Here is a 139,702-nt window from a genome sequence, read left to right on the forward strand (position 1 = left end):
TTTTTTGCCCTGGCTCTTCGGCTGTGGGAGCAGAGGCCAACCGTTCGTGCTCTACTCCCTGGCATGCTGGGCAGCCGAGCACGGGTGCCAAAGAGGTTCCATTGTAATGGACTTTGAGTTGGGAAATGGAGGAGCGACAGCAATGTGGATGGCACCGTTGCAAAGCTGACTTTCTGCAGAAGAGGCACAGCTCAAGTTTTTTGCCCTGGCTCTTCGGGTGTGGGAGCAGAGGCCAACCGTTCGTGCTCTACTCCCTGGGATGCTGGGCAGCCGAGCACGGGTGAAAAAACAAGAGGTTCCATTAGTAATGGACTTTGAGTTGGGAAATGGAGGAGCGACAGCAATGTGGACGGCACCGTTGCAAAGCTGACTTTCTGCAGAAGAGGCACAGGTCAAGTTTTTTGCCCTGGCTCTTTGGCTGTGGGAGCAGAGGCCAACCGTTCATGCTCTACTCCCTGGGATGCTGGGCAGCTGAGCACGGGTGCCAAAGAGGTTCCATTGTAATGGACTTTGAGTTGGGAAATGGAGAAGCGACAGCAATGTGGACGGCACCGTTGCAAAGCTGACTTTCTGCAGAAGAGGCACAGCTCACGTTTTTTGCCCTGGCTCTTAGGCTGTGGGAGCAGAGGCCAACCGTTCGTGCTCTACTCCCTGGGATGCTGGGCAGCCGAGCACGGGTGCCAAAGAGGTTCCATTGTAATGGACTTTGAGTTGGGAAATGGAGGAGCGACAGCAATGTGGATGGCACCGTTGCAAAGCTGACTTTCTGCAGAAGAGGCACAGCACACGTTTTTTGCCCTGGCTCTTCGGCTGTGTCAGCAGTGGTCAACCGCTCGTGCTCTATTCCTTGGGATTCTGGGCAGCCAAGCACGGGTGCCAAAGTGGTTCCATTGTAATGGACTTTGAGTTGGGAAATGGAGGAGCGACAGCAATGCGGATGGCACCGTTGCAAAGCTGACTTTCTGCAGAAGAGGCACATCTCACGTTTTTTGCACTGGCTCTTCGGCTGTGGGAGCAGAGGCCAACCGTTCGTGCTCTACTCCCTGGGATGCTGGGCAGCCGAGCACAGGTGCCAAAGAGTTTCCATTGTAATGGACGTTGAGTTGGGAAATGGAGGAGCGACAGCAATGTGGATGGCACCGTTGCAAAGCTGACTTTCTGCAGAAGAGGCACAGGTCAAGTTTTTTGCCCTGGCTCTTTGGCTGTGGGAGCAGAGGCCAACCGTTCGTGCTCTACTCCCTGGGATGCTTGGCAGCCGAGCACGGGTGCCAAAGAGGTTCCATTGTAATGGACTTTGAGTTGGGAAATGGAGAAGCGACAGCAATGTGGACGGCACCGTTGCAAAGCTGACGTTCTGCAGAAGAGGCACAGCTCACGTTTTTTGCCCTGGCTCTTCGGCTGTGGGAGCAGAGGCCAACCGTTCGTGCTCTACTCCCTTGGATGCTGGGCAGCCGAGCACGGGTGCCAAAGAGGTTCCATTGTAATGGACTTTGAGTTGGGAAATGGAGGAGCGACAGCAATGTGGAGGGCACCGTTGCAAAGCTGACTTTCTGCAGAAGAGGCACAGGTCCAGTTTTTTGCACTGGCTCTTCGGCTGTGGGAGCAGAGGCCAGCCATTCGTGCTCTACTCCCTGGGATGCTGGGCAGCAGAGCCCGGGTGAAAAAAAAAGAGGTTCCATTGTAATGGACTTTGAGTTGGGAAATGGAGGAGCGACTGCAATGCGGATGGCACCGTTGCAAAGCTGACTTTCTGCAGAAGAGGCACAGCTCACGTTTTTTGCCCTGGCTCTTCGGCTGTGGGAGCAGAGGCCAACCATTCGTGCTCTACACCCTGGGATGATGGGCAGCCGAGCACGGGTGCCAAAGAGGTTCCATTGTAATGGACTTTGAGTTGGGAAATGGAGGAGCGACAGCAATGCGGATGGCACCGTTGCAAAGCTGACTTTCTGCAGAAGAGGCAGAGCTCAAGTTTTTGCCCTGGCTCTTCGGCTGTGGGAGCAGAGGCCAACCGTTCGTGCTCTACTCCCTGGGATGCTGGGCAGCCGAGCACGGGTGAAAAAAAAAAAGGTTCCATTAGTAATGGACTTTCAGTAGGGAAATGGAGGAGCGACAGCAATGTGGATGGCACCGTTGCAAAGCTGACGTTCTGCAGAAGAGGCACAGCTCACGTTTTTTACCCTGGCTCTTCGGCTGTGGGAGCAGAGGCCAACCGTTCGTGCTCTACTCCCTGGCATGCTGGGCAGCCGTGCCCGGATGCCAAAGAGGTTCCATTGTAATGGACTTTGAGTTGGGAAATGGAGGAGCGACAGCAATGCGCATGGCACCGTTGCAAAGCTGACTTTCTGCAGAAGAGGCACAGCTCAAGTTTTTTGCCCTGGCTCTTCGGCTGTGGGAGCAGAGGCCAAACGTTCGTGCTCTAAACCCTGGAATGCTGGACAGCCGAGCTCGGGTGCCAAAGAGGTTCCATTGTAATGGACTTTGAGTTGGGAAATGGAGGAGCGAAAGCAATGCGGATGGCACCGTTGCAAAGCTGGCTTTCTGCAGAAGAGGCACAGCTCACGTTTTTTACCCTGGCTCTTCGGCTGTGGGAGCAGAGGCTAGCCGTTCGTGCTCTACTCCCTGGGATGCTGGGCAGCCGAGCAGGGGTGCCAAAGAGGTTCCATTGTAATGGACTTTGAGTTGGGAAATGGAGGAGCGACAGCAATGTGGATGGCACCGTTGCAAAGCTGACTTTCTGCAGAAGAGGCACAGGTCAAGTTTTTTGCCCTGGCTCTTTGGCTGTGGGAGCAGAGGCCAACCGTTCGTGCTCTACTCCCTGGGATGCTTGACAGCCGAGCACGGGTGCCAAAGAGGTTCCATTGTAATGGACTTTGAGTTGGGAAATGGAGAAGCGACAGCAATGCGGATGGCACCGTTGCAAAGCTGACTTTCTGCAGAAGAGGCACATCTCACGTTTTTTGCCCTGGCTCTTCGGCTGTGGGAGCAGAGGCCAACCGTTCGTGCTCTTCTGCCTGGGATGCTGGGCAGCCGAGCACGGGTGCCAAAGAGGTTCCATTGTAATGGACTTTGAGTTGGGAAATGGAGGAGCGACAGCAATGCGGATGGCACCGTTGCAAAGCTGACTTTCTGCAGAAGAGGCACAGCACACGTTTTTTGCCCTGGCTCTTCGGCTGTGGGAGCAGAGGCCAACCGTTCGTGCTCTACTCCCTGGGATGCTGGGCAGCCGAGCACGGGTGAAAAAAAAAGAGGTTCCATTGTAATGGACTTTGAGTTGGGAAATGGAGGAGCGACAGCACTGTGGATGGCACCGTTGCAAAGCTGACTTTCTGCAGAAGAGGCACAGCTCACGTTTTTTGCCCTGGCTCTTCGGCTGTGGGAGCAGAGGCCAACTGTTCGTACTCTACTCCTTGGGATGGTGGGTAGCCGAGCACGGGTGAAAAAGAAAGAGGTTCCATTGTAATGGACTTTGAGTTGGGAAATGGAGGAGCGACAGCAATGTGGATGGCATCGTTGCAAAGCTGACGTTCTGCAGAAGAGGCAGAGCTCAAGTTTTTTGCCCTGGCTCTTTGGCTGTGTCAGCAGAGGACAACCGTTTGTGCTCTACTCCCTGGGATGCTGGGCAGCCTAGCACGGGTGAAAAAAAAAGAGGTTCCATTGTAATGGACTTTGAGTTGGGAAATGGAGGAGCGACAGCAATGCGGATGGCACCGTTGCAAAGCTGACTTTCTGGAGAAGAGGCACAGCTCAAGTTTTTTGCCCTGGCTCTTCGGCTGTGGGAGCAGAGGCCAACCGTTCGTGCTCTACTCCCTGGGATGCTGGGCAGCCGAGCATGGATGAAAAAAATAGAGGTTCCATTGTAATGGACTTTGAGTTGGGAAATGGAGGAGCGACAGCAATGCGGATGGCACTGTTGCAAAGCTGACTTTCTGCAAAAGAGGCACAGCTCACGTTTTTTGCCCTGGCTCTTCGGCTGTGGGAGCAGAGGCCAACCATTCTTGCTGTAGTCCCTGGAATGCTGGACAGCCGAGCACGGGTGCCAAAGAGGTTCCATTGTAATGGACTTTGAGTTGGGAAATGGAGGAGCGAAAGCAATGCGGATGGCACCGTTGCAAAGCTGGCTTTCTGCAGAAGAGGCACAGCTCACGTTTTTTACCCTGGCTCTTCGGCTGTGGGAGCAGAGGCTAGCCGTTCGTGCTCTACTCCCTGGGATGCTGGGCAGCCGAGCACGGGTGCCAAAGAGGTTCCATTGTAATGGACTTTGAGTTGGGAAATGGAGGAGCGACAGCAATGCAGATGGCACCGTTGCAAAGCTGACTTTCTGCAGAAGAGGCACAGCACACGTTTTTTGCCCTGGCTCTTCGGCTGTGTCAGCAGTGGTCAACCGCTCGTGCTCTATTCCTTGGGATTCTGGGCAGCCAAGAACGGGTGCCAAAGTGGTTCCATTATAATGGACTTTGAGTTGGGAAATGGAGGAGCGACAGCAATGCTGAAGGCACCGTTGCAAAGCTGACTTTCTGCAGAAGAGGCACAGTTCAAGTTTTTTGCACTGGCTCTTCGGCTGTGGGAGCAGAGGCCAACCGTTCGTGCTCTACTCCCTGGGATGCTGGGCAGCCGAGCAAAAGTGCCAAAGAGTTTCCATTGTAATGGACTTTGAGTTGGGAAATCGAGGAGCGACAGCACTGTGGATGGCACCGTTGCAAAGCTGACTTTCTGCAGAAGAGGCACAGGTCAAGTTTTTTGCCCTGGCTCTTTGGCTGTGGGAGCAGAGGCCAACCGTTCGTGCTCTACTCCCTGGGATGCTTGACAGCCGAGCACGGGTGCCAAAGAGGTTCCATTGTAATGGACTTTGAGTTGGGAAATGGAGAAGCGACAGCAATGTGGACGGCACCGTTGCAAAGCTGACGTTCTGCAGAAGAGGCACAGCTCACGTTTTTTGCCCTGGCTCTTCGGGTGTGGGAGCAGAGGCCAACCGTTCGTGCTCTACTCCCTGGCATGCTGGGCAGCCGAGCACGGGTGCCAAAGAGGTGCCATTGTAATGGACTTTGAGTTGGGAAATGGAGGAGCGACAGCAATGCGGATGGCACCGTTGCCAAGCTGACTTTCTGCAGAAGAGGCACAGCTCACGTTTTTTGCCCTGGCTCTTCGGCTGTGGGAGCAGAGGCCAACCGTTCGTGCTCTACTCCCTGGGATGCTGGGCAGCTGAGCACGGGAGCCAAAGTTGTTCCATTGTAATGGACTTTGAGTTGGGAAAAGGAGGAGCGACAGCAATGCGGATGGCACCGTTGCCAAGCTGACTTTCTGTAGAAGAGGCACAGCTCAAGTTTTTTGCCCTGGCTTTTCAGCTGTGGGAGCAGAGGGCAACCGTTCGTGCTCTACTCCCTGGGATGCTGGGCAGCCGAGCACGGGTGAAAAAAAAAAGAGGTTCCATTGTAATGGACTTTGAGTTGGGAAATGGAGGAGCTACAGCAATGTGGACGGCACCGTTGCAAAGCTGACTTTCTGCAGAAGAGGCACAGCTCATGTTTTTTGCCCTGGCTCTTCGGCTGTGGGAGCAGAGGCCAACCGTTCGTGCTCTACTCCCTGGCATGCTGGGCAGCCGAGCACGGGTGCCAAAGAGGTTCCATTGTAATGGACTTTGAGTTGGGAAATGGAGGAGCGACAGCACTGTGGATGGCACCGTTGCAAAGCTGACTTTCTGCAGAAGAGGCAGAGCTCAAGTTTTTTGCCCTGGCTCTTCGGCTGTGGGAGCATAGGCCAACCGTTCGTACTCTACTACTTGGGTGGCTGGGCAGCCGAGCACGGGTGAAAAAAAAGAGGTTCCACTGTAATGGACTTTGAGTAGGGAAATGGAGGAGCGACAGCAATGCGGATGGCACCGTTGCAAAGGTGACTTTCTGCAGAAGAGGCACATCTCACGTTTTTTGCCCTGGCTCTTCGGCTGTGGGAGCAGAGGCCAACCGTTCGTGCTCTACTCCCTGGGATGCTGGGCAGCCGAGCACGGGTGCCAAAGATGTTCCATTGTAATGGACTTTGAGTTGGGAAATGGAGGAGCGACAGCAATGCGGATGGCACCGTTGCAAAGCTGACTTTCTGCAGAAGAGGCACAGCTCAAGTTTTTTGCCCTGGCTCTTCGGCTGTGGCAGCAGAGGCCAACCGTTCGTGCTCTACTCCCTGGGATGCTGGGCAGCCGAGCACGGGTGAAAAAAAAAGAGGTTCCATTGTAATGGACTTTGAGTTGGGAAATGGAGGAGCGACAGCACTGTGGATGGCACCGTTGCAAAGCTGACTTTCTGCAGAAGAGGCACAGCTCAAGTTTTTTGCCCTGGCTCTTCGGCTGTGGGAGCAGAGGCCAACCGTTCGTACTCTACTCCTTGGGATGGTGGGTAGCCGAGCACGGGTGAAAAAGAAAGAGGTTCCATTGTAATGGTCTTTGAGTTGGGAAATGGAGGAGCGACAGCAATGTGGACGGCATCGTTGCAAAGCTGACGTTCTGCAGAAGAGGCAGAGCTCAAGTTTTTTGCCCTGGCTCTTTGGCTGTGGGAGCAGAGGCCAACCGTTTGTGCTCTACTCCCTGGGATGCTGGGCAGCCTAGCACGGGTGAAAAAAAAAGAGGTTCCATTGTAATGGACTTTGAGTTGGGAAATGGAGGAGCGACAGCAATGCGGATGGCACCGTTGCAAAGCTGACTTTCTGGAGAAGAGGCACAGCTCAAGTTTTTTGCCCTGGCTCTTCGGCTGTGGGAGCAGAGGCCAACCGTTCGTGCTCTACTCCCTGGGATGCTGGGCAGCCGAGCATGGATGAAAAAAAAAGAGGTTTCATTGTAATGGACTTTGAGTTGGGAAATGGAGGAGTGACAGCAATGCGGATGGCACCATTGCAAAGCTGACTTTCTGCAGAAGAGGCACAGCTCACGTTTTTTGCCCTGGCTCTTCGGCTGTGGGAGCAGAGGCTAACCGTTCGTGCTCTACTCCCTGGGAGGCTGGGCAGCCGAGCACGGGTGCCAAAGAGGTTCCATTGTAATGGACTTTGAGTTGGGAAATGGAGGAGCGACAGCAATGCAGATGGCACCGTTGCAAAGCTGACTTTCTGCAGAAGAGGCACAGCTCACGTTTTTTGCCCTGGCTCTTCGGCTGTGTCAGCAGTGGTCAACCGCTCGTGCTCTATTCCTTGGGATTCTGGGCAGCCAAGAACGGGTGCCAAAGTGGTTCCATTATAATGGACTTTGAGTTGGGAAATGGAGGAGCGACAGCAATGCGGATGGCACCGTTGCAAAGCTGACTTTCTGCAGAAGAGGCACATCTCACGTTTTTTGCACTGGCTCTTCGGCTGTGGGAGCAGAGGCCAACCGTTCGTGCTCTACTCCCTGGGATGCTGGGCAGCCGAGCAAAAGTGCCAAAGAGTTTCCATTGTAATGGACTTTGAGTTGGGAAATCGAGGAGCGACAGCACTGTGGATGGCACCGTTGCAAAGCTGACTTTCTGCAGAAGAGACACAGCTCACGTTTTTTGCCCTGGCTCTTCGGCTGTGGGAGCAGAGGCTAACCGTTCGTGCTCTACTCCCTGGGAGGCTGGGCAGCCGAGCACGGGTGCCAAAGAGGTTCCATTGTAATGGACTTTGAGTTGGGAAATGGAGGAGTGACAGCAATGCGGATGGCACCATTGCAAAGCTGACTTTCTGCAGAAGAGGCACAGCTCACGTTTTTTGCCCTGGCTCTTCGGCTGTGGGAGCAGAGGCTAACCGTTCGTGCTCTACTCCCTGGGAGGCTGGGCAGCCGAGCAAAAGTGCCAAAGAGGTTCCATTGTAATGGACTTTGAGTTGGGAAATGGAGGAGCGACAGCACTGTGGATGGCACCGTTGCAAAGCTGACTTTCTGCAGAAGAGGCAGAGCTCAAGTTTTTTGCCCTGGCTCTTCGGCTGTGGGTGCAGAGGCCAACCGTTCGTGCTCTACTCCCTGGGATGCTGGGCAGCCGAGCACGGGTGAAAAAAAAAGAGGTTTCATTGTAATGGACTTTGAGTTGGGAAATGGAGGAGTGACAGCAATGCGGATGGCACCATTGCAAAGCTGACTTTCTGCAGAAGAGGCACAGCTCACGTTTTTTGCACTGGCTCTTCGGCTGTGGGAGCAGAGGCCAACCGTTCGTGCTCTACTCCCTGGGATGCTGGGCAGCCGAGCAAAAGTGCCAAAGAGTTTCCATTGTAATGGACTTTGAGTTGGGAAATCGAGGAGCGACAGCACTGTGGATGGCACCGTTGCAAAGCTGACTTTCTGCAGAAGAGACACAGCTCACGTTTTTTGCCCTGGCTCTTCGGCTGTGGGAGCAGAGGCTAACCGTTCGTGCTCTACTCCCTGGGAGGCTGGGCAGCCGAGCACGGGTGCCAAAGAGGTTCCATTGTAATGGACTTTGAGTTGGGAAATGGAGGAGTGACAGCAATGCGGATGGCACCATTGCAAAGCTGACTTTCTGCAGAAGAGGCACAGCTCACGTTTTTTGCCCTGGCTCTTCGGCTGTGGGAGCAGAGGCTAACCGTTCGTGCTCTACCCCCTGGGAGGCTGGGCAGCCGAGCAAAAGTGCCAAAGAGGTTCCATTGTAATGGACTTTGAGTTGGGAAATGGAGGAGCGACAGCACTGTGGATGGCACCGTTGCAAAGCTGACTTTCTGCAGAAGAGGCAGAGCTCAAGTTTTTTGCCCTGGCTCTTCGGCTGTGGGAGCAGAGGCCAACCGTTCGTGCTCTACTCCCTGGGATGCTGGGCAGCCGAGCACGGGTGAAAAAAAAAGAGGTTCCATTGTAATGGACTTTGAGTTGGGTAATCGAGGAGCGATAGCAATGTGGATGGCATCGTTGCAAAGCTGACGTTCTGCAGAAGAGGCACAGCTCACGTTTTTTGCCCTGGCTCTTCGGCTGTGGGAGCAGAGGCCAACCGTTCGTGCTCTACTCCCTGGCATGCTGGGCAGCCGAGCACGGGTGCCAAAGAGGTTCCATTGTAATGGACTTTGAGTTGGGAAATGGAGGAGCGACAGCAATGTGGATGGCACCGTTGCAAAGCTGACTTTCTGAAGAAGAGGCACAGCTCAAGTTTTTTGCCCTGGCTCTTCGGGTGTGGGAGCAGAGGCCAACCGTTCGTGCTCTACTCCCTGGGATGCTGGGCAGCCGAGCACGGGTGAAAAAACAAGAGGTTCCATTAGTAATGGACTTTGAGTTGGGAAATGGAGGAGCGACAGCAATGTGGACGGCACCGTTGCAAAGCTGACTTTCTGCAGAAGAGGCACAGGTCAAGTTTTTTGCCCTGGCTCTTTGGCTGTGGGAGCAGAGGCCAACTGTTCATGCTCTACTCCCTGGGATGCTGGGCAGCTGAGCACGGGTGCCAAAGAGGTTCCATTGTAATGGACTTTGAGTTGGGAAATGGAGAAGCGACAGCAATGTGGACGGCACCGTTGCAAAGCTGACTTTCTGCAGAAGAGGCACAGCTCACGTTTTTTGCCCTGGCTCTTCAGCTGTGGGAGCAGAGGCCAACCGTTCGTGCTCTACTCCCTGGGTTGCTGGGCAGCCGAGCACAGGAGCCAAAGAGGTGCCATTGTAATGGACTTTGAGTTGGGAAATGGAGGAGCGACAGCAATGCGGATGGCACTGTTGCAAAGCTGACTTTCTGCAGAAGAGGCACAGCTCACGTTTTTTGCCCTGGCTCTTCGGCTGTGGGAGCAGAGGCCAACCGTTCGTGCTCTACTCCCTGGGATGCTGGGCAGCCGAGCACGGGTGCCAAAGAGGTTCCATTGTAATGGACTTTGAGTTGGGAAATGGAGGAGCGACAGCAATGTGGATGGCACCGTTGCAAAGCTGACTTTCTGCAGAAGAGGCACAGCTCAAGTTTTCTGCCCTGGCTCTTCGGCTGTGGGAGCAGAGGCCAACCGTTCGTGCTCTACTCCCTGGGATGATGGGCAGCCGAGCACGGGTGCCAAAGAGGTTCCATTGTAATGGACTTTGAGTTGGGAAATGGAGGAGCGACAGCAATGCGGATGGCACCGTTGCCAAGCTGACATTTTGCAGAAGAGGCACAGCTCAAGTTTTTTGCCCTGGCTCTTCGGCTGTGGGAGCAGAGGCTAACCGTTCGTGCTCTACTCCCTGGGATGCTGGGCAGCCGAGCACGGGTGAAAAAAAAAGAGGTTCCATTGTAATGGACTTTGAGTTGGGAAATGGAGGAGCGACAGCAATGTGGATGGCACCGTTGCAAAGCAGACGTTCTGCAGAAGAGGCAGAGCTCAAGTTTTTTGCCCTGGCTCTTCGGCTGTGTCAGCAGTGGTCAACCGTTCGTGCTCTATTCCTTGAGATGCTGGGAAGCCAAGCATGGGTGCCAAAGTGGTTCCATTGTAATGGACTTTGAGTTGGGAAATGGAGGAGTGACAGCAATGCGGATGGCACCGTTGCAAAGCTGACTTTCTGCAGAAGAAGCACAGCTCAAGTTTTTTGCCCTGGCTCTTCGGCTGTGGGAGCAGAGGCCAACCGTTCGTGCTGTACTCCCTGGGATGCTGGGCAGCCGAGCCCTTGTGCCAAAGATGTTCCATTGTAATGGACTTTGAGTTGGGAAATGGAGGAGCGACAGCAATGCGGATGGCACCGTTGCAAAGCTGACTTTCTGCAGAAGAGGCACAGCTCAAGTTTTTTGCCCTGGCTCTTCGGCTGTGGGAGCAGAGGCCAACCGTTCGTGCTCTACTCCCTGGGATGCTGGGCAGCCGAACACGGGTGCCAAAGAGGTTCCATTGTAATGGACTTTGAGTTGGGAAATGGAGGAGCGACAGCAATGCGGATGGCACCGTTGCAAAGCTGACATTCTGCAGAAGAGGCACAGCTCAAGTTTTTTGCCCTGGCTCTTCGGCTGTGGGAGCAGAGGCCAACCGTTGGTGCTCTACTCCCTGGGATGCTGGGCAGCCGAGCACGGGTGAAAAAAAAAGAGGTTCCATTAGTAATGGACTTTGAGTTGGGAAATGGAGGAGCGACAGCAATGTGCATGGCACCGTTGCAAAGCTGACATTCTGCAGAAGAGGCACAGCTCACGTTTTTTGCCCTGGCTCTTCGTCTGTGGGAGCAGAGGCCAACCGTTCGTGCTCTACTCCCTGGGATGCTGGGCAGCCGTGCCCGGATGCCAAAGAGGTTCCATTGTAATGGACTTTGAGTTGGGAAATGGAGGAGCGACAGCAATGCGGATGGCACCGTTGCAAAGCTGACTTTCTGCAGAAGAGGCACATCTCACGTTTTTTGCCCTGGCTCTTCGGCTGTGGGAGCAGAGGCCAACCGTTCGTGCTCTACTCCCTGGGATGCTGGGCAGCCGAGCACGGGTGCCAAAGAGGTTCCATTGTAATGGACTTTGAGTTGGGAAATGGAGGAGCGACAGCAATGTGGATGGCACCGTTGCAAAGCTGACTTTCTGCAGAAGAGGCACAGCTCAAGTTTTTTGCCCTGGCTCTTCGGCTGTGGGAGCAGAGGCCAACCGTTCATGCTCTACTCCCTGGGATGCTGGGCAGCCGAGCACGGGTGCCAAAGAGGTTCCATTGTAATGGACTTTGAGTTGGGAATTGGAGAAGCGACAGCAATGTGGACGGCACCGTTGCAAAGCTGACTTTCTGCAGAAGAGGCACAGCTCAAGTTTTTTGCCCTGGCTCTTCGGCTGTGGGAGCAGAGGCCAACCGTTCATGCTCTACTCCCTGGGATGCTGGGCAGCCGAGCACGGGTGCCAAAGAGGTTCCATTGTAATGGACTTTGAGTTGGGAAATGGAGGAGCGACAGCAATGTGGATGGCACCGTTGCAAAGTGAACTTTCTGCAGGAGAGGCACAGCTCAAGTTTTTTGCCCTGGCTCTTCGGCTGTGGGAGCAGAGGCCAACCGTTCGTGCTCTACTCCTTGGGAGACTGGGCAGCCGAGCACGGGTGAAAAAAAAGAGGTTCCATTGTAATGGACTTTGATTTGGGAAATGGAGGAGCGACAGCACTGTGGAAGGCACCGTTGCAAAGCTGACTTTCTGCAGAAGAGGCACAGCTCAAGTTTTTTGCCCTGGCTCTTCGGCTGTGGGAGCAGAGGCCAACCGTTCGTGCTCTACTCCCTGGGATGCTGGGCAGCCGAGCACGGGTGAAAAAAAAAGAGGTTCCATTGTAATGGACTTTGAGTTGGGTAATCGAGGAGCGACAGCAATGTGGAAGGCATCGTTGCAAAGCTGACGTTCTGCAGAAGAGGCACAGCTCACGTTTTTTGCCCTGGCTCTTCGGCTGTGTCAGCAGTGGTCAACCGTTCGTGCTCTATTCCTTGAGATGCTGGGCAGCCAAGCACGGGTGACAAAGTGGTTCCATTGTAATGGACTTTGAGTTGGGAAATGGAGGAGCGACAGCAAAGCGGATGGCACCGTTGCCAAGCTGACTTTCTGCAGAAGAGGCACAGCTCAAGTTTTTTGCCCTGGCTCTTTGGCTGTGGCAGCAGAGGCCAACCGTTCGTGCTCTACTCCTTGGGAGGCTGGGCAGCCGAGCACGGGTGAAAAAAAAGAGGTTCCATTGTAATGGACTTTGAGTTGGGAAATGGAGGAGCGACAGCACTGTGGAAGGCACCGTTGCAAAGCTGACTTTCTGCAGAAGAGGCACAGGTCAAGTTTTTTGCCCTGGCTCTTCGGCTGTGGGAGCAGAGGCCAACCGTTCGTGCTCTACTCCCTGGGATGCTGGGCAGCCGAGCACGGGTGAAAAAAAAAGAGGTTCCATTAGTAATGGACTTTGAGTTGGGAAATGGAGGAGCGACAGCAATGTGCATGGCACCGTTGCAAAGCTGACATTCTGCAGAAGAGGCACACCTCACGTTTTTTGCCCTGGCTCTTCGTCTGTGGGAGCAGAGGCCAACCGTTCGTGCTCTACTCCCTGGGATGCTGGGCAGCCGTGCCCGGATGCCAAAGAGGTTCCATTGTAATGGACTTTGAGTTGGGAAATGGAGGAGCGACAGCAATGCGGATGGCACCGTTGCAAAGCTGACTTTCTGCAGAAGAGGCACATCTCACGTTTTTTGCCCTGGCTCTTCGGCTGTGGGAGCAGAGGCCAACCGTTCGTGCTCTACTCCCTGGGATGCTGGGCAGCCGAGCACGGGTGCCAAAGAGGTTCCATTGTAATGGACTTTGAGTTGGGAAATGGAGGAGCGACAGCAATGTGGATGGCACCGTTGCAAAGCTGACTTTCTGCAGAAGAGGCACAGCTCAAGTTTTTTGCCCTGGCTCTTCGGCTGTGGGAGCAGAGGCCAACCGTTCGTGCTCTACTCCCTGGGATGCTGGGCAGCCGAGCACGGGTGCCAAAGAGGTTCCATTGTAATGGACTTTGAGTTGGGAATTGGAGAAGCGACAGCAATGTGGACGGCACCGTTGCAAAGCTGACGTTCTGCAGAAGAGGCACAGCTCACGTTTTTTGCCCTGGCTCTTAGGCTGTGGGAGCAGAGGCCAACCGTTCGTGCTCTACTCCCTGGGTTGCTGGGCAGCCGAGCACGGGTGCCAAAGAAGTGCCATTGTAATGGACTTTGAGTTGGGAAAAGGAGGAGCGACAGCAATGCGGATGGCACCGTTGCAAAGCTGACTTTCTGCAGAAGAGGCACAGCTCAAGTTTTTTGCCCTGGCTCTTCGGCTGTGGGAGCAGAGGCCAACCGTTCGTGCTCTACTCCCTGGGATGCTGAGCAGCCGAGCACGGGTGAAAAAAAAAGAGGTTCCATTGTAATGGACTTTTTGTTGGGAAATGGAGGAGCGACAGCAATGTGGACGGCACCGTTGCAAAGCTGACGTTCTGCAGAAGAGGCAAAGCTCACGTTTTTGGCCCTGGCTCTTCGGCTGTGGGAGCAGAGGCCAACCGTTCGTGCTCTACTCCCTGGGATGCTGGGCAGCTGAGCACGGGTGCCAAAGAGGTTCCATTGTAATGGACTTTGAGTTGGGAAATGGAGGAGCGACAGCAATGTGGATGGCACCGTTGCAAAGTGAACTTTCTGCAGGAGAGGCACAGCTCAAGTTTTTTGCCCTGGCTCTTCGGCTGTGGGAGCAGAGGCCAACCGTTCGTGCTCTACTCCTTGGGAGACTGGGCAGCCGAGCACGGGTGAAAAAAAAGAGGTTCCATTGTAATGGACTTTGATTTGGGAAATGGAGGAGCGACAGCACTGTGGAAGGCACCGTTGCAAAGCTGACTTTCTGCAGAAGAGGCACAGCTCAAGTTTTTTGCCCTGGCTCTTCGGCTCTGGGAGCAGAGGCCAACCGTTCGTGCTCTACTCCCTGGGATGCTGGGCAGCCGAGCACGGGTGAAAAAAAAAGAGGTTCCATTGTAATGGACTTTGAGTTGGGTAATCGAGGAGCGACAGCAATGTGGAAGGCATCGTTGCAAAGCTGACGTTCTGCAGAAGAGGCACAGCTCACGTTTTTTGCCCTGGCACTTCGGCTGTGGGAGCAGAGGCCAACCGTTTGTGTTCTACTCCCTGGGATTGTGGGCAGCCGAGCACGGGTGAAAAAAAAAGAGGTTCCATTGTAATGGACTTTGAGTTGGGAAATGGAGGAGCGACAGCAATGTGGATGGCACCGTTGCAAAGCTGACGTTCTGCAGAAGAGGCACAGCTCAAGTTTTTTGCCCTGGCTCTTCGGCTGTGTCAGCAGTGGTCAACCGTTCGTGCTCTATTCCTTGAGATGCTGGGCAGCCAAGCACGGGTGACAAAGTGGTTCCATTGTAATGGACTTTTTGTTGGGAAATGGAGGAGCGACAGCAAAGCGGATGGCACCGTTGCCAAGCTGACTTTCTGCAGAAGAGGCACAGCTCAAGTTTTTTGCCCTGGCTCTTTGGCTGTGGCAGCAGAGGCCAACCGTTCGTGCTCTACTCCTTGGGAGGCTGGGCAGCCGAGCACGGGTGAAAAAAAAGAGGTTCCATTGTAATGGACTTTGAGTTGGGAAATGGAGGAGCGACAGCACTGTGGAAGGCACCGTTGCAAAGCTGACTTTCTGCAGAAGAGGCACAGGTCAAGTTTTTTGCCCTGGCTCTTCGGCTGTGGGAGCAGAGGCCAACCGTTCGTGCTCTACTCCCTGGGATGCTGGGCAGCCGAGCACGGGTGAAAAAAAAAGAGGTTCCATTAGTAATGGACTTTGAGTTGGGAAATGGAGGAGCGACAGCAATGTGGATGGCACCGTTGCAAAGCTGACATTCTGCAGAAGAGGCACAGCTCACGTTTTTTGCCCTGGCTCTTCGGCTGTGGGAGCAGAGGCCAACCGTTCGTGCTCTACTCCCTGGGATGCTGGGCAGCCGTGCCCGGGTGCCAAAGAGGTTCCATTGTAATGGACTTTGAGTTGGGAAATGGAGGAGCGACAGCAATGCGGATGGCACCGTTGCAAAGCTGACTTTCTGCAGAAGAGGCACATCTCACGTTTTTTGCCCTGGCTCTTCGGCTGTGGGAGCAGAGGCCAACCGTTCGTGCTCTACTCCCTGGGATGCTGGGCAGCCGAGCACGGGTGCCAAAGAGGTTCCATTGTAATGGACTTTGAGTTGGGAAATGGAGAAGCGACAGCAATGCAGATGGCACCGTTGCAAAGCTGACTTTCTGCAGAAGAGGCACAGCTCAAGTTTTTTGCCCTGGCTCTTCGGCTATGGGAGCAGAGGCCAACCGTTCGTGCTCTACTCCCTGGGATGCTGGGCAGCCGAGCACGGGTGAAAAAAAAAGAGGTTCCATTGTAATGGACTTTGAGTTGGGAAATGGAGGAGCGACAGCAATGTGGATGGCACCGTTGCAAAGCTGACTTTCTGCAGAAGAGGCACAGCTCACGTTTTTTGCCCTGGCTCTTCGGCTGTGGGAGCAGGAGCCATCCGTTCGTGCTCTACTCCCTGGGATGCTGTGCAGCCGAGCACGGGTGCCAAAGAGGTTCCATTGTAATGGACTTTGAGTTGGGAAATGGAGGAGCGACAGCAATGCGGATGGCACCGTTGCAAAGCTGACTTTCTGCAGAAGAGGCACAGCTCAAGTTTTTTGCCCTGGCTCTTCGGCTGTGGGAGCAGAGGCCAACTGTTTGTGCTCTACTCCCTGGGATGCTGGGCAGCCGAGCACGGGTGCCAAAGACGTTCCATTGTAATGGACATTGTTTTGGCAAGTCGAGGAGCGACAGCAATGCGGATGGCACCGTTGCAAAGCTGACTTTCTGCAGAAGAGGCACAGCTCAAGTTTTTTGCCCTGGCTCTTCGGCTGTGGGAGCAGAGGCCAACCCTTTGTGCTCTACTCCATGGGATGCTGGGCAGCCGAGCACGGGTGCCAAAGATGTTCCATTGTAATGGACTTTGAGTTGGGAAATCTTGGTGCGACAGCAAACCGGATGGCACCGTTGCAAAGCTGACTTTCTGCAGAAGAGGCAGAGCTCAAGTTTTTTGCCCTGGCTCTTCGGCTGTGGGAGCAGAGGCCAACCGTTCATGCTCTACTCCCTGGGATGCTGGGCAGCCGAGCACGGGTGAAAAAATAAGAGGTTCCATTGTAATGGACTTTGAGTTGGGAAATGGAGGAGCGACAGCAATGCGGATGGCACCGTTGCAAAGCTGACGTTCTGCAGAAGAGGCACAGCTCAAGTTTTTTGCCCTGGCTCTTCGGCTGTGGGAGCAGAGGCCAACCGTTCGTGCTCTACTCCCTGGGATGCTGGGCAGCCGAGCACGGGTGAAAAAAATAGAGGTTCCATTGTAATGGACTTTGAGTTGGGAAATGGAGGAGCGACAGCAATGCGGATGGCACTGTTGCAAAGCTGATTTTCTGCAGAAGAGGCACAGCTGAAGTTTTTTGCCCTGGCTCTTCGGCTGTGGGAGCAGAGGCCAACCGTTCATGCTCTACTCCCTGGAATGCTGGGCAGCCGAGCACAGGTGCCAAAGAGGTTCCATTGTAATGGACTTTGAGTTGGGAAATGGAGAAGCGACAGCAATGCGGATGGCACCGTTGCAAAGCTGACTTTCTGCAGAAGAGGCAGAGCTCAAGTTTTTTGCCCTGGCTCTTCGGCTATGGGAGCAGAGGCCAACCGTTCGTGCTCTACTCCCTGGGATGCTGGGCAGCCGAGCACGGGTGAAAAAAAAAGAGGTTCCATTGTAATGGACTTTGAGTTGGGAAATGGAGGAGCGACAGCAATGTGGATGGCACCGTTGCAAAGCTGACTTTCTGCAGAAGAGGCACAGCTCACGTTTTATGCCCTGGCTCTTCGGCTGTGGGAGCAGGAGCCATCCGTTCGTGCTCTACTCCCTGGGATGCTGGGCAGCCGAGCACGGGTGCCAAAGTGGTTCCATTGTAATGGACTTTGAGTTGGGAAATGGAGGAGCGACAGCAATGCGGATGGCACCGTTGCAAAGCTGACTTTCTGCAGAAGAGGCACAGCTCAAGTTTTTTGCCCTGGCTCTTCGGCTGTGGGAGCAGAGGCCAACCGTTCTTGCTCTAGTCCCTGGGATGCTGGGCAGCCGAGCACGGGTGCCAAAGTGGTTCCATTTTAATGGACTTTGAGTTGGGAAATCGAGGAGCGACAGCAATGCAGATGGCACCGTTGCAAAGCTGACTTTCTGCAGAAGAGGCACAGCTCAAGTTTTTTGCCCTGGCTCTTCGGCTGTGGGAGCAGAGGCCAACCGTTCGTGCTCTACTCCCTGGGATGCTGGGCAGCCGAGCACGGGTGCCAAAGAGGTTCCATTGTAATGGACTTTGAGTTGGGAAATGGAGGAGCGACAGCAATGCGGATGGCACCGTTGCAAAGCTGACTTTCTGCAGAAGAGGCACAGCTCAAGTTTTTTGCCCTGGCTCTTCGGCTGTGGGAGCAGAGGCCAACCGTTCGTGCTCTACTCCCTGGGATGCTGGGCAGCCGAGCACGGGTGCCAAAGTGGTTCCATTGTAATGGACTTTGAGTTGGGAAATGGAGGAGCGACAGCAATGCGGATGCACCGTTGCAAAGCTGACTTTCTGCAGAAGAGGCACAGCTCAAGTTTTTTGCCCTGGCTCTTCGGCTGTGGGAGCAGAGGCCAACCGTTCGTGCTCTACACCCTGGGATGCTGGGCAGCCGAGCACGGGTGCCAAAGAAGTTCCATTGTAATGGACTTTGAGTTGGGAAATGGAGCAGACACAGCAGTGCCGATGGCACCGTTGCCAAGCTGACTTTCTGCAGAAGAGGCACAGCTCAAGTTTTTTGCCCTGGCTCTTCGACTGTGGGAGCAGAGGCCAAGCATTCGTGCTTTACTCCCTGGGATGCTGGGCAGCCGAGCACGGGTGCCAAAGAGGTTCCATTGTAATGGACTTTGAGTTGGGAAATGGAGGAGCGACAGCAATGCGGATGGCACCGTTGCAAAGCTGACTTTCTGCAGAAGAGGCACAGCTCAAGTTTTTTGCCCTGGCTCTTCGGCTGTGGGAGCAGAGGCCAACCGTTCGTGCTCTACTCCCTGGGATGCTGGGCAGCCGAGCACGGGTGCCAAAGAGGTTCCATTGTAATGGACTTTGAGTTGGGAAATGGAGGAGCGACAGCAATGCGGATGGCACAGTGCCAAGCTGACTTTCTGCAGAAGAGGCACAGCTCAAGTTTTTTGCCCTGGCTCTTCGGCTGTGGGAGCAGAGGCCAACCGTTCGTGCTCTACTCCCTGGGATGCTGGGCAGCCGAGCACGGGTGCCAAAGTGGTTCCATTGTAATGGACTTTGAGTTGGGAAACCGAGGAGCGACAGTAATGCGGATGGCACCGTTTCAAAGCTGACTTTCTGCAGAAGAGGCACAGCTCAAGTTTTTTCCCTGGCTCTTCGGCTGTGGGAGCAGAGGCCAACCGTTCGTGCTGTACTCCCTGGGATGCTGGGCAGCCGAGCACGGGTGCCAAAGAGGTTCCATTGTAATGGGCTTTGAGTTGGGAAATGGAGGAGCAACAGCAATGCGGATGGCACCGTTGCAAAGCTGACTTTCTGCAGAAGAGGCACAGCTCAAGTTTTTTGCCCTGGCTCTTCGGCTGTGGGAGCAGAGGCCAACCGTTCGTGCTCTACTCCCTGGGATGCTGGGCAGCAGAGCACGGGTGCCAAAGAGGTTCCATTGTAATGGACTTTGAGTTGGGAAATGGAGGAGCGACAGCAATGCGGATGGCACAGTGCCAAGCTGACTTTCTGCAGAAGAGGCAGAGCTCAAGCTTTTTGCCCTGGCTCTTCGGCTGTGGGAGCAGAGGCCAACCGTTCGTGCTCTACTCCCTGGGATGCTGGGCAGCCGAGCACGGGTGCCAAAGAGGTTCCATTGTAATGGACTTTGAGTTGGGAAATGGAGGAGCGACAGCAATGCGGATGGCACCGTTGCAAAGCTGACTTTCTGCAGAAGAGGCACAGCTCAAGTTTTTTGCCCTGGCTTTTCGGCTGTGGGAGCAGAGGCCAACCGTTCGTGCTCTACTCCCTGGGATGCTGGGCAGCCGAGCACGGCTGAAAAAAAAAGAGGTTCCATTGTAATGGACTTTGAGTTGGGTAATCGAGGAGCGACAGCAATGTGGAAGGCATCGTTGCAAAGCTGACGTTCTGCAGAAGAGGCACAGCTCACGTTTTTTGCCCTGGCTCTTCGGCTGTGGGAGCAGAGGCCAACCGTTTGTGCTCTACTCCCTGGGATGCTGGGCAGCCGAGCACGGGTGAAAAAAAAAGAGGTTCCATTGTAATGGACTTTGAGTTGGGAAATGGAGGAGCGACAGCAATGTGGATGGCACCGTTGCAAAGCTGACGTTCTGCAGAAGAGGCACAGCTCAAGTTTTTTGCCCTGGCTCTTCGGCTGTGTCAGCAGTGGTCAACCGTTCGTGCTCTATTCCTTGAGATGCTGGGCAGCCAAGCACGGGTGCCAAAGTGGTTCCATTGTAATGGACTTTGAGTTGGGAAACGGAGGAGTGACAGCAATGCGGATGGCATCGTTGCAAAGCTGACTTTCTGCAGAAGAAGCACAGCTCAAGTTTTTTGCCCTGGCTCTTCGGCTGTGGGAGCAGAGGGCAACCATTCTTGCTGTACTCCCTGGAATGCTGGACAGCCGAGCACGGGTGCCAAAGAGGTTCCATTGTAATGGACTTTGAGTTGGGAAATGGAGGAGTGACAGCAATGCGGATGGCACCGTTGCAAAGCTGACTTTCTGCAGAAGAGGCACAGCTCACGTTTTTTGCCCTGGCTCTTCGGCTGTGGGAGCAGAGGCTAACCATTCGTGCTCTACTCCCTGGGGTGCTGGGCAGCCGAGCACGGGAGCCAAAGAGGTTCCAATGTAATGGACTTTGAGTTGGGAAACGGAGGAGCGACAGCAATGCAGATGGCACCGTTGCCAAGCTGACTTTCTGCAGAAGAGGCACAGCTCAAGTTTTTTGCCCTGGCTCTTTGGCTGTGGGAGCAGAGGCCAACCGTTCGTGCTCTACTCCCTGGCATGCTGGGCAGCCGAGCACGGGTGCCAAATAGGTTCCATTGTAATGGACTTTTTGTTGGGAAATGGAGGAGCGACAGCAATGTGGATGGCACCGTTGCCAAGCTGACTTTCTGCAGAAGAGGCACAGCTCAAGTTTTTTGCCCTGGCTCTTCGGCTGTGGGAGCAGAGGCCAACCGTTCGTGCTCTACTCCTTGGGAGGCTGGGCAGCCGAGCACGGGTGAAAAAAAAGAGGTTCCATTGTAATGGACTTTGAGTTGGGAAATGGAGGAGCGACAGCACTGTGGAAGGCACCGTTGCAAAGCTGACTTTCTGCAGAAGAGGCAGAGCTCAAGTTTTTTGCCCTGGCTCTTCGGCTGTGGGAGCAGAGGCCAACCGTTCGTGCTCTACTCCCTGGGATGCTGGGCAGCCGAGCACGGGTGAAAAAAAAAGAGGTTCCATTGTAATGGACTTTGAGTTGGGAAATCGAGGAGCGACAGCAATGTGGATGGCATCGTTGCAAAGCTGACTTTCTGCAGAAGAGGCACAGCTCACGTTTTTTGCCCTGGCACTTCGGCTGTGGGAGCAGAGGCCAACCGTTTGTGCTCTACTCCCTGGGATGATGGGCAGCCGAGCACGGGTGAAAAAAAAAGAGGTTCCTTTGTAATGGACTTTGAGCTGGGAAATGGAGGAGCGACAGCAATGTGGATGGCACCGTTGCAAAGCTGACGTTCTGCAGAAGAGGCACAGCTCAAGTTTTTTGCCCTGGCTCTTCGGCTGTGTCAGCAGTGGTCAACCGTTCGTGCTCTATTCCTTGAGATGCTGGGCAGCCGAGCACGGGTGCCAAAGAGGTTCCATTGTAATGGACTTTGAGTTGGGAAATGGAGGAGCGACAGCAATGTGGATGGCACCGTTGCAAAGCTGACTTTCTGCAGAAGAGGCACAGCTCAAGTTTTTTGCCCTGGCTCTTTGGCTGTGGGAGCAGAGGCCAACCGTTCATGCTCTACTCCCTGGGATGCTGGGCAGCCGAGCACGGGTGCCAAAGAGGTTCCATTGTAATGGACTTTGAGTTGGGAAATGGAGAAGCGACAGCAATGTGGACGGCACCGTTGCAAAGCTGACATTCTGCAGAAGAGGCACATCTCACGTTTTTTGCCCTGGCTCTTAGGCTGTGGGAGCAGAGGCCAACCGTTCGTGCTCTACTCCCTGGGTTGCTGGGCAGCCGAGCACGGGTGCCAAAGAAGTGCCATTGTAATGGACTTTGAGTTGGGAAATGGAGGAGCGACAGCACTGTGGATGGCACCGTTGCAAAGCTGACTTTCTGCAGAAGAGGCACAGCTCAAGTTTTTTGCCCTGGCTCTTCGGCTGTGGGAGCAGAGGCCAACCGTTTGTGCTGTACTCCCTGGGATGATGGGCAGCCGAGCACGGGTGAAAAAGAAAGAGGTTCCATTGTAATGGACTTTGAGTTGGGAAATGGAGGAGCGACAGCAATGTGGATGGCATCGTTGCAAACCTGACGTTCTGCAGAAGAGGCACAGCTCAAGTTTTTTGCCCTGGCTCTTCGGCTGTGGGAGCAGAGGCCAACCGTTTGTGCTCTACTCCCTGGGATGATGGGCAGCCGAGCACGGGTGAAAAAAAAAGAGGTTCCATTGTAATGGACTTTGAGTTGGGAAATGGAGGAGCGACAGCAATGTGGATGGCACCGTTGCAAAGTGAACTTTCTGCAGGAGAGGCACAGATCAAGTTTTTTGCCCTGGCTCTTCGGCTGTGTCAGCAGTGGTCAACCGTTCGTGCTCTATTCCTTGGGATTCTGGGCAGCCAAGCACGGGAGCCAAAGTGGTTCCATTGTAATGGACTTTGAGTTGGGAAATGGAGGAGCGACAGCAATGCGGATGGCACCGTTGCAAAGCTGACGTTCTGCAGAAGAGGCACAGCTCAAGTTTTTTACCCTGGCTCTTCGGCTGTGGGAGCAGAGGCCAACCGTTCGTGTTCTACTCCCTGGGATGCTGGGCAGCCGAGCACGGGTGAAAAAAAAAGAGGTTCCATTGTAATGGACTTTGAGTTGGGAAATGGAGGAGCGACAGCACTGTGGATGGCACCGTTGCAAAGCTGACTTTCTGCAGAAGAGGCACAGCTCAAGTTTTTTGCCCTGGCCCTTCGGCTGTGGGAGCAGAGGCCAACCGTTCGTACTCTACTCCTTGGGAGGCTGGGCAGCCGAGCACGGGTGAAAAAAAAGAGGTTCCATTGTAATGGACTTTGAGTTGGGAAATGGAGGAGCGACAGCACTGTGGATGGCACCGTTGCAAAGCTGACTTTCTGCAGAAGAGGCACAGCTCAAGTTTTTTGCCCTGGCTCTTCGGCTGTGGGAGCAGAGGCCAACCGTTTGTGCTGTAGTCCCTGGGATGATGGGCAGCCGAGCACGGGTGAAAAAGAAAGACGTTCCATTGTAATGGACTTTGAGTTGGGAAATGGAGGAGCGACAGCACTGTGGATGGCATCGTTGCAAACCTGACGTTCTGCAGAAGAGGCAGACCTCAAGTTTTTTGCCCTGGCTCTTCGGCTGTGGGAGCAGAGGCCAACCGTTTGTGCTCTACTCCCTGGGATGCTGGGCAGCCGAGCACGGGTGAAAAAAAAAGAGGTTCCATTGTAATGGATTTTGAGTTGGGAAATGGAGGAGCGACAGCAATGCGGATGGCACCGTTGCAAAGCTGACTTTCTGCAGAAGAGGCACAGGTCAAGTTTTTTGGCCTGGCTCTTCGGCTGTGGGAGCAGAGGCCAACCGTTCGTGCTCTACTCCCTGGGATGCTGGGCAGCCGAGCACGGGTTCCAAAGAGGTTCCATTGTAATGGACTTTGAGTTGGGAAATGGAGAAGCGACAGCAATGTGGACGGCACCGTTGCAAAGTTGACTTTCTGCAGAAGAGGCACAGCTCACGTTTTTTGCCCTGGCTCTTCGGCTGTGGGAGCAGAGACCAGGCATTCTTGCTCTACTCCCTGGGATGCTGGGCAGCCGAGCACGGGTGCCAAAGAGGTTCCATTGTAATGGACTTTGAGTTGGAAAATGGAGGAGTGACAGCAATGCGGATGGCACCGTTGCCAAGCTGACTTTCTGCAGAAGAGGCACAGCTCAAGTTTTTTGCCCTGGCTCTTCGGCTGTGGGAGCAGAGGCCAACCGTTTGTGCTGTACTCCCTGGGATGATGGGCAGCCGAGCACGGGTGAAAAAAAAAGAGGTTCCATTGTAATGGACTTTGAGTTGGGAAATGGAGGAGCGACAGCAATGTGGATGGTATCGTTGCAAACCTGACGTTCTGCAGAAGAGGCAGACCTCAAGTTTTTTGCCCTGGCTCTTCGGCTGTGGGAGCAGAGGCCAACCGTTTGTGCTCTACTCCCTGGGATGATGGGCAGCCGAGCACGGGTTAAAAAAGAACGACGTTCCATTGTAATGGACTTTGAGTTGGGAAATGGAGGAGCGACAGCACTGTGGATGGCATCGTTGCAAACCTGACGTTCTACAGAAGAGGCAGACCTCAAGTTTTTTGCCCTGGCTCTTCGGCTGTGGGAGCAGAGGCCAACCGTTTGTGCTCTACTCCCTGGGATGCTGGGCAGCCGAGCACGGGTGAAAAAAAAAGAGGTTCCATTGTAATGGATTTTGAGTTGGGAAATGGAGGAGCGACAGCAATGCGGATGGCACCGTTGCAAAGCTGACTTTCTGCAGAAGAGGCACAGCTCAAGTTTTTTGCCCTGGCTCTTCGGCTGTGGGAGCAGAGGCCAACCGTTCGTGCTCTACTCCCTGGGATGCTGGGCAGCCGAGCACGGGTTCCAAAGAGGTTCCATTGTAATGGACTTTGAGTTGGGAAATGGAGAAGCGACAGCAATGTGGACGGTACCGTTGCAAAGCTGACTTTCTGCAGAAGAGGCACAGCTCACGTTTTTTGCCCTGGCTCTTCGGCTGTGGGAGCAGAGACCAGGCATTCGTGCTCTACTCCCTGGGTTGCTGGGCAGCCGAGCACGGGTGCCAAAGAGGTTCCATTGTAATGGACTTTTTGTTGGGAAAAGGAGGAGCGACAGCAAGGCGGATGGCACCGTTGCCAAGTTGACTTTCTGCAGAAGAGGCACAGCTCAAGTTTTTTGCCCTGGCTCTTCTGCTGTGGGAGCAGAGGCTAACCGTTTGTGCTGTACTCCCTGGGATGATGGGCAGCCGAGCACGGGTGAAAAAGAAAGAGGTTCCATTGTAATGGACTTTGAGTTGGGAAATGGAGGAGCGACAGCAATGTGGATGGCACCGTTGCAAAGCTGACTTTCTGCAGAAGAGACACAGCTCAAGTTTTTTGCCCTGGCTCTTTGGCTGTGGGAGCAGAGGCCAACCGTTCATGCTCTACTCCCTGGGATGCTGGGCAGCCGAGCACGGGTGCCAAAGAGGTTCCATTGTAATGGACTTTGAGTTGGGAAAAGGAGGAGCGACAGCAATGCGGATGGCACCGTTGCCAAGCTGACTTTCTGCAGAAGAGGCACAGCTCAAGTTTTTTGCCCTGGCTCTTCGGCTGTGGGAGCAGAGACCAACCGTTCGTGCTCTACTCCCTGGGATGCTGGGCAGCCGAGTACGGGTGAAAAAAAAAGAGGTTCCATTGTAATGGACTTTTTGTTGGGAAATGGAAGAGCGACAGCAATGTGGACGGCACCGTTGCAAAGCTGACGTTCTGCAGAAGAGGCAAAGCTCACGTTTTTTGCCCTGGCTCTTCGGCTGTGGGAGCAGAGGCCAACCGTTCGTGCTCTACTCCCTGGGATGATGGGCAGCCGAGCACGGGTGCCAAAGAGGTTCCATTGTAATGGACTTTGAGTTGGAAAATGGAGGAGCGACAGCAAACCGGATGGCACAGGTTGCAAAGCTGACTTTCTGCAGAAGAGGCAGAGCTCAAGTTTTTTGCCCTGGCTCTTCGGCTGTGGGAGCAGAGGCCAACCGTTCGTGCTCTACTCCCTGGGATGCTGGGCAGCCAAGCACGCGTGCCAAAGAGGTTCCATTGTAATGGACTTTGAGTTGGGAAATGGAGGAGCGACAGCAATGCGGATGGCACCGTTGCAAAGCCGACTTTCTGCAAAAGAGGCACAGCTCACGTTTTTTGCCCTGGCTCTTCGGCTGTGGGAGCAGAGGCAAACCGTTCGTGCTCTACTCCCTGGAATGCTGGGCAGCCGAGCACGGGTGAAAAAAAAAGGGGTTCCATTGTAATGGACTTTGAGTTGGGAAATGGAGGAGCGACAGCAATGCGGATGGCACCGTTGCAAAGCTGACTTTCTGCAGAAGAGGCACAGCTCACGTTTTTTGCCCTGGCTCTTCGGCTGTGTCAACAGAGGCCAACCGTTCGTTCTCTACTCCCTGGGACTCTCGGAAGCCGAGCAAGGGTGAAAAAAATAGAGGTTCCATTGTAATGGACTTTGAGTTGGGAAATGGAGGAGCGACAGCAATGTGGATGGCATCGTTGCAAAGCTGACGTTCTGCAGAAGAGGCACAGCTCAAGTTTTTTGCCCTGGCTCTTCGGCTGTGGGAGCAGAGGGCAACTGTTTGTGCTCTACTCCCTGGGATGATGGGCAGCCGATCACGGGTGAAAAAAAAAGAGGTTCCATTGTAATGGACTTTGAGTTGGGAAATGGAGGAGCGACAGCAATGCGGATGGCACCGTTGCAAAGCTGACTTTCTGCAGAAGAGGCACAGCTCACGTTTTTGCCCTGGCTCTTCGGCTGTGGGAGCAGAGGCCAACCGTTCGTGCTCTACTCCCTGGGATGCTGGGCAGCTGAGCACGGGTGCCAAAGAGTTTCCATTGTAATGGACTTTGAGTTGGGAAATGGAGGAGCGACAGCAATGCGGATGGCACCGTTGCCAAGCTGACTTTCTGCAGAAGAGGCACAGCTCAAGTTTTTTGCCCTGGCTCTTCGGCTCTGGGAGCAGAGGCCAACCGTTCGTGCTCTACTCCCTGGGATGCTGGGCAGCCGAGCACGGGTGAAAAAAAAAGAGGTTCCATTGTAATGGACTTTTTGTTGGGAAATGGAAGAGCGACAGCAATGTGGACGGCACCGTTGCCAAGCTGACTTTCTGCAGAAGAGGCACAGCTCAAGTTTTTTGCCCTGGCTCTTCGGCTGTGGGAGCAGAGGCCAACCGTTCGTGCTGTACTCCCTGGGATGCTGGGCAGCCGAGCCCTTGTTCCAAAGAGGTTCCATTGTAATGGACTTTGAGTTGGGAAATGGAGGAGCGACAGGATTGCGGATGGCACCGTTGCAAAGCTGACTTTCTGCAAAAGAGGCACAGCTCACGTTTTTTGCCCTGGCTCCTCGGCTGTGGGAGCAGAGGCCAACCATTCGTGCTCTAATCCCTGGAATGCTGGACAGCCGAGCACGGGTGCCAAAGAGGTTCCATTGTAATGGACTTTGAGTTGGGAAATGGAGGAGCGACAGCACTGTGGATGGCACCGTTGCAAAGCTGACTTTCTGCAGAAGAGGCACAGCTCACGTTTTTTGCCCTGGCTCTTCGGCTGTGTCAGCAGAGGCCAACCGTTCGTGCTCTACTCCCTGGAATTCTCGGAAGCCGAGCTCGGGTGAAAAAAATAGAGGTTCCATTGTAATGGACTTTGAGTTGGGAAATGGAGGAGCGACAGCAAACCGGATGGCATCGTTGCAAAGCTGACGTTCTGCAGAAGAGGCACAGCTCACGTTTTTTGCCCTGGCTCTTCGGCTGTGGGAGCAGAGGGCAACCGTTTGTGCTCTACTCCCTGGGATGATGGGCAGCCGATCACGGGTGAAAAAAAAAGAGGTTCCATTGTAATGGACTTTGAGTTGGGAAATGTATGAGCGACAGCAATGCGGATGGCACCGTTGCAAAGCTGACTTTCTGCAGAAGAGGCACAGCTCACGTTTTTGCCCTGGCTCTTCGGCTGTGGGAGCAGAGGCCAACCGTTCGTGCTCTACTACCTGGGATGCTGGGCAGCTGAGCACGGGTGCCAAAGAGTTTCCATTGTAATGGACTTTGAGTTGGGAAATGGAGGAGCGACAGCAATGCGGATGGCACTGTTGCAAAGTGGACTTTCTGCAGAAGAGGCACAGCTCAAGTTTATTGCCCTGGCTCTTCGGCTGTGGGAGCAGAGGGCAACCGTTCGTGCTCTACTCCCTGGGATGCTGGGCAGCCGAGCACGGGTTAAAAAAAAAGAGGTTCCATTGTAATGGACTTTGAGTAGGGAAATGGAGGAGCGACAGCAAACCGGATGGCACCGTTGCAAAGCTGACGTTCTGCAGAAGAGGCACAGCTCAAGTTTTTTGCCCTGGCTCTTCGGCTGTGGGATCAGAGGCCAACCGTTCGTGCTCTACTCCCTGGGATGCTGGGCAGCCGAGCACGGGTGCCAAAGAGGTTCCATTGTAATGGACTTTGAGTTGGGAAATGGAGGAGCGACAGCAATGCGGATGGCACCGTTGCAAAGCTGACTTTCTGCAGAAGAGGCACAGCTCAAGTTTTTTGCCCTGGCTCTTCGGCTGTGTCAGCAGTGGTCAACAGTTCGTGCTCTATTCCTTGGGATGCTGGTCAGCCAAGCACGCGTGCCAAAGAGGTTCCATTGTAATGGACTTTGAGTTGGGAAATGGAGGAGCGACAGCAATGCGGATGGCACCGTTGCAAAGCTGACTTTCTGCAGAAGAGGCACAGCTCACGTTTTTTGCCCTGGCTCTTCGACTGTGGGAGTAGAGGCCAACCGTTCGTGCTCTACTCCCTGGGATGCTGGGCAGCCGAGCACGGGTGCCAAAGAGGTTCCATTGTAATGGACTTTGAGTTGGGAAATGGAGGAGCGACAGCAATGCAGATGGCACCGTTGCAAAGCTGACTTTCTGCAGAAGAGGCACAGCTCAAGTTTTTTGCCCTGGCTCTTCGGCTGTGGGAGCAGAGGCCAACCGTTCGTGCTCTACTCCCTGGGATGCTTGGAAGCCGAGCACGGGTGAAAAAATAAGAGGTTCCATTGTAATGGACTTTGAGCTGGGAAATGGAGGAGCGACAGCAATGCGGATGGCACCGTTGCAAAGCTGACGTTCTGCAGAAGAGGCACAGCTCAAGTTTTTTGCCCTGGCTCTTCGGCTGTGGGAGCAGAGGCCAACCGTTCGTGCTCTACTCCCTGGGATGCTGGGCAGCCGAGCACGGGTGCCAAAGAGGTTCCATTGTAATGGACTTTGAGTTGGGAAATGGAGGAGCGACAGCAATGCGGATGGCACTGTTGCAAAGCTGACTTTCTGCAGAAGAGGCACAGCTCACGTTTTTTGCCCTGGCTCTTCGGCTGTGGGAGCAGAGGCCAACCGTTCGTGCTCTACTCCCTGGGATGCTGGGCAGCCGAGCACAGGTGCCAAAGAGGTTCCATTGTAATGGACTTTGAGTTGGGAAATGGAGAAGCGACAGCAATGCGGATGGCACCGTTGCAAAGCTGACTTTCTGCAGAAGAGGCACAGCTCAAGTTTTTTGCCCTGGCTCTTCGGCTGTGGCAGCAGAGGCCAACCGTTCGTGCTCTACTCCCTGGGATTCTGGGCAGCCGAGCACGGGTGAAAAAAAAAGAGGTTCCATTGTAATGGACTTTTTGTTGGGAAATGGATGAGCGATAGCAATGTGGACGGCACCGTTGCAAAGCTGACGTTCTGCAGAAGAGGCAAAGCTCACGTTTTTTGCCCTGGCTCTTCGGCTGTGGGAGCAGAGGGCAACCGTTCGTGCTCTACTCCCTGGCATGCTGGGCAGCCGACCACGGGTGCCAAAGAGGTTCCATTGTAATGGACTTTGAGTTGGGAAATGGAGGAGCGACAGCAATGCGGATGGCACCGTTGCAAAGCTGACTTTCTGCAGAAGAGGCACAGCTCAAGTTTTTTGCCCTGGCTCTTCGGCTGTGGGAGCAGAGGCCAACCGTTCGTGCTCTACTCCCTGGGATGCTGGGCAGCTGAGCACGGGTGCCAAAGAGGTTCCATTGTAATGGACTTTGAGTTGGGAAATGGAGGAGCGACAGCAAACCGGATGGCACCGTTGCAAAGTGAACTTTCTGCAGGAGAGGCACAGCTCAAGTTTTTTGCCCTGGCTCTTCGGCTGTGTCAGCAGTGGTCAACCGTTCGTGCTCTCTTCCTTGGGATTCTGGGCAGCCAAGCACGGGTGCCAAAGTTGTTCCATTGTAATGGACTTTGAGTTGGGAAAAGGAGGAGCGACAGCAATGCGGATGGCACCGTTGCAAAGCTGACTTTCTGCAGAAGAGGCACAGCTCAAGTTTTTTGCCCTGGCTCTTCGGCTCTGGGAGCAGAGGCCAACCGTTCGTGCTCTACTCCCTGGGATGCTGGGCAGCCGAGCACGGGTGCCAAAGAGGTTCCATTGTAATGGACTTTGAGTTGGGAAATGGAGGAGCGACAGCAATGTGGATGGCATCGTTGCAAAGCTGACGTTCTGCAGAAGAGGCACAGCTCACGTTTTTTGCCCTGGCTCTTCGGCTGTGGGAGCAGAGGGCAACCGTTTGTGCTCTACTCCCTGGGATGATGGGCAGCCGATCACGGGTGAAAAAAAAAGAGGTTCCATTGTAATGGACTTTGAGTTGGGAAATGGAGGAGTGACAGCAATGCGGATGGCACCGTTGCAAAGCTGACGTTCTGCAGAAGAGGCACAGCTCACGTTTTTGCCCTGGCTCTTCGGCTGTGGGAGCAGAGGCCAACCGTTCGTGCTCTACTACCTGGGATGCTGGGCAGCTGAGCACGGGTGCCAAAGAGTTTCCATTGTAATGGACTTTGAATTGGGAAATGGAGGAGCGACAGCAATGTGGATGGCACCGTTGCAAAGCTGACTTTCTGCAGAAGAGGCACAGCTCAAGTTTTTTGCCCTGGCTCTTTGGCTGTGGGAGCAGAGGCCAACCGTTCATGCTCTACTCCCTGGGATGCTGGGCAGCCGAGCACGGGTGCCAAAGAGGTTCCATTAGTAATGGACTTTGAGTTGGGAAAAGGAGGAGCGACAGCAATGCGGATGGCACCGTTGCCAAGCTGACTTTCTGCAGAAGAGGCACAGGTCAAGTTTTTTGCCCTGGCTCTTCGGCTGTGGGAGCAGAGGCCAACCGTTCGTGCTCTACTCCCTGGGATGCTGGGCAGCCGAGCACGGGTGAAAAAAAAAGAGGTTCCATTGTAATGGACTTTTTGTTGGGAAATGGATGAGCGACAGCAATGTGGACGGCACCGTTGCAAAGCTGACGTTCTGCAGAAGAGGCAAAGCTCACGTTTTTTGCCCTGGCTCTTCGGCTGTGGGAGCAGAGGGCAACCGTTCGTGCTCTACTCCCTGGGATGCTGGGCAGCCGAGCATGGGTGCCAAAGAGGTTCCATTGTAATGGACTTTGAGTTGGGAAATGGAGGAGCGACAGCAATGCGGATGGCACCGTTGCAAAGCTGACTTTCTGCAGAAGAGGCACAGCTCATGTTTTTAGCCCTGGCTCTTCGGCTGTGGGAGCAGAGGCCAACCGTTCGTGCTCTACTCCCTGGGATGCTGGGCAGCTGAGCACGGGTGCCAAAGAGGTTCCATTGTAATGGACTTTGAGTTGGGAAATGGAGGAGCGACAGCAAACCGGATGGCACCGTTGCAAAGTGAACTTTCTGCAGGAGAGGCACAGCTCAAGTTTTTTGCCCTGGCTCTTCGGCTGTGGGAGCAGAGGGCAACCGTTCGTGCTCTATTCCGTGGGATTCTGGGCAGCCAAGCACGGGTGCCAAAGTTGTTCCATTGTAATGGACTTTGAGTTGGGAAAAGGAGGAGCGACAGCAATGCGGATGGCACCGTTGCAAAGCTGACTTTCTGCAGAAGAGGCACAGCTCAAGTTTTTTGCCCTGGCTCTTCGGCTGTGGGAGCAGAGGCCAACCGTTCGTGCTCTACTCCCTGGGATGATGGGCAGCCGAGCACGGGTGCCAAAGAGGTTCCATTGTAATGGACTTTGAGTTGGGAAATGGAGGAGCGACAGCAATGCGGATGGCACCGTTGCAAAGCTGACTTTCTGCAAAAGAGGCACAGCTCACGTTTTTTGCCCTGGCTCTTCGGCTGTGGGAGCAGAGGCCAACCATTCGTGCTCTAATCCTTGGAATGCTGGACAGCCGAGCACGGGTGCCAAAGAGGTTCCATTGTAATGGACTTTGAGTTGGGAAATGGAGGAGCGACAGCAATGCGGATGGCACCGTTGCAAAGCTGACTATCTGCAGAAGAGGCACAGCTCACGTTTTTTGCCCTGGCTCTTCGGCTGTGGGAGCAGAGGCCAACCGTTCGTTCTCTACTCCCTGGGATTCTCGGAAGCCGAGCACGGGTGAAAAAAATAGAGGTTCCATTGTAATGGACTTTGAGTTGGGAAATGGAGGAGCGACAGCAATGTGGATGGCACCGTTGCAAAGCTGACGTTCTGCAGAAGAGGCACAGCTCACGTTTTTTGCCCTGGCTCTTCGGCTGTGGGAGCAGAGGGCAACCGTTTGTGCTCTACTCCCTGGGATGCTGGGCAGCGGAGCACGGGTGAAAAAAAAAGAGGTTCCATTGTAATGGACTTTTTGTTGGGAAATGGATGAGCGACAGCAATGTGGACGGCACCGTTGCAAAGCTGACGTTCTGCAGAAGAGGCAAAGCTCACGTTTTTTGCCCTGGCTCTTCGGCTGTGGGAGCAGAGGGCAACCGTTCGTGCTCTACTCCCTGGGATGCTGGGCAGCCGAGCACGGGTGCCAAAGAGGTTCCATTGTAATGGACTTTGAGTTGGGAAATGGAGGAGCGACAGCAATGCGGATGGCACCGTTGCAAAGCTGACTTTCTGCAGAAGAGGCACAGCTCATGTTTTTAGCCCTGGCTCTTCGGCTGTGGGAGCAGAGGCCAACCGTTCGTGCTCTACTCCCTGGGATGCTGGGCAGCTGAGCACGGGTGCCAAAGAGGTTCCATTGTAATGGACTTTGAGTTGGGAAATGGAGGAGCGACAGCAAACCGGATGGCACCGTTGCAAAGTGAACTTTCTGCAGGAGAGGCACAGCTCAAGTTTTTTGCCCTGGCTCTTCGGCTGTGTCAGCAGAGGCCAACCGTTCGTGCTCTATTCCGTGGGATTCTGGGCAGCCAAGCACGGGTGCCAAAGTTGTTCCATTGTAATGGACTTTGAGTTGGGAAAAGGAGGAGCGACAGCAATGCGGATGGCACCGTTGCAAAGCTGACTTTCTGCAGAAGAGGCACAGCTCAAGTTTTTTGCCCTGGCTCTTCGGCTGTGGGAGCAGAGGCCAACCGTTCGTGCTCTACTCCCTGGGATGATGGGCAGCCGAGCACGGGAGCCAAAGAGGTTCCATTGTAATGGACTTTGAGTTGGGAAATGGAGGAGCGACAGCAATGCGGATGGCACCGTTGCAAAGCTGACTTTCTGCAAAAGAGGCACAGCTCACGTTTTTTGCCCTGGCTCTTCGGCTGTGGGAGCAGAGGCCAACCATTCGAGCTCTAATCCCTGAAATGCTGGACAGCCGAGCACGGGTGCCAAAGAGGTTCCATTGTAATGGACTTTGAGTTGGGAAATGGAGGAGCGACAGCAATGCGGATGGCACCGTTGCAAAGCTGACTTTCTGCAGAAGAGGCACAGCTCACGTTTTTTGCCCTGGCTCTTCGGCTGTGGGAGCAGAGGCCAACCGTTCGTGCTCTACTACCTGGGATGCTGGGCAGCTGAGCACGGGTGCCAAAGAGTTTCCATTGTAATGGACTTTGAGTTGGGAAATGGAGGAGCGACAGCAATGCGGATGGCACCGTTGCAAAGTGGACTTTCTGCAGAAGAGGCACAGCTCAAGTTTTTTGCCCTGGCTCTTCGGCTGTGGGAGCAGAGGCCAACCGTTCGTGCTCTACTCCCTGGGATCCTGGGCAGCCGAGCACGGGTGAAAAAAAAGAGGTTCCATTGTAATGGACTTTGAGTAGGGAAATGGAGGAGCGACAGCAAACCGGATGGCACCGTTGCAAAGCTGACGTTCTGCAGAAGAGGCAAAGCTCACCTTTTTTGCCCTGGCTCTTCGGCTGTGGGAGCAGAGGCCAACCGTTCGTGCTCTACTCCCTGGGATGCTGGGCAGCCGAGCACGGGTGCCAAAGACGTTCCATTGTAATGGACTTTGAGTTGGGAAATGGAGGAGCGACAGCAATGCGGATGGCACCGTTGCAAAGCTGACTTTCTGCAGAAGAGGCACAGCTCAAGTTTTTTGCCCTGGCTCTTCGGCTGTGTCAGCAGTGGTCAACAGTTCGTGCTCTATTCCTTGGGATGCTGGTCAGCCAAGCACGGGTGCCAAAGAGGTTCCATTGTAATGGACTTTGAGTTGGGAAATGGAGGAGCGACAGCAATGCGCATGGCACCGTTGCAAAGCTGACTTTCTGCAGAAGAGGCACAGCTCAAGTTTTTTGCCCTGGCTCTTCGACTGTGGGAGTAGAGGCCAACCGTTCGTGCTCTACTCCCTGGGATGCTGGGCAGCCGAGCACGGGTGAAAAAAATAGAGGTTCCATTGTAATGGACTTTGAGTTGGGAAATGGAGGAGCGACAGCAATGCGGATGGCACTGTTGCAAAGCTGACTTTCTGCAGAAGAGGCACAGCTCAAGTTTTTTGCCCTGGCTCTTCGGCTGTGGCAGCAGAGGCCAACCGTTCGTGCTCTACTCCCTGGGATGCTGGGCAGCCGAGCACAGGTGCCAAAGAGGTTCCATTGTAATAGACTTTGAGTTGGGAAATGGAGAAGCGACAGCAATGCGGATGGCACCGTTGCAAAGCTGACTTTCTGCAGAAGAGGCACAGCTCAAGTTTTTTGCCCTGGCTCTTCGGCTGTGGGAGCAGAGACCAACCGTTCGTGCTCTACTCCCTGGGATGCTGGGCAGCCGAGCACGGGTGAAAAAAAAAGAGGTTCCATTGTAATGGACTTTGAGTTGGGAAATGGATGAGCGACAGCAATGTGGACGGCACCGTTGCAAAGCTGACGTTCTGCAGAAGAGGCAAAGCTCAAGTTTTTTGCCCTGGCTCTTCGGCTGTGGGAGCAGAGGGCAACCGTTCGTGCTCTACTCCCTGGGATGCTGGGCAGCCGAGCACGGGTGCCAAAGAGGTTCCATTGTAATGGACTTTGAGTTGGGAAATGGAGGAGCGACAGCACTGTGGATGGCACCGTTGCAAAGCTGACTTTCTGCAGAAGAGGCACAGCTCAAGTTTTTTGCCCTGGCTCTTCGGCTGTGGGAGCAGAGGCCAACCGTTTGTGCTGTACTCCCTGGGATGATGGGCAGTCGAGCACGGGTGAAAAAAAAAGAGGTTCCATTGTAATGGACTTTGAGTTGGGAAATGGAGGAGCGACAGCAATGCGGATGGCACCGTTGCAAAGCTGACTTTCTGCAGAAGAGGCACAGCTCAAGTTTTTTGCCCTGGCTCTTCGGCTGTGGGAGCAGAGGCCCACCGTTCGTGCTCTACTCCCTGGGATGCTGGGCAGGCGAGCACGGGTGCCAAAGAGTTTCCATTGTAATGGACTTTGAGTTGGGAAATGGAGGAGCGACAGCACTGTGGATGGCACCGTTGCAAAGCTGACTTTCTGCAGAAGAGGCACAGCTCAAGTTTTTTGCCCTGGCTCTTCGGCTGTGGGAGCAGAGGCTAGCCGTTCGTGCTCTACTCCCTGGGATGCTGGGCAGCCGAGCACGGGTGCCAAAGAGGTTCCATTGTAATGGACTTTGAGTTGGGAAATGGAGGAGCGACAGCAATGTGGATGGCAGCGTTGCAAAGCTGACTTTCTGCAGAAGAGGCACAGCTCAAGTTTTTTGCCCTGGCTCTTCGGCTGTGGGAGCAGAGGCCAACCGTTCGTGCTCTACTCCCTGGGAGGCTGGGCAGTCGAGCACGGGTGAAAAAAAAAGAGGTTCCATTGTAATGGACTTTGAGTTGGGAAATGGAGGAGCTACAGCAATGCGGATGACACCCTTGGAAAGAGGACTTTCTGCAGAAGAGGCACAGCTCAAGTTTTTTGCCCTGGCTCTTCAGCTGTGGGAGCAGAGGCCAATCGTTCGTGCTCTACTCCCTGGGATGCTGGGCAGCCGAGCACGGGTGCCAAAGAGGTTCCATTGTAATGGACTTTGAGTTGGGAAATGGAGGAGCGACAGCAATGCGGATGGCACCGTTGCAAAGCTGACTTTCTGCAAAAGAGGCACAGCTCACGTTTTTTGCCCTGGCTCTTCGGCTGTGGGAGCAGAGGCCAACCATTCGTGCTCTAATCCCTGAAATGCTGGACAGCCGAGCACGGGTGCCAAAGAGGTTCCATTGTAATGGACTTTGAGTTGGGAAATGGAGGAGCGACAGCAATGCGGATGGCACCGTTGCAAAGCTGACTTTCTGCAGAAGAGGCACAGCTCAAGTTTTTTGCCCTGGCTCTTCGGCTGTGGGAGCAGAGGCCAACCGTTCGTGCTCTACTCCCTGGGATGCTGGGCAGCCGAGCACGGGTGCCAAAGAGGTTCCATTGTAATGGACTTTGAGTTGGGAAATGGAGAAGCGACAGCAATGCAGATGGCACCGTTGCAAAGCTGACTTTCTGCAGAAGAGGCACAGCTCAAGTTTTTTGCCCTGGCTCTTTGGCTGTGGGAGCAGAGGCCAACCGTTCGTGCTCTACTCCCTGGGATGCTGGGCAGCCGAGCACGGGTGAAAAAATAAGAGGTTCCATTGTAATGGACTTTGAGTTGGGAAATGGAGGAGCGACAGCAATGCGGATGGCACCGTTGCAAAGCTGACTTTCTGCAGAAGAGGCACAGCTCACGTTTTTTGCCCTGGCTCTTCGGCTGTGGGAGCAGAGGCCAACCGTTCGTGCTCTACTCCCTGGGATGCTGGGCAGCCGAGCACGGGTGAAAAAAATAGAGGTTCCATTGTAATGGACTTTGAGTTGGGAAATGGAGGAGCGACAGCAATGCGGATGGCACTGTTGCAAAGCTGACTTTCTGCAGAAGAGGCACAGCTCAAGTTTTTTGCCCTGGCTCTTCGGCTGTGGGAGCAGAGGCCAACCGTTCGTGCTCTACTCCCTGGGATGCTGGGCAGCCGAGCACAGGTGCCAAAGAGGTTCCATTGTAATGGACTTTGAGTTGGGAAATGGAGAAGCGACAGCAATGCGGATGGCACTGTTGCAAAGCTGACTTTCTGCAGAAGAGGCACAGCTCAAGTTTTTTGCCCTGGCTCTTCGGCTGTGGGAGCAGAGACCAACCGTTCGTGCTCTACTCCCTGGGATGCTGGGCAGCCGAGCACGGGTGAAAAAAAAAGAGGTTCCATTGTAATGGACTTTGAGTTGGGAAATGGATGAGCGACAGCAATGTGGACGGCACCGTTGCAAAGCTGACGTTCTGCAGAAGAGGCAAAGCTCAAGTTTTTTGCCCTGGCTCTTCGGCTGTGGGAGCAGAGGGCAACCGTTCGTGCTCTACTCCCTGGGATGCTGGGCAGCCGACCACAGGTGCCAAAGAGGTTCCATTGTAATGGACTTTGAGTTGGGAAATGGAGGAGCGACAGCACTGTGGATGGCACCGTTGCAAAGCTGACTTTCTGCAGAAGAGGCACAGCTCAAGTTTTTTGCCCTGGCTCTTCGGCTGTGGGAGCAGAGGCCAACCTTTTGTGCTGTACTCCCTGGGATGATGGGCAGTCGAGCACGGGTGAAAAAAAAAGAGGTTCCATTGTAATGGACTTTGAGTTGGGAAATGGAGGAGCGACAGCAATGCGGATGGCACCGTTGCAAAGCTGACTTTCTGCAGAAGAGGCACAGCTCAAGTTTTTTGCCCTGGCTCTTCGGCTGTGGGAGCAGAGGCCAACCGTTCGTGCTCTACTCCCTGGGATGCTGGGCAGCCGAGCACGGGTGCCAAAGAGGTTCCATTGTAATGGACTTTGAGTTGGGAAATGGAGGAGCGACAGCACTGTGGATGGCACCGTTGCAAAGCTGACTTTCTGCAGAAGAGGCACAGCTCAAGTTTTTTGCCCTGGCTCTTCGGCTGTGGGAGCAGAGGCCAACCGTTCGTGCTCTACTCCCTGGGATGCTGGGCAGCCGAGCCCTTGTTCCAAAGAGGTTCCATTGTAATGGATTTTGAGTTGGGAAATGGAGGAGCGACAGCAATGTGGATGGCAGCGTTGCAAAGCTGACTTTCTGCAGAAGAGGCACAGCTCAAGTTTTTTGCCCTGGCTCTTCGGCTGTGGGAGCAGAGGCCAACCGTTCGTGCTCTACTCCCTGGGAGGCTGGGCAGTCGAGCACGGGTGAAAAAAAAAGAGGTTCCATTGTAATGGACTTTGAGTTGGGAAATGGAGGAGCTACAGCAATGCGGATGGCACCCTTGGAAAGAGGACTTTCTGCAGAAGAGGCACAGCTCAAGTTTTTTGCCCTGGCTCTTCAGCTGTGGGAGCAGAGGCCAATCGTTCGTGCTCTACTCCCTGGGATGCTGGGCAGCCGAGCACGGGTGCCAAAGAGGTTCCATTGTAATGGACTTTGAGTTGGGAAATGGAGGAGCGACAGCAATGCGGATGGCACCGTTGCAAAGCTGACTTTCTGCAAAAGAGGCACAGCTCACGTTTTTTGCCCTGGCTCTTCGGCTGTGGGAGCAGAGGCCAACCATTCGTGCTCTAATCCCTGAAATGCTGGACAGCCGAGCACGGGTGCCAAAGAGGTTCCATTCTAATGGACTTTGAGTTGGGAAATGGAGGAGCGACAGCAATGCGGATGGCACCGTTGCAAAGCTGACTTTCTGCAGAAGAGGCACAGCTCACGTTTTTTGCCCTGGCTCTTCGGCTGTGGGAGCAGAGGCCAACCATTCGTGCTCTAATCCCTGAAATGCTGGACAGCCGAGCACGGGTGCCAAAGAGGTTCCATTGTAATGGACTTTGAGTTGGGAAATGGAGGAGCGACAGCAATGCGGATGGCACCGTTGCAAAGCTGACTTTCTGCAGAAGAGGCACAGCTCACGTTTTTTGCCCTGGCTCTTCGGCTGTGGGAGCAGAGGCCAACCGTTCGTGCTCTACTCCCTGGGATGCTGGGCAGCCGAGCACGGGTGCCAAAGAGGTTCCATTGTAATGGACTTTGAGTTGGGAAATGGAGAAGCGACAGCAATGCAGATGGCACCGTTGCAAAGCTGACTTTCTGCAGAAGAGGCACAGCTCAAGTTTTTTGCCCTGGCTCTTTGGCTGTGGGAGCAGAGGCCAACCGTTCGTGCTCTACTCCCTGGGATGCTGGGCAGCCGAGCACGGGTGAAAAAATAAGAGGTTCCATTGTAATGGACTTTGAGTTGGGAAATGGAGGAGCGACAGCAATGCGGATGGCACCGTTGCAAAGCTGACTTTCTGCAGAAGAGGCACAGCTCAAGTTTTTTGCCCTGGCTCTTCGGCTGTGGGAGCAGAGGCCAACCGTTCGTGCTCTACTCCCTGGGATGCTGGGCAGTCGAGCACGGGTGAAAAAAATAGAGGTTCCATTGTAATGGACTTTGAGTTGGGAAATGGAGGAGCGACAGCAATGCGGATGGCACTGTTGCAAAGCTGACTTTCTGCAGAAGAGGCACAGCTCAAGTTTTTTGCCCTGGCTCTTCGGCTGTGGGAGCAGAGGCCAACCGTTCGTGCTCTACTCCCTGGGATGCTGGGCAGCCGAGCACAGGTGTCAAAGAGGTTCCATTGTAATGGACTTTGAGTTGGGAAATGGAGAAGCGACAGCAATGCGGATGGCACCGTTGCAAAGCTGACTTTCTGCAGAAGAGGCACAGCTCAAGTTTTTTGCCCTGGCTCTTCGGCTGTGGGAGCAGAGACCAACCGTTCGTGCTCTACTCCCTGGGATGCTGGGCAGCCGAGCACGGGTGAAAAAAAAAGAGGTTCCATTGTAATGGACTTTGAGTTGGGAAATGGATGAGCGACAGCAATGTGGACGGCACCGTTGCAAAGCTGACGTTCTGCAGAAGAGGCAAAGCTCAAGTTTTTTGCCCTGGCTCTTCGGCTGTGGGAGCAGAGGGCAACCGTTCGTGCTCTACTCCCTGGGATGCTGGGCAGCCGACCACAGGTGCCAAAGAGGTTCCATTGTAATGGACTTTGAGTTGGGAAATGGAGGAGCGACAGCACTGTGGATGGCACCGTTGCAAAGCTGACTTTCTGCAGAAGAGGCACAGCTCAAGTTTTTTGCCCTGGCTCTTCGGCTGTGGGAGCAGAGGCCAACCTTTTGTGCTGTACTCCCTGGGATGATGGGCAGTCGAGCACGGGTGAAAAAAAAAGAGGTTCCATTGTAATGGACTTTGAGTTGGGAAATGGAGGAGCGACAGCAATGCGGATGGCACCGTTGCAAAGCTGACTTTCTGCAGAAGAGGCACAGCTCAAGTTTTTTGCCCTGGCTCTTCGGCTGTGGGAGCAGAGGCCAACCGTTCGTGCTCTACTCCCTGGGATGCTGGGTAGCCGAGCACGGGTGCCAAAGAGGTTCCATTGTAATGGACTTTGAGTTGGGAAATGGAGGAGCGACAGCACTGTGGATGGCACCGTTGCAAAGCTGACTTTCTGCAGAAGAGGCACAGCTCAAGTTTTTTGGCCTGGCTCTTCGGCTGTGGGAGCAGAGGCCAACCGTTCGTGCTCTACTCCCTGGGATGCTGGGCAGCCGAGCACGGGTGCCAAAGAGGTTCCATTGTAATGGATTTTGAGTTGGGAAATGGAGGAGCAACAGCAATGTGGATGGCAGCGTTGCAAAGCTGACTTTCTGCAGAAGAGGCACAGCTCAAGTTTTTTGCCCTGGCTCTTCGGCTGTGGGAGCAGAGGCCAACCGTTCGTGCTCTACTCCCTGGGAGGCTGGGCAGTCGAGCACGGGTGAAAAAAAAAGAGGTTCCATTGTAATGGACTTTGAGTTGGGAAATGGAGGAGCTACAGCAATGCGGATGGCACCCTTGGAAAGAGGACTTTCTGCAGAAGAGGCACAGCTCAAGTTTTTTGCCCTGGCTCTTCAGCTGTGGGAGCAGAGGCCAATCGTTCGTGCTCTACTCCCTGGGATGCTGGGCAGCCGAGCACGGGTGCCAAAGAGGTTCCATTGTAATGGACTTTGAGTTGGGAAATGGAGGAGCGACAGCAATGCGGATGGCACCGTTGCAAAGCTGACTTTCTGCAAAAGAGGCACAGCTCACGTTTTTTGCCCTGGCTCTTCGGCTGTGGGAGCAGAGGCCAACCATTCGTGCTCTAATCCCTGAAATGCTGGACAGCCGAGCACGGGTGCCAAAGAGGTTCCATTGTAATGGACTTTGAGTTGGGAAATGGAGGAGCGACAGCAATGCGGATGGCACCGTTGCAAAGCTGACTTTCTGCAGAAGAGGCACAGCTCACGTTTTTTGCCCTGGCTCTTCGGCTGTGGGAGCAGAGGCCAACCGTTCGTTCTCTACTCCCTGGGATTCTCGGAAGCCGAGCACGGGTGAAAAAAAAAGAGGTTCCATTGTAAGGGACTTTGAGTTGGGAAATGGAGGAGCGACAGCAATGCGGATGGCACCGTTGCAAAGCTGACTTTCTGCAGAAGAGGCACAGCTCAAGTTTTTTGCCCTGGCTCTTCGGCTGTGTCAGCAGTGGTCAACAGTTCGTGCTCTATTCCTTGGGATGCTGGTCAGCCAAGCACGGGTGCCAAAGAGGTTCCATTGTAATGGACTTTGAGTTGGGAAATGGAGGAGCGACAGCAATGCGCATGGCACCGTTGCAAAGCTGACTTTCTGCAGAAGAGGCACAGCTCAAGTTTTTTGCCCTGGCTCTTCGACTGTGGGAGTAGAGGCCAACCGTTCGTGCTCTACTCCCTGGGATGCTGGGCAGCCGAGCACGGGTGCCAAAGAGGTTCCATTGTAATGGACTTTGAGTTGGGAAATGGAGAAGCGACAGCAATGCAGATGGCACCGTTGCAAAGCTGACTTTCTGCAGAAGAGGCACAGCTCAAGTTATTTGCCCTGGCTCTTTGGCTGTGGGAGCAGAGGCCAACCGTTCGTGCTCTACTCCCTGGGATGCTGGGCAGCCGAGCATGGGTGAAAAAATAAGAGGTTCCATTGTAATGGACTTTGAGTTGGGAAATGGAGGAGCGACAGCAATGCGGATGGCACCGTTGCAAAGCTGACTTTCTGCAGAAGAGGCACAGCTCAAGTTTTTTGCCCTGGCTCTTCGGCTGTGGGAGCAGAGGCCAACCGTTCGTGCTCTACTCCCTGGGATGCTGGGCAGCCGAGCACGGGTGAAAAAAATAGAGGTTCCATTGTAATGGACTTTGAGTTGGGAAATGGAGGAGCGACAGCAATGCGGATGGCACTGTTGCAAAGCTGACTTTCTGCAGAAGAGGCACAGCTCAAGTTTTTTGCCCTGGCTCTTCGGCTGTGGGAGCAGAGGCCAACCGTTCGTGCTCTACTCCCTGGGATGCTGGGCAGCCGAGCACAGGTGCCAAAGAGGTTCCATTGTAATGGACTTTGAGTTGGGAAATGGAGAAGCGACAGCAATGCGGATGGCACCGTTGCCAAGCTGACTTTCTGCAGAAGAGGCACAGCTCAAGTTTTTTGCCCTGGCTCTTCGGCTGTGGGAGCAGAGACCAACCGTTCGTGCTCTACTCCCTGGGATGCTGGGCAGCCGAGCACGGGTGAAAAAAAAAGAGGTTCCATTGTAATGGACTTTGAGTTGGGAAATGGATGAGCGACAGCAATGTGGACGGCACCGTTGCAAAGCTGACTTTCTGCAGAAGAGGCAAAGCTCAAGTTTTTTGCCCTGGCTCTTCGGCTTTGGGAGCAGAGGGCAACCGTTCGTGCTCTACTCCCTGGCATGCTGGGCAGCCGACCACGGGTGCCAAAGACGTTCCATTGTAATGGACTTTGAGTTGGGAAATGGAGGAGCGACAGCACTGTGGATGGCACCGTTGCAAAGCTGACTTTCTGCAGAAGAGGCACAGCTCAAGTTTTTTGCCCTGGCTCTTCGGCTGTGGGAGCAGAGGCCAACCGTTTGTGCTGTACTCCCTGGGATGATGGGCAGTCGAGCACGGGTGAAAAAAAAAGAGGTTCCATTGTAATGGACTTTGCGTTGGGAAATGGAGGAGCGACAGCAATGCGGATGGCACCGTTGCAAAGCTGACTTTCTGCAGAAGAGGCACAGCTCAAGTTTTTTGCCCTGGCTCTTCGGCTGTGTCAGCAGAGGCCAACCGTTCGTGCTCTACTCCCTGGGATGCTGGGCAGCCGAGCACGGGTGCCAAAGAGGTTCCATTGTAATGGACTTTGAGTTGGGAAATGGAGGAGCGACAGCACTGTGGATGGCACCGTTGCAAAGCTGACTTTCTGCAGAAGAGGCACAGCTCAAGTTTTTTGCCCTGGCTCTTCGGCTGTGGGAGCAGAGGCCAACCGTTCGTGCTCTACTCCCTGGCATGCTGGGCAGCCGAGCACGGGTGCCAAAGAGGTTCCATTGTAATGGACTTTGAGTTGGGAAATGGAGGAGCGACAGCAATGTGGATGGCACCGTTGCAAAGCTGACTTTCTGCAGAAGAGGCACAGCTCAAGTTTTTTGCCCTGGCTCTTCGGCTGTGGGAGCAGAGGCCAACCGTTCGTGCTCTACTCCCTGGGAGGCTGGGCAGTCGAGCACGGGTGAAAAAAAAAGAGGTTCCATTGTAATGGACTTTGAGTTGGGAAATGGAGGAGCTACAGCAATGCGGATGGCACCCTTGGAAAGAGGACTTTCTGCAGAAGAGGCACAGCTCAAGTTTTTTGCCCTGGCTCTTCAGCTGTGGGAGCAGAGGCCAATCGTTCGTGCTCTACTCCCTGGGATGCTGGGCAGCCGAGCACGGGTGCCAAAGAGTTTCCATTGTAATGGACTTTGAGTTGGGAAATCGAGGAGCGACAGCAATGTGGATGGCACCGTTGCAAAGCTGACTTTCTGCAAAAGAGGCACAGCTCAAGTTTTTTGCCCTGGCTCTTTGGCTGTGGGAGCAGAGGCCAACCGTTCGTGCTCTACTCCCTGGGAGGCTGGGCAGCCGAGCACGGGTGAAAAAAAAAGAGGTTCCATTGTAATGGACTTTGAGTTGGGAAATGGAGGAGCGACAGCAATGCGGATGGCACCCTTGGAAAGAGGACTTTCTGCAGAAGAGGCACAGCTCAAGTTTTTTGCCCTGGCTCTTCGGCTGTGTCAGGAGAGGCCAACCGTTCGTGCTCTACTCCCTGGGATGCTGGGCAGCCGAGCACGGGTGAAAAAAAAAGAGGTTCCATTGTAATGGACTTTGAGTTGGGAAATGGAGGAGCGACAGCAATGTGGATGGCACCGTTGCAAAGCTGACATTCTGCAGAAGAGGCACAGCTCAAGTTTTTTGCCCTGGCTTTCCGCTGTGTCAGCAGTGGTCAACCGTTCGTGCTCTATTCCTTGAGATGCTGGGCAGCCAAGTACGGGTGCCAAAGAGGTTCCATTGTAATGGACTTTGAGTTGGGAAATGGAGGAGCGACAGCAATGCGGATGGCACTGTTGCAAAGCTGACTTTCTGCAGAAGAAGCACCGCTCAAGTTTTTTGCCCTGGCTATTCGGCTGTGTCAGCAGGGGTCAACCGTTCGTGCTCTATTCCTTGGGATTCTGGGCAGCCAAGCACGGGAGCCAAAGTGGTTCCATTGTAATGGACTTTGAGTTGGGAAAAGGAGGAGCGACAGCAATGCGGATGGCACCGTTGCCAAGCTGTCTTTTTGTAGAAGAGGCACAGCTCAAGTTTTTTGCCCTGGCTCTTCGGTTGTGGGAGCAGAGGCCAACCGTTCGTGCTCTACTCCCTGGGATGCTGGGCAGCCGAGCACGGGTGAAAAAAAAAGAGGTTCCATTGTAATGGACTTTGAGTTGGGAAATGGAGGAGCGACAGCACTGTGGATGGCACCGTTGCAAAGCTGACTTTCTGCAGAAGAGGCACAGCTCAAGTTTTTTGCCCTGGCCCTTCGGCTGTGTCAGCAGAGGCCAACCGTTCGTACTCTAATCCTTGGGAGGCTGGGCAGCCGAGCACGGTGAAAAAAAAGAGGTTCCATTGTAATGGACTTTGAGTTGGGAAATGGAGGAGCGACAGCAATGTGGATGGCATCGTTGCAAAGCTGACGTTCTGCAGAAATGGCAGAGATCAAGTTTTTTGCCCTGGCTCTTCGGCTGTGGGAGCAGAGGCCAACCGTTTGTGCTCTACTCCCTGGGATGATGGGCAGCCGAGCACGGGTGAAAAAAAAAGAGGTTCCAATGTAATGGATTTTGAGTTGGGAAATGGAGGAGCGACAGCAATGCGGATGGCACCGTTGCAAAGCTGACTTTCTGCAGAAGAGGCACAGCTCACGTTTTTTGCCCTGGCTCTTCGGCTGTGGGAGCAGAGGCCAACCGTTCGTGCTGTACTCCCTGGGATGCTGGACAGCCGAGCACGGGTGCCAAAGAGGTTCCATTGTAATGGACTTTGAGTTGGGAAATGGAGAAGCGACAGCAATGTGGACGGCACCGTTGCAAAGCTGACTTTCTGCAGAAGAGGCACAGCTCACGTTTTTTGCCCTGGCTCTTCGGCTGTGGGAGCAGAGACCAGGCATTCGTGCTCTACTCCCTGGGTTGCTGGGCAGCCGAGCACAGGTGCCAAAGAGGTGCCATTGTAATGGACTTTGAGTTGGGAAATGGAGGAGCGACAGCAATGCGGATGGCACCGTTGCAAAGCTGACTTTCTGCAGAAGAGGCACAGCTCACGTTTTTTGCCCTGGCTCTTCAGCTGTGGGAGCAGAGGCCAACCGTTCGTGCTCTACTCCCTGGGATGCTGGGCAGCTGAGCACAGGTGCCAAAGTGGTTCCATTGTAATGGACTTTGAGTTGGGAAAAGGAGGAGCGACAGCAATGCGGATGGCACCGTTGCCAAGCTGACTTTCTGCAGAAGAGGCACAGCTCAAGTTTTTTGCCCTGGCTCTTCGGCTGTGGGAGCAGAGGCCAACCGTTCGTGCTCTACTCCCTGGGATGCTGGGCAGCCGAGCACGGGTGAAAAAAAAAGAGGTTCCATTGTAATGGACTTTGAGTTGGGAAATGGAGGAGCGACAGCACTGTGGATGGCACCGTTGCAAAGCTGACTTTCTGCAGAAGAGGCACAGCTCACGTTTTTTGCCCTGGCTCTTCGGCTGTGGGAGCAGAGGCCAACCGTTCGTACTCTACTCCTTGGGAGGCTGGGCAGCCGAGCACGGGTGAAAAAAAAGAGGTTCCATTGTAATGGACTTTGAGTTGGGAAATGGAGGAGCGACACCACTGTGGATGGCACCGTTGCAAAGCTGACTTTCTGCAGAAGAGGCACAGCTCAAATTTTTTGCCCTGGCTCTTCGGCTGTGGGAGCAGAGGCCAACCGTTCGTGCTCTACTCCCTGGGATGCTGGGCAGCCGAGCACGGGTGAAAAAAAAAGAGGTTCCATTGTAATGGACTTTGAGTTGGGAAATGGAGGAGCGACAGCACTGTGGATGGCACCGTTGCAAAGCTGACTTTCTGCAGAAGAGGCACAGCTCAAATTTTTTGCCCTGGCTCTTCGGCTGTGGGAGCAGAGGCCAACCGTTCGTGCTCTACTCCCTGGGAGGCTGGGCAGCCGAGCACGGGTGCCAAAGAGTTTCCATTGTAATGGACTTTGAGTTGGGAAATCGAGGAGCGACAGCAATGTGGATGGCACCGTTGCAAAGCTGACTTTCTGCAGAAGAGGCACAGCTCAAGTTTTTTGGCCTGGCTCTTCGGCTGTGGGAGCAGAGGCCAACCGTTCGTGCTCTACTCCTTGGGAGGCTGGGCAGCCGAGCACGGGTGAAAAAAAAAGAGGTTCCATTGTAATGGACTTTGAGTTGGGAAATGGAGGAGCGACAGCAATGCGGATGGCACCCATGGAAAGAGGACTTTCTGCAGAAGAGGCACAGCTCAAGTTTTTTGCCCTGGCTCTTCGGCTGTGTCAGGAGAGGCCAACCGTTCGTGCTCTACTCCCTGGGATGCTGGGCAGCCGAGGACGGGTGAAAAAAAAAGAGGTTCCATTGTAATGGACTTTGAGTTGGGAAATGGAGGAGCGACAGCAATGTGGATGGCACCGTTGCAAAGCTGACATTCTGCAGAAGAGGCACAGCTCAAGTTTTTTGCCCTGGCTCTTCGGCTGTGGGAGCAGAGGCCAACCGTTGGTGCTCTACTCCCTGGGATGCTGGGCAGCCGAGCACGGGTGAAAAAAAAAGAGGTTCCATTGTAATGGACTTTGAGTTGGGAAATGGAGGAGCGACAGCAATGCGGATGGCACCGTTGCAAAGCTGACTTTCTGCAAAAGAGGCACAGCTCCAGTTTTTTGCCCTGGCACTTCGGCTGTGGGAACAGAGGCCAACCGTTCGTGCTCTACTCCCTGGGATGCTGGGCAGCCGAGCACGGGTGAAAAAAAAAGAGGCTCCATTGTAATGGACTTTGAGTTGGGAAATCGAGGAGCGACAGCAATGTGGATGGCACCGTTGCAAAGCTGACGTTCTGCAGAAGAGGCACAGCTCAAGTTTTTTGCCCTGGCTTTCCGCTGTGTCAGCAGTGGTCAACCGTTCGTGCTCTATTCCTTGAGATGCTGGGCAGCCAAGTACGGGTGCCAAAGTGGTTCCATTGTAATGGACTTTGAGTTGGGAAATGGAGGAGCGACAGCAATGCGGATGGCACCATTGCCAAGCTGACTTTCTGCAGAAGAAGCACAGGTCAAGTTTTTTGCCCTGGCTATTCGGCTGTGTCAGCAGTGGTCAACCGTTCGTGCTCTATTCCTTGGGATTCTGGGCAGCCAAGCACGGGAGCCAAAGTGGTTCCATTTTAATGGACTTTGAGTTGGGAAATGGAGGAGCGACAGCACTGTGGATGGCACCGTTGCAAAGCTGACTTTCTGCAGAAGAGGCACAGCTCACGTTTTTTGCCCTGGCTCTTCAGCTGTGGGAGCAGAGGCCAACCGTTTGTGCTGTACTCCCTGGGATGATGGGCAGCCGAGCACGGGTGAAAAAAAAGAGGTTCCGTTGTAATGGACTTTGAGTTGGGAAATGGAGGAGTGACAGCAATGCGGATGGCACCGTTGCAAAGCTGACTTTCTGCAGAAGAGGCACAGCTCACGTTTTTTGCCCTGGCTCTTCGGCTGTGGGAGCAGAGGCCAACCGTTCGTGCTCTACTCCCTGGCATGCTGGGCAGCCGACACGGGTGCCAAAGAGGTTCCATTGTAATGGACTTTGAGTTGGGAAATGGAGGAGCGACAGCAATGAGGATGGCACCGTTGCAAAGTGAACTTTCTGCAGGAGAGGTACAGCTCAAGTTTTTTACCCTGGCTCTTCGGCTGTGTCAGCAGTGGTCAACCGTTCGTGCTCTATTCCTTGGGATTCTGGGCAGCCAAGCACGGGTGCCAAAGTTGTTCCATTGTAATGGACTTTGAGTTGGGAAAAGGAGGATGGACAGCAATGCGGATGGCACCGTTGCCAAGCTGACTTTCTGCAGAAGAGGCACAGCTCACGTTTTTTGCCCTGGCTCTTCGGCTGTGGGAGCAGAGGCCAACCGTTCGTGCTCTACTCCCTGGGATACTGGGCAGCCGAGCACGGGTGAAAAAAAAAGAGGTTCCATTGTAATGGACTTTGAGTTGGAAAATGGAGGAGCGACAGCACTGTGGATGGCACCGTTGCAAAGCTGACTTTCTGCAGAAAAGGCACAGCTCACGTTTTTTGCCCTGGCTCTTCGGCTGTGGGAGCAGAGGCCAACCGTTCGTGCTCTACTCCCTGGGATGCTGGGCAGCCGAGCACGGGTGAAAAAAAAAGAGGTTCCATTGTAATGGACTTTGAGTTGGGAAATGGAGGAGCGACAGCAAACCGGATGGCACCGTTGCAAAGCTGACGTTCTGCAGAAGAGGCACAGCTCACGTTTTTTGCCCTGGCTCTTCGGCTGTGGGAGCAGAGGCCAACCGTTCGTGCTCTACTCCCTGGGATGCTGGGCAGCCGAGCACGGGTGCCAAAGACGTTCCATTGTAATGGACTTTGAGTTGGGAAATGGAGGAGTGACAGCAATGCGGATGGCACCGTTGCAAAGCTGACTTTCTGCAGAAGAGGCACAGCTCAAGTTTTTTGCCCTGGCTCTTCGGCTGTGTCAGCAGTGGTCAACAGTTCGTGCTCTATTCCCTGGGATGCTGGTCAGCCAAGCACGGGTGCCAAAGACATTCCATTGTAATGGACTTTGAGTTGGGAAATGGAGAAGCGACAGCAATGCAGATGGCACCGTTGCAAAGCTGACTTTCTGCAGAAGAGGCACAGCTCAAGTTTTTTGCCCTGGCTCTTCGACTGTGGGAGCAGAGGCCAACCGTTCGTGCTCTACTCCCTGGGATGATGGGCAGCCGAGCACGGGTGCCAAAGAGGTTCCATTGTAATGGACTTTGTGTTGGGAAATGGAGGAGAGACAGCAATGCAGATGGCACCGTTGCAAAGCTGACTTTCTGCAGAAGAGGCACAGCTCACGTTTTTTGCCCTGGCTCTTCGGCTGTGGGAGCAGAGGCCAACCGTTTGTGCTCTACTCCCTGGGATGCTGGGCAGCCGAGCATGGGTGAAAAAATAAGAGGTTCCATTGTAATGGACTTTGAGTTGGGAAATGGAGGAGCGACAGCAATGTGGATGGCACTGTTGCAAAGCTGACATTCTGCAGAAGAGGCACAGCTCACGTTTTTTGCCCTGGCTCTTCGGTTGTGGGAGCAGAGGCCAACCGTTCGTGCTCTACTCCCTGGGATGCTGGGCAGCCGAGCACGGGTGCCAAAGACGTTCCATTGTAATGGACTTTGAGTTGGGAAATGGAGGAGTTACAGCAATGCAGATGGCACCGTTGCCAAGCTGACTTTCTGCAGAAGAGGCACAGCTCAAGTTTTTTGCCCTGGCTCTTCGGCTGTGTCATCAGTGGTCCACCGTTCGTGCTCTATTCCTTGAGATGCTGGGCATCCGAGCACGGGTGCCAAAGTGGTTCCATTGTAATGGACTTTGAGTTGGGAAATGGAGGAGCGACAGCAAACCGGATGGCACCGTTGCAAAGCTGACGTTCTGCAGAAGAGGCACAGCTCACGTTTTTTGCCCTGGCTCTTCGGCTGTGGGAGCAGAGGCCAACCGTTCGTGCTCTACTCCCTGGGATGCTGGGCAGCCGAGCACGGGTGCCAAAGACGTTCCATTGTAATGGACTTTGAGTTGGGAAATGGAGGAGTGACAGCAATGCGGATGGCACCGTTGCAAAGCTGACTTTCTGCAGAAGAGGCACAGCTCAAGTTTTTTGCCCTGGCTCTTCGGCTGTGTCAGCAGTGGTCAACAGTTCGTGCTCTATTCCCTGGGATGCTGGTCAGCCAAGCACGGGTGCCAAAGACATTCCATTGTAATGGACTTTGAGTTGGGAAATGGAGAAGCGACAGCAATGCAGATGGCACCGTTGCAAAGCTGACTTTCTGCAGAAGAGGCACAGCTCAAGTTTTTTGCCCTGGCTCTTCGACTGTGGGAGCAGAGGCCAACCGTTCGTGCTCTACTCCCTGGGATGATGGGCAGCCGAGCACGGGTGCCAAAGAGGTTCCATTGTAATGGACTTTGTGTTGGGAAATGGAGGAGAGACAGCAATGCAGATGGCACCGTTGCAAAGCTGACTTTCTGCAGAAGAGGCACAGCTCACGTTTTTTGCCCTGGCTCTTCGGCTGTGGGAGCAGAGGCCAACCGTTTGTGCTCTACTCCCTGGGATGCTGGGCAGCCGAGCATGGGTGAAAAAATAAGAGGTTCCATTGTAATGGACTTTGAGTTGGGAAATGGAGGAGCGACAGCAATGTGGATGGCACTGTTGCAAAGCTGACATTCTGCAGAAGAGGCACAGCTCACGTTTTTTGCCCTGGCTCTTCGGTTGTGGGAGCAGAGGCCAACCGTTCGTGCTCTACTCCCTGGGATGCTGGGCAGCCGAGCACGGGTGCCAAAGACGTTCCATTGTAATGGACTTTGAGTTGGGAAATGGAGGAGTTACAGCAATGCAGATGGCACCGTTGCCAAGCTGACTTTCTGCAGAAGAGGCACAGCTCAAGTTTTTTGCCCTGGCTCTTCGGCTGTGTCATCAGTGGTCCACCGTTCGTGCTCTATTCCTTGAGATGCTGGGCATCCGAGCACGGGTGCCAAAGTGGTTCCATTGTAATGGACTTTGAGTTGGGAAATCGAGGAGCGACAGCAATGCGGATGGCACCGTTGCAAAGCTGACTTTCTGCAGAAGAGGCTCAGCTCAAGTTTTTTGCCCTGGCTCTTCGGCTGTGGGAGCAGAGGCCAACCGTTCGTGCTCTACTCCCTGGGATGCTGGGCAGCCGAGCACGGGTGCCAAAGAGGTTCCATTTTAATGGACTTTGAGTTGGGAAATGGAGGAGCGACAGCAATGCGGATGGCACCGTTGCCAAGCTGACTTTCTGCAGAAGAGGCACAGCTCAAGTTTTTGCCCTGGCTCTTCGGCTGTGGGAGCAGAGGCCAACCGTTCTTGCTCTACTCCCTGGGATGCTGGGCAGCCGAGCACGGGTGCCAAAGAGTTTCCATTGTAATGGACTTTGAGTTGGGAAATGGAGGAGCGACAGCAATGTGGATGGCACCGTTGCAAAGTGGACTTTCTGCAGAAGAGGCACAGCTCAAGTTTTTTGCCCTGGCTCTTCGGCTGTGTCAGCAGTGGCCAACCGCTCGTGCTCTATTCCTTGGGATGCTGGGCAGCCAAGCACGGAAGCCAAAGTGGTTCCATTGTAATGGACTTTGAGTTGGGAAATGGAGGAGCGACAGCAATGCGGATGGCACCATTGCAAAGCTGACTTTCTGTAGAAGAGGCACAGCTCAAGTTTTTTGCCCTGGCTCTTCGGCTGTGGGAGCAGAGGCCAACCGTTCGTGCTCTACTCCCTGGGATGCTGGGCAGCCGAGCCCTTGTGCCAAAGAGGTTCCATTGTAATGGACTTTGAGTTGGGAAATGGAGGAGCGACAGCAATGTGGATGGCACCGTTGCAAAGCTGACTTTCTGCAGAAGAGGCACAGCTCAAGTTTTTTGCCCTGGCTCTTCGGCTGTTGGAGCAGATGCCAGCCGTTCGTGCTCTACTCCCTGGGATGCTGGGCAGCCGAGCACGGGTGAAAAAAAAAGAGGTTCCATTGTAATGGACTTTGAGTTGGGAAATGGAGGAGCGACAGCAATGCGGATGGCACCGTTGCAAAGCTGACTTTCTGCAGAAGAGGCACGGCTCACGTTTTTTGCCCTGGCTCTTCAGCTGTGGGAGCAGAGGCCAACCGTTCGTGCTCTACTCTCTGGGAGGCTGGGCAGCCGAGCACGGGTGAAAAAAAAAGAGGTTCCATTGTAATGGACTTTGAGTTGGGAAATGGAGGAGTGACAGCAATGCGGATGGTACCGTTGCAAAGCTGACTTTCTGCAGAAGAGGCACAGCTCAAGTTTTTTGCCATGGCTCTTCGGCTGTGTCAGCAGTGGTCAACCGTTCGTGCTCTATTCCTTAAGATGCTGGGCAGCCGAGCACGGGTGCCAAAGTGGTTCCATTGTAAAGGACTTTGAGTTGGGAAATGGAGGAGCGACAGCAATGCGGATGGCACCGTTGCAAAGCTGACTTTCTGCAGAAGAAGCACAGCTCAAGTTTTTTGCCCTGGCTCTTCGGCTGTGGGAGCAGAGGTCAACCGTTCGTGCTCTAGTACCTGGGATGCTGGGCAGCCGAGCACGGGTGCCAAAGTGGTTCCATTGTAATGGACTTTGAGTTGGGAAATGGAGGAGCGACAGCAATGCGGATGGCACCGTTGCAAAGCTGACATTCTGCAGAAGAGGCACAGCTCACGTTTTTTGCCCTGGCTCTTCGGCTGTGGGAGCAGAGGACAACCATTCGTGCTCTACTCCCTGGGATGCTGGGCAGCCGAGCATGGGTGCCAAAGAAGTTCCATTGTAATGGACTTTGAGTTGGGAAATGGAGGAGCGACAGCAATGTGGATGGCACCGTTGCAAAGCTGACTTTCTGCAGAAGAGGCACATCTCATGTTTTTTGCCCTGGCTCTTCGGCTGTGGGAGCAGAGGCCAACCGTTCGTGCTCTACTCCCTGGGATGCTGGGCAGCCGAGCATGGGTGAAAAAAAAAGAGGTTCCATTGTAATGGACTTTGAGTTGGGAAATGGAGGAGCGACAGCAATGTGGATGGCAGCGTTGCAAAGCTGACTTTCTGCAGAAGAGGCACAGCTCACGTTTTTTGCCCTGGCTCTTCGGCTGTGGCAGCCGTGGTCAACCGCTCGTGCTCTATTCCTTGGGATGCTGGGCAGCCAAGCACGGGTGCCAAAGTGGTTCCATTGTAATGGACTTTGAGTTGGGAAATGGAGGAGCGACAGCAATGCGGATGGCACCGTTGCAAAGCTGACTTTCTGCAGAAGAGGCACAGCTCAAGTTTTTTGCCCTGGCTCTTCGGCTGTGGGAGCAGAGGCCAACCGTTCGTGCTCTACTCCCTGGGATGCTGGGCAGCCGAGCACGGGTGCCAAAGAGGTTCCATTGTAATGGACTTTGAGTTGGGAAATGGAGGAGCGACAGCAATGCGGATGGCACTGTTGCAAAGCGGACTTTCTGCAGAGGAGGCACAGCTCACGTTTTTTGCCCTGGCTCTTCGGCTGTGGGAGCAGAGGCCAACCGTTCGTGCTCTACTCCCTGGGATGCTGGGCAGCCGAGGACGGGTGCCAAAGAGGTTCCATTGTAATGGACTTTGAGTTGGGAAATGGAGGAGCGACAGCAATGTGGATGGCACCGTTGCAAAGCTGACTTTCTGCAGAAGAGGCACAGCTCAAGTTTTTTGCCCTGGCTCTTCAGCTGTGGGAGCAGAGGCCAACCATTCGTGCTCTACTCCCTGGGATGCTGGGCAGCCGAGCACGGGTGAAAAAAAAAGAGGTTCCATTGTAATGGACTTTGAGTTGGGAAATGGAGGAGCGACAGCAATGCGGATGGCACCGTTGCAAAGCTGACTTTCTGCAGAAGAGGCACAGCTCAAGTTTTTTGCCATGGCTCTTCGGCTGTGGGAGCAGAGGCCAACCGTTCGTGCTCTACTCCCTGGGATGCTGGGCAGCCGAGCACGGGTGCCAAAGACGTTGCATTGTAATGGACTTTGAGTTGGGAAATGGAGAAGCGACAGCAATGCAGATGGCACCGTTGCAAAGCTGACTTTCTGCAGAAGAGGCACAGCTCAAGTTTTTTGCCCTGGCTCTTCGGCTGTGTCAGCAGAGGCCAACCGTTGGTGCTCTACTCCCTGGGATGCTGGGCAGCCGAGCACGGGTGAAAAAAAAAGAGGTTCCATTGTAATGGACTTTGAGTTGGGAAATGGAGGAGCGACAGCAATGCGGATGGCACCGTTGCAAAGTTGACTTTCTGCAGAAGAGGCACATCTCACGTGTTTTGCCCTGGCTCTTCGGCTGTGGGAGCAGAGGCCAACCGTTCGTGCTCTACTCCCTGGGATGCTGGGCAACCGAGCACGGGAGCCAAAGAGGTTCCATTGTAATGGACTTTGAGTTGGGAAATGGAGGAGCGACAGCAATGCGGATGGCACCATTGCAAAGTGGACTTTCTGCAGAAGAGGGACAGCTCACGTTTTTTGCCCTGGCTCTTCGGCTGTGGGATCAGAGGCCAACCGTTCGTGGTCTACTCCCTGGGATGCTTGTCAGCCGAGCACAGGTGCCAAAGAGGTTCCATTATAATGGACTTTGAGTTGCGAAATGGAGGAGCGACAGCAATGTGGATGGCACCGTTGCAAAGCTGACTTTCTGCAGAAGAGGCACAGAACAAGTTTTTTGCCCTGGCTATTCGGCTGTGGGAGCAGAGGCCAACCGTTCGTGCTCTACTCCCTGGGATGCTGGGCAGCCGAGCACGGGTGCCAAAGAGGTTCCATTGTAATGGACTTTGAGATGGGAAATGGAGAAGCGACAGCAATGCAGATGGCACTGTTGCAAAGCTGACTTTCTGCAGAAGAGGCACAGCTCAAGTTTTTTGCCCTGGCTCTTCGGCTGTGTCAGCAGAGGCCAACCGTTGGTGCTCTACTCCCTGGGATGCTGGGCAGCCGAGCACGGGTGAAAAAAAAAAAGGTTCCATTGTAATGGACTTTGAGTTGGGAAATGGAGGAGTGACAGCAATGCGGATGGCACCGTTGCAAAGCTGACTTTCTGCAGAAGAGGCACATTTCAAGTTTTTTGCCCTGGCTCTTCGGCTGTGGGAGCAGAGGCCAACCGTTCGTGCTCTACTCCCTGGGATGCTGGGCAGCCGAGCACGGGTGCCAAAGAGGTTCCATTGTAATGGACTTTGAGTTGGGAAATGGAGGAGCGACAGCAATGTGGATGGCACCATTGCAAAGGGGACTTTCTGCAGAAGAGGCACAGCTCACGTTTTTTGCCCTGGCTCTTCGGCTGTGGGAGCAGAGGCCAACCGTTTGTACTCTACTCCCTGGGATGCTGGGCAGCCGTGCACAGGTGAAAAAATAAGAGGTTCCATTGTAATGGACTTTGAGTTGGGAAATGGAGGAGCGACAGCAATGTGGATGGCACCGTTGCAAAGCTGACTTTCTGCAGAAGAGGCAGAGCTCAAGTTTTTTGCCCTGGCTCTTCAGCTGTGGGAGCAGAGGCCAACCGTTCGTGCTCTACTCCCTGGGATGCTGGGCAGCCGAGCACGGGTGAAAAAAAAAGAGGTTCCATTGTAATGGACTTTGAGTTGGGAAATGGAGGAGAGACAGCAATGTGGATGGCACCGTTGCAAAGCTGACTTTCTGCAGAAGAGGCACAGCTCAAGTTTTTTGCCCTGGCTCTTCGGCTGTGGGAGCAGAGGCCAACCGTTTGTGCTCTACTCCCTGGGATGCTGGGCACCTGGGAAGTAGTACCAAAGAGGTTCCATTGTAATGGACTTTGAGTTGGGAAATGGAGGAGCGACAGCAATGCGGATGGCACCGTTGCAAAGCTGACTTTCTGCAGAAGAGGCACAGCTCAAGTTTTTTGCCCTGGCTCTTCGGCTGTGGGAGGAGAGGCCAACCGTTCGTGCTCTACTCCCTGGGATGCTGGGCAGCCGAGCACGGGTGAAAAAAAAAGAGGTTCCATTGTAATGGACTTTGAGTTGGGAAATGGAGGAGCGACAGCAATGCGGATGGCACCGTTGCAAAGTTGACTTTCTGCAGAAGAGGCACATCTCACGTTTTTTGCCCTGGCTCTTCGGGTGTGGGAGCAGAGGCCAACCGTTCGTGCTCTACTCCCTGGGATGCTGGGCAGCCGAGCACGGGTGCCAAAGAGGTTCCATTGTAATGGACTTTGAGTTGGGAAATGGAGAAGCTACAGCAATGCGGATGGCACTGTTGCAAAGCTGACTTTCTGCAGAAGAGGCACATCTCACGTTTTTTGCCCTGACTCTTCGGCTGTGGGAGCAGAGGCCAACCGTTCGTGCTCTACTCCCTGGGATGCTGGGCAGCCGAGCACGGGTGAAAAAATAAGAGGTTCCATTGTAATGGACTTTGAGTTGGGAAATGGAGGAGCGACAGCAATGCGGATGGCACCATTGCAAAGTGGACTTTCTGCAGAAGAGGCACATCTCACGTTTTTTGCCCTGGCTCTTCGGCTGTGGGAGCAGAGGCCAACCGTTTGTGCTCTACTCCCTGGGATGCTGGGCAGCCGAGCACGGGTGAAAAAAAAAGAGGTTCCATTGTAATGGACTTTGAGTTGGGAAATGGAGGAGCGACAGCAATGCGGATGGCACCGTTGCAAAGCTGACTTTCTGCAGAAGAGGCACAGCTCACGTTTTTTGCCCTGGCTCTTCAGCTGTGGGAGCAGAGGCCAACCGTTTGTGCTCTACTCCCTGGGATGATGGGCAGCCGCGCACGGGTGAAAAAAAAAGAGGTTCCATTGTAATGGACTTTGAGTTGGGAAATGGAGGAGCGACAGCAATGTGGATGGCACCGTTGCAAAGCTCACTTTCTGCAGAAGAGGCACAGCTCAAGTTTTTTGCCCTGGCTCTTCGGCTGTGGGAGCAGAGGCCAACCGTTCGTGCTCTACTCCCTGGGATGCTGGGCAGCTGGGAAGAAGTACCAAAGAGGTTCCATTGTAATGGACTTTGAGTTGGGAAATGGAGGAGCGACAGCAATGCGGATGGCACCGTTGCAAAGCTGACTTTCTGCAGAAGAGGCACAGCTCAAGTTTTTTGCCCTGGCTCTTCGGCTGTGGGAGCAGAGGCCAACCGTTGGTGCACTACTCCCTGGGATGCTGGGCAGCCGAGCACGGGTGAAAAAAAAAGAGGTTCCATTGTAATGGACTTTGAGTTGGGAAATGGAGGAGTGACAGCAATGCGGATGGCACCGTTGCAAAGCTGACTTTCTGCAGAAGAGGCACATCTCACGTTTTTTGCCCTGCCTCTTCGGCTGTGGGAGCAGAGGCCAACCGTTCGTGCTCTACTCCCTGGGATGCTGGGCAGCCGAGCACGGGTGCCAAAGAGGTTCCATTGTAATGGACTTTGAGTTGGGAAATGGAGGAGCGACAGCAATGTGGATGGCACCGTTGCAAAGCTGACTTTCTGCAGAAGAGGCACAGCTCAAGTTTTTTGCCCTGGCTCTTCAGCTGTGGGAGCAGAGGCCAACCGTTCGTGCTCTACTCCCTGGGATGCTGGGCAGCCGAGCACGGGTGAAAAAAAAAGAGGTTCCATTGTAATGGACTTTGAGTTGGGAAATGGAGGAGCGACAGCAATGCGGATGGCACCGTTGCAAAGTTGACTTTCTGCAGAAGAGGCACAGCTCACGTTTTTTGCCCTGGCTCTTCGGGTGTGGGAGCAGAGGCCAACCGTTCGTGCTCTACTCCCTGGGATGCTGGGCAGCCGAGCACGGGTGCCAAAGAGGTTCCATTGTAATGGACTTTGAGTTGGGAAATGGAGGAGCGACAGCAATGTGGATGGCACCGTTGCAAAGCTGACCTTCTGCAGAAGAGGCACAGCTCAAGTTTTTTGCCCTGGCTCTTCGGCTGTGGGAGCAGAGGCCAACCGTTCGTGCTCTACTCCCTGGGATGCTGGGCAGCCGAGCACGGGTGCCAAAGAGTTTCCATTTTAATGGACTTTGAGTTGGGAAATGGAGGAGCGACAGCAATGCGGATGGCACCGTTGCAAAGCTGACTTTCTGCAGAAGAGGCACAGCTCAAGTTTTTTGCCCTGGCTCTTTGGCTGTGGGAGCAGAGGCCAACCATTCGTGCTCTACTCCCTGGGATGCTGGGCAGCCGAGCACGGGTGAAAAAAAAAGAGGTTCCATTGTAATGGACTTTGAGTTGGGAAATGGAGGAGCGACAGCAATGCGGATGGCACCGTTGCAAAGCTGACTTTCTGCAGAAGAGGCACAGCTCAAGTTTTTTGCCCTGGCTCTTCGGCTGTGGGAGTAGAGGCCAACCGTTCGTGCTCTACTCCCTGGGATGCTGGGCAGCTGAGCACGGGTGAAAAAAAAAGAGGTTCCATTGTAATGGACTTTGAGTTGGGAAATGGAGGAGCGACAGCAATGTGGATGGCACCGTTGCAAAGCTGACTTTCTGCAGAAGAGGCACATCTCACGTTTTTTGCCCTGGCTCTTCGGCTGTGGGAGCAGAGGCCAACCGTTCGTGCTCTACTCCCTGGGATGCTGGGCAGCCGAGCATGGGTGAAAAAAAAAGAGGTTCCATTGTAATGGACTTTGAGTTGGGAAATGGAGGAGCGACAGCAATGCGGATGGCACCGTTGCAAAGTTGACTTTCTGCAGAAGAGGCACATCTCACGTTTTTTGCCCTGGCTCTTCAGCTGTGGGAGCAGAGGCCAACCGTTCGTGCTCTACTCCCTGGGATGCTGGGCAGCCGAGCACGGGTGAAAAAAAAAGAGGTTCCATTGTAATGGACTTTGAGTTGGGAAATGGAGGAGCGACAGCAATGCGGATGGCACCGTTGCAAAGCTGACTTTCTGCAGAAGAGGCACAGCTCAAGTTTTTTGCCCTGGCTCTTCGGCTGTGGGAGCAGAGGCCAACCGTTCGTGCTCTACTCCCTGGGATGCTGGGCAGCCGAGCATGGGTGAAAAAAAAAGCGGTTCCATTGTAATGGACTTTGAGTTGGGAAATGGAGGAGCGACAGCAATGCGGATGGCACCGTTGCAAAGTTGACTTTCTGCAGAAGAGGCACATCTCACGTTTTTTGCCCTGGCTCTTCGGGTGTGGGAGCAGAGGCCAACCGTTCGTGCTCTACTCCCTGGGATGCTGGGCAGCCGAGCACGGGTGCCAAAGAGGTTCCATTGTAATGGACTTTGAGTTGGGAAATGGAGAAGCTACAGCAATGCAGATGGCACTGTTGCAAAGCTGACGTTCTGCAGAAGAGGCACAGCACAAGTTTTTTGCCCTGGCTCTTCAGCTGTGGGAGCAGAGGCCAACCGTTTGTGCTCTACTCCCTGGGATGATGGGCAGCCAAGCACGGGTGAAAAAAAAAGAGGTTCCATTGTAATGGACTTTGACTTGGGAAATGGAGGAGAGACAGCAATGTGGATGGCACCGTTGCAAAGCTCACTTTCTGCAGAAGAGGCACAGCTCAAGTTTTTTGCCCTGGCTCTTCGGCTGTGGGAGCAGAGGCCAACCGTTCGTGCTCTACTCCCTGGGATGCTGGGCAGCTGGGAAGTAGTACCAAAGAGGTTCCATTGTAATGGACTTTGAGTTGGGAAATGGAGGAGCGACCGCAATGCGGATGGCACCGTTGCAAAGCTGACTTTCTGCAGAAGAGGCACAGCTCAAGTTTTTTGCCCTGGCTCTTCGGCTGTGGGAGCAGAGGCCAACCGTTGGTGCTCTACTCCCTGGGATGCTGGGCAGCCGAGCACGGGTGAAAAAAAAAGAGGTTCCATTGTAATGGACTTTGAGTTGGGAAATGGAGGAGCGACAGCAATGCGGATGGCACCGTTGCAAAGCTGACTTTCTGCAGAAGAGGCACATCTCACGTTTTTTGCCCTGGCTCTTCGGCTGTGGGAGCAGAGGCCAACCGTTCGTGCTCTACTCCCTGGGATGCTGGGCAGCCGAGCACGGGTGCCAAAGAGGTTCCATTGTAATGGACTTTGAGTTGGGAAATGGAGGAGCGACAGCAATGTGGATGGCACCGTTGCAAAGCTGACTTTCTGCAGAAGAGGCACAGCTCAAGTTTTTTGCCCTGGCTCTTCAGCTGTGGGAGCAGAGGCCAACTGTTCGTGCTCTACTCCCTGGGATGCTGGGCAGCCGAGCACGGGTGAAAAAAATAGAGGTTCCATTGTAATGGACTTTGAGTTGGGAAATGGAGGAGCGACAGCAATGTGGATGGCACCCTTGCCAAGCTGACTTTCTGCAGAAGAGGCACAGCTCAAGTTTTTTGCCCTGGCTCTTCGGCTGTGGGAGCAGAGGCCAACCGTTCGTGCTCTACTCCCTGGGATGCTGGGCAGCTGGGAAGTAGTACCAAAGAGGTTCCATTGTAATGGACTTTGAGTTGGGAAATGGAGGAGCGACCGCAATGCGGATGGCACCGTTGCAAAGCTGACTTTCTGCAGAAGAGGCACAGCTCAAGTTTTTTGCCCTGGCTCTTCGGCTGTGGGAGCAGAGGCTAACCGTTCGTGCTCTACTCCCTGGGATGCTGGGCAGCCGAGCACGGGTGCCAAAGAGGTTCTATTGTAATGGACTTTGAGTTGGGAAATGGAGGAGCGACAGCAATGCGGATGGCACCGTTGCAAAGCTGACTTTCTGCAGAAGAGGCACAGCTCAAGTTTTTTACCCTGGCTCTTCGGCTGTGTCAGCAGAGGCCAACCGTTCGTGCTCTACTCCCTGGGATGCTGGGAAGCCGAGCACGGGTGAAAAAAAAAGAGGTTCCATTGTAATGGACTTTGAGTTGGGAAATGGAGGAGCGACAGCAATGCGGATGGCACCGTTGCAAAGCTGACTTTCTGCAGAAGAGGCACAGCTCACGTTTTTTGCCCTGGCTCTTCGGCTGTGGGAGCAGAGGCCAACCGTTCGTGCTCTACTCCCTGGGATGCTGGGCAGCCGAGCATGGGTGAAAAAAAAAGAGGTTCCATTGTAATGGACTTTGAGTTGGGAAATGGAGGAGCGACAGCAATGCGGATGGCACCGTTGCAAAGCTGACTTTCTGCAGAAGAGGCACATCTCACGTTTTTTGCCCTGGCTCTTCAGCTGTGGGAGCAGAGGCCAACCGTTCGTGCTCTACTCCCTGGGATGCTGGGCAGCCGAGCACGGGTGAAAAAAAAAGAGGTTCCATTGTAATGGACTTTGAGTTGGGAAATGGAGGAGTGACAGCAATGCGGATGGTACCGTTGCAAAGCTGACTTTCTGCAGAAGAGGCACAGCTCAAGTTTTTTGCCATGGCTCTTCGGCTGTGGGAGCAGTGGTCAACCGTTCGTGCTCTATTCCTTAAGATGCTGGGCAGCCGAGCACGGGTGCCAAAGTGGTTCCATTGTAAAGGACTTTGAGTTGGGAAATGGAGGAGCGACAGCAATGCGGATGGCACCGTTGCAAAGCTGACTTTCTGCAGAAGAAGCACAGCTCAAGTTTTTTGCCCTGGCTCTTCGGCTGTGGGAGCAGAGGTCAACCGTTCGTGCTCTAGTACCTGGGATGCTGGGCAGCCGAGCACGGGTGCCAAAGTGGTTCCATTGTAATGGACTTTGAGTTGGGAAATGGAGGAGCGACAGCAATGCGGATGGCACCGTTGCAAAGCTGACATTCTGCAGAAGAGGCACAGCTCACGTTTTTTGCCCTGGCTCTTCGGCTGTGGGAGCAGAGGACAACCATTCGTGCTCTACTCCCTGGGATGCTGGGCAGCCGAGCACGGGTGCCAAAGAAGTTCCATTGTAATGGACTTTGAGTTGGGAAATGGAGGAGCGACAGCAATGTGGATGGCACCGTTGCAAAGCTGACTTTCTGCAGAAGAGGCACATCTCATGTTTTTTGCCCTGGCTCTTCGGCTGTGGGAGCAGAGGCCAACCGTTCGTGCTCTACTCCCTGGGATGCTGGGCAGCCGAGCATGGGTGAAAAAAAAAGAGGTTCCATTGTAATGGACTTTGAGTTGGGAAATGGAGGAGCGACAGCAATGTGGATGGCACCGTTGCAAAGCTGACTTTCTGCAGAAGAGGCACAGCTCACGTTTTTTGCCCTGGCTCTTCGGCTGTGGCAGCCGTGGTCAACCGCTCGTGCTCTATTCCTTGGGATGCTGGGCAGCCAAGCACGGGTGCCAAAGTGGTTCCATTGTAATGGACTTTGAGTTGGGAAATGGAGGAGCGACAGCAATGCGGATGGCACCGTTGCAAAGCTGACTTTCTGCAGAAGAGGCACAGCTCAAGTTTTTTGCCCTGGCTCTTCGGCTGTGGGAGCAGAGGCCAACCGTTCGTGCTCTACTCCCTGGGATGCTGGGCAGCCGAGCACGGGTGCCAAAGAGGTTCCATTGTAATGGACTTTGAGTTGGGAAATGGAGGAGCGACAGCAATGCGGATGGCACCGTTGCAAAGCGGACTTTCTGCAGAGGAGGCACAGCTCACGTTTTTTGCCCTGGCTCTTCGGCTGTGGGAGCAGAGGCCAACCGTTCGTGCTCTACTCCCTGGGATGCTGGGCAGCCGAGGACGGGTGCCAAAGAGGTTCCATTGTAATGGACTTTGAGTTGGGAAATGGAGGAGCGACAGCAATGTGGATGGCACCGTTGCAAAGCTGACTTTCTGCAGAAGAGGCACAGCTCAAGTTTTTTGCCCTGGCTCTTCGGCTGTGGGAGCAGAGGCCAACCATTCGTGCTCTACTCCCTGGGATGCTGGGCAGCCGAGCACGGGTGAAAAAAAAAGAGGTTCCATTGTAATGGACTTTGAGTTGGGAAATGGAGGAGCGACAGCAATGCGGATGGCACCGTTGCAAAGCTGACTTTCTGCAGAAGAGGCACAGCTCAAGTTTTTTGCCATGGCTCTTCGGCTGTGGGAGCAGAGGCCAACCGTTCGTGCTCTACTCCCTGGGATGCTTGTCAGCCGAGCACGGGTGCCAAAGAGGTTCCATTATAATGGACTTTGAGTTGCGAAATGGAGGAGCGACAGCAATGCGGATGGCACCGTTGCAAAGCTGACTTTCTGCAGAAGAGGCACAGCTCAAGTTTTTTGCCCTGGCTCTTCGGCTGTGGGAGCAGAGGCCAACCGTTTGTGCTCTACTCCCTGGGATGCTGGGCAGCCGAGCACGGGTGCCAAAGACGTTGCATTGTAATGGACTTTGAGTTGGGAAATGGAGAAGCGACAGCAATGCAGATGGCACTGTTGCAAAGCTGACTTTCTGCAGAAGAGGCACAGCTCAAGTTTTTTGCCCTGGCTCTTCGGCTGTGTCAGCAGAGGCCAACCGTTGGTGCTCTACTCCCTGGGATGCTGGGCAGCCGAGCACGGGTGCCAAAGAGGTTCCATTGTAATGGACTTTGAGTTGGGAAATGGAGGAGCGACAGCAATGCGGATGGCACCGTTGCAAAGTTGACTTTCTGCAGAAGAGGCACATCTCACGTGTTTTGCCCTGGCTCTTCGGCTGTGGGAGCAGAGGCCAACCGTTCGTGCTCTACTCCCTGGGATGCTGGGCAACCGAGCACGGGAGCCAAAGAGGTTCCATTGTAATGGACTTTGAGTTGGGAAATGGAGGAGCGACAGCAATGCGGATGGCACCATTGCAAAGTGGACTTTCTGCAGAAGAGGGACAGCTCACGTTTTTTGCCCTGGCTCTTCGGCTGTGGGAGCAGAGGCCAACCGTTCGTGGTCTACTCCCTGGGATGCTTGTCAGCCGAGCACAGGTGCCAAAGAGGTTCCATTATAATGGACTTTGAGTTGCGAAATGGAGGAGCGACAGCAATGTGGATGGCACCGTTGCAAAGCTGACTTTCTGCAGAAGAGGCACAGAACAAGTTTTTTGCCCTGGCTATTCGGCTGTGGGAGCAGAGGCCAACCGTTCGTGCTCTACTCCCTGGGATGCTGGGCAGCCGAGCACGGGTGCCAAAGAGGTTCCATTGTAATGGACTTTGAGATGGGAAATGGAGAAGCGACAGCAATGCAGATGGCTCTGTTGCAAAGCTGACTTTCTGCAGAAGAGGCACAGCTCAAGTTTTTTGCCCTGGCTCTTCGGCTGTGTCAGCAGAGGCCAACCGTTGGTGCTCTACTCCCTGGGATGCTGGGCAGCCGAGCACGGGTGAAAAAAAAAGAGGTTCCATTGTAATGGACTTTGAGTTGGGAAATGGAGGAGTGACAGCAATGCGGATGGCACCGTTGCAAAGCTGACTTTCTGCAGAAGAGGCACATCTCACGTTTTTTGCCCTGGCTCTTCGGCTGTGGGAGCAGAGGCCAACCGTTTGTGCTCTACTCCCTGGGATGCTGGGCAGCCGAGCACGGGTGCCAAAGAGGTTCCATTGTAATGGACTTTGAGTTGGGAAATGGAGGAGCGACAGCAATGTGGATGGCACCGTTGCAAAGGGGACTTTCTGCAGAAGAGGCACAGCTCACGTTTTTTGCCCTGGCTCTTCGGCTGTGGGAGCAGAGGCCAACCGTTTGTACTCTACTCCCTGGGATGCTGGGCAGCCGTGCACAGGTGAAAAAATAAGAGGTTCCATTGTAATGGACTTTGAGTTGGGAAATGGAGGAGCGACAGCAATGTGGATGGCACCGTTGCAAAGCTGACTTTCTGCAGAAGAGGCAGAGCTCAAGTTTTTTGCCCTGGCTCTTCAGCTGTGGGAGCAGAGGCCAACCGTTCGTGCTCTACTCCCTGGGATGCTGGGCAGCCGAGCACGGGTGAAAAAAAAAGAGGTTCCATTGTAATGGACTTTGAGTTGGGAAATGGAGGAGAGACAGCAATGTGGATGGCACCGTTGCAAAGCTGACTTTCTGCAGAAGAGGCACAGCTCAAGTTTTTTGCCCTGGCTCTTCGGCTGTGGGAGCAGAGGCCAACCGTTTGTGCTCTACTCCCTGGGATGCTGGGCACCTGGGAAGTAGTACCAAAGAGGTTCCATTGTAATGGACTTTGAGTTGGGAAATGGAGGAGCGACAGCAATGCGGATGGCACCGTTGCAAAGCTGACTTTCTGCAGAAGAGGCACAGCTCAAGTTTTTTGCCCTGGCTCTTCGGCTGTGGGAGGAGAGGCCAACCGTTCGTGCTCTACTCCCTGGGATGCTGGGCAGCCGAGCACGGGTGCCAAAGAGGTTCCATTGTAATGGACTTTGAGTTGGGAAATGGAGGTGCGACAGCAATGCGGATGGCACCATTGCAAAGTGGACTTTCTGCAGAAGAGGCACATCTCACGTTTTTTGCCCTGGCTCTTCGGCTGTGGGAGCAGAGGCCAACCGTTTGTGCTCTACTCCCTGGGATGCTGGGCAGCCGAGCACGGGTGAAAAAAAAAGAGGTTCCATTGTAATGGACTTTGAGTTGGGAAATGGAGGAGCGACAGCAATGCGGATGGCACCGTTGCAAAGCTGACTTTCTGCAGAAGAGGCACAGCTCACGTTTTTTGCCCTGGCTCTTCAGCTGTGGGAGCAGAGGCCAACCGTTTGTGCTCTACTCCCTGGGATGATGGGCAGCCGTGCACGGGTGAAAAAAAAAGAGGTTCCATTGTAATGGACTTTGAGTTGGGAAATGGAGGAGCGACAGCAATGTGGATGGCACCGTTGCAAAGCTGACTTTCTGCAGAAGAGGCACAGCTCAAGTTTTTTGCCCTGGCTCTTCGGCTGTGGGAGCAGAGGCCAACCGTTCGTGCTCTACTCCCTGGGATGCTGGGCAGCTGGGAAGAAGTACCAAAGAGGTTCCATTGTAATGGACTTTGAGTTGGGAAATGGAGGAGCGACCGCAATGCGGATGGCACCGTTGCAAAGCTGACTTTCTGCAGAAGAGGCACAGCTCAAGTTTTTTGCCCTGGCTCTTCGGCTGTGGGAGCAGAGGCCAATCGTTGGTGCACTACTCCCTGGGATGCTGGGCAGCCGAGCACGGGTGAAAAAAAAAGAGGTTCCATTGTAATGGACTTTGAGTTGGGAAATGGAGGAGCGACAGCAATGCGGATGGCACCGTTGCAAAGCTGACTTTCTGCAGAAGAGGCACATCTCACGTTTTTTGCCCTGGCTCTTCGGCTGTGGGAGCAGAGGCCAACCGTTCGTGCTCTACTCCCTGGGATGCTGGGTAGCCGAGCACGGGTGCCAAAGAGGTTCCATTGTAATGGACTTTGAGTTGGGAAATGGAGGAGCGACAGCAATGTGGATGGCACCGTTGCAAAGCTGACTTTCTGCAGAAGAGGCACAGCTCAAGTTTTTTGCCCTGGCTCTTCAGCTGTTGGAGCAGAGGCCAACCGTTCGTGCTCTACTCCCTGGGATGCTGGGCAGCCGAGCACGGGAGCCAAAGAGGTTCCATTGTAATGGACTTTGAGTTGGGAAATGGAGGAGCGACAGCAATGCGGATGGCACCGTTGCAAAGCTGACTTTCTGCAGAAGAGGCACAGCTCACGTTTTTTGCCCTGGCTCTTCGGGTGTGGGAGCAGAGGCCAACCGTTCGTGCTCTACTCCCTGGGATGCTGGGCAGCCGAGCACGGGTGCCAAAGAGGTTCCATTGTAATGGACTTTGAGTTGGGAAATGGAGGAGCGACAGCAATGTGGATGGCACCGTTGCAAAGCTGACCTTCTGCAGAAGAGGCACAGCTCAAGTTTTTTGCCCTGGCTCTTCGGCTGTGGGAGCAGAGGCCAACCGTTCGTGCTCTACTCCCTGGGATGCTGGGCAGCCGAGCACGGGTGCCAAAGAGTTTCCATTGTAATGGACTTTGAGTTGGGAAATGGAGGAGCGACAGCAATGCGGATGGCACCGTTGCAAAGCTGACTTTCTGCAGAAGAGGCACAGCTCAAGTTTTTTGCCCTGGCTCTTCGGCTGTGGGAGCAGAGGCCAACCATTCGTGCTCTACTCCCTGGGATGCTGGGCAGCCGAGCACGGGTGAAAAAAAAAGAGGTTCCATTGTAATGGACTTTGAGTTGGGAAATGGAGGAGCGACAGCAATGCGGATGGCACCGTTGCAAAGCTGACTTTCTGCAGAAGAGGCACAGCTCAAGTTTTTTGCCCTGGCTCTTCGGCTGTGGGAGTAGAGGCCAATCGTTCGTGCTCTACTCCCTGGGGTGCTGGGCAGCTGAGCACGGGTGAAAAAAAAAGAGGTTCCATTGTAATGGACTTTGAGTTGGGAAATGGAGGAGCGACAGCAATGTGGATGGCACCGTTGCAAAGCTGACTTTCTGCAGAAGAGGCACATCTCACGTTTTTTGCCCTGGCTCTTCGGCTGTGGGAGCAGAGGCCAACCGTTCGTGCTCTACTCCCTGGGATGCTGGGCAGCCGAGCATGGGTGAAAAAAAAAGAGGTTCCATTGTAATGGACTTTGAGTTGGGAAATGGAGGAGCGACAGCAATGCGGATGGCACCGTTGCAAAGTTGACTTTCTGCAGAAGAGGCACATCTCACGTTTTTTGCCCTGGCTCTTCAGCTGTGGGAGCAGAGGCCAACCGTTCGTGCTCTACTCCCTGGGATGCTGGGCAGCCGAGCACGGGTGAAAAAAAAAGAGGTTCCATTGTAATGGACTTTGAGTTGGGAAATGGAGGAGCGACAGCAATGCGGATGGCACCGTTGCAAAGCTGACTTTCTGCAGAAGAGGCACAGCTCAAGTTTTTTGCCCTGGCTCTTCGGCTGTGGGAGTAGAGGCCAACCGTTCGTGCTCTACTCCCTGGGATGCTGGGCAGCCGAGCATGGGTGAAAAAAAAAGCGGTTCCATTGTAATGGACTTTGAGTTGGGAAATGGAGGAGCGACAGCAATGCGGATGGCACCGTTGCAAAGTTGACTTTCTGCAGAAGAGGCACATCTCACGTTTTTTGCCCTGGCTCTTCGGGTGTGGGAGCAGAGGCCAACCGTTCGTGCTCTACTCCCTGGGATGCTGGGCAGCCGAGCACGGGTGCCAAAGAGGTTCCATTGTAATGGACTTTGAGTTGGGAAATGGAGAAGCTACAGCAATGCAGATGGCACTGTTGCAAAGCTGACTTTCTGCAGAAGAGGCAGAGCTCAAGTTTTTTGCCCTGGCTCTTCAGCTGTGGGAGCAGAGGCCAACCGTTTGTGCTCTACTCCCTGGGATGATGGGCAGCCAAGCACGGGTGAAAAAAAAAGAGGTTCCATTGTAATGGACTTTGACTTGGGAAATGGAGGAGAGACAGCAATGTGGATGGCACCGTTGCAAAGCTCACTTTCTGCAGAAGAGGCACAGCTCAAGTTTTTTGCCCTGGCTCTTCGGCTGTGGGAGCAGAGGCCAACCGTTCGTGCTCTACTCCCTGGGATGCTGGGCAGCTGGGAAGTAGTACCAAAGAGGTTCCATTGTAATGGACTTTGAGTTGGGAAATGGAGGAGCGACCGCAATGCGGATGGCACCGTTGCAAAGCTGACTTTCTGCAGAAGAGGCACAGCTCAAGTTTTTTGCCCTGGCTCTTCGGCTGTGGGAGCAGAGGCCAACCGTTGGTGCTCTACTCCCTGGGATGCTGGGCAGCCGAGCACGGGTGAAAAAAAAAGAGGTTCCATTGTAATGGACTTTGAGTTGGGAAATGGAGGAGCGACAGCAATGCGGATGGCACCGTTGCAAAGCTGACTTTCTGCAGAAGAGGCACATCTCACGTTTTTTGCCCTGGCTCTTCGGCTGTGGGAGCAGAGGCCAACCGTTCGTGCTCTACTCCCTGGGATGCTGGGCAGCCGAGCACGGGTGCCAAAGAGGTTCCATTGTAATGGACTTTGAGTTGGGAAATGGAGGAGCGACAGCAATGTGGATGGCACCGTTGCAAAGCTGACTTTCTGCAGAAGAGGCACAGCTCAAGTTTTTTGCCCTGGCTCTTCGGCTGTGGGAGCAGAGGCCAACCGTTCGTGCTCTACTCCCTGGGATGCTGGGCAGCTGGGAAGAAGTACCAAAGAGGTTCCATTGTAATGGACTTTGAGTTGGGAAATGGAGGAGCGACCGCAATGCGGATGGCACCGTTGCAAAGCTGACTTTCTGCAGAAGAGGCACAGCTCAAGTTTTTTGCCCTGGCTCTTCGGCTGTGGGAGCAGAGGCCAACCGTTGGTGCACTACTCCCTGGGATGCTGGGCAGCCGAGCACGGGTGAAAAAAAAAGAGGTTCCATTGTAATGGACTTTGAGTTGGGAAATGGAGGAGCGACAGCAATGTGGATGGCACCGTTGCAAAGCTGACCTTCTGCAGAAGAGGCACAGCTCAAGTTTTTTGCCCTGGCTCTTCGGCTGTGGGAGCAGAGGCCAACCGTTCGTGCTCTACTCCCTGGGATGCTGGGCAGCCGAGCACGGGTGCCAAAGAGTTTCCATTGTAATGGACTTTGAGTTGGGAAATGGAGGAGCGACAGCAATGCGGATGGCACCGTTGCAAAGCTGACTTTCTGCAGAAGAGGCACAGCTCAAGTTTTTTGCCCTGGCTCTTCGGCTGTGGGAGCAGAGGCCAACCATTCGTGCTCTACTCCCTGGGATGCTGGGCAGCCGAGCACGGGTGAAAAAAAAAGAGGTTCCATTGTAATGGACTTTGAGTTGGGAAATGGAGGAGCGACAGCAATGCGGATGGCACTGTTGCAAAGCTGACTTTCTGCAGAAGAGGCACAGCTCAAGTTTTTTGCCCTGGCTCTTCGGGTGTGGGAGTAGAGGCCAATCGTTCGTGCTCTACTCCCTGGGATGCTGGGCAGCTGAGCACGGGTGAAAAAAAAAGAGGTTCCATTGTAATGGACTTTGAGTTGGGAAATGGAGGAGCGACAGCAATGTGGATGGCACCGTTGCAAAGCTGACTTTCTGCAGAAGAGGCACATCTCACGTTTTTTGCCCTGGCTCTTCGGCTGTGGGAGCAGAGGCCAACCGTTCGTGCTCTACTCCCTGGGATGCTGGGCAGCCGAGCATGGGTGAAAAAAAAAGAGGTTCCATTGTAATGGACTTTGAGTTGGGAAATGGAGGAGCGACAGCAATGCGGATGGCACCGTTGCAAAGTTGACTTTCTGCAGAAGAGGCACATCTCACGTTTTTTGCCCTGGCTCTTCAGCTGTGGGAGCAGAGGCCAACCGTTCGTGCTCTACTCCCTGGGATGCTGGGCAGCCGAGCACGGGTGAAAAAAAAAGAGGTTCCATTGTAATGGACTTTGAGTTGGGAAATGGAGGAGCGACAGCAATGCGGATGGCACCGTTGCAAAGCTGACTTTCTGCAGAAGAGGCACAGCTCAAGTTTTTTGCCCTGGCTCTTCGGCTGTGGGAGTAGAGGCCAACCGTTCGTGCTCTACTCCCTGGGATGCTGGGCAGCCGAGCATGGGTGAAAAAAAAAGCGGTTCCATTGTAATGGACTTTGAGTTGGGAAATGGAGGAGCGACAGCAATGTGGATGGCACCGTTGCAAAGCTGACTTTCTGCAGAAGAGGCACAGCTCACGTTTTTTGCCCTGGCTCTTCGGCTGTGGGAGCAGAGGCCAACCGTTCGTGCTCTACTCCCTGGGATGCTGGGCAGCCGAGCATGGGTGAAAAAAAAAGAGGTTCCATTGTAATGGACTTTGAGTTGGGAAATGGAGGAGCGACAGCAATGCGGATGGCACCGTTGCAAAGTTGACTTTCTGCAGAAGAGGCACATCTCACGTTTTTTGCCCTGGCTCTTCAGCTGTGGGAGCAGAGGCCAACCGTTCGTGCTCTACTCCCTGGGATGCTGGGCAGCCGAGCACGGGTGAAAAAAAAAGAGGTTCCATTGTAATGGACTTTGAGTTGGGAAATGGAGGAGCGACAGCAATGCGGATGGCACCGTTGCAAAGCTGACTTTCTGCAGAAGAGGCACAGCTCAAGTTTTTTGCCCTGGCTCTTCGGCTGTGGGAGTAGAGGCCAACCGTTCGTGCTCTACTCCCTGGGATGCTGGGCAGCCGAGCATGGGTGAAAAAAAAAGAGGTTCCATTGTAATGGACTTTGAGTTGGGAAATGGAGGAGCCACAGCAATGCGGATGGCACCGTTGCAAAGTTGACTTTCTGCAGAAGAGGCACATCTCACGTTTTTTGCCCTGGCTCTTCGGGTGTGGGAGCAGAGGCCAACCGTTCGTGCTCTACTCCCTGGGATGCTGGGCAGCCGAGCACGGGTGCCAAAGAGGTTCCATTGTAATGGACTTTGAGTTGGGAAATGGAGAAGCTACAGCAATGCAGATGGCACTGTTGCAAAGCTGACTTTCTGCAGAAGAGGCAGAGCTCAAGTTTTTTGCCCTGGCTCTTCAGCTGTGGGAGCAGAGGCCAACCGTTTGTGCTCTACTCCCTGGGATGATGGGCAGCCAAGCACGGGTGAAAAAAAAAGAGGTTCCATTGTAATGGACTTTGACTTGGGAAATGGAGGAGAGACAGCAATGTGGATGGCACCGTTGCAAAGCTCACTTTCTGCAGAAGAGGCACAGCTCAAGTTTTTTGCCCTGGCTCTTCGGCTGTGGGAGCAGAGGCCAACCGTTCGTGCTCTACTCCCTGGGATGCTGGGCAGCTGGGAAGTAGTACCAAAGAGGTTCCATTGTAATGGACTTTGAGTTGGGAAATGGAGGAGCGACCGCAATGCGGATGGCACCGTTGCAAAGCTGACTTTCTGCAGAAGAGGCACAGCTCAAGTTTTTTGCCCTGGCTCTTCAGCTGTGGGAGCAGAGGCCAACCGTTGGTGCTCTACTCCCTGGGATGCTGGGCAGCCGAGCACGGGTGAAAAAAAAAGAGGTTCCATTGTAATGGACTTTGAGTTGGGAAATGGAGGAGCGACAGCAATGCGGATGGCACCGTTGCAAAGCTGACTTTCTGCAGAAGAGGCACATCTCACGTTTTTTGCCCTGGCTCTTCGGCTGTGGGAGCAGAGGCCAACCGTTCGTGCTCTACTCCCTGGGATGCTGGGCAGCCGAGCACGGGTGCCAAAGAGGTTCCATTGTAATGGACTTTGAGTTGGGAAATGGAGGAGCGACAGCAATGTGGATGGCACCGTTGCAAAGCTGACTTTCTGCAGAAGAGGCACAGCTCAAGTTTTTTGCCCTGGCTCTTCGGCTGTGGGAGCAGAGGCCAACCGTTCGTGCTCTACTCCCTGGGATGCTGGGCATCTGGGAAGAAGTACCAAAGAGGTTCCATTGTAATGGACTTTGAGTTGGGAAATGGAGGAGCGACCGCAATGCGGATGGCACCGTTGCAAAGCTGACTTTCTGCAGAAGAGGCACATCTCACGTTTTTTGCCCTGGCTCTTCGGCTGTGGGAGCAGAGGCCAACCGTTCGTGCTCTACTCCCTGGGATGCTGGGCAGCCGAGCACGGGTGCCAAAGAGGTTCCATTGTAATGGACTTTGAGTTGGGAAATGGAGGAGCGACAGCAATGTGGATGGCACCGTTGCAAAGCTGACTTTCTGCAGAAGAGGCACAGCTCAAGTTTTTTGCCCTGGCTCTTCGGCTGTGGGAGCAGAGGCCAACCGTTCGTGCTCTACTCCCTGGGATGCTGGGCAGCCGAGCACGGGTGAAAAAGAAAGAGGTTCCATTGTAATGGACTTTGAGTTGGGAAATGGAGGAGCGACAGCAATGTGGATGGCACCCTTGCCAAGCTGACTTTCTGCAGAAGAGGCACAGCTCAAGTTTTTTGCCCTGGCTCTTCGGCTGTGGGAGCAGAGGCCAACCGTTCGTGCTCTACTCCCTGGGATGCTGGGCAGCCGAGCATGGGTGAAAAAAAAAGAGGTTCCATTGTAATGGACTTTGAGTTGGGAAATGGAGGAGCGACAGCAATGCGGATGGCACCGTTGCAAAGTTGACTTTCTGCAGAAGAGGCACATCTCACGTTTTTTGCCCTGGCTCTTCAGCTGTGGGAGCAGAGGCCAACCGTTCGTGCTCTACTCCCTGGGATGCTGGGCAGCCGAGCACGGGTGAAAAAAAAAGAGGTTCCATTGTAATGGACTTTGAGTTGGGAAATGGAGGAGCGACAGCAATGCGGATGGCACCGTTGCAAAGCTGACTTTCTGCAGAAGAGGCACAGCTCAAGTTTTTTGCCCTGGCTCTTCAGCTGTGGGAGCAGAGGCCAACCATTCGTGCTCTACTCCCTGGGATGCTGGGCAGCCGAGCACGGGTGAAAAAAAAAGAGGTTCCATTGTAATGGACTTTGAGTTGGGAAATGGAGGAGCGACAGCAATGCGGATGGCACCGTTGCAAAGCTGACTTTCTGCAGAAGAGGCACAGCTCAAGTTTTTTGCCCTGGCTCTTCGGCTGTGGGAGTAGAGGCCAACCGTTCGTGCTCTACTCCCTGGGATGCTGGGCAGCCGAGCACGGGTGAAAAAAAAAGCGGTTCCATTTTAATGGACTTTGAGTTGGGAAATGGAGGAGCGACAGCAATGCGGATGGCACCGTTGCAAAGTTGACTTTCTGCAGAAGAGGCACATCTCACGTTTTTTGCCCTGGCTCTTCGGGTGTGGGAGCAGAGGCCAACCGTTCGTGCTCTACTCCCTGGGATGCTGGGCAGCCGAGCACGGGTTCCAAAGAGGTTCCATTGTAATGGACTTTGAGTTGGGAAATGGAGAAGCTACAGCAATGCAGATGGCACTGTTGCAAAGCTGACTTTCTGCAGAAGAGGCACATCTCACGTTTTTTGCCCTGACTCTTCGGCTGTGGGAGCAGAGGCCAACCGTTCGTGCTCTACTCCCTGGGATGCTGGGCAGCCGAGCACGGGTGAAAAAATAAGAGGTTCCATTGTAATGGACTTTGAGTTGGGAAATGGAGGAGCGACAGCAATGCGGATGGCACCATTGCAAAGTGGACTTTCTGCAGAAGAGGCACAGCTCACGTTTTTTGCCCTGGCTCTTCGGCTGTGGGAGCAGAGGCCAACCGTTTGTGCTCTACTCCCTGGGATGCTGGGCAGCCGAGCACGGGTGAAAAAAAAAGAGGTTCCATTGTAATGGACTTTGAGTTGGGAAATGGAGGAGCGACAGCAATGTGGATGGCACCGTTGCAAAGCTGACTTTCTGCAGAAGAGGCAGAGCTCAAGTTTTTTGCCCTGGCTCTTCAGCTGTGGGAGCAGAGGCCAACCGTTTGTGCTCTACTCCCTGGGATGATGGGCAGCCAAGCACGGGTGAAAAAAAAAGAGGTTCCATTGTAATGGACTTTGAGTTGGGAAATGGAGGAGAGACAGCAATGTGGATGGCACCGTTGCAAAGCTCACTTTCTGCAGAAGAGGCACAGCTCAAGTTTTTTGCCCTGGCTCTTCGGCTGTGGGAGCAGAGGCCAACCGTTCGTGCTCTACTCCCTGGGATGCTGGGCAGCTGGGAAGTAGTACCAAAGAGTTTCCATTGTAATGGACTTTGAGTTGGGAAATGGAGGAGCGACCGCAATGCGGATGGCACCGTTGCAAAGCTGACTTTCTGCAGAAGAGGCACAGCTCAAGTTTTTTGCCCTGGCTCTTCGGCTGTGGGAGCAGAGGCTAACCGTTCGTGCTCTACTCCCTGGCATGCTGGGCAGCCGAGCACGGGTGCCAAAGAGGTTCTATTGTAATGGACTTTGAGTTGGGAAATGGAGGAGCGACAGCAATGCGGATGGCACCGTTGCAAAGCGGACTTTCTGCAGAAGAGGCACAGCTCAAGTTTTTTACCCTGGCTCTTCGGCTGTGTCAGCAGAGGCCAACCGTTCGTGCTCTACTCCCTGGGATGCTGGGAAGCCGAGCACGGGTGAAAAAAAAAGAGGTTCCATTGTAATGGACTTTGAGTTGGGAAATGGAGGAGCGACAGCAATGCGGATGGCACCGTTGCAAAGCTGACTTTCTGCAGAAGAGGCACAGCTCACGTTTTTTGCCCTGGCTCTTCGGCTGTGGGAGCAGAGGCCAACCGTTCGTGCTCTACTCCCTGGGATGCTGGGCAGCCGAGCACGGGTGCCAAAGAGGTTCCATTGTAATGGACTTTGAGTTGGGAAATGGAGGAGCGACAGCAATGTGGATGGCACCGTTGCAAAGCTGGCTTTCTGCAGAAGAGGCACAGCTCAAGTTTTTTGCCCTGGCTCTTCGGCTGTGGGAGCAGAGGCCAACCGTTCGTGCTCTACTCCCTGGGAGGCTGGGCAGCCGAGCACGGGTGAAAAAAAAAGAGGTTCCATTGTAATGGACTTTGAGTTGGGAAATGGAGGAGCGACAGCAATGCGGATGGCACCGTTGCAAAGCTGACTTTCTGCAGAAGAGGCACAGCTCACGCTTTTTGCCCTGGCTCTTCGGCTGTGGGAGCAGAGGCCAACCGTTCGTGCTCTACTCCCTGGGATGCTGGGCAGCCGAGCACGGGTGCCAAAGAGATTCCATTGTAATGGACCTTGAGTTGGGAAATGGAGGAGCGACAGCAATGTGGATGGCACCGTTGCAAAGCTGACTTTCTGCAGAAGAGACACAGCTCACGTTTTTTGCCCTGGCTCTTCGGCTGTGTCAGCAGAGGCCAACCGTTCGTGCTCTACTCCCTGGGATGCTGGGCAGCCGAGCACGGGTGAAAAAAAAAGAGGTTCCATTTTAATGGACTTTGAGTTGGGAAATGGAGGAGCGACAGCAATGCGGATGGCACCGTTGCAAAGCTGACTTTCTGCAGAAGAGGCACAGCTCACGTTTTTTGCCCTGGCTCTTTGGCGGTGGGAGCAGAGGCCAACCATTCGTGCTCTACTCCCTGGGATGCTGGGCAGCCGAGCACGGGTGAAAAAAAAAGAGGTTCCATTGTAATGGTCTATGAGTTGGGAAATGGAGGAGCGACAGCAATGCGGATGGCACCGTTGCAAAGTTGACATTCTGCAGAAGAGGCACATCTCATGTTTTTTGCCCTGGCTCTTCGGCTGTGGGAGCAGAGGCCAACCGTTCGTGCTCTACTCCCTGGGATGCTGGGCAGCCGAGCACGGGAGCCAAAGAGGTTCCATTGTAATGGACTTTGAGTTGGGAAATGGAGGAGCGACAGCAATGTGGATGGCACCGTTGCAAAGCTGACTTTCTGCAGAAGAGGCACAGCTCAAGTTTTTTGCCCTGGCTCTTCGGCTGTGGGAGCAGAGGCCAACCGTTTGTGCTCTACTCCCTGGGATGCTGGGCAGCCGAGCACGGGTGAAAAAAAAAGAGGTTCCATTGTAATGGACTTTGAGCTGGGAAATGGAGGAGCGACAGCAATGTGGATGGCACCGTTGCAAAGCTGACTTTCTGCAGAAGAGGCACAGCTCAAGTTTTTTGCCCTGGCTCTTCGGCTGTGGGAGCAGAGGCCAACCGTTCGTGCTCTAATCCCTGGGATGCTGGGCAGCCGATAAGGAGTGCCAAAGAAGTTCCATTGTAATGGACTTTGAGTTGGAAAATTAAGGAGCGACAGCAATGCGAATGGCACCATTGCAAAGCTGACTTTCTGCAGAAGAGGCACAGCTCAAGTTTTTTGCCCTGGCTCTTCGGCTGTGGGAGCAGAGGCCAACCGTTCGTGCTCTACTCCCTGGGATGCTGGGCAGCCGAGCACGGGTGAAAAAAAAAGAGGTTCCATTGTAATGGACTTTGAGTTGGGAAATGGAGGAGCGACAGCAATGCGGATGGCACCGTTGCAAAGCTGACTTTCTGCAGAAGAGGCACAGCTCAAGTTTTTTGCCCTGGCTCTTCAGCTGTGGGAGCAGAGGCCAACCGTTCGTGCTCTACTCCCTGGGATGCTGGGCAGCCGAGGACGGGTGCCAAAGAGGTTCCATTGTAATGGACTTTGAGTTGGGAAATGGAGGAGCGACAGCAATGTGGATGGCACCGTTGCAAAGCTGACGTTCTGCAGAAGAGGCACAGCTCAAGTTTTTTGCCCTGGCTCTTCGGCTGTGGGAGCAGAGGCCAACCATTCGTGCTCTACTCCCTGGGATGCTGGGCAGCCGGGAAGGAGTGCCAAAGAGGTTCCATTGTAATGGACTTTGAGTTGGGAAATGGAGGAGCGAGAGCAATGTGGATGGCACCGTTGCAAAGCTGCCATTCTGCAGAAGAGGCACAGCTCAAGTTTTTTGCCCCGGCTCTTCGGCTGTGGGAGCAGAGGCCAACCGTTCGTGCTCTACTCCCTGGGATGCTGGGCAGCTGGGAAGTTGTACCAAAGAGGTTCCATTGTAATGGACTTTGAGTTGGAAAGTCGAGGAGTGACAGCAATGCGGATGGCACCGTTGCAAAGCTGACTTTCTGCAGAAGAGGCACAGGTCAAGTTTTTTGCCCTGGCTCTTCGGCTGTGGGAGCAGAGGCCAACCGTTCGTGCTCTACTCCCTGGGATGCTGGGCAGCCGAGCACGGGTGCCAAAGAGGTTCCATTGTAATGGACTTTGAGTTGGGAAATGGAGGAGCGACAGCAATGTGGATGGCACCGTTGCAAAGCTGACTTTCTGCAGAAGAGGCACAGCTCACGTTTTTTGCCCTGGCTCTTCGGCTGTGGGAGCAGAGGCCAACCGTTCGTGCTCTACTCCCTGGGATGCTGGGCAGCCGAGCACGGGTGCCAAAGAGGTTCCATTGTAATGGACTTTGAGTTGGGAAATGGAGGAGCGTCAGCAATGCAGATGGCACCGTTGCAAAGCTGACTTTCTGCAGAAGAGGCACAGCTCAAGTTTTTTGCCCTGTCTCTTCGGCTGTCGGAGCAGAGGCCAACCGTTCGTGCTCTACTCCCTGGGATGCTGGGCAGCCGAGCACGGGTGCCAAAGAGGTTCCATTGTAATGGACTTTGAGTTGGAAAGTCGAGGAGTGACAGCAATGCGGATGGCACCGTTGCAAAGCTGACTTTCTGCAGAAGAGGCACAGCTCACGTTTTTTGCCCTGCCTCTTCGGCTGTGGGAGCAGAGGCCAACCGTTCGTGCTCTACTCCCTGGGATGCTGGGCAGCCGAGGACGGGTGCCAAAGAGGTTCCATTGTAATGGACTTTGAGTTGTGAATTGGAGGAGCGACAGCAATGTGGATGGCACCGTTACAAAGCTGACTTTCTGCAGATGAGGCACAGCTCACGTTTTTTGCCCTGGCTCTTCGGCTGTGGGAGCAGAGGCCAACCGTTCGTGCTCTACTCCCTGGGATGCTGGGCAGCCGAGCACGGGTGCCAAAGAGATTCCATTGTAATGGACTTTGAGTTGGGAAATGGAGGAGCGACAGCAATGTGGATGGCACCGTTGCAAAGCTGACTTTCTGCAGAAGAGACACAGCTCAAGTTTTTTGCCCTGGCTCTTCGGCTGTGTCAGCAGAGGCCAACCGTTCGTGCTCTACTCCCTGGGATGCTGGGCAGCCGAGCACGGGTGAAAAAAAAAGAGGTTCCATTTTAATGGACTTTGAGTTGGGAAATGGAGGAGCGACAGCAATGCGGATGGCACCGTTGCAAAGCTGACTTTCTGCAGAAGAGGCACAGCTCACGTTTTTTGCCCTGGCTCTTTGGCGGTGGGAGCAGAGGCCAACCGTTCGTGCTCTACTCCCTGGGATGCTGGGCAGCCGAGCACGGGTGAAAAAAAAAGAGGTTCCATTGTAATGGTCTATGAGTTGGGAAATGGAGGAGCGACAGCAATGCGGATGGCACCGTTGCAAAGTTGACTTTCTGCAGAAGAGGCACAGCTCAATTTTTTTGCCCTGGCTCTTCGGCTGTGGGAGCAGAGGCCAACCGTTCGTGCTCTACTCCCTGGGATGCTGGGCAGCCGAGCATGGGTGAAAAAAAAAGAGGTTCCATTGTAATGGACTTTGAGTTGGGAAATGGAGGAGCGACAGCAATGCGGATGGCACCGTTGCAAAGTTGACTTTCTGCAGAAGAGGCACATCTCACGTTTTTTGCCCTGGCTCTTCAGCTGTGGGAGCAGAGGCCAACCGTTCGTGCTCTACTCCCTGGGATGCTGGGCAGCCGAGCACGGGTGAAAAAAAAAGAGGTTCCATTGTAATGGACTTTGAGTTGGGAAATGGAGGAGCGACAGCAATGCGGATGGCACCGTTGCAAAGCTGACTTTCTGCAGAAGAGGCACAGCTCAAGTTTTTTGCCCTGGCTCTTCGGCTGTGTCAGCAGAGGCCAACCATTCGTGCTCTACTCCCTGGGATGCTGGGCAGCCGAGCACGGGTGAAAAAAAAAGAGGTTCCATTGTAATGGACTTTGAGTTGGGAAATGGAGGAGCGACAGCAATGCGGATGGCACCGTTGCAAAGCTGACTTTCTGCAGAAGAGGCACAGCTCAAGTTTTTTGCCCTGGCTCTTCGGCTGTGGGAGTAGAGGCCAACCGTTCGTGCTCTACTCCCTGGGATGCTGGGCAGCCGAGCACGGGTGAAAAAAAAAGCGGTTCCATTTTAATGGACTTTGAGTTGGGAAATGGAGGAGCGACAGCAATGCGGATGGCACCGTTGCAAAGTTGACTTTCTGCAGAAGAGGCACATCTCACGTTTTTTGCCCTGGCTCTTCGGGTGTGGGAGCAGAGGCCAACCGTTCGTGCTCTACTCCCTGGGATGCTGGGCAGCCGAGCACGGGTGCCAAAGAGGTTCCATTGTAATGGACTTTGAGTTGGGAAATGGAGAAGCTACAGCAATGCAGATGGCACTGTTGCAAAGCTGACTTTCTGCAGAAGAGGCACATCTCACGTTTTTTGCCCTGACTCTTTGGCTGTGGGAGCAGAGGCCAACCGTTCGTGCTCTACTCCCTGGGATGCTGGGCAGCCGAGCACGGGTGAAAAAATAAGAGGTTCCATTGTAATGGACTTTGAGTTGGGAAATGGAGGAGCGACAGCAATGCGGATGGCACCATTGCAAAGTGGACTTTCTGCAGAAGAGGCACAGCTCACGTTTTTTGCCCTGGCTCTTCGGCTGTGGGAGCAGAGGCCAACCGTTTGTGCTCTACTCCCTGGGATGCTGGGCAGCCGAGCACGGGTGAAAAAAAAAGAGGTTCCATTGTAATGGACTTTGAGTTGGGAAATGGAGGAGCGACAGCAATGTGGATGGCACCGTTGCAAAGCTGACTTTCTGCAGAAGAGGCAGAGCTCAAGTTTTTTGCCCTGGCTCTTCGGCTGTGTCAGCAGAGGCCAACCGTTTGTGCTCTACTCCCTGGGATGATGGGCAGCCAAGCACGGGTGAAAAAAAAAGAGGTTCCATTGTAATGGACTTTGAGTTGGGAAATGGAGGAGAGACAGCAATGTGGATGGCACCGTTGCAAAGCTCACTTTCTGCAGAAGAGGCACAGCTCAAGTTTTTTGCCCTGGCTCTTCGGCTGTGGGAGCAGAGGCCAACCGTTCGTGCTCTACTCCCTGGGATGCTGGGCAGCTGGGAAGTAGTACCAAAGAGGTTCCATTGTAATGGACTTTGAGTTGGGAAATGGAGGAGCGACCGCAATGCGGATGGCACCGTTGCAAAGCTGACTTTCTGCAGAAGAGGCACAGCTCAAGTTTTTTGCCCTGGCTCTTCGGCTGTGGGAGCAGAGGCTAACCGTTCGTGCTCTACTCCCTGGGATGCTGGGCAGCCGAGCACGGGTGCCAAAGAGGTTCTATTGTAATGGACTTTGAGTTGGGAAATGGAGGAGCGACAGCAATGCGGATGGCACCGTTGCAAAGCTGACTTTCTGCAGAAGAGGCACAGCTCAAGTTTTTTACCCTGGCTCTTCGGCTGTGGGAGCAGAGGCCAACCGTTCGTGCTCTACTCCCTGGGAGGCTGGGCAGCCGAGCACGGGTGAAAAAAAAAGAGGTTCCATTGTAATGGACTTTGAGTTGGGAAATGGAGGAGCGACAGCAATGCGGATGGCACCGTTGCAAAGCTGACTTTCTGCAGAAGAGGCACAGCTCACGTTTTTTGCCCTGGCTCTTCGGCTGTGGGAGCAGAGGCCAACCGTTCGTGCTCTACTCCCTGGGATGCTGGGCAGCCGAGCACGGGTGCCTAAGAGATTCCATTGTAATGGACTTTGAGTTGGGAAATGGAGGAGCGACAGCAATGTGGATGGCACCGTTGCAAAGCTGACTTTCTGCAGAAGAGACACAGCTCAAGTTTTTTGCCCTGGCTCTTCGGCTGTGTCAGCAGAGGCCAACCGTTCGTGCTCTACTCCCTGGGATGCTGGGCAGCCGAGCACGGGTGAAAAAAAAAGAGGTTCCATTTTAATGGACTTTGAGTTGGGAAATGGAGGAGCGACAGCAATGCGGATGGCACCGTTGCAAAGCTGACTTTCTGCAGAAGAGGCACAGCTCACGTTTTTTGCCCTGGCTCTTTGGCGGTGGGAGCAGAGGCCAACCGTTCGTGCTCTACTCCCTGGGATGCTGGGCAGCCGAGCACGGGTGAAAAAAAAAGAGGTTCCATTGTAATGGTCTATGAGTTGGGAAATGGAGGAGCGACAGCAATGCGGATGGCACCGTTGCAAAGTTGACATTCTGCAGAAGAGGCACATCTCATGTTTTTTGCCCTGGCTCTTCGGCTGTGGGAGCAGAGGCCAACCGTTCGTGCTCTACTCCCTGGGATGCTGGGCAGCCGAGCACGGGAGCCAAAGAGGTTCCATTGTAATGGACTTTGAGTTGGGAAATGGAGGAGCGACAGCAATGTGGATGGCACCGTTGCAAAGCTGACCTTCTGCAGAAGAGGCACAGCTCAAGATTTTTGCCCTGGCTTTTCGGCTGTGGGAGCAGAGGCCAACCGTTTGTGCTCTACTCCCTGGGATGCTGGGCAGCCCAGCACGGGTGAAAAAAAAAGAGGTTCCATTGTAATGGACTTTGAGCTGGGAAATGGAGGAGCGACAGCAATGTGGATGGCACCGTTGCAAAGCTGACTTTCTGCAGAAGAGGCACAGCTCAAGTTTTTTGCCCTGGCTCTTCGGCTGTGGGAGCAGAGGCCAACCGTTCGTGCTCTAATCCCTGGGATGCTGGGCAGCCGGTAAGGAGTGCCAAAGAAGTTCCATTGTAATGGACTTTGAGTTGGAAAATTAAGGAGCGACAGCAATGCGAATGGCACCATTGCAAAGCTGACTTTCTGCAGAAGAGGCACAGCTCAAGTTTTTTGCCCTGGCTCTTCGGCTGTGGGAGCAGAGGCCAACCGTTCGTGCTCTACTCCCTGGGATGCTGGGCAGCCGAGCACGGGTGAAAAAAAAAGAGGTTCCATTGTAATGGACTTTGAGTTGGGAAATGGAGGAGCGACAGCAATGCGGATGGCACCGTTGCAAAGCTGACTTTCTGCAGAAGAGGCACAGCTCAAGTTTTTTGCCCTGGCTCTTCAGCTGTGGGAGCAGAGGCCAACCGTTCGTGCTCTACTCCCTGGGATGCTGGGCAGCCGAGCACGGGTGAAAAAAAAAGAGGTTCCATTGTAATGGACTTTGAGTTGGGAAATGGAGGAGCGACAGCAATGTGGATGGCACCGTTGCAAAGCTGACGTTCTGCAGAAGAGGCACAGCTCAAGTTTTTTGCCCTGGCTCTTCGGCTGTGGGAGCAGAGGCCAACCATTCGTGCTCTACTCCCTGGGATGCTGGGCAGCCGGGAAGGAGTGCCAAAGAAGTTCCATTGTAATGGACTTTGAGTTGGGAAATGGAGGAGCGAGAGCAATGTGGATGGCACCGTTGCAAAGCTGCCATTCTGCAGAAGAGGCACAGCTCAAGTTTTTTGCCCCGGCTCTTCGGCTGTGGGAGCAGAGGCCAACCGTTCGTGCTCTACTCCCTGGGATGCTGGGAAGCTGGGAAGTTGTACCAAAGAGGTTCCATTGTAATGGACTTTGAGTTGGAAAGTCGAGGAGTGACAGCAATGCGGATGGCAACGTTGCAAAGCTGACTTTCTGCAGAAGAGGCACAGGTCAAGTTTTTTGCCCTGGCTCTTCGGCTGTGGGAGCAGAGGCCAACCGTTCGTGCTCTACTCCCTGGGATGCTGGGCAGCCGAGCACGGGTGCCAAAGAGGTTCCATTGTAATGGACTTTGAGTTGGGAAATGGAGGAGCGACAGCAATGTGGATGGCACCGTTGCAAAGCTGACTTTCTGCAGAAGAGGCACAGCTCACGTTTTTTGCCCTGGCTCTTCGGCTGTGGGAGCAGAGGCCAACCGTTCGTGCTCTACTCCCTGGGATGCTGGGCAGCCGAGCACGGGTGCCAAAGAGGTTCCATTGTAATGGACTTTGAGTTGGGAAATGGAGGAGCGACAGCAATGCAGATGGCACCGTTGCAAAGCTGACTTTCTGCAGAAGAGGCACAGCTCAAGTTTTTTGCCCTGTCTCTTCGGCTGTGGGAGCAGAGGCCAACCGTTCGTGCTCTACTCCCTGGGATGCTGGGCAGCCGAGCACGGGTGCCAAAGAGGTTCCATTGTAATGGACTTTGAGTTGGAAAGTCGAGGAGTGACAGCAATGCGGATGGCACCGTTGCAAAGCTGACTTTCTGCAGAAGAGGCACAGCTCACGTTTTTTGCCCTGGCTCTTCGGCTGTGGGAGCAGAGGCCAACCGTTCGTGCTCTACTCCCTGGGATGCTGGGCAGCCGAGGACGGGTGCCAAAGAGGTTCCATTGTAATGGACTTTGAGTTGTGAATTGGAGGAGCGACAGCAATGCGGATGGCACCGTTACAAAGCTGACTTTCTGCAGATGAGGCACAGCTCACTTTTTTTGCCCTGGCTCTTCGGCTGTGGGAGCAGAGGCCAACCGTTCGTGCTCTACTCCCTGGGATGCTGGGCAGCCGAGCACGGGTGCCAAAGAGATTCCATTGTAATGGACTTTGAGTTGGGAAATGGAGGAGCGACAGCAATGTGGATGGCACCGTTGCAAAGCTGACTTTCTGCAGAAGAGACACAGCTCAAGTTTTTTGCCCTGGCTCTTCGGCTGTGTCAGCAGAGGCCAACCGTTCGTGCTCTACTCCCTGGGATGCTGGGCAGCCGAGCACGGGTGAAAAAAAAAGAGGTTCCATTTTAATGGACTTTGAGTTGGGAAATGGAGGAGCGACAGCAATGCGGATGGCACCGTTGCAAAGCTGACTTTCTGCAGAAGAGGCACAGCTCACGTTTTTTGCCCTGGCTCTTTGGCGGTGGGAGCAGAGGCCAACCGTTCGTGCTCTACTCCCTGGGATGCTGGGCAGCCGAGCACGGGTGAAAAAAAAAGAGGTTCCATTGTAATGGTCTATGAGTTGGGAAATGGAGGAGCGACAGCAATGCGGATGGCACCGTTGCAAAGTTGACATTCTGCAGAAGAGGCACATCTCATGTTTTTTGCCCTGGCTCTTCGGCTGTGGGAGCAGAGGCCAACCGTTCGTGCTGTACTCCCTGGGATGCTGGGCAGCCGAGCACGGGAGCCAAAGAGGTTCCATTGTAATGGACTTTGAGTTGGGAAATGGAGGAGCGACAGCAATGTGGATGGCACCGTTGCAAAGCTGACTTTCTGCAGAAGAGGCACAGCTCAAGTTTTTTGCCCTGGCTTTTCGGCTGTGGGAGCGGAGGCCAACCGTTTGTGCTCTACTCCCTGGGATGCTGGGCAGCCGAGCACGGGTGAAAAAAAAAGAGGTTCCATTGTAATGGACTTTGAGCTGGGAAATGGAGGAGCGACAGCAATGTGGATGGCACCGTTGCAAAGCTGACTTTCTGCAGAAGAGGCACAGCTCAAGTTTTTTGCCCTGGCTCTTCGGCTGTGGGAGCAGAGGCCAACCGTTCGTGCTCTAATCCCTGGGATGCTGGGCAGCCGGTAAGGAGTGCCAAAGAAGTTCCATTGTAATGGACTTTGAGTTGGAAAATTAAGGAGCGACAGCAATGCGAATGGCACCATTGCAAAGCTGACTTTCTGCAGAAGAGGCACAGCTCAAGTTTTTTGCCCTGGCTCTTCGGCTGTGGGAGCAGAGGCCAACCGTTCGTGCTCTACTCCCTGGGATGCTGGGCAGCCGAGCACGGGTGAAAAAAAAAGAGGTTCCATTGTAATGGACTTTGAGTTGGGAAATGGAGGAGCGACAGCAATGCGGATGGCACCGTTGCAAAGCTGACTTTCTGCAGAAGAGGCACAGCTCAAGTTTTTTGCCCTGGCTCTTCAGCTGTGGGAGCAGAGGCCAACCGTTCGTGCTCTACTCCCTGGGATGCTGGGCAGCCGAGGACGGGTGCCAAAGAGGTTCCATTGTAATGGACTTTGAGTTGGGAAATGGAGGAGCGACAGCAATGTGGATGGCACCGTTGCAAAGCTGACTTTCTGCAGAAGAGGCACAGCTCAAGTTTTTTGCCCTGGCTCTTCGGCTGTGGGAGCAGAGGCCAACCATTCGTGCTCTACTCCCTGGGATGCTGGGCAGCCGGGAAGGAGTGCCAAAGAAGTTCCATTGTAATGGACTTTGAGTTGGGAAATGGAGGAGCGAGAGCAATGTGGATGGCACCGTTGCAAAGCTGCCATTCTGAAGAAGAGGCACAGCTCAAGTTTTTTGCCCCGGCTCTTCGGCTGTGGGAGCAGAGGCCAACCGTTCGTGCTCTACTCCCTGGGATGCTGGGCAGCTGGGAAGTTGTACCAAAGAGGTTCCATTGTAATGGACTTTGAGTTGGAAAGTCGAGGAGTGACAGCAATGCGGATGGCACCGTTGCAAAGCTGACTTTCTGCAGAAGAGGCACAGGTCAAGTTTTTTGCCCTGGCTCTTCGGCTGTGGGAGCAGAGGCCAACCGTTCGTGCTCTACTCCCTGGGATGCTGGGCAGCCGAGCACGGGTGCCAAAGAGGTTCCATTGTAATGGACTTTGAGTTGGGAAATGGAGGAGCGACAGCAATGTGGATGGCACCGTTACAAAGCTGACTTTCTGCAGAAGAGGCACAGCTCACGTTTTTTGCCCTGGCTCTTCGGCTGTGGGAGCAGAGGCCAACCGTTCGTGCTCTACTCCCTGGGATGCTGGGCAGCCGAGCACGGGTGCCAAAGAGGTTCCATTGTAATGGACTTTGAGTTGGGAAATGGAGGAGCGACAGCAATGCAGATGGCACCGTTGCAAAGCTGACTTTCTGCAGAAGAGGCACAGCTCAAGTTTTTTGCCCTGTCTCTTCGGCTGTGGGAGCAGAGGCCAACCGTTCGTGCTCTACTCCCTGGGATGCTGGGCAGCCGAGCACGGGTGCCAAAGAGGTTCCATTGTAATGGACTTTGAGTTGGAAAGTCGAGGAGTGACAGCAATGCGGATGGCACCGTTGCAAAGCTGACTTACTGCAGAAGAGGCACAGCTCACGTTTTTTGCCCTGGCTCTTCGGCTGTGGGAGCAGAGGCCAACCGTTCGTGCTCTACTCCCTGGCATGCTGGGCAGCCGACCACGGGTGCCAAAGAGGTTCCATTGTAATGGACTTTGAGTTGTGAATTGGAGGAGCGACAGCAATGTGGATGGCACCGTTACAAAGCTGACTTTCTGCAGATGAGGCACAGCTCACGTTTTTTGCCCTGGCTCTTCGGCTGTGGGAGCAGAGGCCAACCGTTCGTGCTCTACTCCCTGGGATGCTGGGCAGCCGAGCACGGGTGCCAAAGAGGTTCCATTGTAATGGACTTTGAGTTGGGAAATGGAGGAGCGACAGCAATGCAGATGGCACCGTTGCAAAGCTGACTTTCTGCAGAAGAGGCACAGCTCAAGTTTTTTGCCCTGGCTCTTCGGCTGTGGGAGCAGAGGCCAACCATTCGTGCTCTACTCCCTGGGATGCTGGGCAGCCGAGCACGGGTGAAAAAAAAAGAGGTTCCATTGTAATGGACTTTGAGTTGGGAAATGGAGGAGCGACAGCAATGCGGATGGCACCGTTGCAAAGCTGACTTTCTGCAGAAGAGGCACAGCTCAAGTTTTTTGCCCTGGCTCTTCGGCTGTGGGAGCAGAGGCCAACCGTTCGTGCTCTACTCCCTGGGATGCTGGGCAGCCGAGCACGGGTGCCAAAGAGGTTCCATTGTAATGGACTTTGAGTTGGGAAATGGAGGAGCGACAGCAATGCGGATGGCACCGTTGCAAAGCTGACTTTCTGCAGAAGAGGCACAGCTCAAGTTTTTTGCCCTGGCTCTTCGGCTGTGTAAGCACAGGCCAACCGTTCGTGATCTACTCCCTGGGATGCTGGGCAGCCGAGCACGGGTGCCAAAGAGGTTCCATTGTAATGGACTTTGAGTTGGGAAATGGAGAAGTAACAGCAATGCAGATGGCACCGTTGCAAAGCGGACTTTCTGCAGAAGAGGCACAGCTCAAGTTTTTTGCCCTGGCTTTTCGGCTGTGGGAGCAGAGGCCAACCGTTTGTGCTCTACTCCCTGGGATGCTGGGCAGCCGAGCACGGGTGAAAAAAAAAGAGGTTCCATTGTAATGGACTTTGAGCTGGGAAATGGAGGAGCGACAGCAATGTGGATGGCACCGTTGCAAAGCTGACTTTCTGCAGAAGAGGCACAGCTCAAGTTTTTTGCCCTGGCTCTTCGGCTGTGGGAGCAGAGGCCAACCGTTCGTGCTCTAATCCCTGGGATGCTGGGCAGCCGGTAAGGAGTGCCAAAGAAGTTCCATTGTAATGGACTTTGAGTTGGAAAATTAAGGAGCGACAGCAATGCGAATGGCACCATTGCAAAGCTGACTTTCTGCAGAAGAGGCACAGCTCAAGTTTTTTGCCCTGGCTCTTCGGCTGTGGGAGCAGAGGCCAACCGTTCGTGCTCTACTCCCTGGGATGCTGGGCAGCCGAGCACGGGTGAAAAAAAAAGAGGTTCCATTGTAATGGACTTTGAGTTGGGAAATGGAGGAGCGACAGCAATGCGGATGGCACCGTTGCAAAGCTGACTTTCTGCAGAAGAGGCACAGCTCAAGTTTTTTGCCCTGGCTCTTCAGCTGTGGGAGCAGAGGCCAACCGTTCGTGCTCTACTGCCTGGGATGCTGGGCAGCCGAGGACGGGTGCCAAAGAGGTTCCATTGTAATGGACTTTGAGTTGGGAAATGGAGGAGCGACAGCAATGTGGATGGCACCGTTGCAAAGCTGACGTTCTGCAGAAGAGGCACAGCTCAAGTTTTTTGCCCTGGCTCTTCGGCTGTGGGAGCAGAGGCCAACCATTCGTGCTCTACTCCCTGGGATGCTGGGCAGCCGGGAAGGAGTGCCAAAGAGGTTCCATTGTAATGGACTTTGAGTTGGAAAGTCGAGGAGTGACAGCAATGCGGATGGCACCGTTGCAAAGCTGACTTTCTGCAGAAGAGGCACAGGTCAAGTTTTTTGCCCTGGCTCTTCGGCTGTGGGAGCAGAGGCCAACCGTTCGTGCTCTACTCCCTGGGATGCTGGGCAGCCGAGCACGGGTGCCAAAGAGGTTCCATTGTAATGGACTTTGAGTTGGGAAATGGAGGAGCGACAGCAATGTGGATGGCACCGTTACAAAGCTGACTTTCTGCAGAAGAGGCACAGCTCACGTTTTTTGCCCTGGCTCTTCGGCTGTGGGAGCAGAGGCCAACCGTTCGTGCTCTACTCCCTGGGATGCTGGGCAGCCGAGCACGGGTGCCAAAGAGGTTCCATTGTAATGGACTTTGAGTTGGGAAATGGAGGAGCGACAGCAATGCAGATGGCACCGTTGCAAAGCTGACTTTCTGCAGAAGAGGCACAGCTCAAGTTTTTTGCCCTGTCTCTTCGGCTGTGGGAGCAGAGGCCAACCGTTCGTGCTCTACTCCCTGGGATGCTGGGCAGCCGAGCACGGGTGCCAAAGAGGTTCCATTGTAATGGACTTTGAGTTGGAAAGTCGAGGAGTGACAGCAATGCGGATGGCACCGTTGCAAAGCTGACTTACTGCAGAAGAGGCACAGCTCACGTTTTTTGCCCTGGCTCTTCGGCTGTGGGAGCAGAGGCCAACCGTTCGTGCTCTACTCCCTGGCATGCTGGGCAGCCGACCACGGGTGCCAAAGAGGTTCCATTGTAATGGACTTTGAGTTGTGAATTGGAGGAGCGACAGCAATGTGGATGGCACCGTTACAAAGCTGACTTTCTGCAGATGAGGCACAGCTCACGTTTTTTGCCCTGGCTCTTCGGCTGTGGGAGCAGAGGCCAACCGTTCGTGCTCTACTCCCTGGGATGCTGGGCAGCCGAGCACGGGTGCCAAAGAGGTTCCATTGTAATGGACTTTGAGTTGGGAAATGGAGGAGCGACAGCAATGCAGATGGCACCGTTGCAAAGCTGACTTTCTGCAGAAGAGGCACAGCTCAAGTTTTTTGCCCTGGCTCTTCGGCTGTGGGAGCAGAGGCCAACCATTCGTGCTCTACTCCCTGGGATGCTGGGCAGCCGAGCACGGGTGAAAAAAAAAGAGGTTCCATTGTAATGGACTTTGAGTTGGGAAATGGAGGAGCGACAGCAATGCGGATGGCACCGTTGCAAAGCTGACTTTCTGCAGAAGAGGCACAGCTCAAGTTTTTTGCCCTGGCTCTTCGGCTGTGGGAGCAGAGGCCAACCGTTCGTGCTCTACTCCCTGGGATGCTGGGCAGCCGAGCACGGGTGCCAAAGAGGTTCCATTGTAATGGACTTTGAGTTGGGAAATGGAGGAGCGACAGCAATGCGGATGGCACCGTTGCAAAGCTGACTTTCTGCAGAAGAGGCACAGCTCAAGTTTTTTGCCCTGGCTCTTCGGCTGTGTAAGCACAGGCCAACCGTTCGTGATCTACTCCCTGGGATGCTGGGCAGCCGAGCACGGGTGCCAAAGAGGTTCCATTGTAATGGACTTTGAGTTGGGAAATGGAGAAGTAACAGCAATGCAGATGGCACCGTTGCAAAGCGGACTTTCTGCAGAAGAGGCACAGCTCAAGTTTTTTGCCCTGGCTTTTCGGCTGTGGGAGCAGAGGCCAACCGTTTGTGCTCTACTCCCTGGGATGCTGGGCAGCCGAGCACGGGTGAAAAAAAAAGAGGTTCCATTGTAATGGACTTTGAGCTGGGAAATGGAGGAGCGACAGCAATGTGGATGGCACCGTTGCAAAGCTGACTTTCTGCAGAAGAGGCACAGCTCAAGTTTTTTGCCCTGGCTCTTCGGCTGTGGGAGCAGAGGCCAACCGTTCGTGCTCTAATCCCTGGGATGCTGGGCAGCCGGTAAGGAGTGCCAAAGAAGTTCCATTGTAATGGACTTTGAGTTGGAAAATTAAGGAGCGACAGCAATGCGAATGGCACCATTGCAAAGCTGACTTTCTGCAGAAGAGGCACAGCTCAAGTTTTTTGCCCTGGCTCTTCGGCTGTGGGAGCAGAGGCCAACCGTTCGTGCTCTACTCCCTGGGATGCTGGGCAGCCGAGCACGGGTGAAAAAAAAAGAGGTTCCATTGTAATGGACTTTGAGTTGGGAAATGGAGGAGCGACAGCAATGCGGATGGCACCGTTGCAAAGCTGACTTTCTGCAGAAGAGGCACAGCTCAAGTTTTTTGCCCTGGCTCTTCAGCTGTGGGAGCAGAGGCCAACCGTTCGTGCTCTACTGCCTGGGATGCTGGGCAGCCGAGGACGGGTGCCAAAGAGGTTCCATTGTAATGGACTTTGAGTTGGGAAATGGAGGAGCGACAGCAATGTGGATGGCACCGTTGCAAAGCTGACGTTCTGCAGAAGAGGCACAGCTCAAGTTTTTTGCCCTGGCTCTTCGGCTGTGGGAGCAGAGGCCAACCATTCGTGCTCTACTCCCTGGGATGCTGGGCAGCCGGGAAGGAGTGCCAAAGAGGTTCCATTGTAATGGACTTTGAGTTGGAAAGTCGAGGAGTGACAGCAATGCGGATGGCACCGTTGCAAAGCTGACTTTCTGCAGAAGAGGCACAGGTCAAGTTTTTTGCCCTGGCTCTTCGGCTGTGGGAGCAGAGGCCAACCGTTCGTGCTCTACTCCCTGGGATGCTGGGCAGCCGAGCACGGGTGCCAAAGAGGTTCCATTGTAATGGACTTTGAGTTGGGAAATGGAGGAGCGACAGCAATGTGGATGGCACCGTTACAAAGCTGACTTTCTGCAGAAGAGGCACAGCTCACGTTTTTTGCCCTGGCTCTTCGGCTGTGGGAGCAGAGGCCAACCGTTCGTGCTCTACTCCCTGGGATGCTGGGCAGCCGAGCACGGGTGCCAAAGAGGTTCCATTGTAATGGACTTTGAGTTGGGAAATGGAGGAGCGACAGCAATGCAGATGGCACCGTTGCAAAGCTGACTTTCTGCAGAAGAGGCACAGCTCAAGTTTTTTGCCCTGTCTCTTCGGCTGTCGGAGCAGAGGCCAACCGTTCGTGCTCTACTCCCTGGGATGCTGGGCAGCCGAGCACGGGTGCCAAAGAGGTTCCATTGTAATGGACTTTGAGTTGGAAAGTCGAGGAGTGACAGCAATGCGGATGGCACCGTTGCAAAGCTGACTTACTGCAGAAGAGGCACAGCTCACGTTTTTTGCCCTGGCTCTTCGGCTGTGGGAGCAGAGGCCAACCGTTCGTGCTCTACTCCCTGGGATGCTGGGCAGCCGAGGACGGGTGCCAAAGAGGTTCCATTGTAATGGACTTTGAGTTGTGAATTGGAGGAGCGACAGCAATGTGGATGGCACCGTTACAAAGCTGACTTTCTGCAGATGAGGCACAGCTCACGTTTTTTGCCCTGGCTCTTCGGGTGTGGGAGCAGAGGCCAACCGTTCGTGCTCTACTCCCTGGGATGCTGGGCAGCCGAGCACGGGTGACAAAGAGGTTCCATTGTAATGGACTTTGAGGTGGGAAATGGAGGAGCGACAGCAATGCAGATGGCACCGTTGCAAAGCTGACTTTCTGCAGAAGAGGCACAGCTCAAGTTTTTTGCCCTGGCTCTTCGGCTGTGGGAGCAGAGGCCAACCATTCGTGCTCTACTCCCTGGGATGCTGGGCAGCCGAGCACGGGTGAAAAAAAAAGAGGTTCCATTGTAATGGACTTTGAGTTGGGAAATGGAGGAGCGACAGCAATGCGGATGGCACCGTTGCAAAGCTGACTTTCTGCAGAAGAGGCACAGCTCAAGTTTTTTGCCCTGGCTCTTCGGCTGTGGGAGCAGAGGCCAACCGTTCGTGCTCTACTCCCTGGGATGCTGGGCAGCCGAGCACGGGTGCCAAAGAGGTTCCATTGTAATGGACTTTGAGTTGGGAAATGGAGGAGCGACAGCAATGCGGATGGCACCGTTGCAAAGCTGACTTTCTGCAGAAGAGGCACAGCTCAAGTTTTTTGCACTGGCTCTTCGGCTGTGTAAGCACAGGCCAACCGTTCGTGATCTACTCCCTGGGATGCTGGGCAGCCGAGCACGGGTGCCAAAGAGGTTCCATTGTAATGGACTTTGAGTTGGGAAATGGAGAAGTAACAGCAATGCAGATGGCACCGTTGCAAAGCGGACTTTCTGCAGAAGAGGCACAGCTCAAGTTTTTTGCCCTGGCTCTTCGGCTGTGGGAGCAGAGGCCAACCGTTTGTGCTCTACTCCCTGGGATGCTATGCAGCCGAGCACGGGTGAAAAAAAAAAGAGGTTCCATTGTAATGGACTTTGAGTTGGGAAATGGAGGAGTGACAGCAATGTGGATGGCACCGTTGCAAAGCTGACTTTCTGCAGAAGAGGCACAGCTCAAGTTTTTTGCCATGGCTCTTCGGCTGTGGGAGCAGAGGCCAACCGTTTGTGCTCTACTCCCTGGGATGCTGGGCAGCCGAGCACGGGTGCCAAAGAGGTTCCATTGTAATGGACTTTGAGTTGGGAAATGGAGAAGCGACAGCAATGTGGATGGCACCGTTGCAAAGCTGACTTTCTGCAGAAGAGGCACAGCTCAAGTTTTTTGCCCTGGCTCTTCGGCTGTGTCAGCAGAGGCCAACCGTTTGTGCTCTACTCCCTGGGATGCTGGGCAGCCGAGCACGGATGAAAAAAAAAGAGGTTCCATTGTAATGGACTTTGAGTTGGGAAATGGAGGAGCGACAGCAATGTGGATGGCACCGTTGCAAAGCTGACTTTCTGCAGAAGAGGCACAGCTCAAGTTTTTTGCCCTGGCTCTTCGGCTGTGTCAGCAGAGGCCAACCGTTCGTGCTGTACTCCCTGGGATGCTGGGCAGCCGAGCACGGGTGCCAAAGAGGTTCCATTGTAATGGACTTTGAGTTGGGAAATGGAGGAGCGACAGCAATGCGGATGGCACCGTTGCAAAGGTGACTTTCTGCAGAAGAGGCACAGCTCAAGTTTTTTGCCCTGGCTCTTCGGCTGTGGGAGCAGAGGCCAACCGTTCGTGCTGTACTCCCTGGGATGATGGGCAGCCGAGCACAGTTGAAAAAAAAAGAGGTTCCATTGTAATGGACTTTGAGTTGGGAAATGGAGGAGCGACAGCAATGCGGATGGCACCGTTGCAAAGCTGACTTTCTGCAGAAGAGGCACAGCTCACGTTTTTTGCCCTGGCTCTTCGGCTGTGGCAGCAGAGGCCAACCGTTCGTGCTCTACTCCCTGGGATGCTGGGCAGCCGAGCACGGGTGAAAAAAAAAGAGGTTCCATTGTAATGGACTTTGAGTTGGGAAATGGAGGAGCGACAGCAATGCGGATGGCACCGTTGCAAAGTTGACTTTCTGCAGAAGAGGCACAGCTCACGGTTTTTGCCCTGGCTCTTCGGCTGTGGGAGCAGAGGCCAACCGTTCGTGCTCTACTCCCTGGGAGGCTGGGCAGCCGAGCACGGGTGCCAAAGAGGTTCCATTGTAATGGACTTTGAGTTGGGAAATGGAGAAGTAACAGCAATGCAGATGGCACCGTTGAAAAGCTGACTTTCTGCAGAAGAGGCACAGCTCAAGTTTTAGCCCTGGCTCTTCGGCTGTGGGAGCAGAGGCCAACCGTTCGTGCTCTACTCCCTGGGATGCTGGGCAGCCGAGCACGGGTGAAAAAAAAAAGAGGTTCCATTGTAATGGACTTTGAGTTGGGAAATGGAGGAGCAACAGCAATGCGGGCCGCACCGTTGCAAAGCTGACTTTCTGCAGAAGAGGCACAGCTCAAGTTTTTTGCCCTGGCTCTTCGGCTGTGTCAGCAGAGGCCAACCGTTTGTGCTCTACTCCCTGGGATGCTGGGCAGCCGAGCACGGGTGCCAAAGAGGTTCCATTGTAATGGACTTTGAGTTGGGAAATGGAGGAGCGACAGCAATGCGGATGGCACCATTGCAAAGCTGACGTTCTGCAAAATAGGCACAGCTCACGTTTTTTGCCCTGGCTTTTCGGCTGTGGGAGCAGAGGCCAACCGTTCGTGCTCTACTCCCTGGGATGCTGGGCAGCCGTGCACGGGTGAAAAAAAAAGAGGTTTCATTGTAATGGACTTTGAGTTGCGAAATGGAGGAGCGACAGCAATGCGGATGGCACCGTTGCAAAGCTGACGTTCTGCAGAAGAGGCACAGCTCACGTTTTTTGCCCTGGCTCTTCGGCTGTGGGAGCAGAGTCCAACCGTTCGTGCTCTACTCCCTGGGATGCTGGGCAGCCGAGCACGGGTGCCAAAGAGGTTCCATTGTAATGGACTTTGAGTTGGGAAATGGAGGAGCGACAGCAATGCGGATGGCACCGTTGCAAAGCTGCCTTTCTGCAGAAGAGGCACAGCTCAGGTTTTTTGCCCTGGCTCTTCGGCTGTGTCAGCAGAGGCCAACCGTTCGTGCTCTACTCCCTGAGATGTTGGGCAGCCGAGCACGGGTGCCAAAGAGGTTCCATTGTAATGGACTTTGAGTTGGGAAATGGAGGAGCGACAGCAATGCAGATGGCACCATTGCAAAGCTGACTTTCTGCAGAAGAGGCACAGCTCAAGTTTTTTGCCCTGGCTCTTCGGCTGTGTCAGCAGAGGCCAACCGTTCATGCTCTACTCCCTGGGTTGCTGGGCAGCCGAGCACGGGTGAAAAAAAAAAGAGGTTCCATTGTAATGGACTTTGAGTTGGGAAATGGAGGAGCGACAGCAATGCAGATGGCACCGTTGCCAAGCTGACTTTCTGCAGAAGAGGCACAGCTCAAGTTTTTTGCCCTGGCTCTTCGGCTGTGGCAGCAGAGGCCAACCTTTCGTGCTCTACTCCCTGGGATGCTGGGCAGCCGTGCACGGGTGAAAAAAAAAGAGGTTCCATTGTAATGGACTTTGAGTTGCGAAATGGAGAAGCGACAGCAATGTGGATGGCACCGTTGCAAAGCTGACGTTCTGCAGAAGAGGCACAGCTCACGTTTTTTGCCCTGGCTCTTCGGCTGTGGGAGCAGAGGCCAACCGTTCGTGCTCTACTCCCTGGAATGCTGGGCAGCCGAGCACGGGTGCCAAAGAGGTTCCATTGTAATGGACTTTGAGTTGGGAAATGGAGGAGTGACAGCAATGCGGATGGCACCGTTGCAAAGCGGACTTTCTGCAGAGGAGGCACAGCTCACGTTTTTTGCCCTGGCTCTTCGGCTGTGCCAGCAGAGGCCAACCGTTCGTGCTCTACTCCCTGGGATGCTGGGCAGCCGAGCACGGGTGAAAAAAAAAGAGGTTCCATTGTAATGGACTTTGAGTTGGGAAATGGAGGAACGACAGCAATGTGGATGGCACCGTTGCAAAGCTGACTTTCTGCAGAAGAGGCACAGCTCAAGTTTTTTGCCCTGGCTCTTCGGCTGTGGGAGCAGAGGCCAGCCGTTCGTGCTCTACTCCCTGGGATACCGGGCAGCCGAGCACGGGTGCCAAAGAGGTTCCATTGTAATGGACTTTGATTTGGGAAATGGAGGAGCGACAGCAATGTGGATGGCACCGTTGAAAAGCTGACGTTCTGCAGAAGAGGCACAGCTCACGTTTTTTGCCCTGGTTCTTCGGCTGTGGGAGCAGAGGCCAACCGTTCGTGCTCTACTCCCTGGGATGCTGGGCAGCCGAGCATGGGTGCCAAAGAGGTTCCATTGTAATGGACTTTGAGTTGGGAAATGGAGGAGCGACAGCAATGCAGATGGCACCGTTGCAAAGCTGACTTTCTGCAGAAGAGGCACAGATCAAGTTTTTTGCCCTGGCTCTTCGGCTGTGGGAGGAGAGGCCAACCGTTCATGCTCTACTCCCTGGGATGCTGGGCAGCCGAGCACGGGTGCTAAAGAGGTTCCATTTTAATGGACTTTGAGTTGGGAAATGGAGAAGCGACAGCAATGCGGATGGCACCGTTGCAAAGCTGACTTTCTGCAGAAGAGGCACAGCTCAAGTTTTTTGCCCTGGCTCTTCGGCTGTGTCAGGAGAGGCCAACCGTTCGTGCTCTACTCCCTGGGATGCTGGGCAGCCGAGCACGGGTGCCAAAGAGGTTCCATTGTAATGGACTTTGAGTTGGGAAATGGAGGAGCGACAGCAATGCGGATGGCACCATTGCAAAGCTGACGTTCTGCAAAATAGGCACAGCTCACGTTTTTTGCCCTGGCTCTTCGGCTGTGGGAGCAGAGGCCAACCGTTCGTGCTCTACTCCCTGGGATGCTGGGCAGCCGAGCACGGGTGAAAAAAAAAGAGGTTTCATTGTAATGGACTTTGAGTTGTGAAATGGAGGAGCGACAGCAATGCGGATGGCACCGTTGCAAAGCTGACGTTCTGCAGAAGAGGCACAGCTCACGTTTTTTGCCCTGGCTCTTCGGCTGTGGGAGCAGAGTCCAACCGTTCGTGCTCTACTCCCTGGGATGCTGGGCAGCCGAGCACGGGTGCCAAAGAGGTTCCATTGTAATGGACTTTGAGTTGGGAAATGGAGGAGCGACAGCAATGCGGATGGCACCGTTGCAAAGCTGCCTTTCTGCAGAAGAGGCACAGCTCAGGTTTTTTGCCCTGGCTCTTCGGCTGTGTCAGCAGAGGCCAACCGTTCGTGCTCTACTCCCTGAGATGCTGGGCAGCCGAGCACGGGTGCCAAAGAGGTTCCATTGTAATGGACTTTGAGTTGGGAAATGGAGGAGCGACAGCAATGCAGATGGCACCATTGCAAAGCTGACTTTCTGCAGAAGAGGCACAGCTCAAGTTTTTTGCCCTGGCTCTTCGGCTGTGTCAGCAGAGGCCAACCGTTCATGCTCTACTCCCTGGGATGCTGGGCAGCCGAGCACGGGTGAAAAAAAAAAGAGGTTCCATTGTAATGGACTTTGAGTTGGGAAATGGAGGAGCGACAGCAATGCAGATGGCACCGTTGCAAAGCTGACTTTCTGCAGAAGAGGCACAGCTCAAGTTTTTTGCCCTGGCTCTTCGGCTGTGGCAGCAGAGGCCAACCGTTCGTGCTCTACTCCCTGGGATGCTGGGCAGCCGTGCACGGGTGAAAAAAAAAGAGGTTCCATTGTAATGGACTTTGAGTTGGGAAATCGAGAAGCGACAGCAATGTGGATGGCACCGTTGCAAAGCTGACGTTCTGCAGAAGAGGCACAGCTCACGTTTTTTGCCCTGGCTCTTCGGCTGTGGGAGCAGAGGCCAACCGTTCGTGCTCTACTCCCTGGGATGCTGGGCAGCCGAGCACGGGTGCCAAAGATGTTCCATTGTAATGTACTTTGAGTTGGGAAATGGAGGAGTGACAGCAATGCGGATGGCACCGTTGCAAAGCGGACTTTCTGCAGAGGAGGCACAGCTCACGTTTTTTGCCCTGGCTCTTCGGCTGTGCCAGCAGAGGCCAACCGTTCGTGCTCTACTCCCTGGGATGCTGGGCAGCCGAGCACGGGTGAAAAAAAAAGAGGTTCCATTGTAATGGACTTTGAGTTGGGGAATGGAGGAACGACAGCAATGTGGATGGCACCGTTGCAAAGCTGACTTTCTGCAGAAGAGGCACAGCTCAAGTTTTTTGCCCTGGCTCTTCGGCTGTGGGAGCAGAGGCCAGCCGTTCGTGCTCTACTCCCTGGGATACCGGGCAGCCGAGCACGGGTGCCAAAGAGGTTCCATTGTAATGGACTTTGATTTGGGAAATGGAGGAGCGACAGCAATGCGGATGGCACCGTTGAAAAGCTGACGTTCTGCAGAAGAGGCACAGCTCACGTTTTTGCCCTGGCTCTTCGGCTGTGGGAGCAGAGGCCAACCGTTCGTGCTCTACTCCCTGGGATGCTGGGCAGCCGAGCATGGGTGCCAAAGAGGTTCCATTGTAATGGACTTTGAGTTGGGAAATGGAGGAGCGACAGCAATGCAGATGGCACCGTTGCAAAGCTGACTTTCTGCAGGAGAGGCACAGCTCAAGTTTTTTGCCCTGGCTCTTCGGCTGTGGGAGGAGAGGCCAACCGTTCGTGCTCTACTCCCTGGGATGCTGGGCAGCCGAGCACGGGTGCCAAAGAGGTTCCATTGTAATGGACTTTGAGTTGGGAAATGGAGGAGCGACAGCAATGCGGATGGCACCATTGCAAAGCTGACGTTCTGCAAAATAGGCACAGCTCACGTTTTTTGCCCTGGCTCTTCGGCTGTGGGAGCAGAGGCCAACCGTTCGTGCTCTACTCCCTGGGATGCTGGGCAGCCGTGCACGGGTGAAAAAAAAAGAGGTTTCATTGTAATGGACTTTGAGTTGTGAAATGGAGGAGCGACAGCAATGCGGATGGCACCGTTGCAAAGCTGACGTTCTGCAGAAGAGGCACAGCTCACGTTTTTTGCCCTGGCTCTTCGGCTGTGGGAGCAGAGTCCAACCGTTCGTGCTCTACTCCCTGGGATGCTGGGCAGCCGAGCACGGGTGCCAAAGAGGTTCCATTGTAATGGACTTTGAGTTGGGAAATGGAGGAGCGACAGCAATGCGGATGGCACCGTTGCAAAGCTGACTTTCTGCAGAAGAGGCACAGCTCAGGTTTTTTGCCCTGGCTCTTCGGCTGTGTCAGCAGAGGCCAACCGTTCGTGCTCTACTCCCTGAGATGCTGGGCAGCCGAGCACGGGTGCCAAAGAGGTTCCATTGTAATGGACTTTGAGTTGGGAAATGGAGGAGCGACAGCAATGCAGATGGCACCATTGCAAAGCTGACTTTCTGCAGAAGAGGCACAGCTCAAGTTTTTTGCCCTGGCTCTTCGGCTGTGTCAGCAGAGGCCAACCGTTCATGCTCTACTCCCTGGGATGCTGGGCAGCCGAGCACGGGTGAAAAAAAAAAGAGGTTCCATTGTAATGGACTTTGAGTTGGGAAATGGAGGAGCGACAGCAATGCAGATGGCACCGTTGCAAAGCTGACTTTCTGCAGAAGAGGCACAGCTCAAGTTTTTTGCCCTGGCTCTTCGGCTGTGGCAGCAGAGGCCAACCGTTCGTGCTCTACTCCCTGGGATGCTGGGCAGCCGTGCACGGGTGAAAAAAAAAGAGGTTCCATTGTAATGGACTTTGAGTTGGGAAATCGAGAAGCGACAGCAATGTGGATGGCACCGTTGCAAAGCTGACGTTCTGCAGAAGAGGCACAGCTCACGTTTTTTGCCCTGGCTCTTCGGCTGTGGGAGCAGAGGCCAACCGTTCGTGCTCTACTCCCTGGGATGCTGGGCAGCCGAGCACGGGTGCCAAAGATGTTCCATTGTAATGTACTTTGAGTTGGGAAATGGAGGAGTGACAGCAATGCAGATGGCACCGTTGCAAAGCGGACTTTCTGCAGAGGAGGCACAGCTCACGTTTTTTGCCCTGGCTCTTCGGCTGTGGGAGCAGAGGCCAACCGTTCGTGCTCTACTCCCTGGGATGCTGGGCAGCCGAGCACGGGTGAAAAAAAAAGAGGTTCCATTGTAATGGACTTTGAGTTGGGGAATGGAGGAACGACAGCAATGTGGATGGCACCGTTGCAAAGCTGACTTTCTGCAGAAGAGGCACAGCTCAAGTTTTTTGCCCTGGCTCTTCGGCTGTGGGAGCAGAGGCCAGCCGTTCGTGCTCTACTCCCTGGGATACCGGGCAGCCGAGCACGGGTGCCAAAGAGGTTCCATTGTAATGGACTTTGAGTTGGGAAATGGAGGAGCGACAGCAATGCGGATGGCACCGTTGAAAAGCTGACGTTCTGCAGAAGAGGCACAGCTCACGTTTTTGCCCTGGCTCTTCGGCTGTGGGAGCAGAGGCCAACCGTTCGTGCTCTACTCCCTGGGATGCTGGGCAGCCGAGCATGGGTGCCAAAGAGGTTCCATTGTAATGGACTTTGAGTTGGGAAATGGAGGAGCGACAGCAATGCAGATGGCACCGTTGCAAAGCTGACTTTCTGCAGGAGAGGCACAGCTCAAGTTTTTTGCCCTGGCTCTTCGGCTGTGGGAGGAGAGGCCAACCGTTCGTGCTCTACTCCCTGGGATGCTGGGCAGCCGAGCACGGGTGCTAAAGAGGTTCCATTTTAATGGACTTTGAGTTGGGAAATCGAGGTGCGACAGCAAGGCGGATGGCACCGTTGCAAAGCTGGCTTTCTGCAGAAGAGGCACTGCTCAAGTTTTTTGCCCTGGCTCTTCGGCTGTGTCAGCAGAGGCCTACCGTTCGTGCTCTACTCCCTGGGATGCTGGGCAGCCGAGCACGGGTGAAAAAAAAAGAGGTTCCATTGTAATGGACTTTGAGTTGGGAAATGGAGGAGCGACAGCAATGCGGATGGCACCGTTGCAAAGCTGACTTTCTGCAGAAGAGGCACAGCTCACGTTTTTTGCCCTGGCTCTTCGGCTGTGGGAGCAGAGGCCAACCGTTCGTGCTCTACTCCCTGGGATCCTGGGCAGCCGAGCACGGGTGAAAAAAAAAGAGGTTCCATTGTAATGGACTTTGAGTTGGGAAATGGAGGAGCGACAGCAATGTGGATGGCACCGTTGCAAAGTTGACTTTCTGCAGAACAGGCACAGCTCAAGTTTTTTGCCCTGGCTCTTCGGCTGTGGGAGCAGAGGCCAACCGTTCGTGCTCTACTCCCTGGGATGCTGGGCAGCCGAGCACGGGTGCCAAAGAGGTTCCATTGTAATGGACTTTGAGTTGGGAAATGGAGGAGCGACAGCAATGCAGATGGCACCGTTGCAAAGCTGACTTTCTGCAGAAGAGGCACAGCTCAAGTTTTTTGCCCTGGCTCTTCGGCTGTTTGAGCAGAGGCCAACCGTTCGTGCTCTACTCCCTGGGGTGCTGGGCAGCCGAGCATGGGTGCCAAAGAGGTTCCATTGTAATGGACTTTGAGTTGGGAAATGGAGGAGCGACAGCAATGCGGATGGCACCGTTGCAAAGCTGACTTTCTGCAGAAGAGGCACAGCTCAAGTTTTTTGCCCTGGCTCTTCAGCTGTGGGAGCAGAGGCCAACCGTTAGTGCTCTACTCCCTGGGATGCTGGGCAGCCGAGCACGGGTGAAAAAAAAAGAGGTTCCATTGTAATGGACTTTGAGTTGGGAAATGGAGGAGCGACAGCAATGCGGATGGCACCGTTGCAAAGCTGACTTTCTGCAGAAGAGGCACAGCTCAAGTTTTTTGCCCTGGCTCTTCGGCTGTGGGAGCAGAGGCCAACCGTTCGTGCTCTACTCCCTGGGATGCTGGGCAGCCGTGCACGGGTGAAAAAAAAAGAGGTTCCATTGTAATGGACTTTGAGTTGCGAAATGGAGAAGCGACAGCAATGTGGATGGAACCGTTGCAAAGCTGACGTTCTGCAGAAGAGGCACAGCTCACGTTTTTTGCCCTGGCTCTTCGGCTGTGGGAGCAGAGGCCAACCGTTCGTGCTCTACTCCCTGGGATGCTGGGCAGCCGAGCATGGGTGCCAAAGAGGTTCCATTGTAATGGACTTTGAGTTGGGAAATGGAGGAGCGACAGCAATGCAGATGGCACCGTTGCAAAGCGGACATTCTGCAGAAGAGGCACAGCTCAAGTTTTTTGCCCTGGCTCTTCGGCTGTGGGAGGAGAGGCCGACCGTTCGTGCTCTACTCCCTGGGATGCTGGGCAGCCGAGCACGGGTGCTAAAGAGGTTCCATTGTAATGGACTTTGAGTTGGGAAATCGAGGTGCGACAGCAAGGCGGATGGCACCGTTGCAAAGCTGGCTTTCTGCAGAAGAGGCACTGCTCAAGTTTTTTGCCCTGGCTCTTCGGTTGTGTCAGCAGAGGCCAACCGTTCGTGCTCTACTCCCTGGGATGCTGGGCAGCCGAGCACGGGTGAAAAAAAAAGAGGTTCCATTGTAATGGACTTTGAGTTGGGAAATGGAGGAGCGACAGCAGTGTGGATGGCACCATTGCAAAGATGACTTTCTGCAGAAGAGGCACAGCACAAGTTTTTTGCCCTGGCTCTTCGGCTGTGGGAGCAGAGGCCAACCGTTCGTCCTCTACTGCCTGGGATACTGGGCAGCCGAGGACGGGTGAAAAAAAAAGAGGTTCCATTGTAATGGACTTTGAGTTGGGAAATGGAGGAGCGACAGCAATGTGGATGGCACCGTTGCAAAGCTGACTTTCTGCAGAAGAGGCACAGCTCAAGTTTTTTGCCCTGGCTCTTCGGCTGTGGGAGCAGAGGCCAACCGTTCGTGCTCTACTCCCTGGGATACTGGGCAGCCGTGCACGGGTGAAAAAAAAAGAGGTTTCATTGTAATGGACTTTGAGTTGCGAAATGGAGGAGCGACAGCAAACCGGATGGCACCGTTGCAAATCTGACGTTCTGCAGAAGAGGCACAGCTCACGTTTTTTGCCCTGGCTCTTCGGCTGTGGGAGCAGAGGCCAACCGTTCGTGCTCTACTCCCTGGGATGCTGGGCAGCCGAGCACGGGTGCCAAAGAGGTTCCATTGTAATGGACTTTGAGTTGGGAAATGGAGGAGCGACAGCAATGCGGATGGCACCGTTGCAAAGTGGACTTTCTGCAGAAGAGGCACAGCTCAGGTTTTTTGCCCTGGCTCTTCGGCTGTGTCAGCAGAGGCCAACCGTTCGTGCTCTACTCCCTGAGATGCTGGGCAGCCGAGCACGGGTGCCAAAGAGGTTCCATTGTAATGGACTTTGAGTTGGGAAATGGAGGAGCGACAGCAATGCAGATGGCACCATTGCAAAGCTGACTTTCTGCAGAAGAGGCACAGCTCAAGTTTTTTGCCCTGGCTCTTCGGCTGTGTCAGCAGAGGCCAACCGTTCGTGCTCTACTCCCTGGGGTGCTGGGCAGCCGAGCACGGGTGAAAAAAAAAAGAGGTTCCATTGTAATGGACTTTGAGTTGGGAAATGGAGGAGCGACAGCAATGCGGATGGCACCGTTGCAAAGCTGACTTTCTGCAGAAGAGGCACAGCTCAAGTTTTTTGCCCTGGCTCTTCGGCTGTGGCAGCAGAGGCCAACCGTTCGTGCTCTACTCCCTGGGATGCTGGGCAGCCGAGCACGGGTGAAAAAAAAAGAGGTTCCATTGTAATGGACTTTGAGTTGCGAAATGGAGAAGCGACAGCAATGTGGATGGCACCGTTGCAAAGCTGACGTTCTGCAGAAGAGGCACAGCTCACGTTTTTTGCCCTGGCTCTTCGGCTGTGGGAGCAGAGGCCAACCGTTCGTGCTCTACTCCATGGCATGCTGGGCAGCCGAGCATGGGTGCCAAAGATGTTCCATTGTAATGGACTTTGAGTTGGGAAATGGAGGAGTGACAGCAATGCGGATGGCACCGTTGCAAAGCGGACTTTCTGCAGAGGAGGCACAGCTCACGTTTTTTGCCCTGGCTCTTCGCCTGTGCCAGCAGAGGCCAACCGTTCGTGCTCTACTCCCTGGGATGCTGGGCAGCCGAGCACGGGTGAAAAAAAAAGAGGTTCCATTGTAATGGACTTTGAGTTGGGAAATGGAGGAACGACAGCAATGTGGATGGCACCGTTGCAAAGCTGACTTTCTGCAGAAGAGGCACAGCTCAAGTTTTTTGCCCTGGCTCTTCGGCTGTGGGAGCAGAGGCCAGCCGTTCGTGCTCTACTCCCTGGGATACTGGGCAGCCGAGCACGGGTGCCAAAGAGGTTCCATTGTAATGGACTTTGAGTTGGGAAATGGAGGAGCGACAGCAATGCGGATGGCACCGTTGAAAAGCTGACGTTCTGCAGAAGAGGCACAGCTCAAGTTTTTTGCCCTGGCTCTTCGGCTGTGGGATCAGAGGCCAACCGTTCGTGCTCTAGTCCCTGGGATGCTGGGCAGCCGAGCACGGGTGCCAAAGAGGTTCCATTGTAATGGACTTTGAGTTGGGAAATGGAGGAGTGACAGCAATGTGGATGGCACCGTTGCAAAGCGGACTTTCTGCAGAATAGGCACAGCTCAAGTTTTTTACCCTGGCTCTTCGGCTGTGGGAGCAGAGGCCAACCGTTCGTGCTCTACTCCCTGGGATGCTGGGCAGCCGAGCACGGGTGCCAAAGAGGTTCCATTGTAATGGACTTTGAGTTGGGAAATGGAGGAGCGACAGCAATGCAGATGGCACCGTTGCAAAGCTGACTTTCTGCAGAAGAGGCACAGCTCAAGTTTTTTGCCCTGGCTCTTCGGCTGTGGGAGCAGAGGCCAACCATTCGTGCTCTACTCCCTGGGATGCTGGGCAGCCGAGCACGGGTGAAAAAAAAAGAGGTTCCATTGTAATGGACTTTGAGTTGGAAAATGGATTAGTGACAGCAATGTGGATGGCACCGTTGCAAAGCTGACTTTCAGCAGAAGAGGCACAGCTCAAGTTTTTTGCCCTGGCTCTTTGGCTGTGGGAGCAGAGGCCAACCGTTCGTGCTCTACTCCCTGGGATGCTGGGCAGCCGTGCACGGGTTAAAAAAAAAGAGGTTCCATTGTAATGGACTTTGAGTTGCGAAATGGAGAAGCGACAGCAATGTGGATGGAACCGTTGCAAAGCTGACGTTCTGCAGAAGAGGCACAGCTCACGTTTTTTGCCCTGGCTCTTCGGCTGTGGGAGCAGAGGCCAACCGTTCGTGCTCTACTCCCTGGGATGCTGGGCAGCCGTGCATGGGTGCCAAAGAGGTTCCATTGTAATGGACTTTTTGTTGGGAAATGGAGGAGCGACAGCAATGCAGATGGCACCATTGCAAAGCGGACTTTCTGCAGAAGAGGCACAGCTCAAGTTTTTTGCCCTGGCTCTTCGGCTGTGGGAGGAGAGGCCAACCGTTCGTGCTCTACTCCCTGGGATGCTGGGCAGCCGAGCACGGGTGAAAAAAAAAGAGGTTCCATTGTAATGGACTTTGAGTTGGGAAATGGAGGAGCGACAGCAATGTGGATGGCACCATTGCAAAGATGACTTTCTGCAGAAGAGGCACAGTCAAGTTTTTTGCCCTGGCTCTTCGGCTGTGGGAGCAGAGGCCAACCGTTCGTCCTCAACTGCCTGGGATACTGGGCAGCCGAGGACGGGTGAAAAAAAAAGAGGTTCCATTGTAATGGACTTTGAGTTGGGAAATGGAGGAGCGACAGCAATGTGGATGGCACCGTTGCAAAGCTGACTTTCTGCAGAACAGGCACAGCTCAAGTTTTTTGCCCTGGCTCTTCGGCTGTGTCAGCAGAGGCCAACCATTCGTGCTCTACTCCCTGGGATGCTGGGCAGACGAGCACGGGTGCCAAAGAGGTTCCATTGTAATGGACTTTGAGTTGGGAAATGGAGGAGCGACAGCAATGCGGATGGCACCGTTGCAAAGCTGACTTTCTGCAGAAGAGGCACAGCTCACGTTTTTTGCCCTGGCTCTTCGGCTGTGGGAGCAGAGGCCAACCGTTCGTGCTCTACTCCCTGGGATGCTGGGCAGCCGAGGACGGGTGCCAAAGAGGTTCCATTGTAATGGACTTTGAGTTGGGAAATGGAGGAGCGACAGCAATGTGGATGGCACCGTTGCAAAGCTGACTTTCTGCAGAAGAGGCACAGCTCAAGTTTCTTGCCCTGGCTCTTCGGCTGTGGGAGCAGAGGCCAACCGTTCGTGCTCTACTCCCTGGGATGCTGGGCAGCCGAGCACGGGTGAAAAAAAAAGAGGTTCCATTGTAATGGACTTTGAGTTGGGAAATGGAGGAGCGACAGCAATGTGGATGGCACCGTTGCAAAGCTGACTTTCTGCAGAAGAGGCACAGCTCACGTTTTTTGCCCTGGCTCTTCAACTGTGGGAGCAGAGGCCAACCGTTCGTGCTCTACTCCCTGGGATGATGGGCAGCCGAGCACGGGTGAAAAAAAAAGAGGTTCCATTGTAATGGACTTTGAGTTGGGAAATGGAGGAGCGACAGCAATGCGGATGGCACCGTTGCAAAGCTGACTTTCTGCAGAAGAGGCACAGCTCAAGTTTTTTGCCCTGGCTCTTCGGCTGTGTCAGCAGAGGCCAACCGTTGGTGCTCTACACCCTGGAATGCTGGGCAGCCGAGCACGGGTGAAAAAAAAAGACGTTTCATTGTAATGGACTTTGAGTTGGGAAATTGAGGAGCGACAGCAATGTGGATGGCACCGTTGCAAAGTGGACTTTCTGCAGAAGAGGCACATTTCAAGTTTTTTGCCCTGGCTCTTCGGCTGTGGGAGCAGAGGCCAACCGTTCGTGCTCTACTCCCTGGGATGCTGGGCAGCCGAGCACGGGTGCCAAAGAGGTTCCATTGTAATGGACTTTGAGTTGCGAAATGGAGGAGTGACAGCAATGTGGATGGCACCGTTGCAAAGCTGACTTTCTGCAGAAGAGGCACAGCTCAAGTTTTTTGCCCTGGCTCTTCGGCTGTGGGAGCAGAGGCCAACCGTTCGTGCTCTACTCCCTGGGATGCTGGGCAGCCAAGCACGGGTGCCAAAGAGGTTCCATTGTAATGGACTTTGAGTTGGGAAATGGAGGAGCGACAGCAATGCAGATGGCACCGTTGCAAAGCTGACTTTCTGCAGAAGAGGCACAGCTCAAGTTTTTTGCCCTGGCTCTTCGGCTGTGGCAGCAGAGGCCAACCGTTCGTGCTCTACTCCCTGGGATGCTGGGCAGCCGAGCACGGGTGAAAAAAAAAGAGGTTCCATTGTAATGAACTTTGAGTTGGGAAATGGAGGAGCGACAGCAATGTGGATGGCACCGTTGCAAAGCTGACATTCTGCAGAAGAGGCACAGCTCAAATTTTTTGCCCTGGCTCTTTGGCTGTGGGAGCAGAGGCCAACCGTTCGTGCTCTACTCCCTGGGATGCTGGGCAGCCAAGCACGGGTGAAAAAAAAAGAGGTTCCATTGTAATGGACTTTGAGTTGGGAAATGGAGGAGCGACAGCAATGTGGATGGCACCGTTGAAAAGCTGACTTTCTGCAGAAGAGGCACAGCTCACGTTTTTTCTCCTGTCTCTTCAACTGTGGGAGCAGAGGCCTACCGTTCGTGCTCTACTCCCTGGGATGCTGGGCAGCCGAGCACGGGTGCCAAAGATGTTCCATTTTAATGGACTTTGAGTTGGGAAATGGAGGAGCGACAGCAATGCGGATGGCACCGTTGAAAAGCTGACTTTCTGCAGAAGAGGCACAGCTCAAGTTTTTTGCCCTGGCTCTTCGGCTGTGTCAGCAGTGGCCAACCGTTCGTGCTCTACTGCCTGGGATGCTGGGCAGCCGAGCACGGGTGCCAAAGAGGTTCCATTGTAATGGACTTTGAGTTGGGAAATGGAGGAGCGACAGCAATGCGGATGGCACCGTTGCAAAGGTGACTTTCTGCAGAAGAGGCACAGCTCAAGTTTTTTGCACTGGCTCTACGGCTGTGTCAGCAGAGGCCAACCGTTCGTGCTCTACTCCCTGGGATGCTGGGCAGCCGAGCACGGGTGAAAAAAAAAGAGGTTCCATTGTAATGGACTTTGAGTTGGGAAATGGAGGAGCAACAGCAAACCGGATGGCACCGTTGCAAAGCTGACTTTCTGCAGAAGAGGCACAGCTCAAGTTTTTTGCCCTGGCTCTTCGGCTGTGGGAGCAGAGGCCAACCGTTTGTGCTCTAGTCCCTGGGATGCTGGGCAGCCGAGCACGGGTGCCAAAGAGGTTCCATTGTAATGGACTTTGAGTTGGGAAATGGAGGAGCGACAGCAATGCGGATGGCACCATTGCAAAGCTGACTTTCTGCAGAAGAGGCACAGCTCAAGTTTTTTGCCCTGGCTCTTCGGCTGTGTCAGCAGAGGCCAACCGTTGGTGCTCTACTCCCTGGGATGCTGGGCAGCCGAGCACGGGTGAGAAAAAAAGAGGTTCCATTGTAATGGACTTTGAGTTGGGAAATGGAGGAGCGACAGCAATGTGGACGGCACCGTTGCAAAGTGGACTTTCTGCAGAAGAGGCACAGCTCAAGTTTTTTGCCCTGGCTCTTCGGCTGTGGGAGCAGAGGCCAACCATTCGTGCTCTACTCCCTGGGATGCTGGGCAGCAGAGCACGGGTGCCAAAGAGGTTCCATTGTAATGGACTTTGAGTTGGGAAATGGAGGAGCGACAGCAATGCGGATGGCACCGTTGCAAAGGGGACTTTCTGCAGAAGAGGCACAGCTCAAGTTTTTTGCCCTGGCTCTTCGGCTGTGTCAGCAGAGGCCAACCGTTCGTGCTCTATTCCCTGGGATGCTGGGCAGCCGAGCACGGGTGAAAAAAAAAAGAGGTTCCATTGTAATGGACTTTGAGTTGGGAAATGGAGGAGCGACAGCAATGTGGATGGCACCGTTGCAAAGTGGACTTTCTGCAGAAGAGGCACAGTTCAAGTTTTTTGCCCTGGCTTTTCGGCTGTGGGAGCAGAGGCCAACCGTTCGTGCTCTACTCCCTGGGATGCTGGGCAGCCGAGCACGGGTGCCAAAGAGGTTCCATTGTAATGGACTTTGAGTTGGGAAATGGAGGAGCGAGAGCATTGTGGATGGCATTGTTGCAAAGCTGACTTTCTGCAGAAGAGGCACAGCTCAAGTTTTTTGCCCTGGCTCTTCGGCTGTGGGAGCAGAGGCCAACCGTTCGTGCTCTACTCCCTGGGATGCTGGGCAGCCGAGCACAGGTGCCAAAGAGGTTCCATTGTAATGGACTTTGAGTTGGGAAATGGAGGAGCGACAGCAATGCAGATGGCACCGTTGCAAAGCTGACTTTCTGCAGAAGAGGCACAGCTCAAGTTTTTTGCCCTGGCTCTTCGGCTGTGGGAGCAGAGGCCAACCATTCGTGCTCTACTCCCTGGGATGCTGGGCAGCTGAGCACGGGTGAAAAAAAAAGAGGTTCCATTGTAATGGACTTTGAGTTGGGAAATGGAGGAGCGACAGCAATGCGGATGGCACCGTTGCAAAGCTGACCTTCTGCAGAAGAGGCACAGCTCAAGTTTTTTGCCCTGGCTCTTCGGCTGTGGGAGCAGAGGCCAACCGTTCGTGCTCTACTCCCTGGGATGCTGGGCAGCCGAGCACAGGTGCCAAAGAGGTTCCATTGTAATGGACTTTGAGTTGGGAAATGGAGGAGCGACAGCAATGTGGATGGCATTGTTGCAAAGCTGACTTTCTGCAGAAGAGGCACAGCTCAAGTTTTTTGCCCTGGCTCTTCGGCTGTGGGAGCACAGGCCAACCGTTCGTGCTCTACTCCCTGGGATGCTGGGCAGCCGAGCACGGGTGCCAAAGAGGTTCCATTGTAATGGACTTTGAGTTGGGAAATGGAGGAGCGACAGCAAACCGGATGGCACCGTTGCAAAGCTGACTTTCTGCAGAAGAGGCACAGCTCAAGCTTTTTGCCCTGGCTCTTCGGCTGTGGGAGCAGAGGCCAACCATTCGTGCTCTACTCCCTGGGATGCTGGGCAGCCGAGCACGGGTGCCAAAGAGGTTCCATTGTAATGGACTTTGAGTTGGGAAATGGAGGAGCGACAGCAATGCGGGTGGCACCGTTGCAAAGCTGACTTTCTGCAGAAGAGGCACAGCTCAAGTTTTTTGCCCTGGCTCTTCGGCTGTGGGAGCAGAGGCCAACCATTCGTGCTCTACTCCCTGGGATGCTGGGCAGCCGAGCACGGGTGAAAAAAAAAGAGGTTCCATTGTAATGGACTTTGAGTTGGGAAATGGAGGAGCGACAGCAATGCGGATGGCACCGTTGAAAAGCTGACTTTCTGCAGAAGAGGCACAGCTCAAGTTTTTTGCCCTGGCTCTTCGGCTGTGGGAGCAGAGGCCAACCGTTCGTGCTCTACTCCCTGGGATGCTGGGCAGCCGAGCACGGGTGCCAAAGATGTTCCATTGTAATGGACTTTGAGTTGGGAAATGGAGGAGCGACAGCAATGCGGATGGCACCGTTGCAAAGCTGACTTTCTGCAGAAGAGGCACAGCTCAAGTTTTTTGCCCTGGCTCTTCGGCTGTGGGATCAGAGGCCACCCGTTCGTGCTCTACTCCCTGGGATGCTGGGCAGCCGAGCACGGGTGCCAAAGAGGTTCCATTGTAATGGACTTTGAGTTGGGAAATGGAGGAGCGACAGCAATGCGGATGGCATTGTTGCAAAGCTGACTTTCTGCAGAAGAGGCACAGCTCAAGTTTTTTGCCCTGGCTCTTCGGCTGTGGGAGCAGAGGCCAACCATTCGTGCTCTACTCCCTGGGATGCTGGGCAGCCGAGCACGGGTGCCAAAGAGGTTCCATTGTAATGGACATTGAGTTGGGAAATGGAGGAGCGACAGCAATGCGGGTGGCTCCGTTGCAAAGCGGACTTTCTGCAGAAGAGGCACAGCTCAAGTTTTTTGCCCTGGCTCTTCGGCTGTGGCAGCAGAGGCCAACCATTCGTGCTCTACTCCCTGGGATGCTGGGCAGCCGAGCACGGGTGAAAAAAAAAGAGGTTCCATTGTAATGGACTTTGAGTTGGGAAATGGAGGAGCGACAGCAATGCCGATGGCACCGTTGAAAAGCTGACTTTCTGCAGAAGAGGCACAGCTCACGTTTTATGCCCTGGCTCTTCGGCTGTGGGAGCAGAGGCCAACCGTTCGTGCTCTACTCCCTGGGATGCTGGGCAGCCGAGCACAGGTGCCAAAGAGGTTCCATTGTAATGGACTTTGAGTTGGGAAATGGAGGAGCGACAGCAATGCAGATGGCACCGTTGCAAAGCTGACTTTCTGCAGAAGAGGCACAGCTCAAGTTTTTTGCCCTGGCTCTTCGGCTGTGGGAGCAGAGGCCAACCATTCGTGCTCTACTCCCTGGGATGCTGGGCAGCTGAGCACGGGTGAAAAAAAAAGAGCTTCCATTGTAATGGACTTTGAGTTGGGAAATGGAGGAGCAACAGCAATGCGGATGGCACCGTTGCAAAGCTGACTTTCTGCAGAAGAGGCACAGCTCAAGTTTTTTGCCCTGGCTCTTCAGCTGTGGGAGCAGAGGCCAACCGTTCGTGCTCTACTCCCTGGGATGCTGGGCAGCCGAGCACGAGTGCCAAAGAGGTTCCATTGTAATGGACTTTGAGTTGGGAAATGGAGGAGCGACAGCAATGTGGATGGCATTGTTGCAAAGCTGACTTTCTGCAGAAGAGGCACAGCTCAAGTTTTTTGCCCTGGCTCTTCGGCTGTGGGAGCAGAGGCCAACCGTTCGTGCTCTACTCCCTGGGATGCTGGGCAGCAGAGCACGGGTGCCAAAGAGGTTCCATTGTAATGGACTTTGAGTTGGGAAATGGAGGATCGACAGCAATGCGGATGGCACCGTTGCAAAGCTGACTTTCTGCAGAAGAGGCACAGCTCAAGTTTTTTGCCCTGGCTCTTCGGCTGTGGGAGCAGAGGCCAACCATTCGTGCTCTACTCCCTGGGATGCTGTGCAGCCGAGCACGGGTGCCAAAGATGTTCCATTGTAATGGACTTTGAGTTGGGAAATGGAGGAGCGACAGCAATGCGGGTGGCACCGTTGCAAAGCTGACTTTCTGCAGAAGAGGCACAGCTCAAGTTTTTTGCCCTGGCTCTTCGGCTGTGGGAGCAGAGGCCAACCATTCGTGCTCTACTCCCTGGGATGCTGGGCAGCCGAGCACGGGTGAAAAAAAAAGAGGTTCCATTGTAATGGACTTTGAGTTGGGAAATGGAGGAGCGACAGCAATGCGGATGGCACCGTTGAAAAGCTGACTTTCTGCAGAAGAGGCACAGCTCAAGTTTTTTGCCCTGGCTCTTCGGCTGTGGGAGCAGAGGCCAACCATTCGTGCTCTACTCCCTGGGATGCTGGGCAGCCGAGCACGGGTGCCAAAGAGGTTCCATTGTAATGGACCTTGAGTTGGGAAATGGAGGAGCGACAGCAATGCGGATGGCACCGTTGCAAAGCTGACTTTCTGCAGAAGAGGCACAGCTCAAGTTTTTTGCCCTGGCTCTTCGGCTGTGGGAGCAGAGGCCAACCATTCGTGCTCTACTCCCTGGGATGCTGGGCAGCCGAGCACGGGTGCCAAAGAGGTTCCATTGTAATGGACTTTGAGTTGGGAAATGGAGGAGCGACAGCAATGCGGGTGGCAACGTTGCAAAGCGGACTTTCTGCAGAAGAGGCACAGCTCAAGTTTTTTGCCCTGGCTCTTCGGCTGTGGGAGCAGAGGCTAACCATTCGTGCTCTACTCCCTGGGATGCTGGGCAGCTGAGCACGGGTGCAAAAAAAAGAGGTTCCATTGTAATGGACTTTGAGTTGGGAAATGGAGGAGCGACAGCAATGCGGATGGCACCGTTGAAAAGCTGACTTTCTGCAGAAGAGGCACAGCTCAACTTTTTTGCCCTGGCTCTTCGGCTGTGGGAGCAGAGGCCAACCATTCGTGCTCTACTCCCTGGGATGCTGTGCAGCCGAGCACGGGTGCCAAAGATGTTCCATTGTAATGGACTTTGAGTTGGGAAATGGAGGAGCGACAGCAATGCGGGTGGCACCGTTGCAAAGCTGACTTTCTGCAGAAGAGGCACAGCTCAAGTTTTTTGCCCTGGCTCTTCGGCTGTGGGAGCAGAGGCCAACCATTCGTGCTCTACTCCCTGGGATGCTGGGCAGCCGAGCACGGGTGAAAAAAAAAGAGGTTCCATTGTAATGGACTTTGAGTTGGGAAATGGAGGAGCGACAGCAATGCGGATGGCACCGTTGAAAAGCTGACTTTCTGCAGAAGAGGCACAGCTCAAGTTTTTTGCCCTGGCTCTTCGGCTGTGGGAGCAGAGGCCAACCATTCGTGCTCTACTCCCTGGGATGCTGGGCAGCCGAGCACGGGTGCCAAAGAGGTTCCATTGTAATGGACCTTGAGTTGGGAAATGGAGGAGCGACAGCAATGCGGATGGCACCGTTGCAAAGCTGACTTTCTGCAGAAGAGGCACAGCTCAAGTTTTTTGCCCTGGCTCTTCGGCTGTGGGAGCAGAGGCCAACCATTCGTGCTCTACTCCCTGGGATGCTGGGCAGCCGAGCACGGGTGCCAAAGAGGTTCCATTGTAATGGACTTTGAGTTGGGAAATGGAGGAGCGACAGCAATGCGGGTGGCAACGTTGCAAAGCGGACTTTCTGCAGAAGAGGCACAGCTCAAGTTTTTTGCCCTGGCTCTTCGGCTGTGGGAGCAGAGGCTAACCATTCGTGCTCTACTCCCTGGGATGCTGGGCAGCTGAGCACGGGTGCAAAAAAAAGAGGTTCCATTGTAATGGACTTTGAGTTGGGAAATGGAGGAGCGACAGCAATGCGGATGGCACCGTTGAAAAGCTGACTTTCTGCAGAAGAGGCACAGCTCAACTTTTTTGCCCTGGCTCTTCGGCTGTGGGAGCAGAGGCCAACCGTTCGTGCTCTACTCCCTGGGATGCTGGGCAGCCGAGCACGGGTGCAAAAAAAAGAGGTTCCATTGTAATGGACTTTGAGTTGGGAAATGGAGGAGCGACAGCAATGTGGATGGCATCGTTGCAAAGCTGACTTTCTGCAGAAGAGGCACAGCTCAAGTTTTTTGCCCTGGCTCTTCGGCTGTGGGAGCAGAGGCCAACCATTCGTGCTCTACTCCCTGGGAGGCTGGGCAGCCGAGCACGGGTGCCAAAGAGGTTCCATTGAAATGGACTTTGAGTTGGGAAATGGAGGAGCGACAGCAATGCGGATGGCACCGTTGAAAAGCTGACTTTCTGCAGAAGAGGCACAGCTCAAGTTTTTTGCCCTGGCTCTTCGGCTGTGGGAGCAGAGGCCAACCATTCGTGCTCTACTCCCTGGGATGCTGGGCAGCCGAGCACGGGTGCCAAAGAGGTTCCATTGTAATGGACTTTGAGTTGAGAAATGGAGGAGCGACAGCAATGCGGATGGCACCGTTGCAAAGCTGACTTTCTGCAGAAGAGGCACAGCTCACGTTTTTTGCCCTGGCTCTTCGGCTGTGGGATCAGAGGCCACCCGTTCGTGCTCTACTCCCTGGGATGCTGGGCAGCCGAGCACGGGTGTCAAAGAGGTTCCATTGTAATGGACTTTGAGTTGGGAAATGGAGGAGCGACAGCAATGTGGATGGCATTGTTGCAAAGCTGACTTTCTGCAGAAGAGGCAGAGCTCAAGTTTTTTGCCCTGGCTCTTCGGCTGTGGGAGCAGAGGCCAACCATTCGTGCTCTACTCCCTGGGATGCTGGGCAGCCGAGCACGGGTGCCAAAGAGGTTCCATTGTAATGGACATTGAGTTGGGAAATGGAGGAGCGACAGCAATGCGGGTGGCTCCGTTGCAAAGCGGACTTTCTGCAGAAGAGGCACAGCTCAAGTTTTTTGCCCTGGCTCTTCGGCTGTGGCAGCAGAGGCCAACCATTCGTGCTCTACTCCCTGGGATGCTGGGCAGCCGAGCACGGGTGCCAAAGAGGTTCCATTGTAATGGACTTTGAGTTGGGAAATCGAGGAGCGACAGCAATGCGGATGGCACCGTTGAAAAGCTGACTTTCTGCAGAAGAGGCACAGCTCACGTTTTTTGCCCTGGCTCTTCGGCTGTGGGAGCAGAGGCCAACCGTTCGTGCTCTACTCCCTGGGATGCTGGGCAGCCGAGCACGGGTGCCAAAGAGGTTCCATTGTAATGGACTTTGAGTTGGGAAATGGAGGAGCGACAGCAATGTGGATGGCATTGTTGCAAAGCTGACTTTCTGCAGAAGAGGCACAGCTCAAGTTTTTTGCCCTGGCTCTTCGGCTGTGGCAGCAGAGGCCAACCATTCGTGCTCTACTCCCTGGGATGCTGGGCAGCAGAGCACGAGTGCCAAAGAGGTTCCATTGTAATGGACTTTGAGTTGGGAAATGGAGGAGCGACAGCAATGCGGGTGGCTCCGTTGCAAAGCTGACATTCTGCAGAAGAGGCACAGCTCACGTTTTTTGCCCTGGCTCTTCGGCTGTGGGAGCAGAGGCCAACCATTCGTGCTCTACTCCCTGGGATGCTGGGCAGCCGAGCACGAGTGAAAAAAAAAGAGGTTCCATTGTAATGGACTTTGAGTTGGGAAATGGAGGAGCGACAGCAATGCGGATGGCACCGTTGAAAAGCTGACTTTCTGCAGAAGAGGCACAGCTCAAGTTTTTTGCCCTGGCTCTTCGGCTGTGGGATCAGAGGCCAACCGTTCGTGCTCTACTCCCTGGGATGCTGGGCAGCCGAGCACGGGTGCCAAAGAGGTTCCATTGTAATGGACTTTGAGTTGGGAAATGGAGGAGCGACAGCAATGTGGATGGCATCGTTGCAAAGCTGACTTTCTGCAGAAGAGGCACAGCTCTAGTTTTATGCCCTGGCTCTTCGGCTATGGGAGCAGAGGCCAACCATTTGTGCTCTACTCCGTGGGATGCTGGGCAGCCGAGCACGGGTGCCAAAGAGGTTCCATTGTAATGGACTTTGAGGTGGGAAATGGAGGAGCGACAGCAATGCGGATGGCACCGTTGCAAAGCAGACTTTCTGCAGAAGAGGCACAGATCAAGTTTTAGCCCTGGCACTTCCGCTGTGGGAGCAGAGGCCAACCGTTCGTGCTATTCTCCCTGGAATGCTGGGCTGCTGAGAACTGTTGCCAAAGTGGTTCCATTGTAATGGACTTTGAGTTGGGAAATCAAGGAGTGACTGCAATGCAGATGGCACCGTTGCAAAGCTGACTTTCTGCAGAAGAGGTACTGCTCAATTTTTTTGCCCTGGCTCTTTGGCTGTGGGAGCAGAGGCCAACCGTTCATTCTCTACTCCCTGGGATGCTGGGCAGCCGAGCACGAGTGCCAAAGAGGTTCCATTGTCATGGTCTTTGAGTTGGGAAATGGAGGAGCGACAGCAATGCGGATGGCACCGTTGCAAAGCGGACTCTCTGCAGAAGAGGCACAGCTCAAGTTTTTTGCCCTGGCTCTTCGGCTGTGGGAGCAGAGGCCAACCATTCGTGCTCTACTCCCTGGGATGCTGGGCAGCCGAGCACGGGTGCAAAAAAAAGAGGTTCCATTTTAATGGACTTTGAGTTGGGAAATGGAGGAGCGACAGCAATGTGTATGGCACCGTTGCAAAGCTGACTTTCTGCAGAAGAGGTACTGCTCAATTTTTTTGCCCTGGCTCTTTGGCTGTGGGAGCAGAGTCCAACTGTTCGTGCTCTACTCCCTGGGATGCTGGGCAGCCGAGCACGGGTGCCAAAGAGGTTCCATTGTAATGGACTTTGAGTTGGGAAATGGAGGAGCGACAGCAATGTGGATGGCATCGTTGCAAAGCTGACTTTCTGCAGAACAGGCACAGCTCAAGTTTTTTGCCCTGGCTCTTCGGCTGTGGGATCAGAGGCCAACCGTCCGTGCTCTACTCCCTGGGATGCTGGGCAGCCGAGCACGGGTGCCAAAGAGGTTCCATTGTAATGGACTTTGAGTTGGGAAATGGAGGAGCGACAGCAATGTGTATGGCACCGTTGCAAAGCTGACTTTCTGCAGAAGAGGCACAGCTCAAGTTTTGGACCTGGCACTTCCGCTGTGGGAGCAGAGGCCAACCGTTCGTGCTCTACTCCCTGGAATGCTGGGCTGCTGAGAACTGTTGCCAAAGTGGTTCCATTGTAATGGGCTTTGAGTTGGGAAATCAAGGAGTGACTGCAATGCGGATGGCACCGTTGCAAAGCTGACTTTCTGCAGAAGAGGTACTGCTCAATTTTTTTGCCCTGGCTCTTTGGCTGTGGGAGCAGAGTCCAACCGTTCGTGCTCTACTCCCTGGGATGCTTGTCAGCCGAGCACGGGTGCCAAAGAGGTTCCATTGTAATGGTCTTTGAGTTGGGAAATGGAGGAGCGACAGCAATGCGGATGGCACCGTTGCAAAGCTGACTTTCTGCAGAAGAGGCACAGCACAAGTTTTTTGCCCTGCCTCTTCACCTGTGGCAGCAGAGGCCAACCGTTCGTGCTCTACTCCCTGGGATGCTGGGCAGCCGTGCCCGGATGCCAAAGAGGTTCCATTTAATGGACTTTGAGTTGGGAAATGGAGGAGCGACAGCAAACCGGATGGCACCGTTGCAAAGCTGACTTTCTGCAGAAGAGGCACAGCTCAAGTTTTTTGCCCTGGCTCTTCGGCTGTGGGAGTAGAGGCCAACCGTTCGTGCTCTACTCCCTGGAATGCTGGGCTGCTGAGAACTGTTGCCAAAGTGGTTCCATTGTAATGGACTTTGAGTTGGGAAATCAAGGAGTGACTCCAATGCGGATGGCACTGTTGCAAAGCTGACTTTCTGCAGAAGAGGCACAGCTCACGTTTTTTGCCCTGGCTCTTTGGCTGTGGGAGCAGAGGCCAACAATTCGTGCTCTACTCCCTGGGATGCTGGGCAGCAGAGCACGGGTGCCAAAGAGGTTCCATTGTAATGGACTTTGAGTTGGGAAATGGAGGAGCGACAGCAATGCGGATGGCACCGTTGCAAAGCCGACTTTCTGCAGAAGAGGCACAGATCAAGTTTTTGCCCTGGCACTTCCGCTGTGGGAGCAGAGGCCAACCGTTCGTGCTCTACTCCCTGGAATGCTGGGCTGCTGAGAACTGTTGCCAAAGTGGTTCCATTGTAATGGACTTTGAGTTGGGAAATCAAGGAGTGACTGCAATGCGGATGGCACCGTTGCAAAGCTGACTTTCTGCAGAAGAGGTACTGCTCAATTTTTTTGCCCTGGCTCTTTGGCTGTGGGAGCAGAGGCCAACCGTTCATTCTCTACTCCCTGGGATGCTGGGCAGCCGAGCACGAGTGCCAAAGAGGTTCCATTGTAATGGTCTTTGAGTTGGGAAATGGAGGAGCGACAGCAATGCGGATGGCACCGTTGCAAAGCGGACTCTCTGCAGAAGAGGCACAGCTCAAGTTTTTTGCCCTGGCTCTTCGGCTGTGGGAGCAGAGGCCAACTGTTCGTGATCTACTCCGTGGGATGCTGGGCAGCCGAGCACGGGTGCCAAAGAGGTTCCATTGTAATGGACTTTGAGTTGGGAAATGGAGGATCGACAGCAATGCGGATGGCACCGTTGCAAAGCTGACTTTCTGCAGAAGAGGCACAGCTCAAGTTTTTTGCCCTGGCTCTTCGGCTGTGGGATCAGAGGCCAGCCGTTCGTGCTCTACTCCCTGGGATGCTGGGCAGCCGAGCACGGGTGCCAAAGAGGTTCCATTGTAATGGACTTTGAGTTGGGAAATGGAGGAGCGACAGCAATGTGGATGGCACCGTTGCAAAGCTGACTTTCTGCAGAAGAGGCACAGCTCAAGTTTTTTGCACTGGCTCTTCGGCTGTGGGATCAGAGGCCAACCGTTCGTGCTCTACTCCCTGGGATGCTGGGCAGCCGAGCACGGGTGCCAAAGAGGTTCCATTGTAATGGACTTTGAGTTGGGAAATGGAGGAGCGACAGCAATGTGTATGGCACCGTTGCAAAGCTGACTTTCTGCAGAAGAGGCACAGCTCAAATTTTTGACCTTGCACTTCCGCTGTGGGAGCAGAGGCCAACCGTTCGTGCTCTACTCCCTGGAATGCTGGGCTGCTGAGAACTGTTGCCAAAGTGGTTCCATTGTAATGGACTTTGAGTTGGGAAATCAAGGAGTGACTGGAATGCGGATGGCACCGTTGCAAAGCTGACTTTCTGCAGAAGAGGTACTGCTCAATTTTTTTGCCCTGGCTCTTTGGCTGTGGGAGCAGAGGCCAACCGTTCGTGCTCTACTCCCTGGGATGCTTGTCAGCCGAGCACGGGTGCCAAAGAGGTTCCATTGTAATGGTCTTTGAGTTGGGAAATGGAGGAGCGACAGCAATGCGGATGGCACCGTTGCAAAGCTGACTTTCTGCAGAAGAGGCACAGCACAAGTTTTTTGCCCTGGCTCTTCGGCTGTGGGAGTAGAGGCCAACCGTTCGTGCTCTACTCCCTGGAATGCTATGCTGCTGAGAACTGTTGCCAAAGTGGTTCCATTGTAATGGACTTTGAGTTGGGAAATCAAGGAGTGACTCCAATGCGGATGGCACTGTTGCAAAGCTGACTTTCTGCAGAAGAGGCAAAGCTCACGTTTTTTGCCCTGCCTCTTCGGCTGTGGGAGCAGAGGCCGACCGTTCGTGCTCTACTCCCTGGGATGCTGGGCAGCCGAGCACGGGTGCCAAAGAGTTTCCATTGTAATGGACTTTGAGTTGGGAAATGGAGGAGCGACAGCAATGCGGATGGCACCGTTGCAAAGCTGACTTTCTGCAGAAGAGGCAGAGCTCAAGTTTTTTGCCCTGGCTCTTTGGCTGTGGGAGCAGATGCCAACCATTCGTGCTCTACTCCCTGGGATGATGGGCAGCAGAGCACGGGTGCCAAAGAGGTTCCATTGTAATGGACTTTGAGTTGGGAAATGGAGGAGCGACAGCAATGCGGATGGCTCCGTTGCAAAGCTGACTTTCTGCAGAAGAGGCACAGCTCACGTTTTTTGCCCTGGCTCTTCGGCTGTGGGAGCAGAGGCCAACCGTTCGTGCTCTACTCCCTGGGATGCTGGGCAGCCGAGCACGGGTGCCAAAGAGGTTCCATTGTAATGGACTTTGAGTTGGGAAATGGAGGAGCGACAGCAATGTGGATGGCATTGTTGCAAAGCTGACTTTCTGCAGAAGAGGCACAGCTCAAGTTTTTTGCCCTGGCTCTTCGGCTGTGGGAGCAGAGGCCAACCATTCGTGCTCTACTCCCTGGGATGCTGGGCAGCAGAGCACGGGTGCCAAAGAGGTTCCATTGTAATGGACTTTGAGTTGAGAAATGGAGGAGCGACAGCAATGCGGGTGGCTCCGTTGCAAAGCGGACTTCTGCAGAAGAGGCACAGATCAAGTTTTTTGCCCTGGCTCTTCGGCTGTGGGAGCAGAGGCCAACCATTCGTGCTCTACTCCCTGGGATGCTGGGCAGCCGAGCACGGGTGAAAAAAAAAAGAGGTTCCATTGTAATGGACTTTGAGTTGGGAAATGGAGGAGCGACAGCAATGCGGATGGCACCGTTGAAAAGCTGACTTTCTGCAGAAGAGGCACAGCTCAAGTTTTTTGCCCTGGCTCTTCGGCTGTGGGAGCAGAGGCCAACCGTTCGTGCTCTACTCCCTGGGATGCTGGGCAGCCGAGTACGGGTGCCAAAGAGGTTCCATTGTAATGGACTTTGAGTTGGGAAATGGAGGAGCGACAGCAATGCGGATGGCATCGTTGCAAAGCTGACTTTCTGCAGAAGAGGCACAGCTCAAGTTTTTTGCCCTGACTCTTCGGCTGTGGGAGCAGAGGCCAACCGTTCGTGCTCTACTCCCTGGGATGCTGGGCAGCCGAGCATGGGTGCCAAAGAGGTTCCATTGTAATGGACTTTGAGGTGGGAAATGGAGGAGCGACAGCAATGCGGATGGCACCGTTGCAAAGCCGACTTTCAGCAGAAGAGGCAGAGCTCAAGTTTTTTGCCCTGGCTCTTCGGCTGTGGGAGCAGAGGCCAACCGTTCGTGCTCTACTCCCTGGAATGCTGGGCTGCTGAGAACTGTTGCCAAAGTGGTTCCATTGTAATGGACTTTGAGTTGGGAAATCAAGGAGTGACTGCAATGCGGATGGCACCGTTGCAAAGCTGACTTTCTGCAGAAGAGGTACTGCTCAATTTTTTTGCCCTGGCTCTTTGGCTGTGGGAGCAGAGGCCAACCGTTCATGCTCTACTCCCTGGGATGCTTGTCAGCCGAGCACGAGTGCCAAAGAGGTTCCATTGTAATGGTCTTTGAGTTGGGAAATGGAGGAGCGACAGCAATGCGGATGGCACCGTTGCAAAGCGGACTCTCTGCAGAAGAGGCACAGAACAAGTTTTTTGCCCTGGCTCTTCACCTGTGGGAGCAGAGGCCAACTGTTCGTGCTCTACTCCCTGGGATGCTGGGCAGCCGAGCACGGGTGCCAAAGAGGTTCCATTGTAATGGACTTTAAGTTGGGAAATCGAGGATCGACAGCAATGCGGATGGTACCGTTGCAAAGCTGACTTTCTGCAGAAGAGGCACAGCTCAAGTTTTTTGCCCTGGCTCTTCGGCTGTGGGAGCAGAGGCCAGCCGTTCGTGCTCTACTCCCTGGGATGCTGGGCAGCCGAGCACGGGTGAAAAAAAAAGAGGTTCCATTGTAATGGACTTTGAGTTGGGAAATCAAGGAGTGACTCCAATGCGGATGGCACTGTTGCAAAGCTGACTTTCTGCAGAAGAGGCACAGCTCACGTTTTTTGCCCTGGCTCTTCGGCTGTGGGAGCAGAGGTCGACCGTTCGTGCTCTACTCCCTGGGATGCTGGGCAGCCGAGCACGGGTGCCAAAGAGGTTCCATTGTAATGGACTTTGAGTTGGGAAATGGAGGAGCGACAGCAATGCGGATGGCACCGTTGCAAAGCTGACTTTCTGCAGAAGAGGCACAGCTCACGTTTTTTGCCCTGGCTCTTCGGCTGTGGGAGCAGAGGCCAACCGTTCATGCTCTACTCCCTGGGATGCTGGGCAGCCGAGCACGGGTGAAAAAAAAAGAGGTTCCATTGTAATGGACTTTGAGTTGGGAAATGGAGGAGCGACAGCAATGCGGATGGCACCGTTGCAAAGCTGACTTTCTGCAGAAGAGGCACAGCTCAAGTTTTTTGCCCTGGCTCTTCGGCTGTGGGATCAGAGGCCAACCGTTCGTGCTCTACTCCCTGGGATGCTGGGCAGCCGAGCACGGGTGCCAAAGAAGTTCCATTGTAATGGACTTTGAGTTGGGAAATGGAGGAGCGACAGCAATGTGGATGGCACCGTTGCAAAGCTGACTTTCTGCAGAAGAGACAGAGCTCAAGTTTTTTGCCCTGGCTCTTCGGCTGTGGGAGCAGAGGCCAACCGTTCGTGCTCTACTCCTTGGGATGCTGGGCAGCCGAGCACGGGTGAAAAAAAAAGAGGTTCCATTGTAATGGACTTTGAGTTGGGAAATGGAGGAGCGACAGCAATGCGGATGCCACCTTTGCAAAGCTGACTTTCTGCAGAAGAGGCACAGCTCAAGTTTTTTGCCCTGGCTCTTCGGCTGTGGCAGCAGAGGCCAACCGTTCGTGCTCTACTCCCTGGGATGCTTGTCAGAAGAGCACGAGTGCCAAAGAGGTTCCATTGTAATGGACTTTGAGTTGGGAAATCGAGGAGCGACAGCAATGCGGATAGCACCGTTGCAAAGCGGACTTTCTGCAGAATAGGCAGAGCTCAAGTTTTTTGCCCTGGCTCTTCGGCTGTGGGAGCAGAGGCCAACCGTTCGTGCTGTACTCCCTGGGATGCTGGGCAGCCGAGCACGGGTGCCAAAGAGGTTCCATTGTAATGGACTTTGAGTTGGGAAATGGAGGAGCCACAGCAATGCGGATGGCACCGTTGCAAAGCTGACTTTCTGCAGAAGAGGCACAGCTCAAGATTTTTGCCCTGGCTCTTCGGCTGTGTCAGCATGGGTCAACTGTTCGTGCTCTATTCCTTGGGATTCTTTGCAGCCAAGCACGGGTGCCAAAGAGGTTCCATTGTAATGGACTTTGAGTTGGGAAATGGAGGAGCGACAGCAAACCGGATGGCACCGTTGCAAAGCTGGCTTTCGGCAGAAGAGGCACAGCTCAAGTTTTTTGCCCTGACTCTTCGGCTGTGGGAGCAGAGGCCAACCGTTCGTGCTGTACTCCCTGGAATGCTGGGCTGCTGAGAAAGGGTGCCAAAGTGGTTCTATTGTAATGGACTTTGAGTTGGGAAATGGAGGAGCGACAGCAATGCGGATGGCACCGTTGCAAAGCTGGCTTTCTGCAGAAGAGGCACAGCTCACGTTTTTTGCCCTGGCTCTTCGGCTGTGGGAGCAGAGGCAAACCGTTCGTGCTCTACTCCCTGGGATGCTGGGCAGCCGAGCACGGGTGAAAAAAAAAGAGGTTCCATTTTAATGGACTTTGAGTTGGGAAATGGAGGAGCGACAGCAATGCGGATGGCACAGTTGCAAAGCTGACTTTCTGCAGAAGAGGCACAGCTCAAGTTTTTTGCCCTGGCTCTTCGGCTGTGGGAGCAGAGGCCAACCATTCGTGCTCTACTTCCTGGCATGCTGGGCTGCTGAGAACTGTTGCCAAAGTGGTTCCATTGTAATGGACTTTGAGTTGGGAAATCAAGGAGTGACTGCAATGCGGATGGCACCGTTGCAAAGCTGACTTTCTGCAGAAGAGGCACAGCTCAAGTTTTTTGCCCTGGCTCTTCGGCTGTGTCAGCAGAGGCCAACCGTTCGTGCTCTACTCCCTGGGATGCTGGGCAGCCGAGCACGGGTGAAAAAAAAAGAGGTTCCATTGTAATGGACTTTGAGTTGGGAAATGGAGGAGCGACAGCAATGCGGATGGCACCGTTGCAAAGCTGACTTTCTGCAGAAGAGGCACAGCTCAAGTTTTTTGCCCTGGCTCTTCGGCTGTGGGAGCAGAGGCCAACCGTTCGTGCTGTACTCCCTGGGATGCTGGGCAGCCGAGCACGGGTGCCAAAGAGGTTCCATTGTAATGGACTTTGAGTTGGGAAATGGAGGAGTGACAGCAATGCGGATGGCACCGTTGCAAAGCTGACATTCTGCAGAAGAGGCACAGCTCACGTTTTTTGCCCTGGCTCTTCGGCTGTGGGAGCAGAGGCCAACCGTTCGTGCTCTACTCCCTGGGATGATGGGCAGCCGAGCACGGGTGCCAAAGAGGTTCCATTGTAATGGACTTTGAGTTGGGAAATCAAGGAGTGACTCCAATGCGGATGGCACCGTTGAAAAGCTGACTTTCTGCAGAAGAGGCACAGCTCAAGTTTTTTGCCGTGGCTCTTCGGCTGTGGGAGCAGAGGCCAACCGTTCGTGCTCTACTCCCTGGGATGCTGGGCAGCCGAGTACAGCTGCCAAAGAGGTTCCATTGTAATGGACTTTGAGTTGGGAAATGGAGGAGCGACAGCAAACCGGATGGCACCATTGCAAAGCTGACTTTCTGCAGAAGAGGCACAGCACAAGTTTTTTGCCCTGGCTCTTCGGCTGTGTCAGCACAGGCCAACCGTTCGTGCTCTACTCCCTGGGATGCTGGGCAGCCGAGCACGGGTGAGAAAAAAAAGAGGTTCCATTGTAATGGACTTTGAGTTGGGAAATGGAGGAGCGACAGCAATGTGGATGGCACCGTTGCAAAGCTGACGTTCTGCAGAAGAGGCACAGCTCAAGTTTTTTGCCCTGACTCTTCGGCTGTGGGAGCAGAGGCCAACCGTTCTTGCTCTACTCCCTGGGATGCTGGGCAGCCAAGCACGGGTGCCAAAGAGGTTCCATTGTAATGGACTTTGAGTTGGGAAATGGAGGAGCGACAGCAATGCGGATGGCACCGTTGCAAAGCTGACTTTCTGCAGAAGAGGCACAGCTCAAGTTTTTTGCCCTGGCTCTTCGGCTGTGGGAGCAGAGGCCAACCGTTCGTGCTCTACTCCCTGGGATGCTGGGCAGCCGAGCACGGGTGCCAAAGAGGTTCCATTGTAATGGACTTTGAGTTGGGAAAAGGAGGAGCGACAGCAATGTGGATGGCACCGTTGCAAAGCTGACTTTCTGCAGAAGAGGCACAGCACAAGTTTTTTGCCCTGACTCTTCGGCTGTGGGAGCAGAGGCCAACCGTTCTTGCTCTACTCCCTGGGATGCTGGGCAGCCGACCACGGGTGCCAAAGAGGTTCCATTGTAATGGACTTTGAGTTGGGAAATGGAGGAGCGACAGCAATGCGGATGGCACCGTTGCAAAGCTGACTTTCTGCAGAAGACGCACAGCTCAAGTTTTTTGCCCTGGCTCTTTGGCTGTGGGAGCAGAGGCCAACCGTTCGTGCTCTACTCCCTGGGATGCTGGGCAGCCGAGCACGGGTGCCAAAGAGGTTCCATTGTAATGGACTTTGAGTTGGGAAATGGAGGAGCGACAGCAATGTGGATGGCACCGTTGCAAAGCTGACTTTCTGCAGAAGAGGCACAGCACAAGTTTTTTGCCCTGGCTCTTCGGCTGTGTAAGCACAGGCCAACCGTTCGTGATCTACTCCCTGGGATGCTGGGCAGCCGAGCACGGGTGAGAAAAAAAGAGGTTCCTTTGTAATGGACTTTGAGTTGGGAAATCTTGGTGCGACAGCAATGCAGATGGCACCGTTGCAAAGCTGACTTTCTGCAGAAGAGGCACATTTCAAGTTTTTTTGCCCTGGCTCTTCGGCTGTGTCAGCAGAGGCCAACCGTTCGTGCTCTACTCCCTGGGATGCTGGGGAGCCGAGCACGGGTGAAAAAAAAAGAGGTTCCATTGTAATGGACTTTGAGTTGGGAAATGGAGGAGCGACAGCAATGTGGATGGCACCGTTGCAAAGCTGACTTTCTGCAGAAGAGGCACAGCTCAAGTTTCTTGCCCTGGCTCTTCGGCTGTGGGAGCAGAGGCCAACCGTTCGTGCTCTACTCCCTGGGATGCTGGGCAGCCGAGCACGGGTGCCAAAGAGGTTCCATTGTAATGGACTTTGAGTTGGGAAATGGAGGAGCGACAGCAATGCGGATGGCACCGTTGCAAAGCTGACTTTCTGCAGAAGAGGCACAGCTCAAGTTTCTTGCCCTGGCTCTTCGGCTGTGGGAGCACAGGCCAACCATTCGTGCTCTACTCCCTGGGATGCTGGGCAGCCGAGCATGGGTGAAAAAATAAGAGGTTCCATTGTAATGGACTTTGAGTTGGGAAATGGAGGAGCGACAGCAATGTGGATGGCACTGTTGCAAAGCTGACTTTCTGCAGAAGAGGCAGAGCTCAAGTTTTTTGCCCTGGCTCTTCGGCTGTGGGAGCAGAGGCCAACCGTTCGTGCTCTACTCCCTGGGATGCTGGGCAGCCGAGCACGGGTGAAAAAAAAAGAGGTTCCATTGTAATGGACTTTGAGTTGGGAAATGGATGAGCGACAGCAATGCGGATGGCACCGTTGCAAAGCTGACTTTCTGCAGAAGAGGCACAGCTCAAGTTTTTTGCCCTGGCTCTTCGGCTGTGGGAGCAGAGGCCAACCATTCGTGCTCTACTCCCTGGGATGCTGAGCAGCCGAGCACGGGTGAAAAAAAGAGGTTCCATTGTAATGGACTTTGAGTTGGGAAATGGAGGAGCGACAGCAATGCGGATGGCACCGTTGCAAAGCTGACTTTCTGCAGAAGAGGCACAGCTCAAGTTTCTTGCCCTGGCTCTTCGGCTGTGGGAGCAGAGGCCAACCGTTCGTGCTCTACTCCCTGGGATGCTGGGCAGCCGAGCACGGGTGCCAAAGAGGTTCCATTGTAATGGACTTTGAGTTGGGAAATGGAGGAGCGACAGCAATGCAGATGGCACCATTGCAAAGCTGACTTTCTGCAGAAGAGGCACAGCTCAAGTTTTTTGCCCTGGCTCTTCGGCTGTGGGAGCAGAGGCCCACCGTTCATGCTGTACTCCCTGGGATGCTGGGCAGCCGAGCACGGGTGCCAAAGAGGTTCCATTGTAATGGACTTTGAGTTGGGAAATGGAGGAGCGACAGCAATGCGGATGGCACCGTTGCAAAGCTGACTTTCTGCAGAAGAGGCACAGCTCAAATTTTTTGCCCTGGCTCTTCGGCTGTGGGAGCAGAGGCCAACCGTTCGTGCTCTACTCCCTGGGATGCTGGGCAGCCGAGCACGGGTGCCAAAGAGGTTCCATTGTAATGGACTTTGAGTTGGGAAATGGAGGAGTGACAGCAATGCGGATGGCACCGTTGCAAAGCTGACTTTCTGCAGAAGAGGCACAGCTCACGTTTTTTGCCCTGGCTCTTCGGCTGTGGGAGCAGAGGCCAACCGTTCGTGCTCTACTCCCTGGGATGCTGGGCAGCCGAGCACGGGTGAAAAAAAAGAGGTTCCATTGTAATGGACTTTGAGTTGGGAAATGGAGGATCGACAGCAATGCGGATGGCACCGTTGCAAAGCTGACTTTCTGCAGAAGAGGCACAGCTCAAGTTTTTTGCCCTGGCTCTTCGGCTGTGGGAGCAGAGGCCAACCATTCGTGCTCTACTCCCTGGGATGCTGTGCAGCCGAGCACGGGTGCCAAAGATGTTCCATTGTAATGGACTTCGAGTTGGGAATTGGTGGAGCGACAGCAATGCGGATGGCATCGTTGCAAAGCTGCCTTTCTGCAGAAGAGGCACAGCTCAAGTTTTTTGCCCTGGCTCTTCGGCTGTGGGAGCAGAGGCCAACCATTCGTGCTCTACTCCCTGGGATGCTGGGCAGCTGAGCACGGGTGAAAAAAAAAGATGTTCCATTGTAATGGACTTTGAGTTGGGAAATGGAGGAGCGACAGCAATGCGGATGGCACCGTTGAAAAGCTGACTTTCTGCAGAAGAGGCACAGCTCAAGTTTTTTGCCCTGGCTCTTCGGCTGTGGGAGCACAGGCCAACCATTCGTGCTCTACTCCCTGGGATGCTGGGCAGCCGAGCACGGGTGCCAAAGAGGTTCCATTGTAATGGACCTTGAGTTGGGAAATGGAGGAGCGACAGCAATGCGGATGGCACCGTTGCAAAGCTGACTTTCTGCAGAAGAGGCACAGCTCAAGTTTTTTGCCCTGGCTCTTCGGCTGTGGGAGCAGAGGCCAACCATTCGTGCTCTACTCCCTGGGATGCTGGGCAGCCGAGCACGGGTGCCAAAGAGGTTCCATTGTAATGGACTTTGAGTTGGGAAATGGAGGAGCGACAGCAATGCGGGTGGCAACGTTGCAAAGCGGACTTTCTGCAGAAGAGGCACAGCTCAAGTTTTTTGCCCTGGCTCTTCGGCTGTGGGAGCAGAGGCTAACCATTCGTGCTCTACTCCCTGGGATGCTGGGCAGCTGAGCACGGGTGCAAAAAAAAGAGGTTCCATTGTAATGGACTTTGAGTTGGGAAATGGAGGAGCGACAGCAATGCGGATGGCACCGTTGAAAAGCTGACTTTCTGCAGAAGAGGCACAGCTCAACTTTTTTGCCCTGGCTCTTCGGCTGTGGGAGCAGAGGCCAACCGTTCGTGCTCTACTCCCTGGGATGCTGGGCAGCCGAGCACGGGTGCAAAAAAAAGAGGTTCCATTGTAATGGACTTTGAGTTGGGAAATGGAGGAGCGACAGCAATGTGGATGGCATCGTTGCAAAGCTGACTTTCTGCAGAAGAGGCACAGCTCAAGTTTTTTGCCCTGGCTCTTCGGCTGTGGGAGCAGAGGCCAACCATTCGTGCTCTACTCCCTGGGATGCTGGGCAGCCGAGCACGGGTGCCAAAGAGGTTCCATTGAAATGGACTTTGAGTTGGGAAATGGAGGAGCGACAGCAATGCGGATGGCACCGTTGAAAAGCTGACTTTCTGCAGAAGAGGCAGAGCTCAAGTTTTTTGCCCTGGCTCTTCGGCTGTGTCAGCAGAGGCCAACCATTCGTGCTCTACTCCCTGGGATGCTGGGCAGCCGAGCACGGGTGCCAAAGAGGTTCCATTGTAATAGACTTTGAGTTGAGAAATGGAGGAGCGACAGCAATGCGGATGGCACCGTTGCAAAGCTGACTTTCTGCAGAAGAGGCACAGCTCACGTTTTTTGCCCTGGCTCTTCGGCTGTGGGATCAGAGGCCACCCGTTCGTGCTCTACTCCCTGGGATGCTGGGCAGCCGAGCACGGGTGTCAAAGAGGTTCCATTGTAATGGACTTTGAGTTGGGAAATGGAGGAGCGACAGCAATGTGGATGGCATTGTTGCAAAGCTGACTTTCTGCAGAAGAGGCAGAGCTCAAGTTTTTTGCCCTGGCTCTTCGGCTGTGGGAGCAGAGGCCAACCATTCGTGCTCTACTCCCTGGGATGCTGGGCAGCCGAGCACGGGTGCCAAAGAGGTTCCATTGTAATGGACATTGAGTTGGGAAATGGAGGAGCGACAGCAATGCGGGTGGCTCCGTTGCAAAGCGGACTTTCTGCAGAAGAGGCACAGCTCAAGTTTTTTGCCCTGGCTCTTCGGCTGTGGGAGCAGAGGCCAACCATTCGTGCTCTACTCCCTGGGATGCTGGGCAGCCGAGCACGGGTGCAAAAAAAAGAGGTTCCATTTTAATGGACTTTGAGTTGGGAAATGGAGGAGCGACAGCAATGCGGATGGCACCGTTGAAAAGCTGACTTTCTGCAGAAGAGGCACAGCTCAAGTTTTTTGCCCTGGCTCTTCGGCTGTGGGAGCAGAGGCCAACCATTCGTGCTCTACTCCCTGGGATGCTGAGCAGCCGAGCACGGGTGAAAAAAAGAGGTTCCATTGTAATGGACTTTGAGTTGGGAAATCGAGGAGCGACAGCAATGCGGATGGCACCGTTGCAAAGCTGACTTTCTGCAGAAGAGGCACAGCTCAAGTTTCTTGCCCTGGCTCTTCGGCTGTGGGAGCAGAGGCCAACCGTTCGTGCTCTACTCCCTGGGATGCTGGGCAGCCGAGCACGGGTGCCAAAGAGGTTCCATTGTAATGGACTTTGAGTTGGGAAATGGAGGAGCGACAGCAATGCAGATGGCACCATTGCAAAGCTGACTTTCTGCAGAAGAGGCACAGCTCAAGTTTTTTGCCCTGCCTCTTCGGCTGTGGGAGCAGAGGCCCACCGTTCATGCTGTACTCCCTGGGATGCTGGGCAGCCGAGCACGGGTGCCAAAGAGGTTCCATTGTAATGGACTTTGAGTTGGGAAATGGAGGAGCGACAGCAATGCGGATGGCACCGTTGCAAAGCTGACTTTCTGCAGAAGAGGCACAGCTCAAGTTTTTTGCCCTGGCTCTTCGGCTGTGGGAGCAGAGGCCAACCGTTCGTGCTCTACTCCCTGGGATGCTGGGCAGCCGAGCACGGGTGAAAAAAAAGAGGTTCCATTGTAATGGACTTTGAGTTGGGAAATGGAGGAGCGACAGAAATGTGGATGGCACCGTTGCAAAACTGACGTTCTGCAGAAGAGGCACAGCTCACGTTTTTTGCCCTGGCTCTTCGGCTGTGGGAGCAGAGGCCAACCGTTCGTGCTCTACTCCCTGGGATGCTGGGCAGCCGAGCACGGGTGCCAAAGAGGTTCCATTGTAATGGACTTTGAGTTGGGAAATGGAGGAGCGACAGCAATGCGGATGGCACCGTTGCAAAGCTGACTTTCTGCAGAAGAGGCACAGCTCAAGTTTTTTGCCCTGGCTCTTCGGCTGTGGGAGCAGAGGCCAACCGTTCGTGCTCTACTCCCTGGGATGCTGGGCAGCTGAGCACGGGTGAAAAAAAAGAGGTTCCATTGTAATGGACTTTGAGTTGGGAAATGGAGGAGCGACAGCAATGCGGATATCACCGTTGCAAAGCTGACTTTCTGCAGAAGAGGCACAGCTCAAGTTTTTTGCCCTGGCTCTTCGGCTGTGGGAGCAGAGGCCAACCATTCGTGCTCTACTCCCTGGGATGCTAGGCAGCCGAGCACGGGTGCCAAAGAGGTTCCATTGTAATGGACTTTGAGTTGGGAAATGGAGGATCGACAGCAATGCGGATGGCACCGTTGCAAAGCTGACTTTCTGCAGAAGAGGCAGAGCTCAAGTTTTTTGCCCTGGCTCTTCGGCTGTGGGAGCAGAGGCCAACCGTTCGTGCTCTACTCCCTGGGATGCTGGGCAGCCGAGCACGGGTGCCAAAGAGGTTCCATTGTAATGGACATTGAGTTGGGAAATGGAGGAGCGACAGCAATGCGGGTGGCTCCGTTGCAAAGCGGACTTTCTGCAGAAGAGGCACAGCTCAAGTTTTTTGCCCTGGCTCTTCGGCTGTGGGAGCAGAGGCCAACCATTCGTGCTCTACTCCCTGGGATGCTGGGCAGCCGAGCACGGGTGAAAAAAAAAGAGGTTCCATTGTAATGGACTTTGAGTTGGGAAATGGAGGAGCGACAGCAATGCGGATGGCACCGTTGAAAAGCTGACTTTCTGCAGAAGAGGCACAGCTCACGTTTTTTGCCCTGGCTCTTCGGCTGTGGGAGCAGAGGCCAACCGTTCGTGCTCTACTCCCTGGGATGCTGGGCAGCCGAGCACAGGTGCCAAAGAGGTTCCATTGTAATGGACTTTGAGTTGGGAAATGGAGGAGCGACAGCAATGCAGATGGCACCGTTGCAAAGCTGACTTTCTGCAGAAGAGGCACAGCTCAAGTTTTTTGCCCTGGCTCTTCGGCTGTGGGAGCAGAGGCCAACCATTCGTGCTCTACTCCCTGGGATGCTGGGCAGCTGAGCACGGGTGAAAAAAAAAGAGCTTCCATTGTAATGGACTTTGAGTTGGGAAATGGAGGAGCAACAGCAATGCGGATGGCACCGTTGCAAAGCTGACTTTCTGCAGAAGAGGCACAGCTCAAGTTTTTTGCCCTGGCTCTTCGGCTGTGGGAGCAGAGGCCAACCGTTCGTGCTCTACTCCCTGGGATGCTGGGCAGCCGAGCACGAGTGCCAAAGAGGTTCCATTGTAATGTACTTTGAGTTGGGAAATGGAGGAGCGACAGCAATGTGGATGGCATTGTTGCAAAGCTGACTTTCTGCAGAAGAGGCACAGCTCAAGTTTTTTGCCCTGGCTCTTCGGCTGTGGGAGCAGAGGCCAACCGTTCGTGCTCTACTCCCTGGGATGCTGGGCAGCAGAGCACGGGTGCCAAAGAGGTTCCATTGTAATGGACTTTGAGTTGGGAAATGGAGGATCGACAGCAATGCGGATGGCACCGTTGCAAAGCTGACTTTCTGCAGAAGAGGCACAGCTCAAGTTTTTTACCCTGGCTCTTCGGCTGTGGGAGCAGAGGCCAACCATTCGTGCTCTACTCCCTGGGATGCTGTGCAGCCGAGCACGGGTGCCAAAGATGTTCCATTGTAATGGACTTTGAGGTGGGAAATGGAGGAGCGACAGCAATGCGGGTGGCACCGTTGCAAAGCTGCCTTTCTGCAGAAGAGGCACAGCTCAAGTTTTTTGCCCTGGCTCTTCGGCTGTGGGAGCAGAGGCCAACCATTCGTGCTCTACTCCCTGGGATGCTGGGCAGCTGAGCACGGGTGAAAAAAAAAGAGGTTCCATTGTAATGGACTTTGAGTTGGGAAATGGAGGAGCGACAGCAATGCGGATGGCACCGTTGAAAAGCTGACTTTCTGCAGAAGAGGCACAGCTCAAGTTTTTTGCCCTGGCTCTTCGGCTGTGGGAGCACAGGCCAACCATTCGTGCTCTACTCCCTGGGATGCTGGGCAGCCGAGCACGGGTGCCAAAGAGGTTCCATTGTAATGGACCTTGAGTTGGGAAATGGAGGAGCGACAGCAATGCGGATGGCACCGTTGCAAAGCTGACTTTCTGCAGAAGAGGCACAGCTCAAGTTTTTTGCCCTGGCTCTTCGGCTGTGGGAGCAGAGGCCAACCATTCGTGCTCTACTCCCTGGGATGCTGGGCAGCCGAGCACGGGTGCCAAAGAGGTTCCATTGTAATGAACTTTGAGTTGGGAAATGGAGGAGCGACAGCAATGCGGGTGGCAACGTTGCAAAGCGGACTTTCTGCAGAAGAGGCACAGCTCAAGTTTTTTGCCCTGGCTCTTCGGCTGTGGGAGCAGAGGCTAACCATTCGTGCTCTACTCCCTGGGATGCTGGGCAGCTGAGCACGGGTGAAAAAAAAAGAGCTTCCATTGTAATGGACTTTGAGTTGGGAAATGGAGGAGCGACAGCAATGCGGATGGCACCGTTGAAAAGCTGACTTTCTGCAGAAGAGGCACAGCTCAAGTTTTTTGCCCTGGCTCTTCGGCTGTGGGAGCAGAGGCCAACCGTTCGTGCTCTACTCCCTGGGATGCTGGGCAGCCGAGCACGGGTGCAAAAAAAAGAGGTTCCATTGTAATGGACTTTGAGTTGGGAAATGGAGGAGCGACAGCAATGTGGATGGCATCGTTGCAAAGCTGACTTTCTGCAGAAGAGGCACAGCTCAAGTTTTTTGCCCTGGCTCTTCGGCTGTGGGAGCAGAGGCCAACCGTTCGTGCTCTACTCCCTGGGATGCTGGGCAGCCGAGCACGGGTGCCAAAGAGGTTCCATTGAAATGGACTTTGAGTTGGGAAATGGAGGAGCGACAGCAATGCGGATGGCACCGTTGAAAAGCTGACTTTCTGCAGAAGAGGCACAGCTCAAGTTTTTTGCCCTGGCTCTTCGGCTGTGTCAGCAGAGGCCAACCATTCGTGCTCTACTCCCTGGGATGCTGGGCAGCCGAGCACGGGTGCCAAAGAGGTTCCATTGTAATGGACTTTGAGTTGAGAAATGGAGGAGCGACAGCAATGCGGATGGCACCGTTGAAAAGCTGACTTTCTGCAGAAGAGGCACAGCTCAAATTTTTGACCTTGCACTTCCGCTGTGGGAGCAGAGGCCAACCGTTCGTGCTCTACTCCCTGGAATGCTGGGCTGCTGAGAACTGTTGCCAAAGTGGTTCCATTGTAATGGACTTTGAGTTGGGAAATCAAGGAGTGACTGCAATGCGGATGGCACCGTTGCAAAGCTGACTTTCTGCAGAAGAGGTACTGCTCAATTTTTTTGCCCTGGCTCTTTGGCTGTGGGAGCAGAGGCCAACCGTTCGTGCTCTACTCCCTGGGATGCTTGTCAGCCGAGCACGGGTGCCAAAGAGGTTCCATTGTAATGGTCTTTGAGTTGGGAAATGGAGGAGCGACAGCAATGCGGATGGCACCGTTGCAAAGCTGACTTTCTGCAGAAGAGGCACAGCACAAGTTTTTTGCCCTGGCTCTTCGGCTGTGGGAGTAGAGGCCAACCGTTCGTGCTCTACTCCCTGGAATGCTATGCTGCTGAGAACTGTTGCCAAAGTGGTTCCATTGTAATGGACTTTGAGTTGGGAAATCAAGGAGTGACTCCAATGCGGATGGCACTGTTGCAAAGCTGACTATCTGCAGAAGAGGCACAGCTCACGTTTTTTGCCCTGGCTTTTCGGCTGTGGGAGCAGAGGCCGACCGTTCGTGCTCTACTCCCTGGGATGCTGGGCAGCCGAGCACGGGTGCCAAAGAGTTTCCATTGTAATGGACTTTGAGTTGGGAAATGGAGGAGCGACAGCAATGCGGATGGCACCGTTGCAAAGCTGACTTTCTGCAGAAGAGACACAGCTCAAATTTTTTGCCCTGGCTCTTTGGCTGTGGGAGCAGAGGCCAACCATTCGTGCTCTACTCCCTGGGATGCTGGGCAGCAGAGCACGGGTGCCAAAGAGGTTCCATTGTAATGGACTTTGAGTTGGGAAATGGAGGAGCGACAGCAATGCGGATGGCTCCGTTGCAAAGCTGACTTTCTGCAGAAGAGGCACAGCTCACGTTTTTTGCCCTGGCTCTTCGGCTGTGGGAGCAGAGGCCAACCATTCGTGCTCTACTCCCTGGGATGCTGGGCAGCAGAGCACGGGTGCCAAAGAGGTTCCATTGTAATGGACTTTGAGTTGAGAAATGGAGGAGCGACAGCAATGCGGGTGGCTCCGTTGCAAAGCGGACTTCTGCAGAAGAGGCACAGCTCAAGTTTTTTGCCCTGGCTCTTCGGCTGTGGGAGCAGAGGCCAACCATTCGTGCTCTACTCCCTGGGATGCTGGGCAGCCGAGCACGGGTGAAAAAAAAAAGAGGTTCCATTGTAATGGACTTTGAGTTGGGAAATGGAGGAGCGACAGCAATGCGGATGGCACCGTTGCAAAGCTGACTTTCTGCAGAAGAGGCACAGCTCAAGTTTTTTGCCCTGGCTCTTCGGCTGTGGGAGCAGAGGCCAACCGTTCGTGCTCTACTCCCTGGGATGCTGGGCAGCCGAGTACGGGTGCCAAAGAGGTTCCATTGTAATGGACTTTGAGTTGGGAAATGGAGGAGCGACAGCAATGCGGATGGCACCGTTGCAAAGCTGACTTTCTGCAGAAGAGGCACAGCTCAAGTTTTTTGCCCTGGCTCTTCGGCTGTGGGAGCAGAGGCCAACCGTTCGTGCTCTACTCCCTGGGATGCTGGGCAGCCGAGTACGGGTGCCAAAGAGGTTCCATTGTAATGGACTTTGAGTTGGGAAATGGAGGAGTGACAGCAATGCGGATGGCATCGTTGCAAAGCTGACTTTCTGCAGAAGAGGCACAGCTCAAGTTTTTTGCCCTGACTCTTCGGCTGTGGGAGCAGAGGCCAACCGTTCGTGCTCTACTCCCTGGGATGCTGGGCAGCCGAGCATGGGTGCCAAAGAGGTTCCATTGTAATGGACTTTGAGGTGGGAAATGGAGTAGCGACAGCAATGCGGATGGCACCGTTGCAAAGCCGACTTTCAGCAGAAGAGGCAGAGCTCAAGTTTTTTGCCCTGGCTCTTCGGCTGTGGGAGCAGAGGCCAACCGTTCGTGCTCTACTCCCTGGAATGCTGGGCTGCTGAGAACTGTTGCCAAAGTGGTTCCATTGTAATGGACTTTGAGTTGGGAAATCAAGGAGTGACTGCAATGCGGATGGCACCGTTGCAAAGCTGACTTTCTGCAGAAGAGGCACAGCTCAAGTTTTTTGCCCTGGCTCTTCGGCTGTGGGAGCAGAGGCCAACCGTTCGTGCTCTACTCCCTGGGATGCTGGGCAGCCGAGTACGGGTGCCAAAGAGGTTCCATTGTAATGGACTTTGAGTTGGGAAATGGAGGAGTGACAGCAATGCGGATGGCATCGTTGCAAAGCTGACCTTCTGCAGAAGAGGCACAGCTCAAGTTTTTTGCCCTGACTCTTCGGCTGTGGGAGCAGAGGCCAACCGTTCGTGCTCTACTCCCTGGGATGCTGGGCAGCCGAGCATGGGTGCCAAAGAGGTTCCATTGTAATGGACTTTGAGGTGGGAAATGGAGGAGCGACAGCAATGCGGATGGCACCGTTGCAAAGCCGACTTTCAGCAGAAGAGGCAGAGCTCAAGTTTTTTGCCCTGGCTCTTCGGCTGTGGGAGCAGAGGCCAACCGTTCGTGCTCTACTCCCTGGAATGCTGGGCTGCTGAGAAATGTTGCCAAAGTGGTTCCATTGTAATGGACTTTGAGTTGGGAAATCAAGGAGTGACTCCAATGCGGATGGCACTGTTGCAAAGCTGACTTTCTGCAGAAGAGGCACAGCTCACGTTTTTTGCCCTGGCTCTTCGGCTGTGGGAGCAGAGGTCGACCGTTCGTGCTCTACTCCCTGGGATGCTGGGCAGCCGAGCACGGGTGCCAAAGAGGTTCCATTGTAATGGACTTTGAGTTGGGAAATGGAGGAGCGACAGCAATGCGGATGGCACCGTTGCAAAGCTGACTTTCTGCAGAAGAGGCACAGCTCACGTTTTTTGCCCTGGCTCTTCGGCTGTGGGAGCAGAGGCCAACCGTTCGTGCTCTACTCCCTGGGATGCTGGGCAGCGGGGCACGGGTGCCAAAGAGGTTCCATTGTAATGGACTTTGAGTTGGGAAATGGAGGAGCGACAGCAATGCGGATGGCACCGTTGCAAAGCTGACTTTCTGCAGAAGAGGCACAGCTCAAGTTTTTTGCCCTGGCTCTTCGGCTGTGGGATCAGAGGCCAACCGTTCGTGCTCTACTCCCTGGGATGCTGGGCAGCCGAGCACGGGTGCCAAAGAAGTTCCATTGTAATGGACTTTGAGTTGGGAAATGGAGGAGCGACAGCAATGTGGATGGCACCGTTGCAAAGCTGACTTTCTGCAGAAGAGACAGAGCTCAAGTTTTTTGCCCTGGCTCTTCGGCTGTGGGAGCAGAGGCCAACCGTTCGTGCTCTACTCCCTGGGATGCTGGGCAGCCGAGCACGGGTGAAAAAAAAAGAGGTTCCATTGTAATGGACTTTGAGTTGGGAAATGGAGGAGCGACAGCAATGCGGATGGCACCTTTGCAAAGCTGACTTTCTGCAGAAGAGGCACAGCTCAAGTTTTTTGCCCTGGCTCTTCGGCTGTGGCAGCAGAGGCCAACCGTTCGTGCTCTACTCCCTGGGATGCTTGTCAGAAGAGCACGAGTGCCAAAGAGGTTCCATTGTAATGGACTTTGAGTTGGGAAATCGAGGAGCGACAGCAATGCGGATGGCACCGTTGCAAAGCGGACTTTCTGCAGAAGAGGCAGAGCTCAAGTTTTTTGCCCTGGCTCTTCGGCTGTGGGAGCAGAGGCCAACCGTTCGTGCTGTACTCCCTGGGATGCTGGGCAGCCGAGCACGGGTGCCAAAGAGGTTCCATTGTAATGGACTTTGAGTTGGGAAATGGAGGAGCCACAGCAATGCGGATGGCACCGTTGCAAAGCTGACTTTCTGCAGAAGAGGCACAGCTCAAGTTTTTTGCCCTGGCTCTTCGGCTGTGTCAGCATGGGTCAACTGTTCGTGCTCTATTCCTTGGGATTCTTTGCAGCCAAGCACGGGTGCCAAAGAGGTTCCATTGTAATGGACTTTGAGTTGGGAAATGGAGGAGCGACAGCAAACCGGATGGCACCGTTGCAAAGCTGGCTTTCTGCAGAAGAGGCACAGCTCAAGTTTTTTGCCCTGACTCTTCGGCTGTGGGAGCAGAGGCCAACCGTTCGTGCTGTACTCCCTGGAATGCTGGGCTGCTGAGAACGGGTGCCAAAGTGGTTCTATTGTAATGGACTTTGAGTTGGGAAATGGAGGAGCGACAGCAATGCGGATGGCACCGTTGCAAAGCTGGCTTTCTGCAGAAGAGGCACAGCTCACGTTTTTTGCCCTGGCTCTTCGGCTGTGGGAGCATAGGCAAACCGTTCGTGCTCTACTCCCTGGGATGCTGGGCAGCCGAGCACGGGAGCCAAAGAGGTTCCATTGTAATGGACTTTGAGTTGGGAAATGGAGGAGCGACAGCAATGCGGATGGCACCGTTGCAAAGCTGACTTTCTGCAGAAGAGGCACAGCTCAAGTTTTTTGCCCTGGCTCTTCGGCTGTGGGAGCAGAGGCCAACCATTCGTGCTCTACTTCCTGGGATGCTGGGCTGCTGAGAACTGTTGCCAAAGTGGTTCCATTGTAATGGACTTTGAGTTGGGAAATCAAGGAGTGACTGCAATGCGGATGGCACCGTTGCAAAGCTGACTTTCTGCAGAAGAGGCAGAGCTCAAGTTTTTTGCCCTGGCTCTTCGGCTGTGTCAGCAGCGGCCAACCGTTCGTGCTCTACTCCCTGGGATGCTGGGCAGCCGAGCACGGGTGAAAAAAAAAGAAGTTCCATTGTAATGGACTTTGAGTTGGGAAATGGAGGAGCGACAGCAATGCGGATGGCACCGTTGCAAAGCTGACTTTCTGCAGAAGAGGCACAGCTCAAGTTTTTTGCCCTGGCTCTTCGGCTGTGGGAGCAGAGGCCAACCTTTCGTGCTCTACTCCCTGGGATGCTGGGCAGCCGAGCACGGGTGCCAAAGAGGTTCCATTGTAATGGACTTTGAGTTGGGAAATGGAGGAGTGACAGCAATGCGGATGGCACCGTTGCAAAGCTGACATTCTGCAGAAGAGGCACAGCTCACGTTTTTTGCCCTGGCTCTTCGGCTGTGGGAGCAGAGGCCAACCGTTCGTGCTCTACTCCCTGGGATGATGGGCAGCCGAGCACGGGTGCCAAAGAGGTTCCATTGTAATGGACTTTGAGTTGGGAAATCAAGGAGTGACTCCAATGCGGATGGCACTGTTGCAAAGCTGACTTTCTGCAGAAGAGGCACAGCTCAAGTTTTTTGCCGTGGCTCTTCGGCTGTGGGAGCAGAGGCCAACCGTTCGTGCTCTACTCCCTGGGATGCTGGGCAGCCGAGTACAGCTGCCAAAGAGGTTCCATTGTAATGGACTTTGAGTTGGGAAATGGAGGAGCGACAGCAAACCGGATGGCACCATTGCAAAGCTGACTTTCTGCAGAAGAGGCACAGCACAAGTTTTTTGCCCTGGCTCTTCGGCTGTGGGAGCAGAGGCCAACCGTTCGTGCTCTACTCCCTGGGATGCTTGTCAGCCGAGCACGGGTGAGAAAAAAAAGAGGTTCCATTGTAATGGACTTTGAGTTGGGAAATAGAGGAGCGACAGCAATGTGGATGGCACCGTTGCAAAGCTGACGTTCTGCAGAAGAGGCACAGCTCAAGTTTTTTGCCCTGACTCTTCGGCTGTGGGAGCAGAGGCCAACCGTTCTTGCTCTACTCCCTGGGATGCTGGGCAGCCAAGCACGGGTGCCAAAGAGGTTCCATTGTAATGGACTTTGAGTTGGGAAATGGAGGAGCGACAGCAATGCGGATGGCACCGTTGCAAAGCTGACTTTCTGCAGAAGAGGCACAGCTCAAGTTTTTTGCCCTGGCTCTTCGGCTGTGGGAGCAGAGGCCAACCGTTCGTGCTCTACTCCCTGGGATGCTGGGCAGCCGAGCACGGGTGCCAAAGAGGTTCCATTGTAATGGACTTTGAGTTGGGAAAAGGAGGAGCGACAGCAATGTGGATGGCACCGTTGCAAAGCTGACTTTCTGCAGAAGAGGCACAGCACAAGTTTTTTGCCCTGGCTCTTCGGCTGTGGGATCAGAGGCCAACCGTTCGTGCTCTACTCCCTGGGATGCTGGGCAGCCGAGCACGGGTGAGAAAAAAAGAGGTTCCATTGTAATGGACTTTGAGTTGGGAAATGGAGGAGCGACAGCAATGCGGATGGCACCGTTGCAAAGCTGACGTTCTGCAGAAGAGGCACAGCTCAAGTTTTTTGCCCTGACTCTTCGGCTGTGGGAGCAGAGGCCAACCGTTCTTGCTCTACTCCCTGGGATGCTGGGCAGCCGACCACGGGTGCCAAAGAGGTTCCATTGTAATGGACTTTGAGTTGGGAAATGGAGGAGCGACAGCAATGCGGATGGCACCGTTGCAAAGCTGACTTTCTGCAGAAGACGCACAGCTCAAGTTTTTTGCCCTGGCTCTTTGGCTGTGGGAGCAGAGGCCAACCGTTCGTGCTCTACTCCCTGGGATGCTGGGCAGCCGAGCACGGGTGCCAAAGAGGTTCCATTGTAATGGACTTTGAGTTGGGAAATGGAGGAGCGACAGCAATGTGGATGGCACCGTTGCAAAGCTGACTTTCTGCAGAAGAGGCACAGCACAAGTTTTTTGCCCTGGCTCTTCGGCTGTGTAAGCACAGGCCAACCGTTCGTGCTCTACTCCCTGGGATGCTGGGCAGCCGAGCACGGGTGAGAAAAAAAGAGGTTCCTTTGTAATGGACTTTGAGTTGGGAAATCTTGGTGCGACAGCAATGCAGATGGCACCGTTGCAAAGCTGACTTTCTGCAGAAGAGGCACAGCTCAAGTTTTTTGCCCTGGCTCTTCGGCTGTGGGAGCACAGGCCAACCATTCGTGCTCTACTCCCTGGGATGCTGGGCAGCCGAGCATGGGTGAAAAAAAAAGAGGTTCCATTGTAATGGACTTTGAGTTGGGAAATGGAGGAGCGACAGCAATGTGGATGGCACTGTTGCAAAGCTGACTTTCTGCAGAAGAGGCAGAGCTCAAGTTTTTTGCCCTGGCTCTTCGGCTGTGGGAGCAGAGGCCAACCGTTCGTGCTCTACTCCCTGGGATGCTGGGCAGCCGAGCACGGGTGCCAAAGAGGTTCCATTGTAATGGACTTTGAGTTGGGAAATGGAGGATCGACAGCAATGCGGATGGCACCGTTGCAAAGCTGACTTTCTGCAGAAGAGGCACAGCTCAAGTTTTTTGCCCTGGCTCTTCGGCTGTGGGAGCAGAGGCCAACCATTCGTGCTCTACTCCCTGGG

This window comes from Psittacula echo (assembly GCF_963264785.1).
Source record: "Psittacula echo genome assembly, chromosome: 23".
Classification (NCBI taxonomy): domain Eukaryota; kingdom Metazoa; phylum Chordata; class Aves; order Psittaciformes; family Psittacidae; genus Psittacula; species Psittacula echo.